At 40.3% G+C, this 121,617-nt stretch overlaps 4 protein-coding genes across 6 annotated transcripts in view; 2 read left to right on the top strand and 2 right to left on the bottom strand.

Annotated features, from left to right (window-relative positions):
• Positions 1-2,416: 2,416 nt before the first annotated feature.
• Positions 2,417-4,187, top strand: LOC137285185 (suppressor of cytokine signaling 2-like). Its single transcript, XM_067817426.1, has one exon. It carries the CDS (start codon positions 2,588-2,590, stop codon positions 3,356-3,358), a length of 771 nt encoding a protein of 256 aa, XP_067673527.1. The 5' UTR covers positions 2,417-2,587; the 3' UTR covers positions 3,359-4,187.
• Positions 4,188-29,216: 25,029 nt separating this feature from the next.
• Positions 29,217-82,399, bottom strand: LOC137285184 (protein CLEC16A-like). 2 transcript variants are annotated; one of them, XR_010956957.1, is made up of 24 exons: positions 82,198-82,399; positions 76,822-76,950; positions 75,466-75,599; positions 74,854-74,921; positions 74,509-74,589; positions 73,650-73,755; positions 72,467-72,590; positions 72,153-72,342; positions 71,957-72,007; positions 70,594-70,704; positions 70,099-70,288; positions 69,466-69,625; positions 68,075-68,175; positions 67,383-67,435; positions 67,080-67,149; positions 66,364-66,518; positions 66,090-66,140; positions 65,174-65,302; positions 43,680-43,800; positions 38,478-38,520; positions 37,209-37,320; positions 36,041-36,320; positions 29,718-35,136; positions 29,217-29,512 (listed from the first exon to the last, which is right to left on the bottom strand). XR_010956957.1 is itself a non-coding variant. In XM_067817425.1 (23 exons), the coding sequence occupies exons 1-23, from the start codon at positions 82,272-82,274 to the stop codon at positions 34,022-34,024; spliced, it is 3,651 nt and encodes a 1,216-aa protein (XP_067673526.1). In that variant the 5' UTR covers positions 82,275-82,399; the 3' UTR covers positions 29,217-34,021. The 2 variants fall into 2 exon arrangements, 1 of the variants encoding a protein (XP_067673526.1); XM_067817425.1 differs by having other exon boundaries at positions 29,217-35,136.
• Positions 82,400-83,015: 616 nt separating this feature from the next.
• On the top strand, positions 83,016-84,388 carry LOC137284016 (uncharacterized). The gene is made up of 2 exons (XM_067815678.1): positions 83,016-84,010; positions 84,169-84,388. Exons 1-2 carry the CDS (start codon positions 83,016-83,018, stop codon positions 84,386-84,388), a joined length of 1,215 nt encoding a protein of 404 aa, XP_067671779.1.
• Positions 84,389-94,918: 10,530 nt separating this feature from the next.
• The window catches only part of LOC137285180 (atrial natriuretic peptide-converting enzyme-like), a 123,165-nt gene continuing 96,466 nt past the window's right edge, over positions 94,919-121,617 (bottom strand). Inside the window, exons 5-20 of one of the 2 annotated variants that reach the window (XM_067817422.1) lie at positions 116,244-116,311; positions 114,188-114,342; positions 112,073-112,108; positions 111,238-111,474; positions 110,751-110,864; positions 109,976-110,233; positions 109,488-109,631; positions 106,658-106,765; positions 106,119-106,232; positions 105,491-105,623; positions 104,751-104,861; positions 104,451-104,500; positions 101,355-101,538; positions 99,993-100,264; positions 99,295-99,452; positions 94,919-98,700 (exon numbers count right to left, since the gene is read on the bottom strand). In XM_067817422.1, coding sequence (XP_067673523.1) covers positions 98,518-98,700; positions 99,295-99,452; positions 99,993-100,264; positions 101,355-101,538; positions 104,451-104,500; positions 104,751-104,861; positions 105,491-105,623; positions 106,119-106,232; positions 106,658-106,765; positions 109,488-109,631; positions 109,976-110,233; positions 110,751-110,864; positions 111,238-111,474; positions 112,073-112,108; positions 114,188-114,342; positions 116,244-116,311 — 2,325 coding nt within the window. In that variant the 3' untranslated portion in view covers positions 94,919-98,517. The remainder of the gene's footprint in view (positions 98,701-99,294; positions 99,453-99,992; positions 100,265-101,354; positions 101,539-104,450; positions 104,501-104,750; positions 104,862-105,490; positions 105,624-106,118; positions 106,233-106,657; positions 106,766-109,487; positions 109,632-109,975; positions 110,234-110,750; positions 110,865-111,237; positions 111,475-112,072; positions 112,109-114,187; positions 114,343-116,243; positions 116,312-121,617) is intronic. The other variant, XM_067817421.1, reaches the window with a different exon arrangement.

Below are 121,617 nucleotides of genomic sequence, written 5' to 3'. Positions count from 1 at the left end.
CAGCAGGCGAAGGGTTCGTAAAACGCATATATACTCCTCAAAAAAATAGGGGAACTGTACTTTCAATGTACGATTGTCGAAATTATGGATCAGTGTTGATACAATAGTAATGCATGTTTTGAGAATGCATCACCACATGGATTTCATTCAAAGCAGAGCTGTTCGTTCACTTATCCCACTTGTTTGGTGACTGGAGTATGACTATGAAAATTTCAGGTTTACAATTTTTAGTCAGTAGTGTGTGATAACATGAACTGTTGCTGCATATACAAGATAAATGTCATTGTAACGTTCCTCAATGGAAAGGACTTCAAAGTTCAGGTTCAAATACTTTTTGTGGAGAGAATAAAACCGATACAATCAACCCGGATGTAGCCCGGCTGAGGTTTGATATTATTAAATACAGTCATGTGAAGCTTGTGGCAGTTTGGGTATTCCCATTTAAATATCCAAAACCAAAAAGAACTCGCGAGACATCTATTGATATTGCTATTTCAAGGCGCATCCGGGTTAATTTAAAAATATGTTTGAGTAACATGTGTCATATCGGGGATTACACTTTCTTAGTAAAGTACAAATTCTACTACGTCTGTGAATGAGTCCGACCCGTGAAGGTCCCGGGGTAGAATATAGGCCTTCAGCAACCCATGCTTGCCTAAGAAGGCGACTATGCTTGTCGTAAGAGGTGACTAACGGGATCGGGCGGTCAGGCTCGCTGACTTGGTTGACACATGTCATCGGTTCCCAACTGTACAGATCGATGCTCATGTTGTTGGTCACTGGATTGTCTGGTGCAGACTCGATTATTTACAGACCGCCGCCATATAGCTGGAATATTGAAGAGTGCGGCGTAAAACTAAACTCCCGTCACCTTGATTGAGTCCCATCCGGGGACAGTTTGTCTGCTGGCGATCAGGTTCCTCACTCTGAGGGTGCGGGTTGTTTTGTTTGTTACAGGATAGGAAATATGTGTACGGCTAAGTTCCTTAGAAACTGAGCCAAGACAAATATAACCATATTTACAAAACACCTCAAACAAGTGCTACAGAAAAGGACATTTGTTATGTTTACAAACGGATGTATAGTGGACATAATATATTCTGGTGTATCCTCTCCACACAGTGGTCAAATACCGAATATAGGCCCAGTATTCTTCGATCGTCACTTTCTGAATCGGTGTCTGAATCACTTGCCGGTCCTACTTCGATCACGGTTCTTTCAATTTCATCTTCTCCTGCAATTCCCCATTGCTAGAAGCCTTCCATGGTTTGAATATCTTTACAACGCTCGGACCGATTGCATACTGAACCCCATTTATCACACATCTCACCATCAAGCCGCCAATATTTGGGTACCATGTGGTGTGTGTGCAACAATATTTTTGTATTTGCGCACTGTTGTTATCGTTGCCAAGAATCGTCTAGCTCTTATTAATTCGAACGGTTGCCTGTTTCTTGGAAATGACCCCTTGTCCTGCATACATACGCATTAATCTAATCTGATAAGACAGGTGGTTCACGTGATTTACGCACTTCTCGGCTACCGTTAACTTTCGTTGGATTTGTTATTAAGGTATGTTCACAAAACTGGCTGAAGTATGACGATAATATTCACAGATCGGAAGGGAAGGGCATCTAATTGCCAATCAATTTAGTTCCACGAATACGACACACCTTAAAATCAGACGGATACAACAGCAACAAATAGTGTCAGTCCTGCGTCTGTGTTGCAATGACACACGCCTCGGTTGGGCCTCTCCCATATCTCAGCAATACGCGGGTCACAACCGCATCAGTCATACAACGCGGTAACACATAATATTCACAAAACAGTCAAACAAGCTGTATAGGAACGGTCCTTAAAAACAAAATAAAACGGACATAACTTTGTTAGTGTGTCGTACAGACCCTGAAGTATATATATCCAAGAAAGCCCACTCAAGTCTAGAAAATGTGGCAAGTCTAGATTTCTTTAGTTTCAGGAAAATGAAGAACGTCTCGGGGCTCCATTTCATTATATTATTTTTTTTCACTATGAACGTTTTTTCAGTAAAATATGTTCATTTCAGAGACTAGCTGTTAGTCTAATAACTTTGTATGCAGATCTATAGTGAGGCTACTGACCCTTACGTTGAGGTGAGGCAGTACCGCGACTATTTTTAGCTCATAGCACGTTCCTCACAAGTGAAAGGCACAACAACGGATCTGCAGAATTATTAATCCTTGGCAGGTCGAAATTATTTCACCGAAGTCGAAGTCCATTATTTTTAGACTGAGCGACCACATCTTTTCCTTTTGCTTTCGGGAAACTATCGAAATGTGTCGGAGATTCAGCATGAAATCCCACTAGCCATATTGCGGTGATCGCACATGCGCAGTAGCGGCCTTTCTGCGAAATTGGGATTTCCCAATAACTGTTGAAGGATTTCCTCGAAATGTCTAGTATAGGTTGTTTCACTGCTGAGCGGTGTTGTTGATAGAGCGTTCACAGCGATGGAAACGGTCAGTATGAGTTTGACACTGACTGAGTTCTCATCTCTCATTAAATCGCTCAAGAGGGGTAGTGAAGCAGTACATTGTGTATCGGAATGCCCCCTTCAAGTTGCGACCCAGTTCACAAGGCAATGTGTAACTCACACGACAGCGACCTGCGCCCCGCGGACTTAACCGAGCGGGGCAGCTGTGTTGATGTACACTTCCATGACATACAGAAATCTTCACACAGAACTCTGGCGAGTCCAACGCGAGAGCCACAGCACAGAGCAACTGATGTATCAAAAGAAAATAAGGATTATGTTTATCAGAAAGTGACGTCTGAAACAGACTTCGACATCGTCTTAAAGAGTTTGTGCGATGCAAAAGACAGCTGCTGGTATTACGGTGATTGTTCCAGTGCTGAGGCGAAGGCTGTTCTCAAGCATCAACCGAGAGGTACGTTTATTATCAGGAACAGCTCCGATCCAAAATATTTATTTGCTCTGAGTGTGAAAACGGAGAGAGGACCGACTAGTGTGAGAATTCGATATTCTCGTGGTTTATTTCAGTTGGACTGCGAAGACCATTTAAAGAACAAATTACCAAAATGTGAGAGTGTGGTGGGACTTGTCAATTTCCATATAGCTTTGAGTAAGAGTAAAGTGTTCAAGGACTGTCGCTGGTTGGAGAAATCAGGAAGCAGAGACATGCCGGTGTACCTGACACAACCAAGACTGAACCAGGTCCCTTCTCTGCAGCATCTCTGCAGACTAAAAGTGAACTCGTCGCTGACAGATCTACATTTCCCAGAAAGATCGACTCGACGACTTCCTTTGCCCAAAAGTATGAAAACCTTCCTGGAGGATTACCCTTACACTATATGAAGACGTAAGGGCTTCAGACCTCTAGTTATTGTGATAATGCGGTTGTTGTTAAGTCTCGTTATGATAAGGTGCGAGACTTTGGGGGCAACTTGAGGTGGAATGTGGATTCTTCGAAAACTGTCAGCTCCAGGAACTTCCCAGAAAACACGTAATTACGTCACACGTGGATTATGTGTAAAGATAAGCAGTGGGTACAGTGCACAGACAACCAGGAGGTTACAGTGTGCAGAAAACCACTTGAGTACAGTGTACGGACGTATTAACGCACTATAACGAGATGGGGTATATTTCTGTAAAGTGGAGATGCTATATGATAACAGTGTCTACAAACAGGTGTTCAGATTCCCATCTAAAAGACACCATATGTTTGTCACTGATGTGGATACGTGGTCCATGACGAGGTAATATACATGCGTCTGTCCTCATCTTCCATCAACACACGAACACTGGGGTACGTCAACCTCATGGCCGAGACTCATGCAATCAAAATAATCAGACAATCGATCATGACAGTGCACTAGTGCCCCTTAAAGTCACTTTAAAGCACTCCCACTGTAAACTTGCCATTTTATTTTAATTTATATTGTATATAGATTGTTATTGAACCACATTGTACATATTTACTTCATGTGTAACTGTCAGTGTAACGAGACGCGAGAATGAAAATGCTCTTTGCGGTCGTTGTCACAAATAGTCGATGTGGTTAGACGTGAGATTGTCCATGCATGTTGTGGTCGCTGCTAGGTGGATGAGTGTTTTGGGGATGTTTTGATGTTTATGTATGTATGGAGATGTGAATCACTTGAAATTAAAAACAACAGACATTTCACTTCATTATCTTATTATTTCAATTATGGTTCGGCGTGGATTTGTGTTCGCCCTTCCACCAGCGAGATAACTGAAATAGTGATGACCGTACAAAGTACTGAAAACTATACATTAACGTACTAACATATAATCTAGTTTCATGTACCGAGCAGAGTATTCAAAAGTACCAATAAATGTAGATAAGGTATGGCACAGGGTGAACTTAGGTTTACCTGTGTCAATCGTTGATGGTTATCTCAACGTCACTTTCATATGAGGAGGCATCCATATGACAGTCCCTTTAAATGCCCACGTTACGTCGATCGATCCAAGGCCGGGTATGGCCTGCCTTATAAGGTATGGTCCTGGGTGTATTGCGGCGAATGTTGCATGTGCGTCACAACTAATTATATACAGCCGAATCATCCTAATGTCGCTGTTGAACTGGAGGTGTGAACACCACCTGTTCAGGATAGACACATGGTGGGGCTGTTGTTATCCTCGTCTTCTCACAACAGACACGGGGTGTCCAGTCTGAAGACGTGTCACCTGAATTCGAGATTTGTCACAGATATACTCTTTACTATCGTCCATACATAGTCCGGGGCAAAGCCACACAGCCAGCAAGATGGGCCTTAAACTGAAGACATATTATTTTGATTAGGTTGGGGTTTACCAAAGACACGCCTGTGCACAATGTTTACCTTTATACGATGTTTGTAGCTGTGAATACATAATGTGTATGAATAAACGGGGAATAATGTTTGCCAAGGGCCTGATGTAGCACCTGCAACTAGTTTACCTTTCAGTTAAACTGGGATGATAACTACAAAGAAAAATTAATCATTAATTTATCATTTTTCTTTCTTTTTGATGTTTACATGCAACGTATTATTAATTACAATTATTGACTGAATTTGCGAATAGACATGCTATTGAATGTATCATGATTAAACCCGTGAAGGTCCGGGTTATATATGGCATTCAGCAGCAACCCACGCTTGCCAAAAAGGGAGGGTGATCACACTTGTTGATTTGGTTTATGCATGTCACCGTGTCCTAATTACGTAAATCGATGGTCATAATACCAGTCACTGGATTGTCTGCTCCAGACTCGGGTATTGACATAGAGCTGAAATATTGCTGAGTGCGACATACAACGACAAACATGCAATACTGTTGTGTATTATCAGGTGTCGTGGTGGAGCCTGTTACTAAACGGTTTCTAGGGGCGGGGGAGTTAGCCCAGTGATTAAAGCGTTCGCCCGTCAGGCTGATAGCCCGATTTCCATCCTCCTTATGGGTACAATGTGTCATCCGCCGTAATATTGATGTAAAATTGCTAAAGGTGGCGTAAACGACTGCTCACTCACTAAACGGTTTCTCGATAAGCTATTTCTTGTATAACCGGACATGAAACCCTTTAAGCCTTTCCCTCAAGGTTAGGTATTCTTCCTAACCACGGTCCGGAAAAAGGTGCAGGCATATTATATGGAATTACACAGACGTTTTGAGTACATACGTACGAACCCATCGTATCCGGCATAGGACAGCATCCTTAAAGAGGGACAGTAAGAGATGGAGGATATGGCGAACAGCAACACGTGGGTTATCGTCAGATGTGAATATCCGAATCACAAAACACGTGTATGGCAGAAAAAGTGTATTTCAGAATTTCATACATATTGTTTAAAGTAACAGTTCTTTTGCGAAAAACAAAACTAATGAATTTGCCACGATTGAGAGGATTTCTCTCATACTCGTTTCGTTTAGTAAGTGAATAATGAATATATTAACAGGGAAACACACACACATACACACACACAGCATTTTAATTGTGATATGTGAATGAATGTATTATCAGTTCCTATACATACATACATACATACATACATACATACATACATACATACATACATACAAACATACATACATACATACAGACAGACATACATACAAACATACATACATACATACATACAGACAGACATACAAACATACAGAGAGACAGACAGACAGACATACATACATACAGACAGACATACATACATACAAACATACAGACAGACAGACAGACATACACACACACATACACACATACATACATATCTTGTATACAAGAAGTCAAGATTAGTACGACAAGCAGTGTAAGTCTGGCTTCGTGCTGAGTGGACTGGTTCTGGCCAATCAGACCGCTTCACTGACTTGTCTATGTACAAGGAAGTGAGGGAATCACCGTGTGACGGTGAACACAACCGGAGGGGTGGGGCGTCCAGTGCGTTGGAGTGAAACGTCAATGTTACTGAAAAATATCGATCTGAAATGATTGTGTGGGGACTTTAAGGATGCAACAGGAAAGAAAACACCAACCAGCACTTGTCGGTATTCACCAATGAATGACGATACAATGTGACAGCGTTGCCAAAAACTACATGTATCAACACATGTTAGAACATCATCGTTTGATATGAAGTGATAAAAGTTACAAGACAGAGATAATTACCTTATTTGAGCCGTTAAGATAACCTCGCCACTCTACACAGCTCTAATAATACATCACGTGGTATAGTATCACCCCTGCGGTTAGAGGTCAGAGACTTTTCTTAGAACGCCCTAAAGACTGTGTTTATGCTACCTTCAGTTTCAATGCTTTACTTCTAAGAAAAGGCTCTGTGCAAAAAAGGAAAGCTGCCTGGGTCGTCATGATACCCTTTGCATTCGTGCGTATGTGACTACCATTCACAATATGGTACTGTGCAGACAAGACTTTGTTTCGGACTTCGCCATATTGCCGGGATTAGCATTATCCATCATCTGAGAAGAGATTATCCGCAATAGCTTGTAGTTCTCTGCGTATTCGCAAATCAGCTGGGAGATTATTTCTCCCGGGTGAATTAATAACGTACCTTAGTCTTAGAGTGCGGTAGCCTAGTGGTTAAGGTGTTCGCTTGTCACGCTAAAGACCCAGGTTCCATCCTCATATGGCATTATGTGTGAAGCCCATTTTTGGTCTTCCTCGTCGTGATATTGCTGGACTATTGCTAAAAGCGGCGTTAAACCAACTCCCCCACTCCGACCCTTAAAATACGTTGTTAGATTAATTATCGAGAAGTTCTAGAACAAAATGGTTCCTGCTTTCATGTCATGATAAACTGACACCATCTTCAATTATTTTCAACATTACGTTGATATGACCAAAACTGAAGCAAATAATGAAAACAATGGGTCAAATGTTTTGACGTTCAGGGTACATTGTTATCGATGATTTAACCTATATATCTTTTTCCGTAAAGGCAACGTCTGTTTATATTAAGACAGCTAGACAAGCGGCAATTTGTCATAACAACCTGACTTTACGATGATATTGGGAGTCCCCGCGAAATGTGTTAGTTATTAGCAGTCTCACACGAACCAACGTCCATCCGTGCGCTCAATGTGTTCCGTTATCTGTCCGAATTCATAGTATTCACATGACACCGTGTATCACGCTGGTTTGAGCGATCGCTCTAGGAAAGAACCATGTTATATCCGTAATATACAGGTTTCGTGTGATATCGTGTGACAGGCATCGTGTGACCGAGATATATCCTGTCACGTTTTGTGTGGCGGTTGATCATCACTGGAATACAACGTGGGTTGAAGAAAGTATTTCTCAGATTTCAGTGATACTTATCATCTTATCAATGTGTTTTAGGGGGTGGCGAAGGCAAGAGGATTCACTGACATTTTTCAAACCTAATTATATATTATGAAAATTAATGGAGCATTGTCTAGCAAATCTTTTGCTAATACTGTCTTGCTGAACCGAAACATGTTCTATATATGCATGGTATGCAGCATTAAAAATGCATTTCCGATGATCAACATTATATATTTTGTTGACAGCGTTATATATGATCGAGCATGTAATATTTAGCCATGTACTTAAGAAACAATAGCACTATTTATGTTCCTTTTTTATTTTAATTATTTTTCCTTATTTATTTATTTATTTATTTATTTATTTATTTATTTATTTATTTATTTATTTATTTATTTATTTAGAGAAACGGAATTTCACAAAGGCATGACAGAGACATTGTCACATTGTGTTTTGAGATCAGAAATATCATGTAATGACATTGAACACGACATGCAACAAAACACACATGCGTTTGTTTAGAAAATGCGTATATCGTACGATGGGTTTCATGAGAGAGTTTACATATATATGTACATTAAGTTAGTGCAGTGGTATATGTAAATCTTCACGGTGCCCTTAGGATATGAAATGAAAGCAGTTTGGCTGTTATACTGGCTGTCAGCATGACCATGTGGAGTTTTCCAATGAAGTAAACATCATCAACTAACTTGGGACGTCTCATGACGCTGAATCACAGTGATGCATAATTATTGTATACACACAGCATGCATAGCCAGAGAACGTTGTTAGAAGGCTCCTCCTCTCTTCACTGAGAGAACCAGTGATTACAAACCCGACACATTCCTATCAGTTGGGCTTTCATGTCGCGTTTGAAATACTTTGGTCTGACACAGTAGTTTAAAGATTGTAGCTTTTCGACTACCATCACTTTTGTGTAGCGTTGAGTTTCGTCTCGTTATAGTAATTTAGTCTGCTTCTCATTGTGCAAATAATTCACTATGCATGGTGGCAGAGCGAACTACATTTCTTTTCTAAGATGCCGTATTTAATAATTTCTAAGCCTAATTTCGATTAAGCTATGGCAGAAAACAAACGTAATGTTTCCACCAGTGATGTTAGCTGTGTGATGCAACTGCAAACCGAGAAACGGGATGCGACGAAGTAGTTTACTGTGGGAGGCTGTACGAGGCGATGGCAACTGACATCCATCGTGACATAATGCAAAAAGTCCGATTACGAGGGGGCAGTCTGGAATGGCGCAGTGACGTCAACACATTGTGATGTAATGCAAAAGTGCATATTATCGTATGATAAAGTATTGTCGGCGCCATTGATCTTTCACCGAAGCATCTTAGAACTATCTTTCTTATGACATATATTTCATTGGTCAACACTTGCTATGGTTGGGATCGCACTCTCTCAGTAATGTACAGCTATAGTCTAGTACTTTTAATGGGTTGAGACCCATCCGGGATTAGAACCCACACCCCGAGAATCAGGCAGGTCCTGTCTGCCATCACAAGTAGCCTAAGTCAATGCTGTTGTTTCTGTGTCTGGTCATTGTTGTCTATAACTATATATATGTTCTATACTGCCACGCAGTGTGGTTTTCGGACGTCACCTGTCGGACTTACTATATCATAGTAAAGGTGCAATCACTAATCGAATGTAATCTGTCTATTGTATGGCCGACTAAAGTAGTTGAACTTAACGTATTCGCCCTTCCGAAAAGTGTTGTTATCTCCCTTTGAAAAGTAATTTAGAGTTAAGTGCCCGTAACATCACCCATCAACGCCACACTTTCCTATACAGAGTTTCATGCGACCGGTATGGTACATGTACCACAGGCTAGAAAGGTGTGACGACACAGTCTTTTCAATATAATGTTCATATTTCTCAACTCTTTGATTTTCTACAGTGATGTTATGCTACATTGTCTACATTGCTGTCTGCCGACTTTTCCCAGAAAATGACGTCTGACGTGATACATCACGAGAAGTAATAAATTATAATGGTGGATAGTATTTATATAGAGCTAATCTACAAAAGGACTCTTTGCGCATTAGTTCACAAAAATGGATGGAAAAGTACACATTAAGGGAAGGCGTGTTTAAGTAAGAATGTTTCTAAACCAGTCTTGAATGAACTTAGAGAAGGCGAATTGCGGAGTTCATTTGATAGAGCATTCCAAACTGAGGGAGTACTGCATTTGAAAGTGCGCTGTCCTGCTGACTTGAAATTGAAATTATACTCAGGGATCTTTAACAGTTTCTTTACTGGAAGAGCGAAGAGTTCGTGGAACCTTATAAGCAGATAGTGAGTGAGTGAGTTTAGTTTTACGTCGCACTTAGCAATATTCCAGCTATATGGCGACGGTCTGTAAATAATCGAGTCTGGACCAGACAATCCAGTGATCAACAACATGAGCATCGATTTGCGCATCTGGGAACCGATGACATGTGTCAACCAAGTCAGCTAGTCTGACCACCCGATCCCATTAGTCGCCTCTTACAAGCATAGTCACCTTTTATGGCAAGCATGGGTTGCTGAAGGCCTATTCTACCCCGGGACCTTCACGGGTCTATAAGCAGATAGAGAGAGTTACTCAAACAAAGAGATGACTCTAAAGGAGTTACGTGACTACAACATATAATTCTGGGCTAGTTCCCCTGTTGAAATGCGTGCGTTACTGCGGCACAATAGTCATAAGTTGATCTGTGAAGAGCGGCCATATTCTTACTGTGCAGCCTTTCTCTGTATATATATATATATATATATATGTATGTATGTATGTATGTATGTATGTATGTATGTATGTATGTATGTATGTATGTATGTATGTATGTATGTATGTATGTATGTATATATATATATATATATATATATATATATATATATATATGCGCAATAAAAATCTATCATAGCACTATAATTACAGATTGCGTGGGCATTAAATACAACACCACCAAGCAACTGGAATGGCCGTTTAGAGATTAAATGTCACTCCACTCATCTCTTACAATCAGGTCCGGGGAAGAATAGACCTTCAGCAACCCATTCTTGCCATAAAAGACGACTATGCTTGTCGTAAGAGGCGACTAACGGGATCGCCTGATCAGGCTCGCTGACTTGGTTGACACATGTCGCAGATCGATGTTCGTGCTGTTGATCACTGGATTGTCTGGTCCAGACTCAATTATTTACGGACCGCGGCCATATGGCTGGAATATTGCTGAGTGCGGCGTAAAACTAAACTCACTCGTTCTTACTCCACTCCACTAGTCTTCTACGTGGTATGAAAGCTAATCCGTGTGTTGGATTGTTTATGGGGGAACCATATGATCAGGCGACTCCGATCATGACATGTTCTGTGAACAGTAAATGAATCCGGGTGTTTGACTATCTTTACGTGAAACCGTTATCTTCCGACAAAACCGACTCTGTTATTAAACCAGTGCTGTAGAGAGTACATTGTACACGTACAACAAAGTCCACTAGAAAAAACAAGCTTAAGCGGTTCTGTGCTTTACAAGAAACGGTCCCCATGTACATATCACGGACGGGATTTTTTTTTCATAGTGAGTTGTGAAGACTGAGCGATAAATCAGATTAACCTTGTCGAGCCACACAGGTGCTTCTCAGAAATAAGTGCAATGTGACCGACCTTTACCACGTGTCATTTATTTGCCTGGTGATTTCTGAATTTATTGCGTAGTTTGTTTCGTTGTATGCATTCGTTAAAAAGTACGTTTCGCTACCTATACATATACATACTCCTACCAATGACGTATCATTTCATACTAGCGGCATCATAAATACCCGGACAAAAGACAAATACATTTGAATTTATCAGTACATTACACATGTTATCAACACAGAAATGTCCTGGTAGACCGAATGCAATGAACTCGAATTAGTGTGCTTATCACTTGACACAAAACAATCAAAGTGGCCGGTGACCATGATGTACGAAGTGTATTACTCGCCTGTTGAAGAAAATGCAATATAATATTTTACGGCAGTATTACACAAGTGTAATACCGTCAGACATATGACGTCATAATGGTTACAGTTTATATTTTGCTCAGCGAAAGTTCACGTTGCTTCAAACTATTTTCAGCTGCTTTAAATATTTTCTCTTTACTTCACGTTTCAGTTCTGTAGATCTACTTGAAATTTCGAGCATTTACTCTTTATTTTGACTACTTTCTCATTGTTTCAATTATGTTGTCGTTGCTTTTTTTCTCTCATTGAAATTTCACCTTTTTCTCCTTGATTCAAGATTCTTACTCAAAATGTGAGATTTCGAGTATTTTCTTGTTACTTCAAGTTTTTTTTAAAGAAAGTTGAAGGAACGAGAAAATACTCGAAGCAACGAGTAAATAATCAAAGCAATGAAAAAATGAATGAAATAAGGAGAAAATACTCGAAGCAACGAGTAAATAATCGAAGCAACGAGAGAGAGAGAGAGAGAGAGAGAACTGGTAGCCGGATTCCTCTTCGTAGCAGCGATTCTGTGGTTGATGTTTATGAAATCCGCCCATGGCGTGCCGAACAAACTGGCAGTAGTACACAAAGCACAATTTGGGGATGTCACTGTAGACATATGGATCTAGATTCTCAGCGTCAACATTGTCTGACGTCATATTTGAGAAAGCTCGAGCCACTAGTGCATGCAGCTGTACTTCCACAAAGAATCGATGTAGATGATGCAATGCTTCCTTTGTGTGTGGCATCCTGTTTCTCTTAAACTGTCAGTCAGTGCAATATTATTGATCATGGAAAGTTCGAATATGTGTAGCTACAGACATCAGACATATTGAGTTGTGAAGCCTGCTTTGCTAACCCGGACTGGGTAGTTAATTACGTCATGGGTGGAGTCAATGTAGGCGGTACATATCGACTATAGTTTGTTTTCTTTACACCGCTTTTATAATAAGTGGGCTGTCACTTGTATTACGACATCCTGGCAACAATCCATTCTGGATTAGAGTACATGATATTCAGATGCAAATTATATCTACAGGATATAATGGTTTTGCCTGACATACATGATAGGGTCTATGTGACAGACAAAGTATATATACGCTACATGATATACAGAACCCGTTTGGTATACACGATACATAAGGTGTATGTGGTATACATATTCTACGTGATATATAGGATCTGTATGATATAAATGATACATCGTGTCTAGGTGATATACATGTTCTACGTGATATACGGGATCTGAATGATATACGTGATACATCGAGTCTATGTGATATACAAGGCATACATGTTCTACGTGATATACATGATCTGCATGAGATACATGATACATGGGGTCTATGTGATATACAAGGCATAAATGTTCTACGTGATATACAGGATCTGCATGAGATACATGATACATGGGGTCTATGTGATATACAAGGCATACATGTTCTACGTGATATACATGATCTGCATGAGATACATGGTACATGGGGTCTATGTGATATACAAGGCATACATGTTCTACGTGATATACATGATCTGCATGAGATACATGATACATGGGGTCTATGTGATATACAAGGCATACATGTTCTACGTGATATACATGATCTGCATGAGATACATGATACATGGGGTCTATGTGATATACAAGGCATACATGTTCTACGTGATATACATGATCTGCATGAGATACATGATACATGGGGTCTATGTGATATACAAGGCATACATGTTCTACGTGATATACATGATCTGCATGAGATACATGATACATGGGGTCTATGTGATATACAAGGCATACATGTTCTACGTGATATACGGGATATGAATGATATACGTGATACATCGAGTCTATGTGATATACAAGGCATACATGTTCTACGTGATATACAGGATCTGCATGAGATACATGATACATGGGGTCTATGTGATATACAAGGCATACATGTTCTACGTGATATACAGGATCTGCATGAGATACATGATACATGGGGTCTGTGTGATATACAAGGCATACATGTTCTACGTGATATACATGATCTGCATGAGATACATGATACATTAAGTTTATGATGGCACAAACAGTGTAGGTGTTCTTAAGGAATTTGTTGGATGTGTCGGTTATGTTTAAAGATCCCGTATACCCCAAGAGGTACAAATACATAAATCATTAATACTGACATGGTTGTAAATGAAACTCCGTCATTAAATCTACTCACTTCGACCTTTTAATTACTCGAAATCGACAGTCTGAAATCCGAGGGGCTCGCCTCCGTGACGTAATGTGAAACATTACCTATGTGTGTTGCTATGGTATTCATGTATATTTCCGGGGGTAGATTATCTTGTTTATAGGTTTGTCGAAAGCTGCAATCGTGACAAATGTTTTTTAAAAATGAAAGCTTTATGTTTTCAACAATCTACTGCCATTTAGTTTTGTCACCTGCTTTGCTAATTTTCCGAGATACAACTTCTTGTCGCTTGTTGTCATAATCGTTATTTATCGTTCAGTTAAAAGCGGTGCAAAAACCTTTTGGTTATGATTAAAAATGTATTGAACTACGAGTAGGAAAAACGGTTTGAAAACAAAGCATAATCTTTTTGATTCTCAAACTGAGTTTAGACAGTGACGCCATGATTTTAAAAAATGTCGCGAACATCCGCCAGTGTGAACAGATGCTATTTAGGACTGTTTTCACCGAGTTACAAAATGTGAACTACTTTCTACAGGTAGAAATATATGTATTTGATTAATAGAGTTTTGCCTGCCATTACTTATAACGATTTCACTTTTGGAAGCGAGGTGGGTGTCACTATAATACTATTTACACTTTTTGGCACTTCGACAAAAACCTCGATCACTTCCAAGGAAGTTATCAATCATTTACTACAACTAGTAAGTATACTGGGAAAAACGAAACGCATAGCTGTTTTTCAAAGTAAATGTTTTAATAAAAATGCTTGAAATCAATATAAATGTCATTGCTAAGTCTGAATACAGCCCGTACATTAATTCATTGCACACGAACACAACCCATGGGGAACAGTCGCCAAAATACAACACCTTGAATTAATTATACTTTGAGAAATCTCATGTACAAAAAGCTGTAAGCATGCTGCACGTGCAAATATACGGGTAATAAAGCTTCATACCGATGGTTATGAAAGACTGACAGTCCCGTTGGTAATCACTCTAAGCTGTTTCGTATTTGCGACCCTCAAGATGCCAAGACTGAATGAAGAGTGTAGAAAGAGAGTCTTTGGGCGTCAGGAAGCTGGAGGAAGTCAGTCATCGGTAGCCTGGCACTTCAACGTGAGGCAGGGCACCATCTCAGGTCTGTGACTCTACAAGAGATCGACCGAGAACTAGTAGGCCAAAGGTCACAGCACCGCTTCATCGGTGTTGCACCTGCGCAGCCGGGCAACCAGTGCAACATACACAGCCAGAAATGTTCCTGGACTTCGTAGAATATCAGCGCAAACCATCAGAAATCGCCTACGACAGCATGGGATACGGCCAGTGCGACCATATACAGCACCTGGTGTGAGGCATCATCATCCTCGTGCACGTTTGCAATGGTGCAGAAACGTTCAACCATGCATGCACTCTGGTGCACTGGAGGAGGGTCTGGTTTAGTGACGAGTCGCGGTTCTTGCTGTATCAGCATGACGGTAGGATGCGTGTCTACCGATTGAGAAATGAACGTTACACTCGACACTGTATTCGTGAAGTTGATAGATACAGTGATGGAAGTGTCATGATACAGGCAGACAAATCCTTGAATGGTAGGGCAGATCTGGTGCACGTATAGGGATATTTAACTGCTGTACACAACCGTGATGAAATCCTCCAACGTCACCTTATTTCCGCCACTGACGCCAGATGGGAGGTTTTCCAGTAAGACAACGCCAGGGCGCATACTGTACGCGCTATCATGGACTATTTTGCCAACGACAATGTGAATGTGCTGCCATGACCATCCAAATCACCTGATCTCAACCCTGCTGAACACTTGTGGGATCTGCTAGACAGACATGTGCGACGCCGACAGCCTCAACCACAGACGCTGCAACATCTGCCCCATGCAATGCAGGGTGAGTGGAGAAGGATTCCACAACGACAGATTCGACGACCCATTCAGTTCATGCCCAGACGGTGCAGAGAAGTGATCGATGCTCGTGGTGGCCACACCAGGTACTGACGTGGATGAAACACGTGCCTTACCCTATGTAAAATTTGGTTGTTCTACATTCTTTTTATTGTGTAATGCGATTATATAAAACACGTCAAGGTAAACTGATATCTTGGTTATGCCTTTCTTTTTTTTATTCTTATTTATTATTTTTTTTCATTTATTTATATTTTTTTTTTGTTTGGGCCACTGTAGTTTTGATATTTAACAACGTGAGTGAGTTTAGTTTTGTTTAGTTTTACTCCGCACTGCGCAATATTGCCACATGGTGGCGGTCTGTAAATAATCGAGTCTGGATCAGACAATCCAGTCATCAACAACATAAGCATCCATCTGCGCAACTGGGAACCGATGACATGTGTCAACCAAGTCAGCGAGCCTGACCACCCGATCCCATTAGTCGCCTCTTACAACAAGCACAGTCGCCTTTTATGGCAAGCATGGGTTGCTGAAGGCCTATTCTACCCCGGGACCTTCACGGGTCTCAGTGAAAACAAATCTAAATAGCATCTTCTATCTTGGACGTGAGGTAGCTGTCGAACCATCAGATTTAATGCATACAGGCTTCCACAACGCTCGCTACGCACTTACAAACAACATATTTAGCACGAACTGAGGGGTCCAGTGGGAATCTGAGCATGGTGACACCACCACCCGCTACCGCATTTGACGGCAACCTAACGATTCGGCATGTCTTTGCTGACGTCGAGTAATCAGCAGATTGACGAATTTGTTACTCATACTATATACAACTGAAAATCCTTCTCCATATACCTTCACTGCAGTCTCTAGCGACAGAGTTACGTATCCTGTGTGGTTTTGTTGGCGGGCGAGAGCGAAGCAGACGACTTTTTGGCAACTTTAAATCGCTTGGTATTGATTAACCACGCGTACATAAAGAATGACTTTGGTGTTCCGCTTAAGACTAGCCACAAGTCTTTCATGTGTAAAAGTTAAAAGAGAACAAAAATGTGAGTTTATTTGCCCTTTAACATATGCAGAATCCTAAATAACAGACTCATCAAACATCTAGAAGAAAACAGCCTCATAGCTCCATGCCAGTCTGGATTTCACAAGGGCTTTAGAACTTCAAATAATATCTTTGTTCTAAAAACTCTACATAATAACTATAAACACAAGCGGAAGAATATCTATACTTGTATTGATCTAAATAAAAACCTTCGACACAGTTGACAGAAATCTGTTGCTCAACTAACTAAATATGGATGGAATTAATCGTAACATGTTATAATCCATATGCTCCCAGTACTCAAATGTTAAATACTGTTGATAATTCCTCCCCCCCCCCCCCCACCCCCCCCACCCCAGAACCAACACATACAACACTTACACTTAAGTCTTAAATATGCAATATTATGCATTGACCAAAGAGCAAGATACAATGAGTCACAATAGAGGTTTCTAGTCCAATGCAGAGTCAAGTAATGGGTGACAAATATAATATCAACTCACAAAAGTCTTGGCTTTCAGAGAAATAGTCCTACTAAATCTTTCACAGCAGGCCGTCTTGAATGTAGGTGAGGCTTGACGAAGAGACAGACAGGTGTAGGTAGGCAGAATGATGACACAACAAGCCTTATAGGCTAGAGTGCAGTTTACCGGGCGCGCGACCCGGGACTGCTGAGCGTTCGCTAATGAGCGCGCTATAGCTATAGCTACTGAACTGTCTCACTTTACCGCGCTGATGTATCCTTAGGGTTAGGGACCCCCCTTCTAGATCCTTAGGGTTAGGGACCCCCCTTCTAGATCCTTAGGGTTAGGGACCCCCGCTTCTAGATCCTTAGGGTTAGGGTCCCCCGCTTCTAGATCCTTAGGGTTAGGGTCCCCCGCTTCTAGATCCTTAGGGTTAGGGACACCCCCCTTCTAGATCCTTAGGGTTAGGGATCCCCCCTTCTAGGTCCTTAGGGTTAGGGACCCCCCTTCTAGATCTTTAGGGTTAGGGACCCCCCCTTCTAGATCCTTAGGGTTAGTGAGTAAAGGTTAGGGTTGGCAAACCTTAGATGCGATTATATCCATCCACGAATCGAAAGTCAAACGATAAACGTCATCATATATCATAGCTTCGCTGGATTGGCTGCACAACATCTTGAAAACAATGCCTAGGTGTGGCTTCTCGCTTTGATGAATGGGTAGGCGGGGCCTAGCTCTGCGCATGCGCAGTAAATGAAAACAAACCATAATAACTTGTTTTCATTCACTGCGCATGCGCAGAGCTAGTGGGGTAATGACCCGTTAAACGAGCACTAACAAACTGTGATCGCACCGGTGGTCCCGAGGTAGCGTGTCCGCTAATCAGTCTAATTAGAATCCCACGACCCCTGCTGAGAGCGTTCGAGCCCCGCCAGCACAGCGAAAAAAATCGGAAAAAGCGCGCCCGGTAAAGTGCACTACTCCCGCCTTATATATAAACACAGTCACTGATTCTTGAGCATACAGCGAAGTATCGAAGCTTCGCAATCTTAACAGTCGAAACACATACTCACATGCAGAAACGTGCCTATGGGGAGGCAACTCTAAAGCGCTACTTTAAAAGGCGTGCCGCTAAAATACTATTACCGTGATTCGAAATGTGATCCATAATAACTATCACTAAAAACTCTAAACATTGTGACCCAATAATAACTATCACTTAATCAATAATAATACAAATAATAGAAAACACACTCTCGTAACAAAACCAGCTAAAACATTACAAGAGTTGTCTATGCCGTTTGCTTCAAACACTGGTATTCGACTAGGACAACCAGAAATGCTAGGACTAAAACTGAATAATATTCAGCTACACATGGTACAATGTGTGAGGCCCATTTTCTGGTGTCCCCTGCTGTGATATCGTTGGAATATTGCTAAAAGCGGCGTAAAACCAAACTCACTCACTCACACTCAGCTACGTCATGTATTATTTGCTGATGATCCCTTGTTATTATCAGAATCACCCCTTAAATTGCAAATGTGTTTAGACAATGTATCACGATATTGTTACCATAAATAATCTACAAATTAACCATGATAAATAAAGTAATTATCTTCGGTCTTGATGATATTCCAGTAAAACTAGTAATAAAACAGTTTAAAATACTTTAAAATATGTGGTGTGGAATTTACAATGTTAACATATATTGAAACACTGCTCCCAGAAAAAAAACCCTTACAAACTACAGCTTCAATTTTGTAATTCATTGTTAAGACATCAGATACAACATCTGATAATCCCGATAAGGTGTGATAATCAAGTTACTCAAACATCCTCAACAATGAAAAGCGTGTCCATCCATATGAGATAATTTGTATCACAATAATGCATGATGAGAGTGTGCAACTTTCATTTTACCTCTCAAGTAGTGATATAAACGAAAGTTGCATCTATATCCTGCCTCAATACCGTTTTATGAGGAATGTCATTAGATGCGGACTGTCAAGAGCGAAGTGAGCCCATTCTGCTATTTATAGTAATAGGTGTTTCCCCACGTCGTGCAGGTAGACCAGGGAGTAACAGCCGTTACGTGTTTCAGGGAAACGTCTATATGTATTCTGAGAAGTGTTAACTGATCATACTAGATCATTCGATCTTTTTTGTCTTTAGGTTTGATATTACGTTTTATTACGATGCATTATTTATATATGATCATGCATGTGTCGGTCTTCCATGTGTCCTGAAGTGGACACCTACTCGTACCTGCTTAATTCAAATTTCAGGAATATATTTTGAGCTTCTACATAAAATCGTTTTGGGGAGTTCAAGAGATATTTCCTAGTTATTATTGATCACATTGGTTTGAAGACGATCATGACGTCAACGTATACATGACGTCACACTGGAATGACATCACACTGTTTTACATTTTCTTTCCTTCTTGCAAATTAAGAAGCTTACAAGCTTAAGTGTGAGCGATAAGAATCTCACGTGTCTTCTTCTGTTAAATATAAACACTCATGAAAAAGGTTTGAACTCCTCGACATGCAGCTCGAGCTTTTATAGTTCATATGATATGACACTCGGGTGAGATACTTAGGAGAAACACAAGTTATCATACCAGCTCTGTTCACGTAGCTGTTAGCCATCAGGCCCAACATACGCACGGTGAACGAGGCCACACACATAAGGATAGGAGACGCCCGCATGTACATGCATAGTCGTGTCACAGCCTGACAAGGGACTGTGGATCCCCTAAAGGTGCGATGCAGTCCATGCCGATCAAAATCGACCACTTGTTTGCATACTGCCAACAGATCCGACTTCTACAATCAGATAACACAATAGAAATAGTAACACAGTAGGACAAATGGTGAAAGTCAATATTTGACAGCATCAGTCCACAAATTATACAGGTAATGACATGGGTAGTTCTTAAAAGACTGGCATGACAGATCTTCAAAAGCTTTTCTTGAATTCAGGATCAGTTATAAAATTTGATTTACTGAATTATTTTCTGTCTTGGTATTCTGTCACTTTTTCTATTGTCTGTGCAACATCGTTACTAAATACCACGTAACCCCCCTGATATATGATGCAGAATACTGACAGTCTATATAACAAACGTTAGTCTCTGTCAGCACATCTAGGCTCAGATAACGGCGTTGAGTATCTATGTACATTAAGGGTATAATCGTTTCCAGCTGCCTGCATATTCTGCGTCCTTAAATAGATGTGTAGAAAGTGAAAACAAGGCGCCTCGACATAACGTCTCTATTAGTAGCTCAGTGGCATGTCCCACTGCAACTTCAACATATGGAAATGGACAGTCAAGCATTCACGTAATGAAGACATGGCGAATTTCTTTACCAGAGCACAATGGTGGCGCTGTAGAGAACAATGCGTGCATTTGAATTGGGCAGCAAAACGACGTCTCTAAAATAGATAATGACCTTGCACCTCTTTCTTACTTGACTAAAGCTCATGTTGCACGCAATTCACTGTTTTGGAAAACTGTCATATAATTAAACGCTTGTCTAGATTTTCTTTCGTGCACAAGTACTGAACATTTTTATCTGAACACTGATCAAATCAGTAACTGCTCATCAAATCGAACATTTTCTAGCCAACGTGTGTTCACTGGCCGTTGCATAGGAGTACCATTATGTGGCACAAGACAGTGAACTCTGGCTGTTTGGTGGGCAAAGCATGGCTACCCGTTTCGTGAAAACCGAACGTTTTTCAGTCGATCGTCCCCTATATTTTTGCCTTCTACGCCCAATAGAATCTGTTTTATCAGATAAATGAACTACCATTACTCTGAATTCATGGGCACCAGTGATGTTTGTTTGTAATCGACGAGGTTCGTTGCAGGCATTTCCAATAAAATCTAACAGTGGCCGGGGCTGAAGAAATATGCACAAATGAAATATCGCTGTTTCAAGAAATGAGCTCGATTTACGTGCCTTTTCTAATTCGCAGCCTGGTATGGTATTACTCCTCTATTTATTGTACTTCCGTTTATCCAGGGATTACAGACTAATTTCACAGCCGTTACCGTCACCAGTATGTCATACTGGGTAAAAGGCAAGTCTTCTAAGAATCCGGGCATCTATTTCTAGGAAGTTGGTCACACGACGTTGACGGCGGCAACACACACTCCAACGTATGTAGTTACTCAACATAGAAGGTTTCCAGAAGGTTCAGGCTGCATTTTGTCTTCATTTCTTCATTTAGTGTGGCTGGTAGTTATCAGACATGTGACTCTGTGACCCACTCACCCACACTGAAATTAAAATAAATTATAAAATACCATTTAAACAGTAGTGGGTCAAATGGAAATGATGAAGCCAAGGAGGAAAGAGAGGATGAAGAGAAATTAAGGAAAAATGTAACTGGAGGCTGTGTGATGGCAAGCAGGTCGCTTGTAAATCCTCATACGGGTTGCATGGCCTCAATCCACTAGTTGTTAGTTGTAGTTCTTGGAACAGCTGCAGCCTGTGGCTTTTTCAATGAACGACCCGTTGGTTACCAAGAGAAATGGGACAATATATGGTCATATACATACCTTACAATCGGTGCAGTTGTAGAACTCCTGTTATACTCTTCCCTATTGGCTGAAAACGGTAATATATTAGTTGTCACCTTTGAAAGGACTTTAAAACTGTTTGGCATGATACATACCGAGTATCGTCTGTAGTGCCTCTACTTAGAATTCCAACATAATTAATATTCTTGGATACCGGTGCATACCTGAACTCGACTCGTCGTTAAATAATTGTAAGAGGTGTTTCAAGCAATGACAAATGCCCGGTCTGTTATAACAGGTCCTACACCAAGGCCACTGTATGATCTCTTACACCGGGTCTATTGTCTGTTCACTTACACTCGGCCTTCTGTATGATCAGTTACGCCGGGCCTATTGTCTGTTCACGTACACCATGTCCACTGTATGATCACTTACACCGGGTCTATTTTCTGTTCACTTACACCAAGGCCACTGTATGATCTCTTACACCGGGTCTATTGTCTGTTCACTTACACTCGGCCTATTGTCTGTTCACTTACACCGAGTCCACTGTATGATCACTTACACCGGGTCTATTTTCTGTTCACTTACACCAAGTCCACTGTATGATCTCTTACACCGGGCCTATTGTCTGTTCACTTACACTCGGCCTACTGTATGTTCACCTACACCGGGTCTATTGTCTGTTCACTTACACTCGGCCTTCTGTATGATCACTTACACCGGGTCTGTTTTCTGTTCACTTACACTCGGCCTACTGTATGATCACTTACACCGGGTCTATTTTCTGTTCACTTACACCCGGCCTACTGTATGATCACTTACACCGGGTCTATTTTCTGTTCACTTACACTCGGCCTACTGTATGATCTCTTACACCGGGTCTATTGTCTGTTCACTTACACTCGGCCTACTGTATGTTCACTTACACGGGGTCTATTGTCTGTTCACTTACACTCGGCCTTCTGTATGATCACTTACACCGGGTCTGTTTTCTGTTCACTTACACTCGGCCTACTGTATGATCACTTACACCGGGTCTATTTTCTGTTCACTTACACCCGGCCTACTGTATGATCACTTACACCGGGTCTATTTTCTGTTCACTTACACTCGGCCTACTGTATGATCACTTACACCGGGTCTATTTTCTGTTCACTTACACCAAGGCCACTGTATGATCTCTTACACCGGGTCTATTGTCTGTTCACTTACACTCGGCCTACTGTATGTTCACTTACACGGGGTCTATTGTCTGTTCACCTACACCAAGCCTACTGTATGTTCACTTACACCGGGTCTATTGTCTGTTCGCTTACACCAAGTCCACGGTATGATCTCTTACACCGGGTCCATTGTCTGTATCACTTACACCCGGCCTACTGTCTGATCACGTGCACCGGGTCTATTGTCTGTTCACTTACACCATGTCCACTGTATGATCTCTTACACCGGGCCTATTGTCTGTTCACTTACACTCGGCCTACTGTATGTTCACTTGCACGGGGTCTATTGTCTGTTCACCTACACCAAGCCTACTGTATGTTCACTTACACCGGGTCTATTGTCTGTTCGCTTACACCAAGTCCACGGTATGATCTCTTACACCGGGTCCATTGTCTGTATCACTTACACCCGGCCTACTGTCTGATCACGTGCACCGGGTCTATTGTCTGTTCAGTTACAACAGCTCGTACATCACAGTGCAGTGTTCAAGAGTGAGTTAAGGTTAACCTTAGTAAAGTTTGCTTCGTGAAAGGAGCCCCAGGGAGCCGTTGTTCAAAGCGACCTTGACGCTAAGGTGATCATAACTCATACTTAACATACACTCACAACTGGCGTAGCGCTAACGTTGTTTTCTACAACGGCGCCATAGTGTACTTACTGCCTGGTGGTCACGTACAACAGGCCTACTGTCTGATCTCTTACAGAACGTCTACCCTCTGGTCACTTACAGAAGGTCTACTGTCTGATTACTTACAGAAGGTCTACTGTCTGGTCACTTACAGAAGGTCTACTGTCTGATCACGTACAGAAGGTCTACTTTCTGATTACTTACAGAAGGGCTACTGTCTGATCACTTACAGAAGGTCTACCCTCTGGTCACTTACAGAAGGTCTACTGTCTGATTACTTACAGAAGGGCTACTGTCTGATCACTTACAGAAGGGCTACTGTCTGATCACTTACAAGTCTACTGTCTGATCACTTACAGAAGGTTTGAACACCGTAGTGCGTAGGAAAACCTGGGTAAAGTGAACACCAGAGCTTACGTGTTTCTGCTCCTGACAGCACAGGGTACGATATCACCTAGCTTGTATCTCTGTTTACGAGCGAGTCATAAATACATGTGCATGCATAAAATGCAGTCCTAATCGTAAAGATACGCTGCTTTGAGGAAAGATTGTTTTGTATTATAGAAATAACCTTTCTGCGTTACAGGATCTAGAGTGTCATTCGGATGTGACACATGGCAGACTGGATGGTGTGACGATAGCCCGGGGGGCTGCTGACGTGGCACAGTGTTGCCGCTGTTACCACAATGTCCAGGACACCTGTTATATCGACTGTCTAATTCAGGACAGCCATCGTTCAAATATTTCTTAAAAAATATAAAAAATACTATGTATGCCAAACCATACGAAATGTATTTCCTATTACTTAATCTGCATTTGTACTCTCTATACCACCACTGCAGTGTACTTTGTAATGTCAGCCACCCTGTTCCTCTTTGTCACTTCCATTAATTCCTGTATGACATTTATGGATTTTATTGGTCATTCTACTTGGCTGTGTCTGTCATGACATCAACTGTACAAGGAAGTGCTATTGTTTCGCTGTCTGTCCATTGTTGAGGCTTTGTCTGTCTATTGTTGTTAAAATTGTACATTCATGCATACAGCTATATTGTATAAGAAGAGTCCGGTATCCCGATTGTCTGTGTAGGGGGTTGCGCTGGGACTCCGCTCACCTCATTCACGTATACTTGTTTGCCATGCCTTGTGTAGCCAACTAAGGAAGTTTGAAATCAACTATGCCTTCATCTTCGCAAACGTATACTTCATCCTAATTAAGAGCTAGTTCCCCAATCGACGAACCACATGAACGCGTTGACATATCTATGCATATTCCTAGAAAGAATGAAACTTGGAATACTTGTGCTATTATTAACCGTTAGAACCATGCCAGGTGAACGTATATGGTTGAGGAGACATAACTTCAGTTGAGCTGTTTCGTTATAATATGTAGATAGACGCGGCAGGGGTAGCCCAGTGGCTGAAGCCGAAGATGGGCTCGATGATTCGAGCAGGGCCTTATGCCCGAGATGTGTGCTTGTACAGCAGGACCGCCGCTGAATGGACTCTCCCGGTGCACCTGCAGGCGCAGACATCCACCCAGCGTCACATAAGCCTTACTTGTATCAATATATATGAACCGTCATCAAACCTGATGGTCCATTGTTTGTTGTCCCAGCCCAAACAACTGAGTCAAATAGGGGACGACTGCAACTCGTGCACACTTCCCATTGTGGAGATAACCTGTATATCTGCGTAGATAACTTCTGCAGAAAAATGTGTACCGGTTATGTCTATCTCTATTTGTCGTATGAACTTAACTCTCATCAAATGCTGATCCCTAGTGAACTGAGGGTAGTATATTTCAGGTATCACCACGTCCTGAACATCCTCCTCGAGGTGCTGACCTATAACTTGAAATAAAAATACTGAGTACCTTCCATAAATCACGATCTCAGCACAACCTTATAAGGAAAAGCACATGTCAATGTTTGCGTTATAAACTGGGACAGAATTACCTTGGTTACACAACAGTGATATCGCGTCCCTGCACTTAGTTTCAGTCATTCCCAGTGAACATTCTGGTTCTCTCTACCTCGGCATTCAGCTGGTCTAACAAACCACAGATGTTAATCGTAACTGGACCCGATCTGTCAACTCACCCATCTTACCAAGAGCAGTCATTATCATTTAACATGAGACACACTTCTCTTACAAAACAATCTCAGTGGTCTGTGAACCCTGCAAATCTAGGTTGTTGCTATGCTCACCTGTAACTTACATTGCTATTGACCTGCATTTGTTGAGCCATGTTTCCCGATATGGATTGCTTCAGCCTAACGGCTTGGTATTTAGGTCCCATGCACTGAAGTGGACGTAGATCTAGTGACGTATATACGGGAATAAAAGGTTAAGCGCCACCTGGCATTTTTAGCCACTAAATGTTGTCTGATAGGAAATCTTTCAGAAAAATAACAGTTATCATAATAGGTTTAGTACTTTTCAGATACTCAAGTTTAATAGTGTTGCACAAGCAGGATGGGAATAGTTAGTACTATCATATCTTTAGCAACATTTCCATTAATTCTACATACAAGTGACTATGATATCCCTAAATCAATTACTAGATCAACCTTCTCTAAATATGGATTAGTCTTCCCAAATATTTTAGCATTACATTCCCACTGCATCCATCACATGACAGTTTTGAAATTGGCTGGCCCTTAACTTTTTATTCTGGGTATACATATGCACAGGTGCATTGTCCTGGTAGACTTGCTGATTTTTGTCTCTTGAGTACTTAGATCCCATTCACTGAAGTGGATGTAGTGACAGTGTGTACATATAGACAGGTGCATTGTCCTGGTAGACTTGCTGATTTTTGTCTCTTGAGTACTTAGATCCCATTCACTGAAGTGGATGTAGTGACAGTGTGTACATATAGACAGGTGCATTGTCCTGGTAGACTTGCTGATTTTTGTCTCTTGAGTACTTAGATCCCATTCACTGAAGTGGATGTAGTGACAGTGTGTACATATAGACAGGTGCATTGTCCTGGTAGACTTGCTGATTTTTGTCTCTTGAGTACTTAGATCCCATTCACTGAAGTGGATGTAGTGACAGTGTGTACATATAGACAGGTGCATTGTCCTGGTAGACTTGCTGATTTTTGTCTCTTGAGTACTTAGATCCCATTCACTGAAGTGGATGTAGTGACAGTGTGTACATATAGACAGGTGCATTGTCCTGGTAGACTTGCTGATTTTTGTCTCTTGAGTACTTAGATCCCATTCACTGAAGTGGATGTAGTGACAGTGTGTACATATAGACAGGTGCATTGTCCTGGTAGACTTGCTGATTTTTGTCTCTTGAGTACTTAGATCCCATTCACTGAAGTGGATGTAGTGACAGTGTGTACATATAGACAGGTGCATTGTCCTGGTAGACTTGCTGATTTTTGTCTCTTGAGTACTTAGATCCCATTCACTGAAGTGGATGTAGTGACAGTGTGTACATATAGACAGGTGCATTGTCCTGGTAGACTTGCTGATTTTTGTCTCTTGAGTACTTAGATCCCATTCACTGAAGTGGATGTAGTGACAGTGTGTACATATAGACAGGTGCATTGTCCTGGTAGACTTGCTGATTTTTGTCTCTTGAGTACTTAGATCCCATTCACTGAAGTGGATGTAGTGACAGTGTGTACATATAGACAGGTGCATTGTCCTGGTAGACTTGCTGATTTTTGTCTCTTGAGTACTTAGATCCCATTCACTGAAGTGGATGTAGTGACAGTGTGTACATATAGACAGGTGCATTGTCCTGGTAGAATTAGACTTTTTATCAGTTTCTGTCTTGATATTCCCATGCAGTTGATGAGGCAGATTAGTATAATATTGCCTTCTCATGGTCTGAACCTTCGGGGATAGTCTGCTAGTATATATACTATCAGATTATCCCTCGAGGCAGATTAGCATAATATTGCCCTCTCATGCTCTGAAACTTCCGGGGATAGTCTGCCAGAAGGTTCAGACCATGAGAAGGCAATATTATACTAATCTGCCTCATCAACTGCATGGGAATATCAAGACATAAACTGATAAAAAGTCCAATTCTACCAGGACAATATATCTATATAAAAGACAGATATCATTGCTAGCAGATGATATTTTTTGCCATTTTCGAAGTAAGGAAATACATGTTCCCTCTGCATTGGCTGTTGTTTAGAATGTAGTTTTAGTGGTGAAGTGGAAAGCATTATTCACCAGTCTTTACAAGTAACTTTGCAGTGAGCATGGCATCTTATGATCAAGGACAGAACCGTTGGAGCCAAAAGACTCCTACTCATGTCAAGTTCATTCCTCGAATTTATCTACTTTTCCCTGAGAGATTCAAGTCACCTTCTCTGAGGAACAGTTAATGTATCATTGAACACATCTCTGGATTCTAAAACAAGGACCAAAATGTGTGACAAAGAATATTTCATGTGGCCTTAGATGTGATATTTTTTCTGTCTTGTCCATTCATAAAACACGTTTGGTAAGTTATGTAACTAGCACAAGAACTGATTGCAGCTGAGGACTGGTTGACACAACCGGTTTTGACCTTAAAAACAGCCTTAAATGACTGGTAGCAGACAAGGAATTTGGGTACTGAATTGAAAGGTGACAATATGAACAAATTCAGTGAAACCGAATTTCAGTTCAAGGTATGACTGGCTCCCAACTCTTTAATCTTCTTAAGGACATTGATATATAGTAAAGTCACTGAGAACTATAATAATTTCTATGTTGACCTGTCCAGACTGTATTTCAGTGTAACTGTCACAACACATGCTTGAATACCACGTTGTCTGATGTAGACCTCAAGTTGAGATTGTGGAATCAATGTGAGTGAGGCCATCAATACATGAGATTGTGGTGGTGAGTCACAATAACAACACACACTATCCACCGACACACAAAGAGAAATCAAGAGGCCTAACTAGATGAGACACTTAGTGATGCACAATGAAATGTTAGAGGGCACACAGATATGTAATAATCACTGGCATTTTTGTAATCCTGTTGGCCTATGTGCTGCAATAATATTTTTATTACAATGCGTGCAGCTAGATGTTCTTCATGCCTCTAGATCTCTAACAAAAGAACAAAATGTTTACAGAACTGGTCTTACCTATCAATTTTCAAAGGTTCCATAAAATCTGTCTCTCGCGCTTTCATATGTTCTCATCAGAATTCCAGTTTGGGGCTTCAGTAACCAGTGAACGGTGTATGAGACTTGTTAGTGGTACAGGAGACTTAGTCTCCTGTGCCCTTAAATCCCTGCATGGGACGTCACTCTTAATGTAATATTACTAGTTCATCTATGTTTGACTTGAGTGCCTGGACTGCAGGGCTCACAGTAATTCAGCAATGCCCTTAATGAAATGTTCAAAATGAAAATGATAACTCTCAAATGACAACGAAAACCATGAAAAATATTATCCTTTAATAGATTCTTTTCACTTCGTGTATTGTTCCTACAAAGCATGTGCACTACTTCTGACATATATTTTACAATGTCATTTTGTCAATACAAACAGCCCATATATACTCGATCATATACATCCTTCAACATGTACATGGTTCATTGATCACTGTACTGTACACCAGGAAGGGGTAAGGTCCAAGGTTAACTGTACATCGTACAAGGTTAACCGTATCATGCACCAGGGGGCACGGTCCAAGGTTAACTGTACTATACACCAGATAGGGGCATGGCCCAAGGCTAACTGTACCACACATCGGCTAAAGGCATGACCCAAGGTTAACTGTGCCATGCACTAGGAATGGGTATGGTTTCCAAGGTTAACTGTACTATACATCAGGGAGGGGCATGGTCCAAAGTCAATTGTAAATGGTCCAATGATCACTGTGCTTTACACCTGGAATGGGCATGCTTCTGGGTCAACTGGGTATGGTCCAAGCTTAACTGTACTATACACCAGGAAGGGGCATGGTCCAAGGTTAACTGTACCATACACCATTCTCATGGACATGGTTCAAGGTTAACTGTGCCATGCACCATGAAGGGACACAGTTCAAGGTAAACTGTACCATACACCCACTTGGGACATGGTCTAAACTCATTGTATATACACCAGATAACAAGACAGTGCCATTGTGCAGTACTTCTTTGAGGTGGTGCAGTTGTACAGTGTATCTTTGAAGAATTCTTGGACAGGAAAGGTACTACCATCATAGGGTGAGTCTGAACAAGGGTAAGACAGATTTACTAAGATACACTACCATGATAGGGTGAGTCTGAACAGGGTAAGACAGATTTACTAAGATGCACTACCATCATAGGGTGAGTTTCAACAAGGGTAAGACAGATTTACTAAGATACACTACCATCATAGGGTGAGTTTCAACAAGGGTAAGACAGATTTACTAAGATACACTACCATCATAGGGTGAGTTTGAACAAGGGTAAGACAGATTTACTAAGATACACTACCATCATAGGGTGAGTTTCAACAAGGGTAAGACAGATTTACTAAGATACACTACCATCATAGGGTGAGTTTGAACAAGGGTAAGACAGATTTACTAAGATGAACTACCATCATAGGGTGAGTTTGAAGAAGGGTAAGACAGATTTACTAAGATACACTACCATCATAGGGTGAGTTTGAACAAGGGTAAGACAGATTTACTAAGATGAACTACCATCATAGGGTGAGTTTGAAGAAGGGTAAGACAGGAGACATACCATGATAAAGTGTATCCTGAGGCTGGCTAGTGACAGATGTATGTTGCAGTTAAGGAAAGAGGGACACAAAGGAAATCAACAGTTTGTTTCAGAAGTTTCTTCAAGAACTGGACTAGGGCAGATGTAGAAGATAACCACTTTCCAAACGGCATTGAGTATTCAAGCCATAACGCACGTCCTACCCCATTCTACTGTCAACATTTCACATTATACATGGATTTAATGTCAAACTTGAAAAGTATGTCAATATAGAAATATACATACATGAAGAGCTTATGGACACTGAATAACACACCACAAAAACGAAGTTGAAAAACAAAATTTTCACATGACCATAGTCATTCCGCCATTAACATGATATGTCTAGATCTACTTTAGTCTTCTGAAACTATCAGTTGTCATAACTTCTTTTGAGTGTTATATATATCAAGAAATTGACAGTATGTTACCAAGTATATGTAAAGGCAAGACAATAGTCAACAGAGGGCTGATAGACTAATTTCCTGGCCACACTTAATCCCCAACATTCAGTCTATTCCTCTTTAACCACTGCTATCCCACTACTGAAAATAGTTCTTTGTCATCTTTCATACCCATTTTTCCGTCACTGTCCGAGAACCAGTTAAGTGTTTTTGTACAGCCATAAGTATTTGATAAGTCATGAGAAACGTAGGTGTATAAGTTAAGGTACTATATACAATATGTACAGATTACATACACATATGCATAATATTCTTTGCTAGTATAATCTGTCTAAGACACATGTTGTTTTTGCACAAAAAAAACCCCAAAACAGAGCATAACATCTAAAAATATCACAGGTTCAAATAATTAATTCTAAAATTTGTTTTTGTTCTGATACACCCTCTATATGACAGTGTATAAAACATATACTTCAATCTAAAATACAAACTTGAAAAGACAACTTGAAGTGTTTCATGTATGTTTTGCTCTGGTACAAGGAACAAATGAACGAAAGATCTACATGCTTTGTGAATGTACACTGTTCATGCTAATACTAAAATTAAGACAAACAAAAATTACATAAATATTTCATTATGATAGAAACCAGTGGAATCATATTTCAAACGTAAAAGCTTGATAAAGATATCATCAAAACCTTTTTTGTGTGAAGAACACATCAAGTGTTTATGGAAAATCATTGTACTTCATGACATATGTAAACAGCTGTAACATACACAAACAACAAACACCAACAAAATCATCCACACAAAGGCTGAAAACTGTCAGAAAATCAATTCAATATTATCTTATAGTTATATTTTCTCACTCTGACTGAGCAAGTGAGTTTGGTTGTACACCGCATCCAGCAATATTCAAGCAATATCACGGCAGGGGGCATCAGAAATGGGCTTCACACACTGTGTTCTCACATTCAAAAATATGGTGTGTAAAATGTATATGTCATCTTCACAGGAATGCTTGTGAGTAGGTTCAATCTCTTGCTGTTTTCAGAAACATTTCAGTTTTATCATAGCACGGAATGATGGAAACCTGCCTCCAACAGTAACCAATCAGAGGAATCAAACCCTGATGTTCTGTGCCATGAGCAAAATCATCCAGCACTGCATTGTTACTTATGTGACACTTCAAAACGACACCCTGTGTGGCGGTGTGACAACAGCCATCTGGGACAGGAGATTGTAACAGTAAGTATTCACCACTTCAGGAGACAGATGGTGGGACAGCAACACTGGTGATCTGTCAACACTTGCTTTCAATCCCTTGCTATAAGCAAACAATAAAGGATAATTCTTTAGTTTTAAATTGTTTATGCGACCTAATTTTCAGTATGCCCTGACTGCAAAGCATGTCCATTGTAACAAGAATATTTACAGGCCACAGGTTAATATGCATGGTTAACGTCATGTGTTACATTCTGTGCAACTATATAAATTCAAACATGAATAAAGAAAACGCATGTGATGCCCATGTATTTGACTAGTTATTCTCTTAAAATTAGGTCACTACACCAGACTGCCTTCCCTGAAAATAGAATGTATACGGCTCGTGTTGAACAATGGCGCTGACTTCATGACTCATGTTTTCTGTACTTTTCACAAACACTGAATACATCATATTGCATTTTGTTGAAGCCACACTACATAAAGGCCAACACACAGAAAAATAATCATCTCTTAACAAATATTTTCACAGATAGTTGGGCATGCTTATAGATACAAGTAACTGTATACTTCTGGCCACTGTGTAAGGAGGTGCAAACTGCACTGCATGGGGTTCATACATTCAGTGTTATGAGAGCATGGCAACACTTGGATGATCATATCATACTTGCTCATTTCAGCAAAAGATCGTCATTTTGTAATATCTGCAAGAAATCTTTAACAAACATTGATTCAAACAAATGAAAAATCACAGAAATGCAAGAATAGCATGGAAATTATTGAAACAATGATGTTGGATTAACTACCTTTCCAAATTATATACATGAATTCCAGACAAGTATCAGCCACAAGGAAGCCACTTCACAGCTTCACCTAGACAGGCAATATATATGATTATATACAGGGTTCTTCACAGTGTTCATGGGCATTGACTGCTTGTATACACGAGATGCATTTCTTAGGAAATATACAGGCATCCTTATCCTGGGTATTAGACATGAGACAACACAAAGAGAAGACTAGTTATCAGGACAAGTGTCCAATCACCAACAACTCACAATCACTAACAAGTCACATGACTTACTGATGCATGATAAATCAGTGTACAGGTATACACTAAAGACCTCAGCAACATGTTATATGGTGCAGTGTGTGTTCCAAGTCTACCTTAGTGAGATGAAGGTGTGTAAACAACAAAGGGATATGTGCCAAGGAGTTAGATAACTTACAACAGCTGTACAATTTGACACTAACATGATTTTTGTCTTTCATTTGAATGAGTATGAATACCTCTGCCATCATTGTATTCATGATTGTACCATTTACACTGAAGCAGAAATGAGCAAAGCCTTTTCAGTATCCAGAAGAAAGAGCGAAGAGTACATCCTCTGAATATATAAAAGTTCATGTGTCTCCAGGGAGAAAAACAATGAACAATCATCTGCCTCTTCCCCAACTGACAAAAGACATAAAGTCTCAAAACATAGGACAAATGTACAATCCTTTCCTTATGTCTGTCCATCCAGGGGAGATTTACCACGGTGTAAACCTTTCTCCTTAATCATACATCTAGAGAAAGACTTGCATACTTTACACAGATGCAGTGTACCTCTGACTCATAATGGTAATCTAGTTTGGAACACCACTTGAGGAAGAAAGGTTACATTCACCACCACCTTCCCCTCTGTTCGCGAGATACAAGCACAACATATACCTGTTGCCATCATCCTGATACAGCCCTAGAACTTAACAAAGAAAGGCTTTTAGTTAAGTCTTCACCCATTCATATGCTACAGCTTTGAAGGAAAAATTACTTTAATACACAGAAAGAAGGAGAAAGGCTTCTGTAAAACCTGCAAAGAAAGCTCTAGTAAGATCAGCCTGACTCATCTTCCGGTTCTACAATCTGTTCTCCTGGGTAGCTGTAGTGTTCTGAAACCATCTGAGCTAGTTTAGCCAGCTGCTCTGATGTCGAGGCAGTCCTAGGTCTTGACGGAGCCATGGTTGTTGAGGCTTCACTCTGGATACCCGAGTCACTCACACTAACACTACTGTCTCCATTAGAGTCTGATGATATGTTAGAGTCACATGATCGAGTGTCCTGAGACAGAGCTTCATCATTGGAGTCTGCCTTAACAGTGTCTTTGTCACTGCTGGAGCTCATCTCTACAACATTGTGGATAGTTTGTTGGTCTGCAGGTGGAACCAGTATTGGTGAATCCACAGCTGCAACGCTTACCATGTCTGCAATTCCCTGCTGAGGAAGAAGGGAGAGAGTTGGGGCCTCTGCTGGCCTCAAAGACTTGGGGGACTGTCCTGAGTGACTGCGTGAGCGTTCATATGCCTCAGGGCTGTCATCTGATGATGAACCACTCTTTGGTCTGGAGGAAGAGGAGGATACAGGAATTGGGTTACTCTTGCTGTGAGGTCTGTCAGTAACAATTGTTAAACTTGTCTGTTTCACTTTTGCTTTGAATGTCTGAGGGCCAGAAAGTCTCCGACTCTCCTTCTTTACAGATACAGAAGGTTCTTTGACCCTGCGAGGACTGTGGCTATGACTTCTATGTCTGTCATGCTTGTTATGGTCCAAACGCAATGATTTGGCCCGGCTGTCAAGGGAGCCACTCCTGTGCTTGCTCTTCACAGACAGATCCTCCATGGGAATCTCCTGCACTTGAGGGTTGATCTTGGGCCCTGATAAGGATCTCTGTGCTGCCTTGCCAGAGCTGGGCCTGCGTCCACTGTCTTGATTGAGAGACTGGAAGGCTGTGGCTGAGGTGGCCTCCTCTGCTTCTTCCACTTCATCTCTATTGGACATTCTGTTCTTCGCAGGTACACTGGGCACTGTTCCTTGTTTGCCACCACGGATCTTCTTTGGCTCACCAGCTGCTGATGTCCGTTGTTTGGGTCGAGCACCTTGACTGCCTCCTGAGAGGACTTTGGCTTTTGTCTGTTCACCCTCCTTGACTGCTCTAACAGGATGACTCCGACCTGCAACACACATCACACATACAGGTCCATGTAAATACTTTCTGCTTGACATAAACAGAGAAAATGTTACAGTGAAATTAAAAACAGAAATGTCATCATATATACAATTTGTGATTGTTGATACTAAATTACTAATTCACGGCCAGAGAAAGGTTCACATTTATTAAGATCTTTATGGCAAAGATAATAAGATTGGATTAACAAAGTTCACCACAAAACAGCCTGCAAATAATCAAACCGCTGTAGACAAATGCTACATTCATAGGCGGCATCCGAACTGATCACACACACCATGACAACTTGTACCGAGTCACTGTCTCTGAGCACTAGATCCTCATGACTGTAATTATCATCTACTAATAATTTGCCAGCAATTTGCCATTCACACAATCATACTGCTGGACCTGCTGAAAAGATTTGCTCATTTTTGTGATGCCCTTGATGCTTCCTTTCCGTCAGTACATTTGACTGAAATGTCAGTTTGTTCAGCCATTAAGAATTCATGCACTAACAGTACAGAAACCTGCAAACTGACTGTCATCACCAAACTCCTTGTGACATGCATCCTTTCTGAAGAACAAACATATTAACACTGCCATCTGATTCCCCTATCACATCCTGGCCCCTGCTGATGTCAAGATCAGGTTAGCAGTGTGCAAAATTAATGCTGGTCCTGTGGTCCCTGGCGAGTAAAAATTCATCATGACTGCTAAATTATGCAGTTGTCCTGGTGGCCAGTGATTTTTTTTTATTGACAGTCAAGTAGGTCTCTGAGTGTTAATTTGGACCAGTGAAGTGGAGACAAGACCACTAGTTATTGTCATGCAAAATTATGGTGGGTGCATAACTTTATGTGAGCAGCAGTGAATCATTGAAGTGTTTGTGGATCTCCAGTCAAAACTACCTGGAATAGGTCCTGATCTGGTGAAGGTGCCCGGTGACCCTGACCGAACAGCTTGGCCAGTGATGTCCAGGAGAAGCTCAATAGTCTGCATCTTCTGCTGTCTAGCCTTGAGGCGGCCCTTGATGAGGCGCTGCTTTGCTGCCATGCATCGGATGTGGTCATCGAAGATGAACCTGGCTGAGAGGAGAGGGTGAGAACGGGCATGGATGGATGATGATGGTTTGTGGACGACCACATGGAGAGATCGACTGTCGTCTTTGTCACCTGTCACTTCGATATCCTGTAATAGAGTGTGGAATTTGTATTTGTTCTCAAAAACTATTGATATAATGGAAATATATCAATTTAGGTTGCTTAAATCTTTCATTATGAAACAATGACAGTCCAGTTGGACAAAAAATTATTTTCTTATTTCTACAAAAGCAGTGGAGGAACTAGAGCAGCGTGCAACCAAGTCATAGATATCTAACAAAACACCACACCTTTCCAATCTGCTGTGAATAACTGTAATGGATAAGCAACGTGCCCGTTCACCTGCAGGGATGCCACAAATCTTACAATGACCCAACCCAGAAACAATTTACCCTACTGCAGGAATGCAACAATCCTGACAATGCCCCAACTCTCAAACAATCCTCAGTACCCTCTTGCCACAAATTTCACAATGACCCTGACCAGAAACAGTCCAAGTGCCCACCTGCAGGATGCTACAAATTTTACATTGCCCCATTCCAGAAACACTCCACAGTACCCATTAGCAGGAATGCTACAAATCTGACAATGCCCCTGACCAAAACCACTCCATGGTTTACACCTGCAGGATGCTACAAATCTTACATTACCCCATTCCAGAAACACTCCACAGTGCCCATTAGCAGGAATGCTACAAATCTGACAATGCCCCTGACCAAAACCACTCCATGGTTTACACCTGCAGGATGCTACAAATCTTACATTACCCCATTCAAGAAACACTCCACAGTGCCCATTAGCAGGAATGCTACAAATCTGACAATGCCCCTGACCAAAAACACTCCATGGTGTATACACCTGTGGGATGCTAAAAATCTTACAATGCCCCACAACAGGAACACTCCAGAGTACCCACTTGTATGGAAGGCCACAAGTTTCACAATGCCCCAGACCAGAAACACTTCACAGTACCCACCTGCAGGAATGCCACAAATCTCACAATGCCCCAGCCCAGCCTCTTATTATCTGGTTCCACAAGGATCAGCTGTAGCGGGTCAATCACCAGGAACCGACGCTCTTGTTTCCGACTGAAACATTCAACAAATCAATGTCTGCATGCAATAACACTGAGGATTTATTCAACCTCATCCATCACAGTTCAAAAGTCCCATCACCCAACTCCCGGGACAAGTAAGTTTTCATTTTGGGCAATCAAATAATGGTATCTTACTTGTGCACTGACTATGAGATAATTTCTACTTATGGTTTAAAAATTCCAATAATCTTGGATAACATTTCATATCTGCTCATACTGAAGATACTAAAGTTAGGTCTATTAATAAAATAGAGCTAGTAGAGAGTGAAATTATCACTCTTCGATAAATAGTCCAGTAAACATTAACATCACGCATTGTGTCATAAAATCAGGACAAATGGAAACTTAGGCAGGAAAAGTTACTTTTTTGAAGCCACTTGTCCTGTGGCAAGAGGCTTTCCAAATATTTTTTAACCCCTGTGGGTACAAAGGGTATTACTTGGCAAAATTATTTTCTTTATGTTAAAAAAATTGACAGAGAGAACATAAAATCAAAATTTACATTTTGTGAAAAATATGTTGCTAAACTGCATCAAACAGTTAACAAAGTCAGCACACATGCTCATGGCATTAAATCATGAACCCTTTTTTATGTTTGCCTTGTCATTAACATCTGTATGTTTGAAATTATCATGACATTTTTGGATAATAATGCTAATTTTCCTATCTACTATTAATATGCCACATATTTTATCAGTTGTCTCTTAATTTTGACACACCGACTGTTTGAAATCACCCACCGTCTTAACAATGCCTTGTACTTAAATAAATTCAGTAGGCTAAGGCTTTAAGGAGTGACGACGGCAATACTAAATCAGTGTAATGGAAGATTAGTATTTATTGAGTTAGTTTTAAACCATACTCAGCAATATGCCACCTCTATGGCAGCAGTCTGTAAATATTTGAGTCAGGACCACATCATCCAGTCATCAACAGTATGAGCATCAATCTACACAACTGCGAGTCTGACCACCAGTTCCCATTAGTTGCCTTTTACGACAAGCATAGTTTACTGAAGATCAATAACAAAATCTGGGCTAATCTTCAAAATTGTCATAATATTGGAGACATGAACAAGCACATTGATGAAATGACAAGAAACACACAGGCTGATAAGATGAACTATGAATGAAAGATCTTCCTACTTACCTGTCTCGGGTCATGACAGTGCAAGCTATCAGATCACTATTGTCTGCAAACAAAGTAGAATAATACAATCATATTAGTCTACCATGGAGAACGATACGATGATCTTAACTCCCTGGATGCCACAGGGACATATATGTCCTTCCTCTTCAACCCTTACTTTCAAGTCCAATAAAATACTAAACACACACAAACATAACAAATGATGCCATTTTCACACTATACAATATCACGATTCACAGTGTTTTTTAGAAATAAGAAAATCGTATAATTGCTGGAAGTACTGAATTTCAAAAATAGCACATTAATGATCACTGATATAAAGTTTTCATAGTTCACTTTTCGATGAACGGAGAATCGGTTGGGATGTTTTCGAAAATACATGTACACAAACTTTGAAGTGTGTTTTCCACTATATTGGACAGTGTTTACAAACTCCCTTTCTGAGGAGGCTGGTATTGAAACTCCTATTACATAACATATATTTCATAGTCAGCTTCAACAAATGCATCACTGAATTCCCCATATATCTTACACTGTGTAACATTTTCAGAAATTTTCTGACATCCACATTGGCTTACATCCACCTTGCTTACATTGGCTCAATACGTTTAGAATATTCAGGGGAAGAGTATCCTAGCAAGACATAGCAAATAAAAAACAGATACAATGCTATCATTTGATAATTCATAAGAAACTGTCAAAGCTTGCAGCATGACACCATGACTGATGCAAAATAACGCAGAATGACAACATTACTTATCAACAATTCTGGCTTCTGTTATTTACAAGGTAAACGATAAAAACATATAACAACATCGAGATAGTCAGAATCATTCTGAATATGTACATATCATATCTATATACAAACGATCTCTGAATCAAGGAAAGTCCTCGCAAAACCTTGTGTACCTGTGTCAGTAAAGCCGTCATTTTGAAAGAAATCAGTCATCTTAGTGATGTCACACATCAACACTGTTGCACATATTAGGCAATTTCTTTGAGGTGAAGGTCGGTTGAACAAGAGTAAACACAATGGCCCTATGATTCTGATTGCACTTTCAGTATTGTGATGTATGTTTTGCATATAGTTCAGATATTTTTAATTAAACTAATTTCAGCATCTCCATATATCCTTGTTCAACATCATATCATATGTGAATATAGGGTCTGCATTTTATTCTTTGAAAGCTTTTCACTGAATAATATTAACATGGGAAATTGACTCATTCAGTAATTATTCTAAGCCTCTACACAAGTGTTAGAAGATCACATGTAGCCATTACTGCAACATGTGTTTTAGTTCCTGTGATGTACAATATTCAGTACGTTGAGACTAATATTGCAGTTTCATATGAACAGGTTAATAAACAGCGATTTAATTCAACCTTATAAATAAAACTGATAATATAACGAAAATGAATTATACATTTTATGAAATTTATAGGCATACATACTTAAAGGAATTGTCTTGTTGACTGCATTTGTTTGTGTGTCGTTTCAATAGACACACAACTGATTGAGCAGGGGCGAGTTTGTCAAAAACGTTTTATGATTTGTTATCGTTGTTATTGATAATACAGTCAATTCAAATTCAATTAATACATATTTTGATGGAAAGGATATCTAACTCAAACAATATTTATAAATATTTACGTGAAAATTGTTTAAACATATATAAACTAGGCCATGTGTTAATTTGGACAAACCTTATGTCCATATTCTAATGGTTCCATACTAAAAAGTGATCTCTTTGTAACTTTCATTGCAACTTATGAAGAGAAATAATTACATAATCATAAGAAGAAAATTTTATATCTTAAATGAATATCCAGGGGTTGTGACATTTTCATTTAAGCTAAACTGATGTGAGACAGGTGTGCATGTTGCTCACAATAAGATAAGTAGAAAAACTGTCTAATTGTTGATATATTCATGACACTATTTCAATGGTAAAACCATTCATATTATGTTTTGTTTAAAGAGTCAAGACCTTTCACACATTCAATGGAAATTAGGTGAGATATATACTAATAAGCAAACTAGTGTCTTCTTTGCTCTGACATCAACAAAATGCACAAAACATGCCCTGACGTCAACTGAAATGTGGAATTATTTTCATTTATTTCATTACATTTGAAGATGTGTCTGTTATGCTGTTAATAATGATGCAAAATTAATCAAAATACATCTACACGAACAGAATAATACGGGAATCTAAGAACCAAATAATGTACGGATAGGACCATCCAAATCACTATTACCTGCATTCACATGTAGTAAACTGGCATCTTTTCTTATGAATTGTGAAACTACCAAAAGGTATTCGCTCACATTGTGGAACTTTGTATTGGAATAGTTTGGTTCACTGTGAACAAAACATACGAAAATATACTGTCTGTATCTACAGCAAATTCTTTCCATGTGATCTGAGTTACACTGACCTAATGTACAGCACAGTGGAGTTACATGCATGACCTCTCTGTCGACATTTGACAACACAGAAGAAAATCCATATTTGACATTTATTGTGGGCCATTTTCAATGTTGAGTGTATAACGTTATAAAGACAAAGTTTGAATTGTTTCCATGGAATTCATGAAAAATATAAATGCTATGTATCTGTAATCTGAAAAAGTCACCATTTCAAGATCTGACTCACATATCTGCCAAGATCTGTTGAAAGATATGAAATGGTTTTCAAGTTGTGCTCTGGAAACGAAGTCCGAAATGTGTCCATGGAAACCAAGAAAATAAGAAATCACAAAAACCTGTAAATGCCAAAAGGCACCACTTTGGTGTCTTCCACACATATCTACCAAATTTTACTGACAGATATTAAGAAGTTTTGAGTTTTGCGCTGGAGACAAAACACATCTCTCACTTTTGAGACTAAGTCCAAAAAGTTTCCAAGGAAACCTAGAAAATAATAAATCACAAAAACCTGTACATAGCAAAAGGCACCACTTTCGGTTCTGATTGATATATCTACCACGTTTTGCAGAATAAATATTGAAAATCATCTGACAGTTACTTGATGTTCTCTTAGATTAAGTTTGAATCGTTTCCATGGAAGTAATGAAAAATATAAATGCCATATATCTGGAAACAGCAAAAGCCACCACTTCAAGATCTGTCTCATATATCTGCCAAGATCTGTTGAAAGGTATCAAAAGGTTTTCGGGTTGTCCTCAGGAAACGAAGTCTATCTCTCCATTTTGAAACTAAGTCAGAATTATTTCCATGGAAACCAGGAAATGCCAAGACATTGTAAATAGCAAAAGGCACCACTTTGGGGTCTGCAACACATAAATACCCAAATCATATATCACAAAAACCTGTAAATACCAAAAGCCACCACTTCAGGTTCTGACTCCTATATGTAACAAGTTTTGCAGAAAAATATTGAACGTTTTTTGAGTTCTGCTCCGGAAACGAAGCCCATCCCTCCTTTGAAACTGGGAAAATGATAAATCACAAAAACCTGTAAGTAGCAAAAGGCATCACTTTGGGGTCTGCCACACATATCTACCAAGTTTTGCAGAAAATACTGATCAGTTTCATAGTTCTGCTCTGGAAACGAAGCCCACTCCACCATTAGACTAACACCAAAATGTTCCATGGAAAAACAAAAAAAAAATAAAAATGCCAAAACTCTGTACATAGCAAAAGGCACAACTATAGGTTGAAATTATTATATCTGTTAAGTTTGCTCTAAAAACATTGAATGGTTTCTGAGTTACGCTTCGGAAACAAAATGATTATGGACGGACAGACAGACGAGGCTTCGACTATATCACCCCGCATTACATGCCGGGGGATAAAAATCGTAGCAGAGTGGTTTTATTGGTGCACGATAAAATATGGAGAAATTTACTGTTTTCCAATGCACACAAACATTTTGGAAAACACTTAGCAGTGTCTATTTCTCAAACCCCTGAGGCAGTTATATTCATACCAACGGATAGGAAATTAAATATTCTACATATCTGGGTAAATTTTTGTAATTTCATAGCCGAAAGCAGATCTAGGACCACGCGAGTACAATTCTTGCACAACATTCACTTTTCATACCTTACGAAAATGTGCATCTGAAAAAAAACTTGGCATCTACTGGGCATAAATGGCACAATCTGTGCATAATGTTCAATCATATTAAAACACTCTGAGTAGTGACACAACCATATTCAACCACTGAGCATAAATGACAAAGATATCAAAACACTATGCATAATGACACAAACAATTCTTACAACACTACCTAAAACACCTAGTAAAGGTCCATCCATCCTTCCCCCAGAATTCTGACAGTACCTAAGGAAATATATGAAAATGCAAGGAAGTGTTTTTCTGCCTTCAGTGGAATGATTGTGACTTCTGAACCTGATCATACCATGAATGCACCATGGACAAGATGGTAATGTACATATCCACTAGTGTTATCTCCTGTTTCTTCACATCATAAAATCAGCTACAAAGGAAGCCAGGACTGTCAGCTTATGTATTTATCAAACAATCAGCAGGATCAGAGATCTACATGAGTCTGCAAGACCACACCAAAGCTGGGCACTACTGCCATCAGTTGCTTCTATTCTGGTTTTATTTCTTGGTTAACTTGTGTCTCTGATACAGGAACACCAGGAATAATTCATGAACTGTATGTGCATACTGTAAGCCGGTTATGCAAGTGACAAAATCTACTGTACGAACATCATTAGCGTTTGCAAGGGTTTTCCCAGAAACTAATCTCTATGTGTTTCCAAGAAATAACTGTGGAGGACAGAGCACATGATCAACGTGATCTGAATTACACATAGATAATGCTGACCACACAGATTGTTGCTTCTTTCCTTGTTTGTCTCAATCCATGAGACATCATACATCACAGGACAAGAGTTTTAAGGGCTGGGCAAAGAGCTGGGGCTATTATCACAACACACACCCCAGACCTGTCAATAACACCACACTTTCAACTTTATCATTCCTGGAAAACTAGTTTACATGAGGAGAACAGAGACAGACACACACACAGGCAGACTTCCAACCTTCTAAAATGCCACTCAAAGAAGTATATTATTTTAATTTCTCTACATTCAACAAGATCACTTGTCAAGAGAGTGGTATATCAGACAATGGTTTAAAAAATGCTCTCCATTTCCTGTGACAGACAGCATACTTCAATATACAGCCATGTGTTTGACTCACTGAGGTCCAGCTTGTCCCCGACTTTAACACAGCGCTCCTCATTGGTTAGCGGCAGCTGAGTCTCTGGTTGGTCCATCAGCATCAGGGATAGAGCTCGCACCACAAAGAATACACGAATGGCCTGCAACACAAAATATACTTTGGATGTGCTCGCTTGCAGTAGTTACTCATTGTTAGAAACATATTCTCTATAACATACTCGGGGTGGGGTAAGACGGTAGTGGGGTAGGAGGTTCCTGTTTGTTGGGTGGGTAGTGGATCAAGATAAGATAGTTGAGGATGAGAAAAACAAGAAAGAGGGCTTGAGTTTAGTGGGCGAAACTGAATGGGATTTTTGAAAAGACTAATATTTAGTCGCTGAAATATTTGTTTATCGCTTTACCATTTGCTCAACACTTTTGCATTCCAAGACATGAAAAAAACAAATTTACCTTATTTTTTAACGCAGAATATTTTGTTTTCATTTTTCCCTAAAACTTTCAAAATGTCTAGACTGACTGCTCTATGACAGATGTAACATTACTTTGTATGACAAGCTTCTTAGGTACTGTACACATCAGAAACAACTCATGGCATTTTGATGGCTCATAGTCTAGGGCTGTTATCAGACAAAATCTGTTCCAAAAATGTATTGATACAGAATAAACTTCACCCAAGCTCTAACAAAATATGCCCACTGAAACATTAAACAAAAATTTGGATTTGAAGCAAAGTTTCTATCTGATATCAAGTCACATTTGCATGAGCAGTACACATGGAAACTGCACACTATCCACAGCAGACACTGTTTCCAAGAAAAACTGACTGCACCTGGGATTTTGCTGCATGTGCAGATCTACTGTTGGATTTTGAACTTAAAGCATGAGAGTGGACCTATGAAATAATAGAAGCACAACTTGTACACTGTACAAATCAATTGCCCTTTACTGGAAATGTGAGATTACACTATGAAAGAAAACTTTCAAAGATTTCTACCTTATCGCTACGATTCAACACTTCCAGCACTATGATATCAATTATCTGTAGAATAACCTTCTCACTTTACACAAGGAATACATGCAAAACTACTGGCATTTCAGTTTTTACTATTTCACAAAGAAATAACATGTAGATAATTATTATTTCACTGTATTAAGTCAAAAAGTAAACATGACAGTGTATGTTTGAGAAGTGCAGCTTGCGTGTGTGTGACCTGGCAACCCAGTATTGAAGATTTCTCAGAAATAGGCTACAGCCCACACCACCAGCATAACTCAATACAGATGAGATCATTTGGCATTCCCGGGAAATCCAAACAGAAAGTAGGTCTACCAGAACAGCCGTCCCTGAAAGGTTATTGCTCTGATTACATTCGACAACAGGGACATTTTGTTTCATCTCACAGTAGATTTACTACTCCTAAATGCCCTAGGACTTGAATGATTATTTTCCAAGCAAATGCAAAGAATAAATTATCACTATGAATTAATGTTGCACATGCACTAGATAATTTTCAGCGATTCTGATTTCAAGAGGAGAAGTGACAATGTTTTAGTTCATCACAGGCCTGTTTCAACATGCATATCATACCTGATTAATTAATCCGTCCTAGATTTACTATGAAAAAGACATTTCCATTTCAAAGTTACATGATGATAGGGAGCACATCTCGAAGTGGATGTTATTTGATCAACATTGAGGAGATAAATAAAAGCTAAACATTCTGAAAGCCTTAAACTGTTTCAAATTTGAAAAATAAACAGGAGGATATGTGCATATCCTTGCTACAAAGGGAAAAGTTTCTTTTTATTGAGCTATAAATGACGTGGCATCCTGGCATCAACTTTCAGATAAGTAAAGCAAATAGGCACTGTCATTATTGTGACATAATTATCAAATCAAACTTAAAAAGGAATGAAAGTGGAGGTCATTGTTTAAAATGAAGTAAAACGTCAACTAAACCATGACCAGTCAGCCTTTTTTGATATTGTGCTCTGCAGTTGTTCAAACACGCAAATGTTTTTATGAATGTCATGGCGTATGAAATAGGCCAAAATAGTAATAAAGTGCTTATCAAAACACATCCATGATAAGTCTTGATTGTCTATGAAAAAGTCCAAGTGGACAGCTCATGAGATACCTTGCTGACAAGGTTACATGCAATATTACATGCTAAAATCTGCAAAGTGTCATTGTTACTCTGAAAATTACTGTAAGCATAGATCACTAAAACTGACAGGGTCCTCGATCCCTAGATGAAGCTTGGTGTCAAATATGATCAAAGTCAAATGAATGGTTCTTGAGATATCTTGCTGACCATCTTAACATTCAGGTTAACATGCTGAGATCTTTGAAGTGACACAGTGGCCTTGAAAATTAAGTGAAGGTCACCAAACTCAGCTGGGCCTAGACTCACAGCTAATCTCTGAAATGAACAAATTTTACTGAAAAAACGTTCATAATGAAAAAAAAATAGGATAATGAAATGGAGCCCTGAGACTTTCTTCATTTCCTGAAGCTATGGAAATCTAGACTTGCCACATATTCTAGACTTGCATGAGCTTTCTTGGATATTTATGCTTCAGGGTCTGTACGACAGACTAAGCTGGGTCCTGCAACTTCCCCAGATAAAGCTTGGTGACAAGAAAATCCAGCAAATAAGTCTTGAGATATCTCACAAGAATAAAATGTTTCATTGAAGCCCCCTATGGCCTTGAAATGATGGTCAAGGTCACCAAATCGCCTTTCTAATACTGTGATGAGCCTAGGTACCAAATATAAAAAGAATCTAGTCAACGATTCATATGATATTCCAATTTGTGCATATATATGGATGGATAGAGCCTAATACTGCTCCGCGTTAAACATACAGCGGGGAATAACAAACCAGTGAGTTTGTTTTAACACATAAATATTACCTAAATGGCAAGTCTTCTTAAAGAAGTTGTCAGATTTACCTGACTTTGAAAAGACATCTCGAGAAATTCCTGAAATTATAGGTAACATTTCATACATTTTTTTCTTACTGTAAACCCACATATAAAACAAATGTGAAAAACCAACTGCCAGACCAATTAGGCTGCCTTCAATTTGCACTGTCCAAAAGCCAACATACTCTTTGATCTCAGGAGCATATACATTGATGCATATATAATATTTTTTTAGCTGTCTTGTTTGGCAGAAATGTGAAGTTATTGCATTGCACTGATCACTGACAAGGGGATCTCCTTCACATGTTATCATTAGTACCTGCTGACACTGATATCCTCTCTGATGAGGGGACCTCTTGCACATGTTGGCATCAGTACCATTTGGTCTTAAGAGTACAGGGGCACCCTTTCACATGCTAGCATCAGTAGCAGTTGTCTGAGACTACAAGGACATTTGTGCCCTTACAGGCAAGGGGACCTCCTTCACATGCTAGCATCAGTAGCAGTTGGTCTGAGATCACTTATTATTATGACACATACCCCCTGGCAGACATGGTAATCTACATTACATGCTAGCATCAGTTGGTGCTGAGTTACAAGACACAGGATATGCTGTCACAGCAAAACATTTCTATACCCATGTCATCTCCATTTGTTAATGCACATGATCAAATTTCATAGTACTGTAACACAACGTTCATATGGTATCATTCTCTTTTATACATTTTCACATGCAAGTCACCTGCTACATCCTGCTATATTCCAGCTATATAGCAGCAGTCTTCACATTATTAAGTCTGGACCATTCAATCCAGTAATGAACAGCATGAGCATTGATTTACGCAACTAGGAACCGATGATATGTGGCAACAAAGTCAGCAAGCCTGACCACCCGATCCCGTTAGTCGCTTCTCATTACATATAGTCGCCTTTTATGGCAAGCATGGGTTGCTGAAGGCCTTAATTCTACCAGGGCCTGGATCTTCACTGGTTGCTTCGTGCAGCAGGCTTCCCTACACACATAACTGAAGCCAAGTTGTTAAAAATGTATCATTAGCCATATCATTTTCTCCCTTCCAGACTAAAGGGTGACATTTCAACATGCATGAATCTGTTATACATATATCTGGAGGCATCAAAAGTTTTCAATGACCAGAACTTGAGAGGGTGGGTGGGCAGGTGAGGTTATGTCACTGTGAACAATATTCATATTGTACCTAAAGGTGACAGCATAATGTGGGTGGGAAGCCTGAAGATATGTAGGCGTTTTAACATGTACAGTATGAAGCTGACAACATAATAATGATGACATACCAAAATACAGTGCACTCTGTCCAACTCAGTGGACTCTGTCTTTCTCGGATTGTTGCATAAACCAGACTGAGCTTATGGTCCCAGCATAATCCTTCCTTGTTGTCATAATAAAAGAGTTCTGTATCTGAGACTCTTATTCTTTTGGACCAAAGTGTCAGCCCGAAAAGGTAGTTACAGGCATACCATTGCACTATAACAATCTGGAGTGAGCTGGAAGTCTGCTAGGCCAGTAAACCTTGAATAAACATGTTTGGATATTTTGTCTTATTTACTGAGCAGTTCAGCGTTTCTCAATTTTCGCACAGACACTGATTGATGTATGTATTGTTTAAATGTAAAACTAGTGACCCAAATTCATATTTAATTCATCATCAGTAAAACACAGTAAAATATCTTCCGGCCAGCACCATATCAGTTATCCAAACTCTTGACCAGGGAATAATTTGAGCCTTCAGGCATCAATATAAGAAATTTCTGTGTGACTCAGACTGCTGTCTAATTCAGACATTTTTGTCAGCCAAGTCTCTCCGACTTAGACAGTGTTATTTTCAGAAAAACACATTTAATGTGAAATAATTTGAACCACCCAACAATGTATAAACTCAGTAATTGGATAATATCTTGTTCTTGAAAGCTATTATCCAAATTTTGCATGGGTACAGTGGGTGTCCCTCGCCATGACAGTGCTGGATTATAGCAAAATGTGGCATAAAACTTAACTCACAGACACACTCCATTTCATCATTTAGAGTAAACACATATTTCAAGTCAATGACAAGTACTACATATATTTAGCAGTATGGAGTCAACAGAACAGGGAGGAAAAAGCCACTCTCGGTACAGCAAAAGGCAGTGACACTATGACAATGCACTGTGGGAAAGAGAAGTATGGGATGTGCCTACTTCAGTTTCCTGGCCTTTCCAATGAATACACTGAATTTGTAGGAACATTCAGTAAAACAGGATTGATGGAACGAGTAGGGAGATCACTACAAAATTCCACTCAACAAATTGACAACAAAGAACCAATAATCCTTGCAGGCATACCAAAAGTTGTGATCTAACAATACCCAAAATAACCAACTATTACAGCAGTAACCAACTATTACAGCAGCAAACAGCTGCAACAGCTAAGGGTGGCTGCAGACTTGGTTCAGTCTCATAAAGTCACATTTGGCAGTTCTGCAATTTGGAACCAAAACTGGCTTTTGGACATAGGCTTCTCACCAGATATCTGGTACCAAAAGTAAGATGAGCCCTGTCTTGAATATCGCAAGGGAAATGGAGCTAGGAAACAGCTTACACTGATTGTCCTGATGCAGAAAATCTGCATCATTGACTTGAAAATTATCTCAAATAATTAGAAGCTTGCGTCATTAATGAAGCAGTGCTACTGACTCGATAGTTCAGATAATTTAAACTTGTTGTTGCTTAAAAATACTTTATAAGTTGTTCACTGATCACGATGGGGCCATGGGATCATGTACCCTCGAGGTCTGTTTATGTTCCACGAGCCCGCTGGACGAGGGGAACATAAACAAACCTCAAGGGTACATGAGCCCATGGCCCAGAGGGACCAGTGAACAACATTTTTATCTTACTGTACACCTGAATTTTAATTTTGAACTGTTTGAAGCACTTCTGTTGAATGCGAGGCGAATCGCCATTTTGCAGTCGACACCAGGTAAACAGATTTAGAGTTATCTCCCTTCCATCAATTTTCAATCGCAAAACAAAGTTCTAAACCGAAGTTGACTCCCAAAGTATGTCCACGACTCCCTCTCATGATGACTTCAAAATTTTTATGCAAAGGGCAAACACTGAGCTTAGTACATGCACTGGAAGTAGTACCCCTCTCCACACTTACAGGCCCAGTCAGTGCTACAGAGAGATGCTCCATCCGCCAGGCCAATGAAGTCCTGGCTTCCGCAATGTTGATTCAAACTGAGCAACAACAGAGGTTTGAAATGGGCGATCTTTTTTAATTTATCTTCCCGTTACTAATCCGCTATGTGCACTGATCCTGACGGTCCAGCCTTAAACTGACAGCGTATGTCGTATGCGCGTTGTGCACCATACATGTTACTATTACACTTAAAGACAGTTAACCAGTATAGCCTTCATCGTCACCAGGAACATTCACGCTGGTGCATGGACAGTATATCTTTTCCCTTTTATGATGATATATCAAGTGTTATGTCCTATAATATTACTTGCTCGTGTTCTGTCGTATGAAATGCTGTGACAATATAACATCTTTTCATGGCATTTTCCCTGTTGTCTTTTTTTGTGTCAATTCATATTGCATTTGGAAATTAAACGAACGATGCCTTTCCAAACTAAAAATCACAGTTGAAGTGCATTCCAACTAAATGGATTACTCTTTAAGGCAACTGTTTTATTGTTGAATGTGAAGATACCAGTCTTAGGGTAATATCAAAACTGACACAGGTTATGAACCTTTGTATTGAACGGTATGAACACTTTTGTGTCCTGGAGGCATTTCAGTGGGTAGAAAGGATCTTGTCAAGAAAATAGCAGATGTTATTTATTGTTTTTGGAGGTGATACCTTGAAAATATCCTGTCCTCTGTTGTCAGTCCCTCATATCACTGAAGCCGAAAAGTGAGTGAGTGAGTGAGTGAGTGAGTGAGTGAGTGAGTGAGTAGCTTCACGCAAATCTCAGCAATATGGTGACAGTCTGTAAATAATTGAGCCTGGACTGAAGCTGAACAGAACAAAAGGATATAAAAAACATTCATATAGACTTGCATTTATAAGTTAAAATCTCTCAAAACTGCCAGAAGGGTGAAAAAGTATGTCAAAACATTCATAACTGTCAGACTACAAACTGGCTTTGTCAAATAGTAATTTTTTGAATGATTACTGAATCTGTTGAAATTTTGATTGTCATGAGCACATTTGGAACTAACTATGACAAATCTGCCCTTAAAAGAACAAATATATGAAACTGAAGTGCAATGGCATTGATACTAAAATCGAAACTCAACTTTAACTTGTAAATCTGTGAAAAAACACATGGAGAGTGATGTGTGCAAGACTATTGTTTTTCGGTGTCACTAGTCAACTACATATGTACACAGTCAGCTTTATTTCCGACTTCTGTATACACACAGTCAGCATAAGCAGGCTTACAGTAGCAGATCAAGGCCATGTTACTGCACACCAGGATGTCGTAGGTGGCCCTATTGTGTTGGTGAGTGGTGGAGGAAGGTTGATCACAAACCCAAACAGCCTCTTACCACTTTTAAATCCTCTTAATCACCATGACATGACAATCTTTCAGCCAAAAGAATGTCTCAATTTTACAAAGATTGTTTTAAGGGAGACAAAATATTGTTACTATCATTTAAATTGAAGACTAAAATTCTACTCTGTTATCATGGTTATATCAAGTACAGTGTTGGTTATCTCTCACAAATATATATAAATAATTGGAGCTTAGTAATAGTTCAAAAACACATGTGGGCAATAACAGGACATCGTCATAACAAGCAATAACTATGTGTAGGACAACGATCAAGTTTTTAAATTGCAGTTTTAGGAATAAGGAAACTGCATTAGTTGCTTATGTTTAGATTTAACAAACATAACAATGAGAAATATACTTTCTGAAGTTTAATTTGATGTTTCACTTTTTAAGAATATTGATTATTGTTCCAGTCTCATTAATAATTGTTGACACAATCGACCCAATATTCAATCAATCACTCCAGCACTATACAGAACTGTACAATAAAATTCTTATAAAATTCTTGTTATGGATATGTGAGGCTGAGTGATGTCTTTCATCAGGTACCTTACAGCTTGATGCAATAGTATTCAACTAAAGTGTAAAGTGCTGATACACACACCATCTTTTGATTGGTATAAACCTGTCCTGAGCAGTACAAATCACATACTATCTATTAATATACAATGCCATTTATAAACTCTGAGGAAGTGGATTCGAATCCCACATGGGACTCAACCTAACAAAACTACTAGAATCTGTACTTTTTCTGAGAAAGTGTAAATCCAAAACGTAACATGTTACACATATTTCTAAACACCAGGTGCACTGAGTTTCACTGCACATCGAGCACTCTTTTAACAATATCACAATATGTCTGCTACCTGGAACAGTTGTACTTGTCATGTTTGTCACCTGGTACAGCAGATGTATTTGTGATGTTTGTTATCTGGTACAGTTTTATTTGTCATGTTTGTTATCTGGAACTGCACGTGTACTTGTCATGTTCGTTACCTGGTACACGAGGTATGCAAAAGTATCGCTGATTAAAGTTACGCTGTAACACTCAGCAGGTGGATGACATAAAAAGCCATACATAAATAATCAAATCTATATACAGAACTAGTGTTTCAGTTTCTATATTTCAGTTTTGTAGGCCGTTGGCCCATGTACAAAAAGGAACACAATTTACAACATAAAGAGAAGCAAATTACACAGATGGAATTAAGTTAACTTGTAGCAGAGGATGTAATGCAATTTCTAAAAGTAAGGGCTTCTTTAATATATTTAGAACCGTTAGAAAGTGTGTGGATACAAGTACTACTTATGAACCGAAAATATTTAGTCTATATGCTATCCATTCTAGAATATGGAAAATACCTATCTCTAATAAAATCATATGCTTTGCATTCAAACATGAAGTGCATTTCATCTTCGTTCGAGCCAAACTCACACATTTTACATATCTTATCAAAATTATTATCTCGAATATTACATCTCAAAGGAAGTGCATGTAATCTGAGCAAACATACATTTCTTCTGATAGCTATTTTACTGACGGAAGAGACATAATATTCAGTATTTAACAATGACTTAATTTTTTTAAAGTACCTTATATGGACAGACTCTCTGATATTACCGAGAATATGTTGCTTATCACAATCAAGAAGTCTTTTCCTAAAAAGGGAAATGAAATGGGGAACATCGCCAACATCCTGACTATACCATACATATCCGAACCCATGAGCATCTAAAAGATTAGCCGATGTCACCCAAGTCACTCGACCAGCTGAATCTAATTTATTCATAAGTAAATAACACTGTTTGGGGTAACGATCCTCAGATATCCTTAACAATGTACACCAATACATGATGCACCTTTGGTAGTAATCCACATACATATTTGATCTACCACATTCTGCTAAAATACCAGTACTGAAGACATGTTTTCCAACGCCAACAACAAAGTTTACAGAAATAAGTATGAAATATTTCGATTGATTTCCTTTCCTCAAATCCCCAAATTTCGGAACCGTATAATAAGACTGGTTTAACTTTGCTATCATTTGAACATTAATGTTACAGGCATGTTCGGATATCTATTAAATAATACCTTCAAAGAGAAAAGTGCCTTACTGTCCTTACCTACTAGAGTTCATGTGCACTTTGTCCAGGACAACCGAGTAGAAAATAGAATACCAAGGTAATTATAGTATGTTGATGTTTTGATTGGAATATCATTATAAAACCATTTTTCATAGGAACAAAGGAACCCACCGTTGCGAAATACCAAAACCTCTGTCTTATCCATATTAACCTCCAGACCCCAAGAGCTACAGTAGTTATGTAAAATATTTATCTTTCTCTGCAATCCTATGACAGTATCATCAAATAAATTAAGATCATCGGCATACAGTAGCAGAAGTAAGTCAACTTAATCGGATCTGACAAAGATACCCCTTAGGCCTGAATCCTGCAGCATGACCTGAAATTCTGTTATAAACATCGCAAAGAGAAATGGGCTTAAAATACAACCCTGACGTACGCCACTTGATTCGAAATATCTACCAATAGACCGACCCAGTCCGGGCCAATAAGCCCCGCACACTTCGCTTTTGACATTAGGGGAGACAACCTCTGACTAATAACACTGGTGTCACCACATGCGAAACGTACGTGATTGAGAACGTTTTTGATGAATTCTGTTTGTGGTACTTTGATATCCGTCGTTTGTGAATGACATGTAAAGAGGAAAGTCATATGTATTTTATTTTTGATCAGTCTAAGTAAACTTAGTCCCAGTGTGTTTCATTACACTCCACCACCAGAAGTGGAAAGTAACGAAAAGTACTGAGGATAAGTTTACTTAGACTGATTTTGATATATATTAGTTGACAGACTGTAATTGGCGAGTAAAATGAGTTACATGTTGATGAAAAATCGTCTCAGCCAGCAGCTGTGTGGAGGAAGCGTATTTTCTTTCGAAATGATTAATCTTTCTGGCAATTCACGTTCGTCTAAAATACTAGCAGAGACTAGTGAAACTGAAGTATGTTGTTTCAAAATGTGTTAAAAGTCAATAAACCTTGAACAATTTGTCCATCTTAATAAACAACACTTTGGCTCAGTCATGAAACACTGGCAACCTCAAAATCTGGTGATTTTTAAGAAGCATTACATCAAATCTGGGTTAAATGTATGTTTCAATATTTATTCCAGTTACATGGATAGTCAACTGAGATTTTGTAAGTTATTCTGTTCCAAGACTGAATAATGTCTGACCAGGGTGTGGCCAAAACGTAGAATTTGCGGTTGTCTTTTTTTTCAAACTCTCTGGATGTTGAAATAACTTTTATATGAGTTACAACACGAGTAATTACCTTCATATTAGTGATGTATCTTTATTTTAAACACCTCAAACATTGGTCACCCCATGTGGGCATCAAAAGTTGTGTACCTCATGGACTGTCTGACTAATCTTACTACTGAATATGTTACTTTTTTTAAAAACATCTTAAATCAGGAGCCATGGAACTAAGTTAGTGCCAAGTTATTGCACTGCCATGACATGTCTGTAGTGTTGTCTAACTATGCCTGGTTCTACTTTCAAACCACATGAATCTGATATGTCAGTCAGTTAGCCATAATTATTTATAATTGATTATATTATCATTAATTCTATTACCTTTCTACATTTACTAAAAGGATGCAAGATTCTTAAAAGATATCTTGCTATCAATTTTAATGACTGTAATATTCCTAAAGTATAGCAATGTACCTCTCCTGCATGAACAAATTTATGTTGTATCAAAAATTAAAAGCAAATGATATTCTCTTAGTTAAGAAATACAATTTTATTTGATTTCCTCCAATATTCCAGAAAGTCTCTATTCTTCTCTTGTGGTTTTTTGTATCTATCCACATCTCTTTATGGAAATTCCGAAATATTTAAGGCATGGTTTTATAGACACTCATTGCTCTTCATATTTGGATAATACGTGATAGGCATCTGCTTACACTGTCCCTTTCAATAAAAAATATTACACGTAAAATATTTTGAGCTATTAAGATAGTGTACTGCAGAGTAGATTGCGCTTTTGAAACTTGACAACATCATAAAATGTGTGACAAATAAGAATATGTAAGATCAAAGGCAACCATATCCATCACATTGTTCTTTAATGTAACCTGTTTTGCCATGTTGGTCGTCCCTAACTGAAATCACATCGCTGTCAGATTTGTTTACATTGTGTCACGGCCTTCTCGCCTATCTTGTTTCAGCTTTGTGATCTACAGAATCAATGCCCAGTACTGACTAAAACGTTAAGCAAAAACAGGGTTGTAGTTACAAAAATTATCCTTGTTCATACACTTGCAAAGTCTAAAAATTCCAGTTGTTGTCATCTAATTGGTAATGGTTTTGCACATGCGCGGAAGTGTGGAAATTCATGCAAATTCTCAACTTCGGGCAGGCGTAGGTTTCGAGGACAATGGTGCTGATGGACTGATCGTGAGACCTATCGCATTCCTTGATACACTTCAATTTTTTTTTTCGTCTTCACCAAAATGGTTTTGTTGAAGCTACTCATCAAATCGCAGCAATGTATAACAGATATTGCGAGTGTGAATAACATAATTCCAAGCACATCGTTTTGGAGGCTTCGTTTGACCCCGGATATAAGTCTGACAAATCCACAATGCGCACCCGGCCTGCTGATTGGCCGAAATCGACACATGCACCAGCTTTGATTGACAGACTGGATCGGTCTATTGACAAATGGGAATGGCGAACTGACACCAATATTTTGGAATACTTATCCCTTAGCACTGAGATTAAGTTGCCTCTTATCCCTTGCCTGAAAAGTGAGTACCAAAGTAGTGTCCTGTTGATGGAATCAAAAGCCTTTCAGAAGTCTACAAACAAACAATAAAAACGACCACCGCCTTTAGAAAGATACTTTTGAATGAGACATTGCAATGTAAATATATTATCTGTAGTGGAGTAACCTTACCGAAACCCAGCTTGTGCCTCGGTAATTTTAGCGTAAACTTCTGCGAATCGCTGAAGGCAGTTATTTATTACTATACAAAACAATTTACCAAGAACATCCATTTACGAGATATCCCTATAATTATCAACATTATTAACACTACCTTTCTAAAGGCACAATAATATCCTTTGAACACTCCCATGGATACATTCCAGACGCATGTACTCTATTGAAGATAAGTAACAAATATAGACATAGAAGACGAAATCTCAGCCTTAATACCGTCTAGTCCTGCAGCCTTCCCACACTTTAGACATTTTACAGCAGCTTCAATCTCATCATGGTTGATGTCATCGCATCATTATCAACATAAGCATCATGGTCAAGACATCCATCGATATTATCTAACAACGATTCAGCATCATTGATCATCTCATTGTCCGCAATAATATTAGTAACATTACATACATCCTTAAAAATATTCTGTCCACTGTGCGCAGGTTATATTGGGGGACTGGCTACGAGAATACGTCAACGATCTGACCCTAGTCCAAAACTTTTTGCTGTCATTATTTGCAGATAGGTTCACAAGTTTGTTGATCTGATATTCATCAGATTCTACTTTCTTTTTTCTACACGTGTTTCGGTATGCATTCCTGATTTTACAGTACTCATTTAGTTTATCTTTATCACCAGAAAGGCTGAATTCATTCAAATATTCATACCATAAATTAGATTTGAGTTGTTGGGTGTTGTGCCGTTTTGCCTGTAAGCCACAACAAGCTGCGCAAGCTTGAAGAGTGTTCGTAAGTCTTTCCACTGAGTCTATACTCAGGTTCAACAACTCACCACACTGGTCTACACTGAAGTCAGCTAACAGATTACGTAAACAATCAATAAACCTCTCCCTGCAATCACCTCTCCATGAAAACATAGGTATACTACAACTCATACTAACATCATCAGTCACTTTTGCTTGTGTATCGGGAAATGAGAATGTCACACTGAGAGGGAAATGATCTGAATCATCTCTAGAGTGAATATTAAAGTCAACAACATTGGTAAATAAGTCAGTGGAACACAGTATATAATCTACCGTGCTGGCGCCATTATCCTTAAAACAAGTGTACGACCCAGAACGATCACCGGGAAATCTACCATTGAGTATGTGTATATCAAACATACAACATAACCTAATTAAATCTTCTCCATAAGCATTGATAACATCATCAGTAGTGCATCTGGATTTGTTGAAAGAGTCAGTTACATAGTCCATATCTTCAATATTTGGAATATATTTGTGATTGTCATCAATGATATAATCTTGCAGGCTGCCCATCCTCGCTTTCAAATCGCCATGGAGTTAGTGTACTCTGACAGTACCTCTGTAAGACACTGTTCTAAATAATCTATACCTTGACAAGGTTTTGTATCCGTAGCTACTGTTGAGTAACTAGAATGAACAAACACGTATCAAAACAAACTATTGTTTTGTAGATTAAACACAGTGTTATCAAAAACTACACAAACTTTATCGGTGAAGTTGGTTATCACTTGAAGTATGCCATGTTCTACAGATCGGTGAAGTCTGACTGCTACACCTCCTCTATGGTTAAAATCTCTATGATTTATGTACATCAGATAATCGGGAAATTTCTCCTGCATGTCACACAGTATACAGCTACCCCATACTTCCAGAAAACCAAAAACATCAAAACTTGTCACAAAAGATATAAAGTCGCAATCTTTGAGTTTATTTGATAACCCGTTTACATTCCAGGACAGGGTAGAAAACATGTTGATCGTGTTAATTTTAGTGTCACTCAGGGCCTGGCCACACCTGTAGGCAGTACTGGTGTCACCACAGTTATCAAGTGTGCGCACATCCCGTCCTCTGATTGGCTGATCTTTCAAAACAATAACACAGTCACCATCCAGATCCCATGTGTACGTGGAGTTGTCAATGATCAGTTTATCGAGACGTAGATAAGCACTCTGATCATGCCTCCTCGCCTCCATCATTATGGGTTTTAGCTTCCTTCGTATCTCACGAACAGTACGAGATAATTCCTCGCCAATCCATATGGAACTAGTGTCAGCCTTCATAAAACCATCAACCAGATACAATATCCCATCTGAAGACAGTCTGACACAAAAATAATTTTTATACAGATACAATAAGAATAGAGAGCCTGCTGTATTGCTTCAGTGACGCAATACCTTACACATGGGTTTTACTGAATGTGTGACCATGTCATAATCATATCAGTCATTTTCACAAAGTGTGTAATTTTCTGGCCATCATAAACAAACTCTATATTTTGTTATTTTTCTAACTATTTTAAGTTTTTATCACAAGAGTCATCAGAAGATGACATGACCCCCAAGCTCCCATGTTTGAAAAGACAAATAATCTGAGAGTTACTCATTGTTTTTTTAAGACTAAGTTTGAAATGTTTCCATGGAATTCATGAAAATTATAAATGCTATATATCTGTAACCAGCAAAGTCACAATTTCGAGATCTGTCTCATATATCTGCCAAGATCTGTTGAAAGGTATCAAAAGGTTTTCGAGTTATGCTCTGGGAACGAAGCCCACCCTTCCATTTTGAGACTAAGTCCAAAACGTTTCCATGGAAACCAACAAAATAATATATCATAAAAACCTTTAAAAACCAAAAGGCACCACTTTGGGATCTGCCACACAAATCTGCCAAGTTTTACGGACAGATATTAAGACGTTTTTGAGGTCTGCTCTGGAAACGAAATCCACCTCTCACTTTTCAGACTAGGTCCAAAACATTTCCATGGGAAGAAAATAATAAATCACAAGATCCTGTACATAGCAAAAGGCACCACTTCAGGTTCTGACTTTCTTAGTAAAGCACAAATTCTGGTACGTTTTCAGTTGCGTCCCATCCTTGATTTAAAAGCACACCCTCAGGGTCAGGCACATAATCACCAGCACACAAGTCAGCTGTCTAACCCGCTCAACCACCACAGCTTCCACAAAAATGAAAGTTGGACAACTGGTAGTCTATACAGCGAGCTTTGTGTACCCCAGTGATAGGTATTAATTAGCTATTTTTTTATATTTTGAGTTTTTAGGTTATGTTTCATGGTGCCATTTTGCAGAAAATTGCTTGTACCAAGGTTAGTTTTTAATTTTTCTCATTATTTCTCAAATATGAATTAACAGGAAATGTTTAATAATGCAGGTTTTCTTGAATGATTATACAGCCATAAAGAGAAAAATACACTGAAATAAGAAACTTTAAAATTTATTTTAAAGATTTTTCCCCTTTTATGCTTGTCCCACAGAAAAATGTCCTTACTGTTACCAGAAGGAAAACAATTTAAAAATGATACATCTCCAGCTCAGATAGTAAAACCACTTCCTCTGTTCAGTCTTCCACTTCATATCTTTAAAATGGCATGTAACATGTTTTGTGTCCTCTGAACACTTCGTCATATTTTGAACTCAAGTAAATAAAAAGCTGATTGTACTAAATGTCCACACTGTTACTATAATTTCAGATACACAGAATAAGTTCATGAAAAAATCAATTGGCATGTAATCTAACTTGTTCATTAGTCCCTGTTAACACGTGCTTTGAGGGATCTGAATGCAGCCTTCAAGTATTGATTAATTTCCTAATATTTGTCCTTATTGTTACTGTCCTTACTGTTACCATATAAACAAGTAACAGGAAGGGCAACTTCAGTAACAGTGTGGAATTAATCTTTTAAAGAAAGGATCGTAAAGACATATTTTGTCACTGTGTTTTGAATCTAATATTACTTAGAACAAATATTTTAAACAGTTTTCCTTACAAACAAAAAAAAAAAAGGTTTTTGTTGATTTCTAAATGCATGGTAACAGCATGGACAAATTATGTAACTGCATAGACAAATGTCTACAAAAAGAAAAACCTGATTGAAACTGACAATCATTGCTATTTTCCACATTTCAAGCTATGTATGACCCTATATATAAATTTTTATGTGCCATTACATTACAAATGATGTTCATCAATGTTCTTAGTTTTGTTAACAGTATGAAACAAGAAAGGTAAATATTTTTTATTCTCAAAATGCTTATAACATTTTGAATTCTTTATTCATGATTCTCATTTGGTAAACAGTATTGGAAACTTTAATCATTGCTGGAAAATGTCAACTTTAATCAAAATTTCCACTGAAACTTAATGTATGGACAAAAAAGTAACAGTATGGACAAAATTGTTCAAAATCAATAATGTTTAAATGTCACATGCAACCAAAAAATCAAACATAATTTCAGCACAATTATCACTTACTCATGACATATAATATCCATTGCTGCTTTTAAAAAAACAAATAAACAAAATTATAAGCGATTCAATAGTGCAATATTTTGTACTTGGGTTTACTTTCCTCAAAACGAAGCCCTTGGGAGACCGAACCCAGTCATAACGGGTGGGCCTGCACTCAATTGTAATGACGGTTTCTGATTGGTTGGTTCATTTGCCGATACGCAGAAAGCTCATTGTGTGTACAGACAGATGATCTGTTTGATGGGCATTTTAGAAGTATGGCGAGTCACAAGAAAGTAAGATTCTTTATGGGTAACAACTTCTTTTATTGTTCTTGATGCGTCGTTTTAGTATGGATTCATATACCATTGTCAAACAAAATCACATACACTAGAAGAAGTTGTTATCCATAAAGAATGTATATGGGTTTTGTATGTTGAGTTTTGTAAATACATATACACTGAATTTGCGTTCGATCCAATCAAAAATCATCTCAGTAGAGATGGTGAACTAACTACTGCGTGGCTGGACACTGTCATTCATCAAAGTACGAAGCAGGACTTCAAAATTGACAAGAGTTTGCACCAGTTTTTGTCAGATCCAGTCATCCAAGAAAAATGGATGTAGTTTGTTTGCAACCCACAGACATAAAAACATGTCATGTCTACATGCTAGTATCACACCTGCCTAATTACATATTGTGGCAGAGACAGGACTTGGCTGCACAAGTCATAAATCAATTTATTTTGTTTATATTAAGTTCAAATTGCATGTGGTCAATGATTGAAGTGTATTGCATATTGACATTAGCAGACAGGCAGGCAGATATATAGGTGCCAGTAAACCAGACATTGAGCTTTCTTTGTGACAGAGGCTGCTTACCACATCAACAAGTTTTTTCATGTAACGAGCAGATTAATTACTTGTTTGTGTACACAACCAAGATTTGACTACTGCTCACGACCTCATACTCCGGGCATGCATTCTGTTTCAAGCTCCGCGAACCTATTCACTACGAATGTGTTATGGGCACAGTTGTTGAAAGTACTTTTTTCCCCAGCGCTGGGAGAAGTTTAGTGAATTGTTTGGGCACTGATTTTGCGGGCTTTTTCTTCATCCTTTTTTTTCAACTTTATAGGTTGACTTGGCCTTTTTGATGATTTGTTTCTGTAAGTGCATACCGAAAGGGATCAGAATCTGCAAAGTTGCATTTTACATTGCATGTGACCCTTAAATTTAAAATACTGATAATACTTGTCATTCTGTGTTGATGAGTTTTTGACTGGCAAAAACATTGGAAACTTTAGTCATTACTGGGCAAAAACAACAGCCCTTTCCCATTAATGAAAAACATTCTCACATCCACAGCCACATTGAAATGATGCACAATTGTTTTTCAAATTTATTCACCATAAATCACATTTAAATGTACTCACCATCCATCTTAGTCTTGTGTGGAAACATTTTACTTCCTTATTCCATATGAATAAATAGTTTCACTATTTTCTTTCACGTAGTTATAAGATTTACGCAATGTAACAGCAATTTCTAACAACTAATGCTATATATATTATATGACAATTATTATTCCACACTTCAACTGCCAATTGAATAAATGATGATGTTGAGTCTTGCACACGGTTGGCTAAAATTACTGGAGTCTCTAAACTCATAGCTTGTCTGATTGCCTAGTACAGGTGGCAGTAAATCCTGAAGAAAAAGTGGTGTTGTTTGTTTAGTGCCCAATCAATTTAGAAGTTTATATGAGAGATTTAAACCCAAATGTTTATGAAAATCAACTGTTTTTATATTGCAGCAATATCTTTCAAAGTAAATAATATAGATTCAGTTTCTTTCTTGTGTTATTAGTTGGACTATTCCATTGTAATGTGTAAGTAACAGGTAGTAGCTTCTCTGTTCACTGAACCGTAAATGTTATTGTTCAAAGGCTGTCTGTGTAACGAAAGGACACCCCATTAAGTCAGTATCAAAATGGTTTATCACGTATGTAAGCTGAACCACCCACCTTCATGCATCTTCTCAGTCATAATACTCAGAAAGAAAGTGTCAACAAATATGCACGGAAGTTAATCCTGTTGTTACACTTTTTCATAATAGAGCATGATCTTTGCATATCTTAACTTATGTGTGTAATCTCTAGTTTATTATCTTTACGAAAAATGACACTTAATAATGTTTATATCAAAGGTCACATGCACCGTAAAACACAACTTTGCAGATTCTGACACCTTTTGGTATGCACATACCGAAACAAATCATAAAAAATCCCAATTCAACCTATAAAGTTGAAAAAAACGCAATGAAAAAAAGCCTGCAAAATTGGAGTTCAAATGATTTACTAAATTTAAAAGTGGTTTCAACAGCTGTGCTGCGCCCACAACACATGCACAGTGAATAGGTTCACGGAGCTTGAAACAGTGTGCATGAGGTCATGAGCAGTAGTCTTATCTTGGTTGTGTACACAAACAAGCAAATAGTCTACTTGTTACTCTCCCGAGGACTTCGTTTTCAGGGAAGTAAGCCCAAGTCCAAAATATTGCACTTTTGAATCGCGACTATACGCTTATAATTTTGTTTATTTGTTTTTTTACAAACAGCAATGTATATTATATGTCGTGAATAAGTGATAATTGTGTTTTAATTATGTTTGATTTTTTGGTTGCATGTGACCTTTAATTGCTTCAAGATTGTGTGTCCCTCTAATATTTACAATGTCAGTTTACATCATTCACAGCTGCCACAGAAATATCTCGTCCTCTCACGGTTTGAAATGAAGTTGACAGCAAAATGGACATGCATATCCCGTTTTTTCCTCACCAGAAAAAAAAAAGTTTGATGAAAGTAACTTTAAGATAAGCCAATCCCCTTCTCCAGACTGCTTTTCAGGTACTCAGATTTGCCCTATCTGATGTCATATATGGTAATTCAACAAAACAAATGAGCCACAGTCACAAGCATCCACCTCACAAGCGAGTCTTACCACCCAATCCCATTAGTCAGTTTTAAAGCAAACATTGGCTACTGAGACCAATGCTAACACAGACGTCTGCTGGTCCCCAACATCTGCACACTTGTTACGTAGCTCTTATCTCTGTGGGTCAAGGTGTCACTATGAGTCAGGACAAAAAGAGTTAGAATAAATTATTCTGCAGTCTGGAGATACAAAACCAACACGGGTCACACTCAAAATTCATTTGCTGTGCATGAGTCTATCAATGGTTGTAGTGTCCTATAAAAAAGCACATATCCCGGGCTGAGACCTCTTTCTGTAAAAGGTAGGAACAGATGATCATTGTGAAGGCAGCCCTATGCTTTCAAGGCATTATCAGGGTTAAAGCATAAGATCCTGCAACAAGGCAGGCAGTTAAACATTCTCAGGTTGTTGCATCTGTCATCTTGTTGTTTTCATCATGAAAAATGCTCAGAACTGATATGTAACATCACACTCTAAAGTGTGCAGCATCCTACAGATACATGCAGCTGCAAACATTGTTCAAAGTATCCATATCAGGTGAGCAGGATCCATCCAAGTATTTTTGTCATCCATAAAGACTTGTCAGACATTAACCACTGAATCCATAGAACTAAAATGGCTGAACTACTAAAACTTAAAATCCAAACCAAAAAGATATTTCTGTCTCCTTTCTACTGTCTGATGGCCAGATCAATCAGTGAACAGATTCAGTTGGATATGACCAACAACAGATTATAGCGGTCCCTCTGGATCATTGTAAACAACTGTGTGTGACTGGAGTTTGTTTTGGTAGTTACATTCTATAGTGTTATACTATTTGCTTGCAGATTAGCGTGAAGAGGCTGACAGCTGATCATGACAAATCAGTCAAGTCAAGTGAAATTTGTGTTACTGTTGCTGTAGTATAAAGACTACCGTTGCATTAATATAGAGGCCACTGGTGCTGTAGTATAAAAACTACCATTGCTGTAACATAGCGGCCACTGGTGCGGTAGTATAAAGACTACCGTTGCTGTAACAGAGGCCACTGGTGCTGTAGTATAAAAACTACCATTGCTGTAACATAGCGGCCACTGGTGCGGTAGTATAAAGACTACCGTTGCTGTAACAGAGGCCACTGGTGCTGTAGTATAAAGACTACCGTTGCTGTAACAGAGGCCACTGGTGCTGTAGCATAAAGATTACCACTGCATTAACATAGAGGCCACTGGTGCTGTAGTGTAAAGACTACCGTTGCTGTAACAGAGGCCACTGGTGCTGTAGCATAAAGACTACCACTGCATTAACATAGAGGCCACTGGTGCTGTAGTATAATGATTACCGTTGCTGTAGAACAGAAACTATTGTTGAGGTAACTTTTTATCATTTGTCTGACAACGGTGTTAGGATCCACACCAAAATGTCGCATCTATGGCAATAAAGAAGCTGTCTATCAATTAGAAGTGTTCCTTGGTGTTGCTGTGGAATATGCAGACTATTGTTTTTGTATACTGTAGAGACTATAGTTATTGCTATATAGAAACAGGAATTGATGATACAGGTACATCCATTACAGTAAAAGTGTACAGAGTAATAATAGATGAATTACAACTAATGGTTAAGCGTCATCCAAACATTGCAAGGTTTGCAACAAAGAATATATGACGCAGTCTAACCATAAAGTACAGTTATAAATAAAACAGCTAGGAGGTGTACATCTCTGATTGTCAGTTTGGTTGTTTTGTAATGTTCACTTACTCTTCTCGCCCTCTCCACCTCCCCACACGGAAGCCTCTTGTCAAAGTCAATGCCAGTGAGTGGTGTGCCTAGAGGCGGCAGGAGAATGGAAGCATCCATCATCAGGTACTCCACGTTCAAGGGACGGTTCTAAAGGTCAAGACATAATCTGATAGATAGGGTCAAGAAACACCTTACCTGCTGCATCATTTGCAATACGTAAAGAGATGAGAGGTGTAGCCTGGCAAGTACACTGAGTGATGTTTTGACATCATATCACTACAAGCTGTTTAACTGATCTGCATGGGTTCTTCCAGACAATGATTTAACAATCAGGGGCTCCTTTCACAAAACGACCTTTACTAAGTCTAACCTCAACTCCCATTCTTTAACACTGCACTAAGGTTACCTCGGTGAATTACGATCACCTTAGAGCTTTGTGAAAGGAGGCCCAGTCTGCTAAATTCTATGATGCACTATTATAATTTTTAACATCTTTCACATAAGATCAATAATGAAAGAACTATCATATGTGTACTTTATCCATGTACATTTACACTTGATGCCAGATCTTGTTGCCAGGCAACACTTTTTTCAGTTTGTTGTAGAAGACAAAACACAGCAGTATTCCAGCAAGACAGTAGCCTGTAAATGATCCACCAATCCAAACAAAGCAAACCAGGGCTTGATATCAGGAGTATCCTTCCATGCAAATGGAAGATACAATGGCCACAAGCAACCCAGTCAACAAGTCTGACTCCCACACACTTGCACGTCTTTTACATAACATCATCTTTCTCCATTCACCAACATTCTCACAGAGAATCTCCATCTGGGCTTTGGAATTGGAATATGAAGAGCCACAGTTTATCTAGTGACATACACACTGATGCAACTTATCATCCTGTTGATGATATATCAAATGTTTCATACTTACCATCATATCCCTGTACTCATCTTCAAACATGTCTAAGAAAATTTCCTCACTCTGTAACAAAAAAGTAATTATCATTATCATTTATACAAAGATATAAACCTGTGTAAATTAAAAAAACAATGATTTAGGCACTTTCCAGTCATGGAGAATTCCATTCATGATTTTCACCACTACTACAGCACACAAGTAATTCAAATGACTAGAATAAACAGAAATATAATTTAATAAGCACAGGGATAATAAACTGGCAGCTCATGTACGATTCTCTAAGTACCTTGTAGAAGTTCCTGAGCATCTGTGTGCTGCATTCCCTGGCGTTCTCTATGCACGCCAGGTGGCGGTCCTGGAGGAAAGACTTGCCCTCCTGTATCACCAACTGCTTCAGGAACTTGATGCTCAGCTGCAGAGTGGCTAGTCGAACCTTGCTACCTGGGAGAACACACAGTTGTGAAACAATACAAAACAGCCAAGGAGTACCAGAAATATTTCACTGGCTATTGGAACAAGATTTCACAATTTTCAGTTACATCACTACATGTCAGTTTGTTGTGGGAAAGGCATGAAGGGATGCCTGTGGAAGACCTTTACCACTACATGAGCAGAGGTTTGCCTTGGTGCAGACACACCTGAGATCATGATATAGTCATGTTATGACTTGTGTTAGTGACACTCAACACTGACATGTAGCTATATATTGCATATAGTTTAATACATTTCTATCTAGTCATATCCATTCAGCACTGTGAAGCATTTTATTGATACAACTCGTGGCAAACAAATGTTGCATGACCCACCATGGTCTGAAGAGTTATCACCCCTTAACTTCTCTTTCCATTCCTCATGTATTAGGCAGTATATCAGATACAGTAAATATTCATGTCTATATGCTTAAAGGTAGACAGTAAATATTATTCCAAGAGAGCCAACATAAATAAATCCAACACCAATGATAAATAAAGTACACCCAGATTTAGGGCGGAAAGCTCTTACTTGCTTGACATGCTAATGTAATGATCCTGATAAGCCGTTCCACCAGGGCAATGTTGTAGTGGTCCTTTACCTGTAATCATGTCATCATACAATAACTTGATACAGCCATGATACAAAATCTGCATCATGTTATATTCTAACTCCTCTATTTCAACATCAACTTGTCTTTGTGCCATGATCACTGCCATAGTCGAGCATTATGAATCACATGTCACAACATGTCTGGAAACTCTGCTGATCTGATGTCAATGTAACCCAAGTGGTTTGTTTATATATAATATATGTTCCATGTGGAGAACTCACCTCTGACCTCTCTGTGGGCATCAGGACACTGTCTAGTAGCTGTTGGGAGATACCTGACATATAGTGGAACACTTGTTATACAGCGGCACACTATTCAGATACAGATACATACAGAATCTGGAGTAGACGTGTCATACAGTAGTGCACTTGTCATACAGATAATGGAGTAGACATGTCACACAGTGGTGCACTTGTCATACAGATACTGGAGTAGACATGTCATACAGTGTTGCACTTGTCATACAGATACTTGAGTAGACGTCATACAGTGTTGCACTTGCCATAAAGATACTGGAGTAGACATCATACAGAGGTGCACTTGTCACACAGATACTGGAGTAGACATGTCATACAGTGGTGCACTTGTCATATAGATACTGGAGTAGACATGTCATACACTGGTGCACTTGTCATATAGATACTATAGTAGACATGTCATACAGTAATACACTTGTCATATACAGATATACTTGTTATACAGATACTGGAGTAGACATGTCATACGATGATACAGTGGTATTATTCACGAGTTCACTTATATATTATAAAGGCTACACATACAATTTGACTAGATGTCCACATTATACGTACCAAAACTAGATTCTGTAGTATCAAGGCTAGAGTGCCAATAGCTCTGTGTAACCAATCAAAGACTCCCTCAACATGGAGCCAGTCCTGCCACAGGTACTCACCATCATTCTTGCCCACAGCATAAAGCAGACACAATGCAAATAGGGCAGCGTAGTCATTCTCCGTACACTCCAGAGCATTGAACACTGACTCCAAGTACGGCCTGCACAAATATATGGTACTGTGTTAACAATGTGAGACCAGAGACACTAAGTGTATCATACACTTGCACCCAGCAAATGACTCATGCTCTCATGATACAACACAAGTTGTTTGGACACTGGATCCTACTGACAGAACAATGATTTAAAGTTGTTTAGTGTTAACAATAACATGGCCAAGTAGCAATATATGCCAGGTATATCACAACAGTATGAAATATTTAAGCCTTATCCTGGCAAACGTGTAGAATCTTTTCCAGTTATCGTCCAACATTTCCAATGATGTACTTACATGGAAATAATGAACATTAAGAAGTTGATAAAAGTCCCGAAAGATTCATTACAAATAGCTGAGAAAATGAAGAGGCATTTTGAAACTGGTGATGTTAGTTGTCCCGTTAAACACTTCAGCTCCGTGACAATAAATGGATACACGGGAACAGACTAGATGCAGAGTTACAGGACAGGCACAAGGCAGTATACTACAGTGATGGGACAAACACAAGACTAGAACATGCTACAGCAACTGGGCAGACACAAGGGAGGAACATGCTACAATGGTGGGTCAAACACAAGACAGGACATGCTTCAGCGATATGACAGACACAAGACAGGAACATTCCCCAGTGATGTAACAGACACGAGACAGGAACATTCTACACTGATGGGACAGACACAGGACAAGAACAATCTAGAGTGATGGGACAGACACAAGACAGGAACATTCTACACTGATGGGACAGACACAGGACAAGAACAATCTAGAGTGATGGGACAGACACAAGACAGGAACATTCTACACTGATGGGACAGACACAGGACAAGAACAATCTAGAGTGATGGGACAGACACAAGACAGGAACATTCTACACTGATGGGACAGACACAGGACAAGAACAATCTAGAGTGATGGGACAGACACAAGACAGGAACATTCCCCAGTGATGTAACAGACACGAGACAGGAACATTCTACACTGATGGGACAGACACAGGACAAGAACAATCTAGAGTGATGGGACAGACACAAGACAGGAACATTCCCCAGTGATGTAACAGACACGAGACAGGAACATTCTACACTGATGGGACAGACACAGGACAAGAACAATCTAGAGTGATGAGACAGACACAAGACAGGGACATGTACTGATGTTTAAAAAACCCCATATCTCATAAATGTAAGCGTTCATGTTTTAATATTCTAATTAAAAAATTGACAAAAAACCCTCAAATTGCATATTCTTTAGCTGTTCATCATACTGCACTGATGGTACAGACATAAGACAGCACCTGTTCTCAAGTGTGAACGCTGCTTGTTGCCTCTCAGAGATGCTTGCCGAGACTATCCCCATTCTTTGCACAAGTTTTTCCTCATCCGTGGAGTTCTGGTTCGGGCTAGAGATGTCAGTGTCCCCGGAGTAGATCTCACTGCTAGGGCTCAGTGCACCCTCTGCAATTACAGGTCAATAAATAGGGTCACATTTGTCTATTTTACAGCATTCATGTTTGTATTTGAATACCACTAACAGAAATAGAGCAACTATATCATGTATGTCACCATAAGAACCTGTAAATAATCATGTCTGGTCCAGACAATACAGTGATTGGTGTTCTCGGCAACTATCTATGCCATCAGTCGACAGGATCATGCTATCAACAAAGTTGCAGGGTTTGTTTTTTCATCTTTCTGAATGACATTCATGACTTGATAAAAAACTTACTGTGCAGGACATTCTGTAGTCAAACACGCCCATATTGTTGTCTAACCCCTAACATCGAGTCCAGTCATTTGCATAATAGTGAGACATTGCTCACAGTGAATTACAGCTCATTACATATACATATTGTCGCCCTCCATGTGTATATGCATGTATATGTGCTCAGCAAGAGGTGTGGCCTGCAATGCTGCTGATGTTACTGTACCTGTGGATGGAGTGGACACACCATCAGCTACAGCTGCCTCATCCCGCTGTAAATAGAAGGTAGAGTTCCCCTCAGTAGTAGATGGTCCATGGCTCTCATCACCTGGCGTCTGGCTGTACCGGATCTTGGGGCGGTTGTTCTCCAAGGTCTTCTCCAGTGTTTCTGCAGGAGGTCGGAACTCACGAATTCTCTGCAAGTTGGACATTCGGTTCATTGAATATGTTTTCACACTTGATCAATACCAGAACAGTATGTCATATAACATTTTCCACTCCTATTCCACCATGCTACATCTCAATGAACTCCTTTAGATAACAGTTTAATATATCAAAAGAATGGTGTTTATAATCAAATAAGCAACTACAGCAAGGTTTCATTTTGTATTCTAATGCCTCTCTGAACAAAATTGAAAGTACATGATAGGGACCTGTAACAGTTGGTGATTGATGCATTGAGTAATGTTACATCGTATTAGATGTTCACTTCATAGCCTACCAGTTTGGGGGAATCATGATGGCTGCCAGTGCGAGTGAGACTTATGTCACCCTGGAAGATGACCTCAGCCAGCTGTTGTACCAGGGGTGGTGATTGGATGATTAGAAACACCTACAAAAGCAACAAAAATGCTGATCAAGAGAACCCCTTACATGTTTGATGAGGTTTAGATCTGGGGACCTTGAAGACCCTGCCAATACTTGGGTGTTGTGGTTCCTCAAAAAGGGGAGGTTGGACATTGTAGCATTGAAATATGATGTTTGCCTGCTGCATGATGGGAAAGAAGCGCTGATGAAGAATATTACATATTGTACCATTAAACTGCCCTGAATGTGGATAGAAACAGCAACACTTATCACTACTGTTGCCACACTCTGGGGTCTTGACACCACTGACGTTACAGCAGACTAGGCAAAGTAGTCACAATAATGCATCAAACTGGTCACATTTTGCGTTTCTGTTTTTGACAAGCAAATCAAGGGGAAATGATTCCGTTGCTTTTTGCTGGCTTACTAAGCAAAGTGTTATTGTACTATGTTACGGGAAGGATTTGTCTCTGGAGCACTAAATGTTAAAACACTTGCACATACAGATTCTTACACTCACAGTGCAAGGCCTGTGAAGATGCGTGCAAGAATTGATCTTCAGCAACCCATGCTTGCTGTTACAGGTGGGTAACAGGATCAGGTAGTCTGATTGTCTGACCTGGTTGACACATCATAGTATCCCATCTGTGTAGATCAATTCTCATGATGCTGACCACTTGATTATCTGGTCAAGATTCATTTATTACAGAAGGCTGCTATGTAGCTGGGATATGGCTGAATGCAGCGTTTAACAACAAACCAAACCAAACCCATAGTGCCAAAAAGCAAAAAAAAGGTTTGGAACGAGTTCTGAATTAATTCAGGTGCTAGTGAACTGCCAAAGCTTCCAAGAGACCATCATGGTGACCCTGACTGTACACTGTTATACCACTCACACACACTACAACTTCAGCAGCGGGTTCATCGTCTTATTTGCAGCTTGTATGGAGGTTTATAATAAAATTTCCTGAAGAAAATCACCTGGAGGTGAAGAACATGCTGAAAATTTTGTGAATGATTCATGAAAAAAATATTCTTGTCATCAGCATATTAACATCTGTGTTAACAAGTTCACATCAAAAGACAAAATAGCTGAACTGTAAGTTGAAGCACAGAAGTAAAAACTATTTCCTGAATATCTTATGAAACAAGCATTCCAGAAAATAACATGCATTCCTCTAACTGTTTTCAATGTCAAATATGAAAGCTGTATTAGACGTTATCAATGCTTTCTTAAACATTTCAATCTGTAATGTTTCTAGGATATTGAAACTCACCTGAGATAGCAGGAAAAGGGAGACAACTGAGCTGACATGCTTCTTATCCGTCTGAAATACATGTGGATGATTATAAGTAATGATATACATACATCTACAATGCTATTATCAAACATGTCTACAAGCCTTTGTTAAGATACAACCCTGTATCCCTTTATATGCAACTTCCTATGATGAGTCTGCTACATTTTCTCACCTGAACATCTGCATACTTCTTCCTCTTTGTCAGGGAGTACACGTAGAGTGGGATGAGAAGTCTGTTGAGGAGCTGGTCAGTCAGGACCTCATTCAGGGCATCTATGTTGATACAGAGGATGTCGTTCAGGTAATGGAGGTGGTCGAGGTGTTCAGCTACCAAGTCCGACAGGCGGTCACGACTACGATGACTGCAGAAAATCAAGCATGTATCTTATAAGTGTAAGAAAAATAACATCAAGTTATAAGTTGGATAACTTCAACACATTTACTTGATGAGAAAGAAATGACATGAAGATGAAATGACACACTTACTCAGAGTCATTTCTGACACACAGGTCAAGGTCCAGTATATGCTGACCAATGAACCACACCAAGTTAGAGAAGTACGGGGCAGCTGTCCGGTCTCGTATATAGCGCAGCATTGCCTTGTCGTCAACTACAAAGTACAGAGAAAAAATCATGAATACAGTTGAACCCTGTTTATCCGGATGTTTTGGTTTTACTAATAAATCATCTGTGTAGCCAGACGTCCGGTTAACTGGATCAAACAAGCAAAACGTGAAAATTAAGTGAAAGCAAAAAGTGAAAATTGTTACACGTACGCATATCAATAAACCAAAAGTCAATGGTAATAACCGAGAATCATCATAAGATATCAGCGTACCGATAATACATGGAAGGTGGAACACAGACTACAAGTGGTCAGGTCTCATAATTATGAGGCGCGTGAAGCTTCAAGTGGTAACTTAAAAAATGTCAATCCATGACAAAAAGTCACTATTTTGCCGATTCCATATTCTTTTTCTAATTTTATAGATGCATTTCTTGCCCTGAAAACATAACATTGCGTCTAACTTATGCTGTCTGCAGAAAGTAAACTTCTGTATGGGATCACATGACTTAGATTGTGTGGCAGGCTATTTTTAACTTGCGTCGCGACAGATAGTTGGGGTCGACAGATAGAAGTGTTATACACAGTACAATTACAGTGTAGTTAACCATAATCCTACTTAGCATGTGTTTTCTTTACTGATGAGATGTCCTCACACCTACCAAATCCTAATTAACAACCTGAGTGTCACGCATCCCTAGTGTTTTGATGGGTAATTGATCAATTCACAAATGCCTTCTGAGAAATTAAGAATGAATGCACTTAGTCATGAGGAAACAGTATTGACGTGACACATACCTATGCACATGTGCACAGACCTTCCATTCTGGATAACAGGATCATTTCTTAACGGAAATCTATGGGAATGATTGCAAATTTGCCGTCCGGGTCTGAAACTGTGGGGTATGGTTAAGAGAGTACAATTACAGACCATAAGTTTCATTTCACATAAATATCGACCTGAAGGTGGTGTTTCCGAATATGCAGTGTCCGAATAAATGGTGTTCGAATGTATTAGAATAAAGTGGCCTTAGGCGCTGATTGCACTATTATTTAAACTGTGATAGTAATACGTTAACCCTTTCAGTCCTGCTGCCTGCTTACCTCTGAACACATTGAGCGTGATGGTTCGCACTGCTATCCTAACCATGGTCTCGGAGTGGTTAAAGAACTTTATTGCTTCCGTGTACAAGGCAAAGTCATTTGTGTGCTGAAACAAACAGAGTGCATATAGCATGACCAGAAATTATTGAGAATTTAAAGGCTTTTCTGCCAACCCATTGCATGCACCTCAGTTCTATTTCACTCCTTACAGGCAGCCACAGTTCCTCTATCAACCATATCCAGCCTTACGTTTTGTAAATGCCTTTGTTTTCAGAAACAAGAATACAAAGCGACCTCCTGTCACTAACAGTCAATTTTCTGGGCCTACCTGTGCCTCCCTGGTGCTCAATGCCATATGCAATATTTTTCAAAATACGATAAACAGGGGACAAAGGGATGAATGTTCTACTTGGAAACACTTTGGCTGATCTGATGTCCTTGTAATAATACTCTAAAATCAACTTCCTCTTCTCTGAATCATCTGAGGAGCACTGAAAATGCTGTCTGCTAGGAAGTAAACAAAGGGGGATAATTCTTCACAAACTAATGAAAAAGGATTAACAGAGTTTTCTCCCTTGAATGAAACCAAGAACTTGATAGCTGTTTAAGGTTCTTTATACTAGAAAACCAATTAAAAATATTCCTAAAATCCTCAAATTCTGGTCACCCTATGAGAGCTTGTCAACACACAGGTATACAGCCTACTGAAGCAAACAGCAGCTTATGTCATGATACAATGAATGTTACTGTGGTGTCTTGTGGACTGTTACTGTTGGCCTACTGTAACACTACATGGATTGGTTTGCACTGAATTCTTTCAAAATCTTTGCAAACAAAATCTGTTAAACATTCCACTTACTTCGTTGTAGAAGAAATGTATGGTGTGCCTGTTGAGCTTGAGCGACAGCGTCTTGAGGAAGGAGATGTAATAGGCCATCACCTGTAAAGACATACATCAACAATCAGCACTAGGAGACAAGCACAGTGTCCATAACTATCACCTGCATGTCAGTTTGGGCCTGGTGCAGACAAACCAGTAACATGGTGTAACAATGAAACCAAACCATACACACTGTCTCATACCTGTACACCCAACATTCAGGCTGAAGCATGATGGTGAGCTTCACATAGCAAAGTCTCAGTCAACACTTCCTAATGAAAACAAATGACATCAATTATTTCTTGTTTTTTCATAAATATTTACCTCCTCGTCAGAGAAGTCGAACTTATGGACGATGATGGAGTTGATGTGGTTGTTGGACAACAGGTAATCTGGAAATAAGAGAGAGGACAACACCGTCAACACATCAGCACAAACAGAAATTTGCTTACAGTGGAAGCTAAACATGTACAGGTGTGAACAGTCTCCTGGCTGATGGACCTGCACTATACAGTCAAATACAGAGGTCTATCCGTCAATATAAAACGTTTCCAGTTACAAACACCATCAAAATCTTTAACTGTAAACCTCATGTTTCGATAAGAGGCAATGTTTTGCTCAATCCAGTTGCCTACGGTCTTCAGAAAAAAAACTTTTTACTAAAATGGATTTAAAATAAAACACATTGATGCTGAGAACAATGGATGCCTTGACAGACATAGCACTGGACGCAAATTGAATAAAAAACCATTCCACATTGTCACTCATACAAGTTCTATAAATTTCAACTGGTTATAAGTTCTGAAAATACACAGTTTCTTATCAAAGCATAAAGTGGGAGTAAAATATGTATGGTCCAGAGACATTGGATGAAACACAAGATAACATGACACTGTATGAGAGTCAGTGACTGTGTGTCACAGGGTTCCTGCTCACATAGGGACGTCTCATTGCTGATGTTCTCAAACAGGATGTTGAGTGTCTGCAGCAGCTGTACGCAGATGTAGCGGCCGCCCTTCTGCTGTAGGTAGCGCAGGAAGAAGGACAGCATGTTCTTCTCCAGGAAGAAGCTGAAACAGCACATGCAGCATCTGAATATTAAAGTGCAGACATGGAGACGGGCACAGTCCATCACACGCGAAATATTAAAGATTCACAACAGTTTTCTGATCATACAGAAACAAGAAGAGTAATGATTTTATTTTGCTTCATAAACGAACAAAACAGAATAATTTGTATGTTAATGTGCAACTATCTCAGAACTGCTCAAAAAGATAACACGATATGACTTTGGGATGGTGAATACCTTACAGGTCATAACATGTAATGATTTGTAATGGTGGATTTAAACAATGCAGTAAGACATGATACATGATTAAGTAGAAAACAAAAATATAGCAGAAACAATCGTCAAAACTCCAGATTTTCAGGAAATGACACAAACAAACCATATCTGTCACATCAAATTGGATATTCAACCTTCCATCACATTATGTCCACAAGAGACATTACTGCCACACTAAACATCCAAGGTGAATGCTTTGATATATTTATTGATTACTTTTACAAATTTTCTCAGCTACTGCACACCATGCTGCCTTGTGCCACTAAAGAAACCCAACAAATCCACCAGCATACTATGTGCTGTAGATGATATATCAACAATTGTGATTTACGTGACCAGTGGTCCACTGAAATAGTTGACAGCGCTCCATTGTACAAAGACTTAATGTAAACCGGTGAGGAACTAACATGACAAATGTAAACTACTTCCACAGGCCACAGTCATAAGAAGTCACATTGACCTAGGGGCAGACACAAATACAAACAGGACATCTTTCTTCTGTTTCATGCATTTCTGCCAGCAGGATTTAAAAAACAAGTGAATTTAGGGGCAATTATAAACTATAATATGAAGAGGAACACTTTTTACCATTTTCACAACTTCTTTCTTGCAGTGAATGGGATGTTTCAGTGTAGATAACAACAATGTTGTTATCATACCAGCTCCTAAATGCCTCTTACGGAAGTAACAATTATGGTATATTTATCATGTTAATTTGGAAAGGTGCAATTTGTGAAAATCACTTTAAAGGCAAAATGTGGTAAAGCATTGAACAAAGAGCTGTATCAGCAAAAGATACTGTAGGGCAGAGGCTGAATCAGTTTATGGCAAGGACAATAAAATGATTGAGCAGTTACATCTTTCTTCTCACAGGATGTGACAAAATAGGACTCTGGACTTGTCAGAGGGGAGTTTTAACTTATGTAACTGCTGTATAGATTTCTTACTCAAAGACACAGCTGTCATTCTGGTCGCCCCAGATGAGGATCTCTGAGATGGAGCGAAGAGTCTCTATAAGGAGTCCTCGGTTGTTGTCTGTGATCGCCTGGTTCTTACACAGCACTGTGTACAGAAACCTGTGGGGAGACAAAGCACAGAATCTTACACTAGATACCACACATACTGTCACACTGACACAAAGTGATCGACTAAACACCTGGTTTGTGATTGATCAGAACTATTAGGATCTGGAATCTAATCTCTAATCTGTGTGAGTTGTTGTGGCTGTGTGTGTGTGTGTTGGTGTGGTTCTTGTGTATGTGTTGGTTTGACAGTAATGACACTGTGTGTGTTGGTTCTGTGTGTGTTGCTGATTCTCTGTGTGTGTTGCCGATTCTGTGTTGGTATGGTTGTGTGTGTGTGTCTGTGTGTGTTGGTGTGGCTGTATGAGTTGATGTGGCTGTGAGTGTGTTGGTGTGGCTATGTGTGTGTGTGTGTTGGTGTGGCTACTGTGTATTGGTGCGGCCCTTGTGTATGTGTTCTTGTGGCAGTGTAAGTGTTGTTGTGGCTGTGTGTTGGTGTGACTCTTGTGTATGTATTGGTGTGACCGAGTGTGTGTTGGTGTGATTGTATGTGTTGGTGTGGCTGTGTGTGTTGGTGTGTCTGTGAAAGCTCTGCATGTATGTGTGTGTGTGTGCGTGTGTGTGTGTGCGTGCGTGTGTGTGTGTGTGTGTGTGTGTGTGTGTGTGTGTGTGTGTGTCTGTGTGCGTCTGTGTCTGTGTGTGTGTCTCTCTCTCTGTGTCACTGTGTGTGTGTGTGTGTCTGTCTGTTTGGTGTGTTGTCCTCAATGCTCTAACTGTCCGAGGCACCATGCTGCAGTTTGTCATGCATATCCTGTATGATACATGACCTTCAGATTTCCAGACAGTATATTCACAACAGACTGACATGTCTAATGACAAGATTTGACATGTGTGGCAGATTCACAACATAAATCAATGCATATCAGTTACATTATACCACCTTGAATGTCAGGCATATGATTTCATATAATGTCATGATTTATCAACATCACATCACATAATAATTCATTCAAAACTGTCCCCATCACAGCATGTATTTATAACAGCAGCACCATCAGTTTTTACATGTGTGGTGTGTGTCCCACTCATGTGTGGTCCTGTGCATAGAACTCAGGTCACAAATCAGTTGCAGTTAAGCAACTTTGGATGTGGAGAGTCCTTGGATGGGTGACCATGAGGTCCCCTCTGGGGCAAATGAGTTAGTTCAAAGCTGCTCCTGTTCACCACACAGAAAATGGGTACCAGGCGGGATAAGTCACATGAGTAATAAACTAGTGCCTCACTTGCATGTTGGGGTATCTGAGGTAAAAAGGGTCAGGTTGTTAGTGATATGAGCATTCGCCCAGATAATGGAGTTTAGTGTCTTAAACAGACCTCTGTCTCATATTTAAAGAGTGTTACACATGCTACTATCCAGCCTAGAGTAAGAGTCAAGCTCTGATCGGTTCACGTGACTGATGAAATACCATGTACATCCATCACAGTCCACGAGCAGAGTACAAAAGTTGTATCATCACACCCCGGTGACCACGCGAAGTGAGAAAAGCATGCCTTTTATAAATAATGTGTGCTCCATTGACTGATGATTGAGGTCAATCGATCAGCTGGTGTCAACCTGGCAGCAAGGAAATGTTTTATCAACAACTCGATTTGATGTGTATTGTTTTCTTTTGATTTAGTGAAAATATTTGGATTGATAAATGCATTATTACACTGTGTCGTAGGAAATACAGGATTTTGTCAATTCCCCGTAAGGCTGTATTCCCCTTGAACCCGATGTGATAACTTATAATGTCATTTCATAGGAATATGCTACCAAATTAAGCAAAATGTATGGTGTTACTTAGTGATGTGTTCATAACTGATAAAGGTCTAAGTCCACTGTGCATTGAGATACCTGAGACCTGTGAACCCTATAATGCGGGTCACATTTACCACACTTCCCACAGCATAGAGTATCGTTAGGCCTGAAATCAAGAGTTACATGATATTCAGCCAGCATCCAGGCAAAGTCCTGACATTCTATCCTTGCACTCATGCAGGATTGCCTGCTTCAAGTATCACTAGGTCAAGTGTACAGATCCTGAGACCTACATTCCAACTTACAGTCCAAACACACTAAACAACATGTAGGATACTTCAGGATGGGAATTTCAGAAAGTCTGCAAGGGATCATTTGGAGTTGAGTCAAATTTGATAGGACATAGCTTATTATGAAAACACTTTTGGATATTTTTTATGACATTCCTGTCCAAAAGAACAGGAGTTCAAAAATCCCATCAAAAAACACCCTGGACAAGTCAGCTTTCATTTCGGGCAATCAAATAATGGTATGTTACTTGTCCATGGGATACTAGATATTTTCCACTCATGGTTTCAAACTGCAAATAATCTCTGATTTCATTTCATATCTGCTCTTTGCTACTTATCACTTATCACAGTAAACACTAATATCGAATACCATGTTGATTTATTCTTTCATAATCACATCATCATGATTATGTCATAAAAATCAGGGCAACTGGAAAATTTGTCAGGACAAGTTACTTTCTTCAAGTCACTTGCCCTGTGATAAGCGCCTTTCAAAAAAATGAAACCAGTGAAAATCTGACAAAGTGAAACCCTGGACTTGTACACATGCATGCATGAACATCACCACTCTCATACCCACTCGTTTCACATGAAATAGAACCTGTGCAGATCCAGGATACAGTTGATCTTGAAGACTTGAGTAACACATGCTTGTCGCAAGAGGTAACTCTGGTCATGTTTGCTGACTTGGCAAACACATGTCATTGTATGCCAATTGTGTAGACCTGTCATCATTATGTTGATCACTATATTGTCCAGTCCAGATCTGACCTACCTAAACCACCAACCAACTACATGGTTTAATTTTCCCATGAGTCACGCAACCACATTTAATTTGCTCTTATTAAGAAGAATTGTTTCAATACCACTTACTCGGAACAATACATATGACAGCAATAAATGATGCACAGTTATTGATACTTACTACTGGCTGTGCTTTTGGACTGAGGCTAATAATGTTCTCATGAGTTATTCATATGTTTGCAAGGAATTCTACTAATTATTTCTACTGTGTCATTCTCAAATGTAATAAAAATACAGTTTAGATGACAGTCAGACAATGTACTGGAAAATGAACAGATGGAAGACACTGACTAGCAAGTTGTATAAAATACACCATAGTAAACTTGGTCAGGTAAAAAGTGCAAGCTGTGCAACTAAACACTGACCCTAATTAATTATACTGCAGCTGTCAGATGTCTAGACTCTCTAATCAGCATTGTCTAAGAAATTAGAGTGTTGTCAGCAGGGTGTGTATTAACGATGAAATAATATGTCATACTACATTGACATAACGGACACATTCCCATGTCTTCCAGGAAGCCATGCATGGTTAAAACAAAACATTAACTCATACAGTTACTGCGTGCAAAAACTTGTAAGTATATTGACAGTAAATACAACGTACGGAAAAGTTCTTTTTGCTAAGAGTTCCAGTTGTATCTTTGACTAAAAGCCTCCAGAAACTACAGACATTATCATAGTGATAGCCAAACAGTTTCTCTCACTCCCCGATAACACTCTCACAGTGTAAGAAGCAGTTTCCGAACTTTTTGTTTTCTATATACATTTGTGCCAAGAACAGATGAACAATGTACAGGATGCACCAAAAATCTAAACACAATTTAATTATGATGATAAATTATCTGATGATCATGATACACAACACAATAACTGTTTTAAAAATAATATCCCAAAGCAAGCTGAATTCAACATTCTGGTGATTTTGACAATAGGTACCGTTAAATCGGTGAAGTATGAGCATGATCAGAGTGCACAAACATCTTCATCGGTAGGGCGGATTCTCAGTTTTTGGCGTGAGACGTTTCACTGACAATTGAAACCCAGAAGATAAGTTACATAATGTGCAAATAAACATCAGTACTATTTACCATGGATAGTTAATACCACTTAAGATGCCAAATCAATTGCCTGTAAAACAAAAATAGCAAGCGAAATTCAGCAAGATCAGTTATCTGCTAGTGACCGGTTATGTATAAAGCAGGAAGCCACACGATCCAAACACTCTCTCTCAGTGCCGAGGGAAAAGTATGGGTCAACATCGAAAACACATACAAAATACTGAGAAGTGTCAAGCTGCTACAGTTTCGTCGATATGATGTCATCAATGCTATTTTCTTAGGAAATAGATGAAGATATCTTTACCACTCAAGGTTAGCAAAATCAAATTTTTAAATGATAGTAAAAATAAAAATTATGTTTTTGCTTTACATTGTTGAAAACCCTAACACCGGGATCCCCATTTTGCTGTCCTGGACCCCTGAAAATGAAGAGTTTTAAGTCCAACAGACCCTCAAATACTGGAGTCGAGGTAAATCCCTCAATGTAGGTGTATGTTTACAGTGTGAGAACCGACATGCTGGACCACTGTAATAAGACTTAAGTGCCATGTTGAATATGTACCTTACCATATGCTAGATGACACCCTAATTCAGCTGTGGCTGTCCATAATTTTTACAACTGGCTATCAACATACATCATGAAGACAGACAATTGTTAACTAAATATCATTGATTATCAAAAAATAGTAGTAGTAAATCTTAGCACAATTGAAAAAAAACCCTAAGCCAATCAAGATACTCTTAGTAGTTTTACATAACAAGTTCTTGGCAACACATTTATGAATGGATTACCGACCAAAATAACAGCCTAGTTTAGAAGTGACCAAACACTAAACTTTAAGACAAGCTTTGCATATTGACACTGCATACTTAAACTCCATTTTAATCGATATTTTTTTAATGTAAGATATACCTGATAACACAATTTTCATGTGCATAATCAGTAACATTTTTTTTCACTGACAACATTTTCGATTACTGAGTTTTTTGCATGTCCTAGTAATAATGTCTATAACTGACAAAGTAATATGAGCTATGAGCTATATTCCTGTTGTGTGTAAAAGGTCAGAGATTTAAGTCGTTAACAGATCGTCACAACTACCAAACAATACAAAACACGAGAGGGGACAACAGACACAACCTATATTGAATGGAAAGGCGGATATACAGATAACGAAAAGAGAAACGCAAATTATCAGCAACTATCACAGAGGCGAGGTTTTACACACAGGTCTGCTTGTAAAAAAACCCACTAAAATAGCAACGAGTACCTGTTGGGTCTCCGAACTATACCGTGTGCATACTGACATTTTTCAGTCGTTGTGACAGGAAAAGCAAAGCCACTCACTTGAGATGATCTAATGAATGAAGATTTTTCGGTTTCCAAATGGCCTGTGTGAGCCAGCTCTTCGGTTTGTTAAACATTTTGAGAAACTGAGGTCGATTTCCAAAGTAATTCAACAACAAACGAGTTCAACATTTTGTAGGCGTCGATAAATGTTCAACATCTTGTGACGACTATGTTTTCCAAGTGATGTCGCCATCTTGGATACAGGCGCCCTCTGCGTAATTAGAGTTACTCCCCTTTGACCGCAAATCATAATTTACTGTTACATAACCGTAAACGCAAGAGCGTCCTTCCGGGAGGAATTTGTAACGGCCACATGTGTTATTGCAGTTAGTTAAATAAAACAGTATATTTTGATATGCCACACAAATGATAAACGTCACGAAAACATGGTTAGGGTTAAGCAGTCAGCACGGCACTGTAAAACTGAGGTGTAAAAACCCAACTAAAATATCTATGTCAAATACAGCACAATCGAATAACCGTTTTTATCTGGACCAGACACTCCACTGATTAACAACATTCATGAACATCTATCATTTGGGAACCAGTTGTGTCCCTGTAGATTTGTAAATATTCTATACTTTACTACAAGAAACGTTTATTTTGCACATGCTTTTATACAGTATATATTTCGGGAAAAAAATATACTGGTCAACTACGGAAGAGAAGGGCAACGGTGATTCTTATTTAGTTTCATTATCTCCACGTAGCCTAGGACTTAACATCTCCACGTAGCCTAGGACTTAACATCTCCACGTAGCCTAGGACTTAATATCTCCTACGTGGGACTTAATATCTCCTTCGTGGGACTTAATATGTCCTACGTTGGACTTAATAACCCCTTCGTGGGACGTAATACCTCGTACGTGGGACTTAATATCTCCTACGTTGGACTTAATATCTCCTACGTGGGACTTAATGCCTCGTACGTGGGACTTAATATCTCCTACGTGGGACTTAATATCTCCTACGTGGGACTTAATACCTCGTACGTGGGACTTAATATCTCATACGTGGAACTTAATATCTCCTACGTGGGACTTAATACCTCATACGTGGGACTTAATATCTCCTACGTGGGACTTAATATCTCCTACGTTGGACTTAATACCTCGTACGTGGGACTTAATATCTCGTACGTGGGACTTAATACCTCGTACGTGGGACTTAATATCTCCTACGTGGGACTTAATACCTCTTACGTGGGACTTAATATCTCCTACGTGGGACTTAATATCTCCTACGTGGGACTTAACATCTCCTACGTGGGACTTAATACCTCCTACGTGGGACTTAATATCTCCTACGTGGGACTTAATACCTCTTACGTGGGACTTAATATCTCCTTCGTGGGACTTAATACCTCCTACGTGGGACTTAATATCTCCTACGTTGGACTTAATACCTCATACGTGGGACTTAATATCTCCTACGTGGGACTTAATACCTCGTACGTGGGACTTAATATCTCGTACATGGGACTTAATACCTCTTACGTGGGAGTTAATACCTCATACGTGGGACTTAATATCTCCTACGTGGGACTTAATATCTCCTACGTGGGACTTAATATCTCCTACGTGGGACTTAATACCTCATACGTGGGACTTAATACCTCCTACGTGGGACTTAATATCTCTTACATGGGACTTAATATCTCCTACGTGGGACTTAATATCTCCTACGTTGGACTTAATACCTCATACGTGGGACTTAATATCTCCTACGTGGGATTTAATATCTCCTACGTGGGACTTAATATCTCCTACGTTGGACTTAATACCTCTTATTGGGACTTAATATCTCCTTCGTGGGACTTAATATCTCCTACGTGGGACTTAATATCTCCTACGTGGGACTTAATATCTCCTACGTTGGACTTAATACCTCATACGTGGGACTTAATATCTCCTACGTGGGATTTAATATCTCCTACGTGGGACTTAATATCTCCTACGTGGGACTTAGTATCTCCTACGTGGGACTTAATACCTCGTACGTGGGACTTAATATCTCCTACGTGGGACTTAATATCTCCTTCGTGGGACTTAATACCTCCTACGTGGGACTTAATATCTCCTACGTTGGACTTAATACCTCATACGTGGGACTTAATATCTCGTACGTGGGACTTAATACCTCGTACGTGGGACTTAATATCTCGTACATGGGACTTAATACCTCTTAATATCTCCCTCGTGGGACTTAGTATGTCCTATGTGGGACTTAATATCTCCTTTGTGGGACTTAATATCCCCTTCGTGGGACTTAGTATGTCCCACGTTGGACTTAATATCTCGTACGTGGGACTTAATATCTCCTACGTAGGACTTAATTTCTCCTTCGTAGTGCTTAATAGTATAGGACTTTATATCCCCTGTAGGTGATGATCGATATGTGTTAATATGCATTGATCTGAAATGATCGACTTAAATCTCCAGAAACACAGTCTCCTATGTCACTGTTTCAGTCACTGTTGGAGTTCCAAGTCATAGTGTTACATTTACCATTAGAGTCTACTATCATGTGTTACATTTACCATTAGAGTCTACTATCATGTGTTACATTTACCATTAGAGTCTACTATCATGTGTTACATTTACCATTAGAGTCTACTATCATGTGTTACATTTACCATTAGAGTCTACTATCATGTGTTACATTTACCATTAGAGTCTACTATCATGTGTGTCATTTACTATAAGAGCCTACGGTATCTTCTACGAAGGAGACCGTATCTGTGTCTACCGGGGTATGTGTACGTGCTTCATGTTGTGTCACTATGTGTAGATGAGGCATGGTGTGTGTCTACCTGCTTCATGTTGTGTCACTATGTGTAGATGAGGCATCAGTCATTGATATACGTTTCAGCAATTGATGCTACACGTGCCATCTGTGAGCAGTATACACACAAACAAATGCATACAAGACTTATAGACACGCACGCACACACGCACACACGCACACACGCACACACACACGCGCTCGCGCGCGCTTGGGCACTCGCACACCTTCTGCTCACTGACTTAACCTCCACTTCACCACGACCCCCACTTCACCATGAGTCCCACTTCACCTCTTCCCCTACTGGGGTGATGCTGATATATGCCCTTGTTCCATCCTGATTCTTGACACGTGCCACACGGTGATCACCAGCCAGATAAGTACACTCACCTCGCACAGTACAATCAAAACTTGTCCGACCGACAACCGCCAAATTAATCATCCTCGAAAAGTGATTAGCATATATATATACGGAATAACTACAACAAGGGGTCGAACTTGGTGTTCTGGTGAAAATAGCACGTGATTGTAATAACAAACCAGTTCTGAGACCAGTTTCTTCATTTCGACGCCCCGTATGTCACCACAACGCGGGCGTGTCTCATTCGGACATTAATATGTCTTCAGGAATCCAGATGTGTCTTTAGAATTCCTGGTGCGTCTACCTGCTGCATGTTCTGTGTCTACTTGCTGCATGGTATGTGTCTACCTCCTGCGTGTTGTGTCGCCATATGTAGATGACACATGGTGTGTGTCTACCTGCTGCACGTTGTGTCACCATGTGTAGATGACGTATGGTGTGTGTCTACCTGCCGCATGTTGTGTGTCTACCTGCTGCATGGTATGTGTCTACCTCCTATGTGTTGTGTCACCGCGTGTAGATGACGCATGGTGTGTGTCTACCTGCTTCATGTTGTGTCACCATGTGTAGATGACGTATGGTGTGTGTCTACCTGCCGCATGTTGCGTCACCATGTGTAGATGAGGCATGGTGTGTGTCTACCTCCTGCATGGTGTGTGTCTACCTGCCGCATGTGTGTAGATGAGACATGATGTGTGTCTACCTGCTACATGGTGTGTGTCTACCTGCCGCATGTTGTGTCACCATGTGTAGATGACGTATGGTGTGTGTCTACCTGCCGCATGTTGTGTCATCGTGTGTAGATGAGGCATGGTGTGTGTCTACCTGCCGCATGTTGTGTCACCGTGTGTAGATTAGGCATGGTGTGTGTCTATCTGCCGCATGTTGTGACACCGTGTGTAGATTAGGCATGGTGTGTGTCTACCTGCCGCATGTCGTGTCACCGTGTGTAGATGACGTGTAGATGGTGTGTGTCTACCTGCCGAATGTTGTGTCACCGTGTGTAGATGAGGTATGGTGTGTGTCTACCTGCCGCATGTTGTGTCACCGTGTGTAGATTAGGCATGGTGTGTGTCTACCTGCCGCATGTTGTGACACCGTGTGTAGATTAGGCATGGTGTGTGTCTACCTGCCGCATGTCGTGTCACCGTGTGTAGATGACGTGTAGATGGTGTGTGTCTACCTGCCGCATGTCGTGTCACCGTGTGTAGATGACGTGTAGATGGTGTGTGTCTACCTGCCGCATGTTGTGTCACCGTGTGTAGATTAGGCATGGTGTGTGTCTACCTGCCGCATGTCGTGTCACCGTGTGTAGATGACGTGTAGATGGTGTGTGTCTACCTGCCGCATGTCGTGTCACCGTGTGTAGATTAGGCATGGTGTGTGTCTACCTGCCGCATGTCGTGTCACCGTGTGTAGATGACGTGTAGATGGTGTGTGTCTACCTGCCGCATGTCGTGTCACCGTGTGTAGATGAGGCATGGTGTGTGTCTACCTGCCGCATGTCGTGTCACCGTGTGTAGATGACGTGTAGATGGTGTGTGTTTCCATGACGCTGGTTGCATGACGTTTTCATGTGATACATGGTGTGTTTCCATGACGATGTGCAGTTCTGCATCATACTAGGTATGTATACATGACACACGTCGTGTTTCCATGACGCTTGGTACATCTTAAGAACGGGTGTTGTGATTGTGACGACTGGTATGTTTACAGATGATTTTTTCATGATGGCTTTATACATTTAAATGATATATAGTGTGTTCATACGACGCGTTCACATGTTTGCATAATACGTGGTACATTTACAAAACAAAAGGCGTGTCTTCGTGACAACTGGCATGTTTACATGACGAACGGCGTGTCTCCATTATGATTTGACGGCAAACATGTTTTGATGTACCGTGTCTGGCCCCTATACCACAAGTGCCACCATTTACAACCATCGCTCATACCAAAGTCGTCTTAAGAACTAACTGTCTGAGCAGATTAATGTCAACACGCTTCAGCGCAATGGCAATATTCCCTTTTCAACGTCAATGCATCAAAATGCATAACGGTCCCTCATGCACATGGGAGGAAAGATCCGTTTCTTTGACCCATGATCTCCTATTTGCCCTAAATCATATCGCCACCGGACACTTGTATTCGGCGATGGGTAGAGATGTTTATTCCAGCAAATACTACCAGTGGTCCACTGAAACACATTCTCCTTTTAAAGGAGACAGTTTGCTAAATATGTAAATTGTGGATCTGTAAGAAATCAAAACGCCAATGGGGATACTGAGCGAGTATCGAGTTAGTCCAGCTGAATATTGACTTTGTAGTCTATGACATCTCGAGACACACCTGAGCTGACTGACACAAACAGTAGTTATATGCTGCCCCGAGCTGCTTGCACCATACGAAATACCCAGCCCTTTGACTAGGGGGAGTAATTGTAAGCGACCAGGCTGTCTAATTTGACAGCTTGTAAGAAGAAGAGGATGATCTTCTTGTACAGTCCTTATTGTGGGCAATATTGATCTAACCTTGTTACCATCTCTGTCGTGGTCAGGTCATCCATTCAGCCTATTAATTGGACTACCGGGCAAACTGCCTCTCATCTTCAATGGCCACCACAACCCAAACATGGGAGGTTGAGACCATGGTCAGCAGAGTCAGGACCTGGATCATTTCTGGAGGGACGGCGTTGACTTTAATCAGGGAACGTCGACAGTCGCACCCGGTTCCGCAGACAATTGGTGTGGTCTGGCTGGTTCGTTTTCTCTGCAATCAGGTTCATCCGCATTTTGTTGAGATTGTATACGGCAATCAACCCTATTTGGTAGGTCGGAGTGTAAATTATACCATAATATCTACGTCGGGACATGATTTTGAAAGTATATTAGAATTTGCTTTGATTAAGTGTGGGTGGCAGTTTGTCACAAAGTCGGAGAAGTATTCAGCAGCTGTCATAGTGCTATGGATAGTGTAGGTAAAGGTGAATGTGGTTATTCGTCGTAGACAGCGGTATATGTGACCACGTTCAGAGCCAGTAAAGTCTTTACGGGCAAACCACATCGACACACAGGTCCAGACTGCAGGGGTCGGAGGCTATGCTAAGTCAGCCAGGTCATACAGGTATTGTGTGCATAGATTACATAGATGCACAATTGGGAACCGATGACATGTGTCAACGAAGTCAGCGAGTCTGACACCCCGATCCCGTTGGTCGCCTCTTACGACAAGTATAGTCGCCTTTTATGGCAAGCATGGATTGCTTAAGGCCTATTCTACTCCGGACCTTCACAGGTTTGACACACAGATAGCTTGTGCTCAGATCTACACTTTTGGCGTCCGTGGGGACGCTAAGACAAACAGACATGACATAGAGGTAGCATGTACATAGATCCATACTGTGGGATTCCGAGGGGATGCTTAGACAGACACACAGGACCTACAGACAGCGTGTGATTAGATCCACACTTTTGGCGTCCGTGGAGACGCTAAGACAAACAGACAGGGCATAGAGGTAGCGTGTACATAGATCCATTCTGTGGGGGTTCGGTTGGACTCTTAGGCAGTCAGACAGGACATGCAGATAGCGTGTTCATTGATCCAAGACATGCTGACTCTTCACTTATGTCCAGTTGATCAATTGCGTGCCTAAGTTCTCGATTGCAGATTGTAATCAGATCACCTGATTAATAGTGGAGACATATACTAGTATATAGGATAGCGCACAAATCCACGCACTAGTGCATGCTCAAGGCGCTGGTATTTTTCCCTCGATCACTTGATGTCAATCTCAACAGCACATCGCATTTCAGTCTCAACTCTCTGGGGAGTATATAACTCTTGCTGCCACTTGGCGCACCGAGTTTATTGAGGATCTCTCATCCTAACGAGGTGCCCATTCATAGCTGCGTGGACTGGGACACATAATCACAGTACTTTCTCCAAGTTCTCTGCACGTTGTCGTATCCGCAACTAGGTGTTTGCAAGTATTCATGTGGCCACCATCTGGTCATATACCAACGGATTCGTGGGTTCTTTCAAGTGCACAGAGTTGTGTACTGTACACTAGGGGTTGTGACAACACGGAAAGAGTCTGCACATAATGTTGACTCCAAGGTTTTTACACCCGGTCACAGCAGGGCTCGACCCCGACACCTCAACCTCGCTGGATCACTAGCCTGGCGCTTTAGCCAGCTCGACAACCTCGCCCCAGATCGCCCACCGCGCCCCGACATGGCAAGACATATCTGTACAAGATGTCAGTTGGTACACTGATTTAATTACGTTCCGCCAGGTTTACATTTCATCGTGGGGCTTTTTCGCCAGGAAGGTCCTTAGATCTGTGTGAAGATGTGCATTTTTGTGTTGCCCGTCATTACAAGATTTACGCATCGACATGTTAACAAACTGATGCTGGTACCATGACCTTGGCAGACCATTTTTATCCATCATATGTCACGTGACTTTATCTCTGTAGTAGGCGATCCGCGTCATCGGCCATCAACTGACGCCTGTATTATGGAACACAGGGGCTTGTATCGCTTTGAAACGGCGTTCGAAAGACATATAGATGTATTGACCCTACCCTAGTACTATATAAAAGGAAAGGGATGTAACGAGGAAACCACCCCCTCCTCGATCAAAGTTACATGTTACCGCGTAAAATATTTTTAAGGCCCATCGAGGCCAACGGATCGAAAGCCAGATGATTTCCCTACAAAATGAGCTATAAATGGTCACAATCGGATCATTCTTTCAAAAGTTATACGCTACGAATCATCGAAAACAGCTACCTCCGCAATTTCACGCCAAAATCATGGATCACCCAATACGGCGAAAACTCACCTTTTAAATTCGTTTATTAATTCCAGCCACGTTGGCAGCACCAGCGCTGGGCTGGATTCGATCGGCCGCGGTATTCCGAGGGTCGGAAAACTTATTACAGCATCTACATGTCATTTTTTCGACAGTAAGCAAGCATTTTCACCAAAATAGCCGGCAATCCTACTCACATGTCGGCCATAAGCGACCTTGACATTCAAGTGAACTGAGCAGATCCGCACAAACAGACTCGGGCCATCCGACTGGTTGGAAACAAAATATACAGTGGAAATGGCCAATCGGATGGCCCGAGTCTGTTTGTGCGGATCTGCTCAGTTCACTTGAATGTCAAGGTCGCTTATGGCCGACATGTGAGTAGGATTGCCGGCTATTTTGGTGAAAATGCTTGCTTACTGTCGAAAAAATGACATGTAGATGCTGTAATAAGTTTTCCGACCCTCGGAATACCGCGGCCGATCGAATCCAGCCCAGCGCTGGTGCTGCCAACGTGGCTGGAATTAATAAACGAATTTAAAAGGTGAGTTTTCGCCGTATTGGGTGATCCATGATTTTGGCGTGAAATTGCGGAGGTAGCTGTTTTCGATGATTCGTAGCGTATAACTTTTGAAAGAATGATCCGATTGTGACCATTTATAGCTCATTTTGTAGGGAAATCATCTGGCTTTCGATCCGTTGGCCTCGATGGGCCTTAAAAATATTTTACGCGGTAACATGTAACTTTGATCGAGGAGGGGGTGGTTTCCTCGTTACATCCCTTTCCTTTTATATAGTACTAGGGTAGGGTCAATACATCTATATGTCTTTCGAACGCCGTTTCAAAGCGATACAAGCCCCTGTGAATACGACTTACCTTCATGATGATTGAGTGCGGAAAGCACAGTATCGGACAGATACGGACTTTCTAGGCTTGTGACGGCGCAAGGTCGCACGTCGCGTTATAGCAACTGACAAACCTATCTACATATATACAAATAAGACCCAATCAAATCAGAAATCTAGATGTAAAACTGGTTCTTAGTGCCGGCATCAAGTTTAATGAAGCCAGAAAAAAAGTTCTGATACAATTATCGTCGATAGTGCGAGATAACGTATTGTTGTGTAAGAGTAGATCAGGAAACCCAAGGAGGACTTGAAGGAGTCCATCATTCATGTAATAGTTCATGAAATAGTCATAATCGCCAAATTCTACACAGGAACGCTGTGACACAGTATTGATCAGAACCACGAGTTGCCATGTCGTCTGAAACACTCTGTGCAGAGTTGCTCCCCGCGGACACACCGCAACCCTATAACTGTGGGTTCGAATCCCGGTTCTGGGGTTCATGTAATTAGGTTTGTCTGTACCATTGTGTTTGTTTTGGGTTTGGCCATATCGGTAAATGTCTGGGGACTGCATCAGGTGTCTTTCCGCCATGATATAGCTGGAAACCTGCCCAGAGCACTCACTCACTCACTCACTCACTGTATAGCACGGAGGTTACGAATATCCATTTTGTTAGTAGAGACAGTCGAGCTCTCTTGCTCTGAACAGCGAGTTTGATTTACACTGTACGTATTTGTGTCATGGCCTCTATGACCTCCCAGCGTAAAAACTGGCGTTCTGTGATTGCACTAACGAGCTGTAATATACACATACATGCGTATGCCATAATCCTTGTTGCAGATCTGTTTAGTTTATTATGATTTAATGTTGTAGAAAAGAAAATAACAAACCTATAATATGAAACTATTTAATGACTTACTGTCTGCTTGTTTTGGTTCGTTGAGCAGTGATTTGAAAATCAAATGCACAGACTGTATATTCTACCTCTAATGTAATGTTCTCCTAATTTGTGATCGTTATTGTAATCATAGAAGGACATGTACACCAAATGACCTTCAAATCATACATATAACCAGGTACTGTCAGCGGGTAGCTATACATGTAGAGATATTGAAACGTTTGGTTTTTTTCATGCTCTTATAGGGGCGACGGAGTAGCCTAGTACTTAAATCGTTGGTTCGTCACACTGAAGACGCTATCTCGATTCCCCACGTGGGAACAGTATGTCACGCCCATGTCTAGTGTCCATAGCCGTGGTATACTTGCTGGTATATTAACTATACTCACTCACTCAGTCTCACTCACTCTTGCTCTTATGGGGTGCCATATCGTTGAATATCATACACCTGCAATATGGGCCTGTAGCCTTCGGTTCTGTACAAAGAGAACAATCCGAGAACAATAGCGACTATACATTATGCAATAGTGCCCAGATATATCACAGCTATAGCAAGACACATTCTAGTGGAATATGGAAGAAGTGCTTGATACAAACTGCAGAGTTCCAATAGTGCTCTGCCCAAGGACACTGATTTACACGGTGTGTATTTGCGCTTTTTTCACTGGCTGATGTTCTACATGTGACAGGGATTTAAAATCTCTCAGGCATTAACATTTAAATTTGTCTTTGAGCTGTGAAACTACCGAACATGAGGGAATGGATTATAAACGATCGATGGGCAAAGTCTGTCAGGCAGTGTTTCTCGGTGAGCACAGCAAGGAGTAAGAAGGGGGCAACAGGGAACGAGGAGTCGTAGGGATCTGTAAGTAATCTACAAATAACGAGAAATGTTTGCAACATTATAGATCAAACCCTCCCTCTGAGCATGGTTTTATGTCACTTCCCAGCGTGTCTAACTTTTATAATACGGAAGGAATCGCATGGCGATGCAAGGGTAGACGTTTACAACTTTGCTCAAACTAACCAACACGCATATAAAACCATGGATCGAATCAAAATGTATTCAGGACCCCGGTCTTATAAGCGAACATTGGTACTTTAAGTACCAAGGTACATAAAAACTGACGAGCAAAAGAAAGTACACACGTTGTGTTTCTTCAAACAAAGATTAAAAATAGCGAGTCCTTTCAATGAAATGGAAAATGTATGGTGAAGCACACTGGAATACACTTGTTTACACTTGTCTGTAAAATCACATTATAACAATACAAAGCGATGTTGTGATGACCACTGTAGGCGGTTCCGACGCTGGGAGGTCAAGGCCATTCAACCCAGCGATCGGTAAGTCCATATGTCAACAGGACGAAGTCGTCTTGTCACCTGGAATCGGGTCACGCGATGACCCCATGATGTGACTGTTCATAACGTCACCGTCAACATCTGGTTGTCTAGGTGAATAACCCGCAGACAGCGATCCTCTCGAGGAGGTCCACTATGGGGTCGATCACATGGCTGGCCTGTCATACTGAAACGGTGAAACAGCCGAATCATGGCTTGTCTTGTGCAACCTAATGTCCTTGCAATATGGTGGTTGGAAGCACCTATTTATAATATTCCTGTGGCCCTTTCCCGTTAGGACGACGTCAGTCTTTGCATTTTCTCGTCAGATTTATGTTCAGTCTACAAAACAAACAGGTTTTAGACCCTCTGTACGAAAAGTCTCTTAAGTGGAACAATACTCACAGTTTTGCGAAAATGCGCACTAAACATGTACAGATGTTTGTGGCTCCATTATTACTTTATTTTGCTCGTCATTTTGCATACTGTCTTGGCTTCCAGTGACACCGTGACTTCCAGTGATCTCTTCAAATTTTTTTAAAAAATCATACTGATTGTGGTAAGTGCAGGATAGACGTTTACGTCAAACATTGCATCACAATCTGCAGCAATCCCGCTTTTTAGGGACAACAGGCTATCATTCTAAAACATGCCCCATGCTCTTTGAGCAGGTGTCGTGCTGTTATTTACTCCAGTGGTAGCATGCAGTCATTCAGTCCAATGGTCGACACGTGGTAGCATGCAATCATTTAGTTCAATGGGTGACTCACGTGGTAGCATGCAGTTATTCAGCCCAATGGCTGATAAACATGGTAGAAAGCAGGCACTCAGTCGATTGTTTGACACGTGGTAGCATGCAGTCATTCAGACCAATGGTTGACAAACGTGGTAGCATGGTAGCACGCAAACGTTCAGTTCAGTGGTTGATATGTGATAGTACGTATTACGACTGTCATGGTAGTAATGAAACTGACATTTACAAAGCCTTCGCCTGAATTTGTAACCGTTATACGTCACAGAATGAATGTCGTTTTCAGGATGTAGATACTAAGGTTCATAAAAAAGTATACTGACTAATGTTTTCATGTAACTGAAAACTGAAAGAACTGCTGCTAAATTTGATTGTGCCTGTTTACCCATGACTTATTTCTACAGGAGCTTAGAAAATCTTACCCGTGGCTTTGTAAGATTGTGTAAAAAATAGATTGGATAGACCTGTTTTGTTCGGAATGGTAGTGCCAAAAAAACCCCAACAAATTTACTGATTTTCGAAGATTATATATATCATATGTGTCGAGTATACACGGCAGCAGTGGTGTCTTGGGAGATTTGAATTTTTTTTTTATTCTCAACCAAATTACGTTTTCACGTTCGGCCATGACATTGTCAACAGGATCTAGGCATAGTCAACGGAACGATTGTGGGGGAACATATCTTCGTAAAATACTGGTATCTCTGAAAGGCTTACTTACCACAGTGTATGGACGAAAACAGTGTCGCCGCCCTTTTCTTTAACACCGAATCTGCTTCAGGTCACTCCATTACTGGGACTCTTGAGATCTTTGCGAAAATGTCAGAACTGTATGGACAATATGCTGTAACCTAAGCTGAGTTACAGGACCATGTCTTCACCAGTAAAAGTATCATTCAGAGTGACAAAATCTGAATATTGTGTTTCAAGCAATTTTAATGTACTGATTAATTACAACGCTTTTATACACACGTAATCTTCTAAAATAAACTGTTTGAAAAAGTATCTATAGTGTATTTAAACATATATGCGGTAATAAAAATCTGATTGATAATGAATACAAATACTCTACGTAACATGGACAAAATATATGAACTGTTATAACAATATTAATGACACATGATAAACTTTAAAAATATGACAAAATGCAAAGAGAAAATACAAGGGGATTCGCCGTAATATATAAAGGCGGACAGGTGGACCGTACACCAAGCATGCATTGCACAATAGGGGCTGTAACTACTGACGAGGACTTCCCTTGGGACCGATGGTCGGGCACTCCCATGCGATTGTACAGGAAAAGCCGTTACGACCGTCCAGTTCCACAAAGCGCACTCAGCGTAAAGACTACTTAAGAGCGGTAGTCTTAGCGCTAAGGTCGGCTTGTGAAACGAGATCCAGACCTTTGAGAAATATTATGTGCACAGTAGAGAGGAAATATCGTCGGTCCAAATCCTCGATAATCCGTACGATTGCATTGGGTACTTGTTCGGATTAGCCATATTTCGCCATATACAAGAAAATCGTACCTACTTTGCAGGGTCTTGAGCAAAATACGCCAAGTGTCACAGAGTATGTCTTGGTGTAATATAACATCACGAATTTACGTCACATGGCTCGTTTTAGTCACGAACGTCACTACTCAGAGTCAACATAGATGACTGGTCACATAACAGACACTACTAGACAGCTGAATGAGTGTTACTTTCTTACTTATCCATTAGTCTGACATGCCTTTGTTGCTTGTGTTGCCTAATTCGGCTCTCTTGTGTACCTTTGTAAAAGGTTTCCAATGTCAGTCGAGTATTGACTCCTTTGTTACACTATTTGCAGTTTTCTGGATTACGAAGTTGTGGAAAGAAATGTCCTATCTTGATCTTTGGTCGAATACCAAGGTGAAGGTCATTCTGTGGCCGTTGGTACGAATCACTGCTAAGCGTGGTCATATGTGGGTGATCCATGGGATACACGAATGGAGATATTTTCGTCCCTAACCTTCAAGTTCTATGCTAACGGTGATTACTAAGGTGATATATACTCTTTAAAAAGTAGAGGAACCCGAACTTTGAAGTCTGGTAGAAAGAAATCCCATTGAGGGACGTTACAATGCCATTCATCTTGTGTATGCAGCATCACTTCACGTCACCACCACACGCAAACACAATGCAGGCGAAGCACGTGCATAACGTGGGAGCCTCCTGCACGTGCATGAGGTGTCATTATGAATCTTGACGTTTTCAGGCAGGTCGATGAATCACAGTAGACCATTTTTCCGATAATGTTCTTGCATCTGTGCATGGTCAGGGTTTTCAGGGTCAAATCACACACTACTGACTGAAAATTGTAAACCTGAAATCTTCATGTCATACTCCAGTCACCTAACAAGAGGGATAACTGAACGAACAGCTTTGCTTTGAATGAAATCCATGTGGTGATGTATTCTCAAAACATGCATCATTAATGTATCAACATTGATTCAAGCCCATATATCTCCCAGTTTCGACAATCGTAATTGAAAGTACAGTTCCCTTACTTTTTTTAAGAGTATACATAGCTGAGGTGTAATGACGACGTAGATACATAAACTGCCCAAACTGATCAAGACAGACGTTAAGGGGGGTGACGTATGGCGACAACGTTGACTGACGTATATGACACATTGCAGCCTGAACTGTAGTACGGATTCTTGAAACTCCTGTCTGTGTGCACCTTAGTAGCTGTCGAGGTATCGGCAAATCATGCCGCCTAGAGTTCGGCGACATGAAACATGAAATCTTGAAAAAAGAAATAAAATACCTCCTACTAGAGAGTACAACCGAGAGATTATCAAACAAGAAACAAATCCGAATGTCATGCGAGTCACGTGAAATGACTAGTTCCAGTAAAGGACATGAAAATGAATAAAAATATCTGAACTCTATTTGCACGATCTTACTTCTTAACATTTAACACGTTACGACCGGAACAAAATATCGGGTTTGTAAAATTGCCAAATTGCCCAAGGTCACGAAAACGACACGTGGCATTGTATAAAGTACACTGGCATCTGATAGCCCTGGGATTGCATTCATGGTGCCCGATCCGCAAAACCTTAGCAGCACGACATTCGTAAACCTATGATAAACTGTAGAGTTACAAGCTACGAATGCCTTGTGCATAGGAACCCTGGTTCGGAGTCCTGGAGAACCATCTTTACACTAAACAGTTTTATCCATTTAAGTAATTAACGACAATCATCATACAAGGGTGACTTTTGAAACGATCCCTGGCAGTTCCAACGGAAGTTACGCTGTACACACAGTTCGTTTGTTACTTGTCTGACCGCAGTCGCGTGCGGGCTCAGGTGTCAGTCTCCTTTCATGGCCTTGTAGACGTCACTGGTAGTGTGGACATGCACGGGATGAGTACTGACTCCTATTGCTATATTTGTGTTAACAGTCTCCTCCAAAATTCGAACATGCTTACTAATGCTTGTACATTTTGAAACAAATGCATCGATAATGAAAACAAGTGATATATATGACCTCAGATGAAACACAGTTGATGATTACGAACAGAACACATGTTTAGCCTTCTGAAAAGTCTAAACAGGGATATATTATTAGTGTGTGTTTCAACCTGCTTAAGGTCAGTCTTAGACCATATCATATCAGGTTGTAATTTGGTTTCAAATAATGCATGACAATACTGTCTCACAACCTACAACACTTATTGCGCATGCGTGTGCAACAGAAACAGAAATACCCGGATGTGGCATTTACTGAGTTGACATTAAATGTACAAAACATAATCAAAATGTTTCCAACGCTTGATACTATAAACAATGCAGGCGCAGTCTAGTGTGAAATAACATTTTTTACAGCAAACCAAACGCAAGGTTCACATTACACCATCGTCCACAGAAACAGGAGAATCACACCCGTGCCTTGAGGGAATATAGATTTAACTGAATGCAAAAACGGTTCTGAAATGTTAATTACCAATATATGCCACCAAATGTACTTTCAACAGGCTTTCCCTTGAATGCTGTTTGGCATCACGTCAGAATGTAGCATGCAATAGCAGCTCCTTGCAGTGGTAACCGAGAGTGGAATCACACACTGACAAATGCCGTTATTTTAATGCCTCACCGTTTGCGTCAGAGCCAGGTTAATGAAATATTCAGGAAAAGCTCGGCGGCATGTTTCATGCTTGACACACTGACGGTGTGTTAACGTGTTGATGATGTCATCGCGACAGCTCAATATAAAACCGTCAAGAGACACAATCCATTATGGTGTCATTGTTATATCTCGAATGCACAACACGGAAATACCAGTTCTGCTGGTGTTAGAAGAATCCTGCCTGTCATGGATATCCATGTTTGGGGTTCCAGTGTCATTAGTTTTTCTGTATGGCAATAATTCAACCTTTATCATAAGACATGTTTCTGTTTCTAGAGTTTGAGCAAGTTGTTCAGCTGACGGAAGGGAGCGGTCACTCCTCCCATCCTCAGCGTCTCCCGTAATCCAAGTCCATCACGAGGGGTCTGTATTGTTGGCGATTACCTCGTTTATCCAGTTAACATATAGGGGCAGTTCCGTGTATACTCCCGGAGCGTTAGGGATGGCGCACCCTATCCCCCACGACACTATCCCCGCCTGGAACCATACGTCGGTTGTGTTAGGCTTCATACACACGAATGGGCCACCACTGTCACCCTGTAATAAAGAACATGGTCAAAGTGCCCTTACCATTACTCTGAAAATGTACCGTGACATTATAACTTTACATGACAATATTTTCTTATACTTCGGACCTGTAAAACAAATCAAACGTTCTCGACACTGAGATCTTTAGTGAGTGAGTCGGGTGTGGCCCTGTTTGGACACTATTCGTATGTTACATAGTTCCGTTAAATTTGAGAGAACAGTAGGTGTCCAACATTTTTTGCTTCAATCAAACAGAAGGAGACAAGCTTGAGACAACTATACACATAATGGTGAAAGCGGTCAGGGACCTGGGTTCGAACCCACAATCATAGGTTTCTGGTGTGCCCAAGCGAGGCAAACAATCACAATCAACTTGCTTCGCCTGAGATGACTGGGTTTGGCCAAACCTTTTCTTGAATACACTCCTCCCACTGAGATGACTTGTCATATCTTTAGTGGTAGCAACTTCTGTGGGAAGAAAATGCCTTCAACATAGACTTACGACAACCGTTGCACTCAGATTGCTTTGTAGATGGGCGTCCTGGCCGCTCAATGTATGCATTAATTACCACAGTAACTTGATCATTCATAGATCGCACGTACCGCGCATGCGTCAAATCCGTCGGAACCGCCAGCACAGATCATGTTATCGGTCAGTTTGTAGGGCACCTGGTTCTCAGCCCGCTGGACAGCCGCCTCACAACTGTGCCAGTCAGCAATGTCCAGTTGTACCTGGCGTGCTGCAGGCTCGTAGTCCAAGGCTGGAAACATGATGAGGAATCTTGCACATGTTAATACTTCTCTACAAAGTTTGGAACCTGGTAACTCAGCGGAACTGACAAAACCTACTCTCATGATACAGTACGAGTTATGTACTGCTTTTGTTGGAATGAAACTGAATCTGTTTATTTGGTTGGTTGGTTTTTACGATGCGCTCAGCATTATTCTAGATATATATTGCGACTAGCTGTAATATCGAGTCTGGACGAGATAATCAACCGCTTTACACCAACACCGTCGATTTACGCAATTGGGATACCGTTGCACGCAACTCAACCTGGCCGTTGGGCGTTCAATCGCCTCTATGACAAGTAAAGCTTATGATAGTAAATAGCCGATGTAAAATCTACTTGTAAGTAGTGTCCTGCAGTGGCCATTTCAAATGAAGGCCAAGTTAGGTAAACGTCCATTCAATGATTCAGTGCATGTATCAAAAACATGTGATGGTTACGAATACAGAACGAAAAACATGAAGTGGGAAAAGGAGGGGTCAACAGTGCCAAGGTACATAAAGCCGCTACCTGTATCACTTGACTTGCCCCAGCCTGCAGAGATGCACCTGGTACCGACAGGTATCACCTGGCCCTGCTTGGGAAGACAGATTGGTCGCAGGTAGTCGCTGAAGGTGAGGGGCTCGTCCAGCATGATGATGGCGATGTCGTTCTCAACAGTGTAGTGGTTGTAGCCAGGGTAGGTGAAAAACTTCAGTCCTTTCCTCACTTGACGGTATCTGGAGTAGGTGTCTTTTCTAGTGTGTCCTGCTTTAATGGTCCATTGTAGAAACGGCACGCCGCTACACGCCAACAGAACAGTTGTCAGTGTGATTGACTAAAATACGCTTTGAATATGTCGAGACGTTTGTTTTTCAAACAAAAACAATAAATTAATCAAAATGTAAAAAAAAAACAACCAAAAACAAAACATCTACATATTCATGCGGAGGTTGGGATGGTTTGGGATATTCGAGAGGAAAAATAAGCCTTCAGTTTTTCTGAAGTACAGTGTGTGAGTATGAAAGTCTTGTGCACTGGGCGCATACTGATAGAAAGAGGACTGTTGTTTGACTGGTAGCCAGGCAGGCCAGACAATGTTTGCTTGTGTTTGACTTGATGTCCAGCCACATGTACCGTTTGAACATGGGAAATTCTTGTGTGGCTATACATTACTGAAGAAACATAATTTTACTTATGTATATGCGCTTCACCCACAATAATATACATGACTTGTTTGATAGCAGTGTCAGCGTCTACACCGAAACGTCGTACATACTGTGATACAGAAGTTGTATATCTATATTACTATCTCTCTTGTTCATTATACCAACGTCTAAACGCACATGTTCGGGTTCAGTATAAAACATATATTTTAATTTGACGTTTTGTTGACGAAAGTGTCCCTGAAATAGTTGGAGGTTAATTAATGATGGGGCCGCTACACGGTGTCTCTGGAATACAGCAGCCATGTCAGCGTTAACACGTGGGACGCGTTGTCACGATTTGGTGGAATACTAGAACAATGTCAGCGTTAACACGAGGGGCGCGTTGTCACGATTTGGTGGAATACTAGAACAATGTCAGCGTTAACACGAGGGACGCGTTGTCACGATTTGGTGGAATACTAGAACAATGTCAGCGTTAACACGAGGGGCTCGTTGTCACGATTTGGTGGAATACTAGAACAATGTCAGCGTTAACACGAGGGGCGCGTTGTCACGATTTGGTGGAATACTAGAACAATGGGAAAATAGACAATTGAAGACAATCAGTTTCTGGAAAAAAGCAACCCGAGTATCCGTTTGCAGCTAAGGGAAGTAACTCTACACAAATATGGTAGTCATACCACTGGGCCATCCGTATGCGTGAAATATGGAGTGCATCACTTACCCTCCCCCAATACAGTGGGCCGCAGTCAGGATGAACAGTTCATTGATGACGCTTCCGCCACAGAAGAACTTCTGACCAGACCCTCCGTGTAGGGAGACCAACCAGGGCCAGGCGCCGGGCCGCACCTCGTCTCCTCCTACAATCCTCAGCGGGTTCGGGTACACCGCTGGTCGGGTGCCACAGACTGAAAATCAAACATGCATCCGTTACACACGAAACATGGAATGTAAAATATATTGGTCGTGGAAATACGGTGTATGACTGTTGATTGGATTTGACGTCACACAACGGTACCTGGTTGAATACTGTCACCAAAACACTTTAACGAACCGTAACACAACTGTGACACCCGTGTCCAACACATCAGCCCCCAAATATCCGTGTCTTGTATGTTACATTGTCACCAGCAAGCAAGAGGGTACATGTTTTAGTGTTGTAGTCTATCTATACATCCACATGTATATAAGGACATGAAAGTATCCAGTGACATCTGAACGTGGCTTCACAGGAACACTGATGTGAAACCGGTACTCACTGCTATAGACGAGGTAGTGGTATGTATTGACAGGCTGAATTAGGGAATGTCTTCCCTCAAATGGAAAATCAATCTATTTAAATTCGGAAGTTATCGAGTCATCTCGCGGTGAATATCGTCTGCGAGGAAAAAGAAAGTATATCAACTCCGCTTTTTATGTAACTGACATTTGGAAAAAACTGTTGTTACATTTGATTATGTCTGTTTAAACGTCAGTCATTCTTGCAACGAGGTGAACAGATCCGTGGCTCGGTAACTCTGTGTCAAAATATATTGGCTCAGTGAACACTGGGATACGACATGAATTTCCACTACATAACCCCTCAATCTGACTCGGTGAATTTGAAATTTGTCTATCAAAAAGCGAACTTATAGATTTTTAATATGATGTGTGATACACTTACGGATGAGGCGATGATTTAAAAATTCTCGAAGTTTTAAGTAATATATTTCAGACATGAAGCCATGTTAAAAAAGTCTTTGAGGTTGAGACCGTCGGTTGTTTTTCGGATATAATATTCTTTACTTAATATGGTTCGTAAGAAAATCCAGCATATCTTATCAACAAAGAGGTACAGCATAGTTTGCTCTTCCGGTAATGTATGTTGAATGTGATGCAAGGAAACAGACAGGTTGGTAACCTTAACCCCTTCGATCATATTAACGAGTACAGATGAAGCTGATAAACCACGGTTCATAATCGTGGAGCAGCAGATCCTAACAAGTCTAAGGGAAACAACTTCAGCCACTACTACCCAGGTACCCCGACGGCGACGACAGTAAAGATGGTGTTTTTAATCTAATGTTTGGCTATGCGGTCGATATTGATGCAAAACTGCACGATCAATAAGTCTGCTTTGATTATTTTTTTAAATGAGATCGAAAAGTTTATCTAAATTTTCCACGATCCAAAGTTGTAACGACTCTCGAAAGCGATAGAGAATTACATGCAGGGCGCTATTATGCGATAATTAAATGCAGTACATCAAATGACAGGAGCCTGAAATTTTCAATAAAGTACGATTTTACGAAAGATAGTCGATTAAGCTCGCTGCATCACAAGCTACAGCGTGCAACGGCAAAGCCATACGATGTACGCTGCATGGAGCTGAGACAAATCTGGTGACGTGTTTATGTGTATGGAAAGAATTGGGGCAATGTTTCAGGGTATTAGTGTGGTTTAACACGGCATTTAATAAGCCTGTCAATATCCCTGATTCGGCGTGAGAGGACAGGGATTCACAGATGATGGGCAGTGATCTTCTTTTTAATCAGAGAACCTGGGGGTAAGGGTTAAGGGATTAAAAGTTCCCAACTGTTCAACGTGCACTGCGGTCTTTTCCAAGTAACAAAGTAACACTAAATTTGAATAACTTGATAATATTACATGAGACCTTTTGAAAATGTTAGAACACAAACAGAGTTCAAGATAAACATGCAAAACTGACGACCAGCTGTTCATCCACGGGAAGCATTGGGTTCTCTCTACAATATAGGGTTGGATACAACTTTTTAGAAGGGGGTGTGTAATGTCGAGAAACTTTCAAATGAATCTTCTATCTGTAATTAATAAGTTTAATGTCATTGTTGATACTGGTGCGTCAATTTACCGCCCGTTAATTCATGACAACAAAGATTATATCTGAATCTGAACATTCAATCGATTCAATGGAAAGCGAATACAGATCAAGTAAAATTAATCCGAACAATAATTCACATTCAAACCTCATAACCAAATTATTTCTTAGTGAATTTAAAAGTGAAGTATCTAAAACGGTGAACAATACAGGTTACATGGAACTTTGCCATCGTTCGCTGTTCATATGTACTGAAACCCGGAACTACTGTGCTGAGCAAAACAAACTTTACACAATTGATTTGGCCAGAAACAAAGGTTTTGAGAGCCTTTATCGGCTGACAACACTCGCCAAAACACAACATAACTAAAATGTGAAATACAACTGTGATATCAATACATCACCCTCGAATAACCATAGCTTGTTAGTGATATTCAATACATCACCGTCGAATAACCACAACCTGTTTATTTCTTTATTACCCACAATCAAACGTAGGTGAATAGTTGTATATTGTGTATCTTCATGTGGGAATCCAGCTGTCGATACATCGCTAAATACAATTACAGATAATTATCCGCCAAGGCCGAACATGTTTTACTCTTTCAATCGGGTATTGGGTATATGTAAACCTAATGATGACATTGTCAGACAATTACACATCTCTCTCTCTCTCTTCCCAAACGCCTTGTTTCATTTGTTCAGATCACTCGAAAATGTTGTATCTCTGTATATAATTATAGATCAATATGAGAAAAGCAACTTGCTTAAGAGACCATCCATAATTGGAATATACAACCTGTACATGTGAGATCATGCCCGTACATAACCAGGGAAGCGATAACTGATTTCGTTTTAGGAAGCAATGTCTATTTATCATGATGCACGTCAAAAACTCTTTTTGTCCATCGTGACGCTTGGTGGACGATGAAGAGACCATTACGAAAACAGGTATATTAAGGAAACGTGATATGGCTGACTTACTTGGATCTTCACACATGATGTTCACATGCTCATTGTTTGAGCAGGTAGACCTGAAAATACCAAAACTCATTAACATTCAACACACACGTACACGACAAGTGAAGCATAGTTGTTCATATAAAACATCTCGGTTCAAAACCAGTTCGGACAATCTAGGCTCGTCCTTGAGTAGACAGACATTTCAAATATTACGATGGGTCTCTTAAAGAATAAATTTGTACATGTATATTTTTCAAGAATGTGGTTCGTTTTGAACAACGAATCAGTGAGACCAAATCGAGAGGGCGTGGGACCACTCACGTCCAGTTGAAATAGCTCTGTATTTTCCGAGGGTCCTGGTTCTTGTTGCGTGGTTGCAGGACAACAGTCGGTCGACTTGAGCCGGCCTTGAACACCGTGCTGTGTACGATCCTGGGAACAGTTACAGGGATGGGTTAGTGATTAGTTGGCACGCCAACAGCCAGGGCCCAGGATTCAACAGGAACAGAAATTTACACAAATCATCCTGAAACTTGTTGTAACAATTTTCATTTTGCGATACCGTATGATATGGATATGCGACTTCTTTCTTATTTACAACACGGTGTTAGGGGGCTACTTCTTGCCCTCTCATCAGGTTTTCATTTTGTTTATTCATTGTTTTGTTTTTAGTGTTCATATTCTTCAGCCTTCAGTTAGAAGGTAAAGCTACTATGCTTTCAATTTAGCGATACTTTATCGTTGATTCAAAACCGCTAAATCTAATTTAATAACCGAACGCGTTAGCTGAATGGTATTAAAGTAGTTACCTGTAGCCAGTTGATTACAGAAGATGTTGCTGAATGGCATTAAAGTATTTACTTGTAAAACAGCTGATTTCAGACAATGCTGCTGAGTGGCATTAAAATATAAAGTACTTGCTTGTAACTCAGCTACTTACAGATATTGTATAGGCGCGAAAGATTTGCGAATAACAGACGATGATGCCGAATGCCGTGAAAATGTTTACCTGTAGTCAGCTGATTACAGAGAATGTTGCTGAATGGCATAAAAGCTTTTACCTGTAGCCCAGTTGATTACAGACGATCTTGCTGAAGGTCATGTTCCAGCCGTCCGAGCACACGGAGTGCCACGTGTTCGTGTCCGGATTCCTGGCTTCTATAACCTTTTGTTGCGCATGTGTCCCCAGGCGAACTGTAGCCAGCAGTGTTCGAATTGATTGATCAAAAGTGTTTTTGGTAGCTTTTTGTCCCTAATTTGCATTAAACGCTAAGCATACCTTGTACCTGAATAACGAACTCAAACATACATTGGGGAGAAAACATAAAACGGAAGGCGAGTAAGTAAACTAAATTCATTACCCTAAATACTAACTTTCTAACAAGGATACAATTCTGTATAAATAATTGTCCAAAATGGTTTTACTTTAGAAATTATGGTGGCACCACACTTGACGTCATTACTGATCTTCAACGATCCATTCATCAGATGTTTATGTAATCCCCCTCCTTTACTCCCAGTGGCATCAGTTGCAGCAGAGAACCGATACCTGTTATTGTTTCTCGTTAACTTTTTTGCATTGCATTGTTCTTTAGCTACTTATAGAAATGAAAATAAGGAAAGCCAACGCTCGTCTGTGGCTTCATGATTGTGACAATCCCAGTTGCCCGATCAGTCTTTTTAACGTACCACACTCCGACTCCTCAACAGCTCCGACACAGTCAGTGACACCGTCACAGACGGAGTTCTTGTTGACGCACATCCTGTTTCCGGAGCACAGATGCTCATTGGAAGCGCAAGTTGCTGAAAAGACGAGAAAACCTTCATATGAAGCATCAATGCGGCGCCAGAGTTATACTACCTGTTGAAATTTTCCAAATGCAGATATATTATCTAAAAACCCTGAACCATAACTTTACAAGGCAGGAACAGGCAGCACCAGCAACCACATGATCTTAGAATTATAAAGACCAAATGCTGTCTACCAGCAGTCACACAGTAAAAATATATCTTGCAGTGTGGTAAAACCTTGATTTCAAGAAAACAAGAATTAAATAGACACGTGCCGCATGTTGTCTACACCCGAAATATACAGTTCACGATCACGGTCTTGTGTCTGTCCACTTCGTGCTGGAATTCACCAAATATCCACCCAAGAAGTTGGCATACCATCTGTTAACCAGCAACCCGTTTACCCCATACATCCACAGCCCCACACTGGCGCTCACCGCAGTGGTGCTCGTCCATGTTGTCGGCGCAGTCTTGGTAGCCGTCGCATACCCAGATGTTGGAGATGCACGTCCCGTTGTCACACCGGAATTCGTCACGCTTACATGCTGGAATGAGATTAAACTCTACATGCAACCATGCTGTGATTTCTAGACGAGTAGTGTACATGTGAATAAGAAGTTTGTGTGAACAAACTGGAAAAGTAATATGTATGAAACGTGTATCTTTACGAAATGTTCTGTGGTTATTCACGCAAATCCCTTGCAGCTGTGTGCTTAATCCATACCTGCGTCTGATAATAGAGATAATATTGTTGATTTGTGTAAGGCACGAGAGGCCCACTCGTAAGAAAATATATGATTATGAGTTCGATTCCAGTTTTGGTCCGATTATGTTTTCGGTTTGTCGGCACCGTACCCGTGTGCATTATGATAGTTTGATTCGTCAAAAATTCTCAGATCTACATCACGTTGGATTATTGTCCAAGTTTAACCTCATGTTGTGATGAAGCTCAAATACAGCTTAAAGTGGCATTTACCCCGACTGACTTATTCATTCCACTGTGTAGGCTGAATCACAAGCAAACTGGATCATAAACCAGTGCTGTGTACGTTAACCGTCCTGTCCATATTCTAAAAGACTAATTTGTTTCATCTTACATACACCTGCATAAGGACATACTTCAAATGCAAAGTATTGGCAGTTTATTCGTTGTTTAGCACCGCTTTGTGGCGGCAATCTATGAATTATCGAATCTCTACTACACAGTCTAGTGATAGAAGTCATGAGTATCGGTTTATCAATTTTGGATACGATGACGTGTGTCAGGCTGGTCAGCAACTAGCCACCCGATTCTGTTAGTTGCCTCTTAAGACAACAGGAGTTACTGAGGGCCAATTCTAAGCATGATCATCAGCGCTCTAGGTATTTGCAATACGTCTGCTGGGGCTACCACTCGATAAGAACAACATCTCACGGACTAGTATGTCCAGTCGAATTTGAGTATCTGACTTTTAACGGCAAAGGAACATATTTGTACAGAAGACGGTCCCAGTGTAAACCGAGACCCAATAAGACTTCTTATATAGCTGGCGTCAGAACGCCGCATCCCCCACCTTGCAGCTGGACCCTCTAGATGCCTTGCAAACACCACCCAGAGCTTCGCTATCAACTACCCATCAAGCATGTCTTATGTCCACTTGGTATAGCCTAAGTTCCCAACAATGTCTTGTGGTCGTTATTTAGCCATTGCTCAAACTCGGCGAGGGGTCGGATATTTGGTGTTATCGTTGATTGGAAAACAATGTGAAAGCAATTCCGGTCCTCGCATGTTCTTGTTTTCATCACGGGACCTAAAGCTTCGTGTTTAACCCAGCATAAACATAATGGGACTGCGGGTAACATCAGATAAATTGTCAAAATGGAAGCTGCTTATGTACCAAAAAAAGTATTTAATTAGATCTCCCTAGAAGGGGGTATCTCGATACACTGGTATACACTTCACTGATGGAGAAACACATGTATATAGAAAATATGTTCGTTTTTGTTTGCAGTCTGAATGTTTCTGGGAATGGAAAGGATATGACGCGCCTGCAAACAGTATTCCAATGACAAAGTGACGTTTACCAATATGGTGAAATTCATGAAAAAGGTTTGGTGCTGAAAGACCTTGAAAAACAATCGAATCGGCCCAATGTTAATATGTACGGCCTCTAGAAATCCATTACTGACAGCCAATGGGACGGGGACTGCGGGTAAATAGTCAAATAATCAGATAAATTGTCAAAATGGAAGCTGCTTATGTGCCAATAAAGTATTTAATTAGATATGCCTAAAAGCCGATCAAATGACATGTTACTCCTAAAGCTCTTTTGTGAGTGAGTTAGATAGTTGCAGCTCTGAGCTGTATTACATATCTGTTTTGCAGATCTCTGACTTTTACCATTTTGATGGAACTCACGGGGACGGATATGGTACTGAAAAGCCTAGAACAATTGTCACTGTAAACTGTTATTTGAACCAAAACCAACAGGGTGTCCAGCGCACCCAACTGGCACGACTCATCAGAATTTGGGGGGACACACAAACACAGCTGCACCCACCCAACACCCCTACACCAACACCCACCCCTCATCCTTCCACTATCTCCTCTTTTTCGCATACCCACTCGTGGTTCTCTTAAAACTCCTTACGTATGAAAATCACTATAGCTTTTATGGCACAGATTCACAAAACCTCAAACATAACAGGACTCATTTGGTTGCAAAATCCATTTCTTGTCCTAACTGAACTTATTTCTGTTCACACACAGTTACTTTCCACTGATTACTTTTTGCAAAATATTGGAGAAAGGAGTATTTATGAAAGAGACACAGTCGAATTTAACAGTTCTAGCAATTTTCAAGTAAACGAAAAGCTCATTTGGTAAAGTTGTTTTTGCTTTTCAGTTTACAGCATATCACTGAACGAGTAAACCTGAGTGAAACGACGTCTCCATGCTGCCCCAAGCACACTGTGGGTTTCAGAAAAACGGCACCAAGAATCGATACACACGTAATTCTAAACTGATGTAAATATCCATACATTCCTAAATAGGCCAATTTCAAATAATGTAGTCATTCATTAATGCAATTACCCTGTAAGGGTTGTTGTTACTAACATCATCAGCATCGATCTACACAATCGGGATAAGACATGCTTCCACTAAGTCAGAGAGTCTGACCAACCGTTGCCGTTTACGACAAACATGGCTTACTGAAGACCAGTTGCAGCCGGGTGTTCACGGGTAACCGTGCGGATGTTATCTGGAAGAGACCCTGCTAGCCTCACCTCCCTTCTCTGGTATTTCGTGGGCCTCATCGTACCCAATACAGATGTTTTCATCCGGTGCATCTGGGAAGGCGGAGCAGTTGAGACCAGAAGGCCACCCAAGGTAGAAGATGTGCAGGTAGATCTCACAGCGTGATTTGAACTCTGTAATGAAAACAAAATACAGGCGATTTATGGAAAGTGTGTGTAAAATATAAATAGTATTACTGGTACCCATGTGTAAGTTCAGCTTTTGTCCCTGATCACCTTATGTCAAAAATCCAAAAACATCGATTCATAATTTACTTAATTACATTAAACCTGTCGGTTTTCCTGCCAATATGACTCCAAATCTCGAATACCGTGGTATTTCCAACGTTGACCCTCGTGTAGAGTGACGGTGAGATAGAGTGACGGTGAGATAGAGTGACGGTGAGATAGAAAGTGGATGAGTATGTCTCAAACAATTAAGAAAGAATCAAATCACACAACCTAATGGTGCTTCTTACCTTGGCAGAGACTGCGACAGGGCGGGATGAAGTTGTTCGGGACTTGGCCTGTCCCACTACATTTGGGGACAAATGCAGCGCAGACGAAGAGGCGGGCGTGCTTGAAGCAGTGGGTAGCAAACTGTATTCCCTTGATAATCGTCGTCAGGTTGGCTTTCACTTCTTTCTCCCCATAGCTGCCCACGGCGTTGGGGAAGGAGGTGTAGTTGTACCCAATATCTTCACACAGCTCTTCCTGAATTGGTATACACTTCCCCGCTGGAGAATATGTAGAAAATATGTTTGTTTCTATGTGCATAGTGACTGTTTTCGTCAGTGAAAAGTATTCCAGTATTCCGATGACAAAATAAAGTTTACCAATGTGGTGAAATTCATGGGAAAAGGTTGGTACTGATAAACCTGAAAGCTGAAAACCGACATTCGAACATAGATAAATTTTTGTGTGGCTCTAAATGCTGTCTTGCTGTTTTTAGTCGGGCCCAAGCCGGTCCGAATTAGACAGAGGGCACTTTATACTCAAAGGTCCCTCGTGTGCCGAACAACGAATTACTGCTCCTGTTGGTTCACCTGCACCCCATTCCCAACTTACATCATTAATTTGATAAAAGTATATACTGAACTGAGGGCAGTATGACAACAGGAAATCGTTTACCGCCCCCTGTTTTATCCGGATCAATGTACAATGCCTGAAGACCATTTCTGCTGTCCCTGCAGTGGCTTTAACATTGCTAAAGCTCACTCACTCACTCACTCACTCTATCCGGCTACTACTTACGTTTATACAAGCTTGACCTGCACACAGTGGGGTTGGAGGACTCTGGCAGCCTGGAGCAGTCTACAGGGAATGTGATGTTGTCAGGGTAAGCACCCACACACCGGGACCGCACCTCTGAGAATACACAGAAATACACGTCTTGTTTTCAAATAAAGCTGTTGTAATTAAGTGTTTACAAATGACTAACTGGTGCGCATTCCGATTCTCACCTGACACATACACACAGTCATGACAATTATGAGTTGTTCACGTACCTGTCGCATATGGCGGTACAAGTAACACTCACCCTCACAGTAACTCCGACAAGGAGGTATGGGCTTATTCAAGTAACACTCATCCTTACGGTATCTCTAACAAGGAGGTATGGGCTTATTCAAGTAACACTCATCCCTACGGTAACTCTAACAAGGAGGTATGGGCTTAGTCAAGTAACACTCACCCAACAGTAACCCTGACAAAAGGCAGTGCCTATTCAAGTAACACTCACCCTCACAGTAACTCCGACAAGGAGGTATGGGCCTATTCAAATAGCACTCGGGAGTGTAAGCAGAACAGAAGAAGTCATTTGCGTATGCATGGCATGGAATTTTAAAGAAGTCTTTGTAGTGGTTGTATCGTGCGATGGCCTGAGACTGAGTGACGTCGCCAAACACGTTGGGGTACATGGTGCTGTGGTAGTCCGTCCCGTTTATACATGGGTGAAGGCGCATCGGCTCGCATGATGCTGGAAGGGAAAGACAAATTTTGCTTAAAGGAGCGTTGTTTCATTCACCAAATAAGGTTGTACATGCTGAAATCGGGCCTAATCTGCGATTCCAGCCTGTGACCAAAGGTATCTGACACGCACCAGACATAATCGGGGCGAACCGAGAATCGAATCCGACATTTCTGCATTTCTGATGGGCGTTTCTGCCAAGCCAAATGCAGTCAAAAGCCAAGGTCACCCCTGTGCCCTTCTGACATTGCAAATAGACTGTGCGTTGTTACCAGGTTTAGAGACAGTGGCATAAAGTGCCCGTTTGAACATCATACATGTCGTACTGAAGTATCTAAGTACTCGCTCTTGATCATTGATTTCCGGAACTAAACGCGTTCAACCTTGCAATTGAATGAATGCTGTAATAAAAATGGCTTGAAATCTTTTCCAGACACGCTCTTGCAGATCAAACGTTGTCCAGTCATTTTCTTTTCATGGATCATTATCACGTCTTGTTTTTAATGCTTCAACATGTAATAAGGAAAGGTTTTGTGTGATCGGTCATGTCTGCTCTTGGTGCGTATCTTCCAGTTTTAGCCCATGTGTGATATACAACTAAACTTACTTGCTGGAATTGCCGGGCCTTCCGTAGTTAATGGCACTGAAAATATAATATAATCACGTAAAAGTGGAGATATGTTATACATACATAGATGGCCAAAAACAGTATGCTTTGTGTTTTCGCCCAAGTCGGTTTCATAATTACGTTTAAAAACATTAGCATTGACCAATCAGGAAACACGACGAAACTCTAGACAAATAGGTAATAATACATGAACCGTGGGAAAATAGGTTATCTAACATAAACTCTAGACAAATAGGTAATAATACATGAACCGTGGGAAAATAGGTTATCTAACATAAACTCAAGGCAAATAGGTAACAAAACATGGACGGTAGGCTATAGGTAACAGAACATGAATGGTAGGCCAAACAGGTGACAGAACATAAACAGTAGGCAAATAGGCGACAGAACATAAGCAGTAGGTAAATGGGTGGCAGAACATAAATGGTTGGCAAACAGCAAAACAGGAGACAGAACATGAACTGTAGGCAAATAGGTGACAGAACATGAACTGTAGGCAAATAGGTGACAGAACATAAATAGTAATAATAATAATAATAGTAATAATAGTCCACTTATAAGGCGAGTTTCCATGCACATGCATGCTCAAGGCACACACAGGAAGGAAACAATATAGTGGTAGGAATCATTTAGAATAGGCGAGTCGTTTGTTCTCGGATCTGAGAGATTTAGTGGGCTGGTAAATATCGATGAGGCTGGATAGATAGTTCGGCGCCATTCCAGAGAGACATTTAAAAGCAAGAAAACATAGTTTATAGGTTATTTTGTGTTCAGATGGAAGCCAGTGCAGTGATCTAAAAAGAGGAGATATGTGATGAGATTTTGGAGTCAGTGACACAATTCTAGAAGCAGTATTTTGGACACGTTGTAGTCTGGACATCTGAGATTTTGCAGCACCAGCCAGGAGACTGTTACAATACTCCAGTCTACCCATCACCAGAGACAGGACAAGGATGGCAGCTGAATCCTTAGTTAAGTATTTCCGTATGTTGCTAATATTTCCCAAATAACAGAAACAACTTCTGATTAGATTGGTTACATGATCGTCGAGTGAAAGCTCTGGATCGAGAATCACACCAAGATTCTTAACAGTGCCAGACATTGGTATCCAGAAAGTGCCGCATTCAAAACTGGACAGTGAGCACTGAGATCGACGTGTAGGGGTTCCGATCCGAAGACATTCGCTCTTGTCGTCATTCAGCTTCAGGTAGTAGTTAAGCACCCATGTCTTGACATCCTCACAACAATCTGACATCTGTTGGAGTATGATGTTAGCTTCCCTAGGATGAGACAAGAGTTGTGAAGCTGTATGTCATCAGCATACTGATGGCGCGGGACATTGTGGTCATCAATGATCGTTCCACGAGCCTTCTCATACAAAGTGAAAAGTAGAGGTCCTAACACAGAGCCTTGTGGGACTCCACACTTGACCATGACTGATTTTGAGTAGGGTCCCTCAGTGTAGACGGATTGGTATCGAGAAGTGAAATAGGATTGAAACCACATTAAGGCAGTATCAACAATACCAAACTTGACCATCAGAGTATCGAGAAGTTTGCAGTGATCAACAGTATCGAAAGCGGCACGTAAATCTAGAATTGCTAAAAGCGATACCCTGTTGTTGTCAATGTTCATCCTCCGATCATAGAGAATCTTGAGGAGAGCTGTTTCAGTGCAGTGGTGAGCACGGTAAGCAGACTGGTGATGACCATGGAGATTGTTCTCTGTGAGGTACTCAGAGAGTTTTTTGCTGACTGCTCTTTCAACTACTTAGCGAGCTAAGTAGGCAAATAGGTCACAGAACATAAATAGTAGGCAAACAGCAAAACTGGAGACAGAACATGAACAGTAGACAATTGGGAGACAGAACATGAACTGCAGGCAAGTAGATGTAGACAGATTACGCATGGTGATATGTATATGAAATCAATGGCATCCCCGTGTGATGACACATCACAGTTTGGGTAACAACCTGTTATGGTCGTGATCGCGCCCTGCTACAAATCTTACTTATTTCGTTGGTGACAACGCTCAAAAACAAGCACAGGATTTAAAAAACAAGAGAAAGATTAAATATCAAAAGGTGTCACTCACCTTCGAGATAAATCTTCAGTGAAGACGGATCTATTTTGAATATGGAACCTTCCAAGCCTGTATGTATTATACTGGTGACGTGATCTACTGTGTCACGTGTAATACCTAATGATGTCTTGAAGTCGAGTACAAAACTAATAATTATACTACCGGGCCTGCAACAAAACAGGAAAGGAGAATAAGTGAAGCTCTGGAGAAACATCAGGATTATAGTGTGATTATAGTGTGATTATAGGGGGAGACAAACGACAATCGCATAGCTCGCTAACACTTCCTTGGATAATGATGGATGTCTATATTTCATGCCTGACGTGAAAACTAATGGTTTTATTCATGGAACTATTGACCAAAGACAAATGTTTATAAATGTGACCAGTGACAAATGTTGTTCACACATGCACCTACTTGCAACTGTTGTTAATATGCGACCACTATTGTCGATCTGTCATGTGATCACTGATTTAGTTTGTATATTAGTCATGGGACCATTGGTCGTGATTGTCTATACACCTTCTGATCACAGATTATTGTTGTTTATTGGTCATGTGACCACTGAGTGTGCTTCTTTAGTATCACGTGACTGATGACTTCGGTCTCTAATACTGATTACAACACTGTCGAGCTACATATGTCACGTGATATTCCATGTGTCCACCTGTACATGACGGTATTTAGTCAGCACACAGTAGGCAGCGGAAAGAACCTCGAATGTTGTGAAGTAGCTCGCTGCATTGTGCATAAAGTTTTTCTCTATTAATGGAGGATGCAGTGACGAAAGAGCGCTGAACTTGTCCACTGCGAGCGTTGCACAAGTGATTGCATACCGTCGATCTCAAATGATTGCTCCCTAATATAGCCTTAATGCTATTTCCTGCAGAAATATTTACACTGTACTAAATCTTTATTTTCTAATTTTATCTGACATTGAAGGGAAAACGGATCGATAAGGTATTGACAGGCAATTTTCATGTTGCCTCACACTTGAGACAAAGCGCCCTGTGAAATGGTGGCAACATGAGCTTCAGGGATCGTCTCAAAGATTAAGTACACATTATGATCAACTTAAACTTATTATGTCATACATGCAGAGATTGTTATTGCATGTTCAGAACTCGACACTGATCGTGGTATCATGAAACTGATATTGTCCTAAGCTGATATTCATGAAAACAAAATAATGCCCAGTGTTTCATGTTGAGTGATATTCTTAAATAACATGGCATATCGTTCGGATTCTGTATGTGACACAGGGGAATTTGAGACAAAATTTTTAAAGTTTTCTTTTCTGTCAAATGACGATGTTCTGTTTCTGTGTTTTAAGTCAGTCGACAGATAAACGTGTTTGAAACACTGTGAGGGATATTAGAAATATATGAGTGCTCTTTCGACATAAGTCCTAGCATCATTCGTGAGAGAATAAGTAAACTGCCTGCCGTTATGAAATCGGATATTAGAAATCCAGATGGCTATAGGGGAAGACCATGAACATTTTGAACATGTAAACTCCTCCAGGTAATTTAACAGGCAAATTTACAATACACAATATTCATCCATGAAGGCCACTGTAAGATCTGTTTAGATTATTAGTTATCAAAGTAATCTTCTGACCAAGTTATAACAATTCGAACCCTTGCCAAGAATGCCTACATACTTCCTGCCGGGCACATTCAGTCCCCACACTGTGAATATCTAGTGCTTGGAAATACATATTCTGTATGGCATACAGTCCCTCAAACAAATATATCCCAGATTGCCCATGCAAACCTACATAACGTGGCAATACCAGATTTTAACAGGTTGTAAATCTTCTTAAAGTATAAGGAATCCTTCGATTATTTTCATTAGAAACTGTTGGTTTTTTTCTGTAAAATATGTTCATTTTACACACTAGCTTAGGAAATACATCGATCCGCATTATACACAGCGTCGGAAAAAATAAAGTCACCATATACGTCGCGATATCACAGTGTTTTCCTTACAGCTTGTACACAGCTGCAAAGAACCCACTTGTCCGAAATGAGAGGATGGAAATAATAATAGAAAGACTTTGTCTTACCTTATTTGTAATATATCTGTATCGTTATACAAATCTCTCAAATCACTGTCCCGGAAAACACCCATCATCTGCAACAGAGGAGCAAGCCTCATTCACAAGATCAAAAGAACAATAATATGTAGTAAGGAGAGCACTTTACCTGTCAGGGTGACGACAGGTCCACAACACATTATTACAGCCTTAGAGGCAGTAAGTGTACAAAACGTTCTATTTTGGCCCAAGTCTCCATAAACCGATTTGTAACACCGGCACTGAGCCTAAGATTCACACAGTGCTGTGATGCTTTGTGTGTTTACTCTAGAAAGCAAAATATCATTCATGAACCATCAAATATCATGATATTATAAGACCCTGAAACCAAACCACTCGTCTTGGAAACATATTGTACCCGTTCAGACTTTTCGAGGAGGTCAAGTCATGATACTGTTCGAAGTGGCAAATCAACTCACTCATTCACTCACTTACTCATCCGCTTTGCCAGGCACTCATTCACCGACTACTCTGACTATTTCAAAATATTTCACACGGTCTAATCTGAAACAATTCTACAAAAGAATTACTTCCCCTTGGAGGTTAAGGATTCTTTGGTCGTGGGTTTCAGTCATATCAGTGCCATAAGCGTCTTGTATGTTTCACCAAATTGGTAAAAGATTGCAACCTATGGACTACCCTCTGTACCTTCGTTGAAAGTAGCTTGCTGCCTTAGACACCATTAAATGTTACGTTTAGCCTCTTGATGTTAAGTAGAAGTGGCAGCTGGTTGTGCTCTCCTCCAAAGTGGAAAGGGAGCAGTAAGGAAACCTAACGGTTAAACTGTTAGCTCACCACCGCCATATCGATGACCCGCTTTCAATCCCCCACGTGGGTAACAAGTGTGAAGCCGATTTCTGGGGTGTTTTTTAATATTTATTTATTATTATGTTTCACAGATTAACCTAGATATGCAGCAGTGAGGGTTTGAGTGATCCTGGCACAATCAGGCTGCTAAGGCTCATCATCAGCTCAGGGCCCTCGCCCCCTCTACACCCAGTCCAGGCAGCGAATGGAACTTCTCCCATGAAAATGCTGTCTAGTCGAACCAACCAAGAACTTTCCGGAGAATGTGAAGACTCCCCATCACTACAGCCTTCTGCATTACCCAGATTGTGAGAAGGGCTGTGCTCCCGGTGGAGAACCTGAGCACTCTCCTCATCTGCATCAAGAGATCAGGAGGTACCAAACCAAGGGCACAATGGGGAGCCTGACGACAGTGTACTTGGGATGCAAACGAGACATTTCAAAGGCGAGGTCCGCATATTTACCATGCTTTTCTTGAATCCTGCCAATAACGTTGGTGTCAAATGGGACAGACAATTCAATGACGTTGGGTTTATCAAAAGGACAGGATCAGGTGTGTTGGCTGGAATTCGTCCCAGGCTGTATATTGGCCTATTCCAGAGAAGTTTAAAAGCATCATTTTCCAGGACGCCCTGGACATGTTCAGGGTCATACCATGGATGGACCTCGGGGTTAAAGCCACAGACATGGCGGAGGCGATAGTAAAAGCAGCGGGCCATGCCATCATGTCTTTTAAGATATGCTGTTTGTGCCAAGGAAGGGCATCCACTGACAAGGTGTTGGACAGTCTCTGTAAATTCATTGCAAAGACGACATTTCATGTTCACATTTTGGTTTAGAATCACGCTCTGGCGACTGCGCGTGGGAAGAGGTCCTGAGCAGCAAAAAGGAAGCCCCCAGTTTCACATTTGAGACCAGCAGACTTCATCCAGGCGAAGGAGTCAGTTGGATTGCTGTTCTGTTCCACACACTGCATGTACACACCATGCAATGGCTTCTCAGACAGCTTCTCCACAAAGGACCGACTCTGGGCAGACTGAAGGACCTCACCTGGTTTACTCCCATCGCTGTACCGTCCAGCAGTACACTGGCATCAACAAAATCAATTTCAGATTTCAGATTGTGTCCCACAACCTTGGCACGCTTAAAATAGCTGTGGAAAAATATTATTATTTATTTATTTTTATTGGAATACTGCTACAAAGCCTTCACTCAATCACTCCAAAGTGGTGGACACGTGATGCCCGGATCACCTCGGATCACCATTCGCCGTGATAATGTTGGAATACGATTGAAAGCGATACCCGAGTCATATAAAAAAATACACAGAGAGATATAAAACATAAAACGAAATGTCACTTTATTCGAGTAGAACACATTTCTGTAGACACTATCTGAATCAGTATGATCAAATCTCCACCTGTATTAAGGCAACCGTCCAATATCTGGGATCGATCTTCCTACACATGTAAGCGACACTGATGCATTTTTCACCGTAGCACATGCATTATTCACATGGCATTACAATGCTCTGTTCACAAACGGAATATTTTAAGCTTTCTAACATTCATAAATGAACTTGTGCGATAACTTCCATCTAAAACTCATTATAAGGCCATCGGCTCACTGATGTCGGTCGCTCTAAGGTTACATAATGGTCTCAGCATCGACAGGTTGCGGGGGCGACTTGGCTATATCTGTCCTGTTAGATGTAGAAAGACAAGGTCCGTGATAAAACGCTTACTTATTAAGGTACACATTAACACAATAGATGTGTATAATGGACCCATTTATAGGTGATTTGTTGACTTGCATCGATTGATTAGCTTCATTTCGGATTTAAGTGGCTGTACCACGTAATTGTTAAATACTGAATTAAGTTATAAGCGTATTAAGCCCCTTGCGTCCACGTTAAGCAGCCATCAATATATGATCAAGATTTGATGAAAATCCCATCATAGCATCACAGATAAACGTTTTTCTATTACCGCTATTTCCTCCCACAACGCCGTTAGCTTGGGGTAATGGAATCCAGCCTCCCATAGCTTCTTCAAGTGTGGGAACGTGATGACGCAGTCGTAGACAATACTAGTCTGACTGGGTAGCGTCACAGAGCCTGAAGAAGCTTACGTCGTGTATAGCCCTTGAAACTGTCCAAAGCAATTCGGTGCTTCATGCAAAACCGAAAGACAAGAAACATCTATATTTATTTCTAAAACCGAAGTTAAAGATGCAAATGTTTACACAGAAATGAGAGGTTCATTACTGGGGTTTTGTGTCCAGCCTCGCCAAACTTCCATTGTTAGATACTGAGTCGGGTGACTACTACCTGATCTATGACGTCAGGCAAAAACCTCTTACTCGTGAAACTGTGTAAGTGGAGGTCCTACCATTAGTGTAGGACACGCTCAATCTCTCTGCGAACACCTGGTGTCATCACTGTTCGGTAATTCATTCACATAACTTTCATTGCTATGTTTTGACGCCCAGTAGAATGAATTAGTATGAGCGGGTAATGAACACGAGTTGTTCTCTGGCACTGATTTTTTTTACATACGAGATATTTATACAAAACCAAAACCAAAAGTATAGAAATATAAAGAATTATGCTGAATTAAAACCTATTTTTATAATCTGTTTTTCATGTCGAGAATGAAAAGAAATATATATTCCTTTTACGGAGCTTATTGCTAAAAAAGGTGAAGGAGCATATCTTACTTCATATACATGTAGTCCATTGTACAGAGAATACAAACACACACAGTTTCACCATGGGATTAATACGGAAGCATAGTAGGGCCACGTTTAAACAAATGGTCTCATTATCTCCTAGGTAGGAAGTATACTATGATCTACGTAGGAGATACGAAGTCCTATGCGGGTTGACACTACGTCCTACGTAGAAGGTACTATGACCTTACGCAGGAGGTAGTGAGACCGTGGCCCTACTACGCTTCCGTATGTTAGTATGTTGTACTAAGAATGGAAAGTGAATACATACGGTCTACATATGTGGATAGGTTGTATTCTGAGTGAAGTGAGTGGATACCTCAGGGAACTCCTGACATATGTCCCATTGACGCGGTACCTCCTGGTCATAGTGAGGGCCTGCTTCATTACTCGGCAGACATCCGGGGACTGGATGCCATTGATCAAACTGTACAACACGGAACAGCCCTGATACACATTGACATAAGGAACAGTGAGTGAGACAAGTTCCGTCACGGACTTTTCAAACCTGGAGATATCCGTCTATACCCCTCCTCTACGAGATGTAAGTGATGTTAAAACCAGAGTATTGAGTCTGGCGTCACACACTGCACCATACATATGCTAATCGCCATGCTCTAAGGCTGTACTGAGTGCTGAGCCTATAGAGTGATAGTAATTGTGTCCTCCGAAGAGACAAGTCTAGATAAACGAACAGTACTAGACCGTAGTCTTTTATTCATTTATTTATTATTTCCTTAGAAATTATTGCTCAAACTATCATTATTTCCCTCGAGACTCACGTGTTAGAAACAGATACGAAGTCACGACACGTTTTGTAAAATCAGTTCGTTCAGTAAGTTTTGAAATCTGTTGTTTGCAAAACTTACTTGTTTAGTTTGTTTCATTATCACTGTGAGTTGAACGTTAAAACACTGACGGCCAGCTGGTAAACTATTGTTTACCTGCTGAGTACCCGCTGCTAACCTATTGTTGACCAACAGTTATCCTACAGCGAAGCTACTCCTTGAATATCTTGTATTTTCCAATGTTAAGCCACTCTTATACAAAAACAACCTCCTGTACCTACTGATAAGATTACATGTTCGTCTCCGACTGATTAGTAGTGCTCAAGGTGCAAAACAGACTTAAAAATACCACAGTTCAGCGTCCGTATCAGTTTCAAACTTTTACTTCATTTCAAGACAAGGTAAGGTCAAAAGAAATACACCACATATTTTTTTTTAAAAAAACTTAAATCAGCTGTTGTTAAATGTGACTCTGGTTAACATGATAAGAAAACTAATCACTGGTGGAATAGAATGAAAGAAAAAAGTCGATTTTCCAAACATCTACAACAGGAGCAAACGCCAAGCCTTGCCCTGTGTCTACTGAATAAATTGTAAAGGTAGATGTTGAGCAATACTCAATAGTTTGAAACTCTGAAGTAACACCTGAATTCGTCAACAGAAACTCCCGACCACGAACCTCCTGGTGTTACTGCTGAGGTAGAAAACCTGTACGACACATTCAATATCACATTTAATATCTCCGACATTGTGCTAACCGAGGTATATGGCCGGAGTGCTGCTCCAATTGCTGTTTTCATTCTCACACAACTCGCGTAAACTTAGTATTGTCACATGGCAATGAGATGGACTTTGTATGGTAGAACCCTATGGTAATAGCTTTCGTGTAACCGTGTTCTTCAAGTGTGGCGGATAGCTCCCCTTAAAATAACTGAAAGTCATGCAGTCTTGCCTGCAGGTCAGATGAATATTCGCATGGGCGACCTTGACCATTCCGAATGATGCCCTCATCGAGAAGC

The sequence above is a fragment of the Haliotis asinina genome, chromosome 5, assembly GCF_037392515.1.
Source record: "Haliotis asinina isolate JCU_RB_2024 chromosome 5, JCU_Hal_asi_v2, whole genome shotgun sequence".
NCBI lineage: Eukaryota > Metazoa > Mollusca > Gastropoda > Lepetellida > Haliotidae > Haliotis > Haliotis asinina.
The sequence above is the reverse complement of the archived record's forward strand: the minus strand, read 5'-3'. Positions and strand labels throughout refer to the sequence as shown.

Coding starts and splice junctions, on each gene's coding strand:
- LOC137284016 (XM_067815678.1), top strand. CDS start 83,016: ATGTCCTACGTTGGACTTAATAACCCCTTCGTGGGACGTAATACCTCG. Junction 84,011..84,168: donor TGGGACTTAATATCTCCTTC/GTGGGACTTAAT, acceptor CGTGGGACTTAG/TATCTCCTACGTGGGACTTA.
- LOC137285185 (XM_067817426.1), top strand. CDS start 2,588: ATGCCCCCTTCAAGTTGCGACCCAGTTCACAAGGCAATGTGTAACTCA.
- LOC137285184 (XM_067817425.1), bottom strand. CDS start 82,274: ATGTTTAACAAACCGAAGAGCTGGCTCACACAGGCCATTTGGAAACCG. Junction 70,289..70,593: donor ATCATGATTCCCCCAAACTG/GTAGGCTATGAA, acceptor TCCAACTTGCAG/AGAATTCGTGAGTTCCGACC. Junction 68,176..69,465: donor GCGTTCACACTTGAGAACAG/GTGCTGTCTTAT, acceptor ATATTTGTGCAG/GCCGTACTTGGAGTCAGTGT.